We start from the raw sequence: 121,687 nt of genomic DNA, 5'->3' as shown, positions 1-121,687 counted from the left end.
GACGTATGGGGTCTATTAAACTAGGCTAATTTACCTTTTGCGTCTTAATCTGACGCATAAGGCAAACCGTTGAAATCAATGGAGTTCCTTGTTCGTCAATATAGTGACGCCTAGGGGCACCTTCGACGTCTTCTAGGTGACGCGGAAGGCACTTGACCATGCTTCAGTTTTTGACGCCCTGGGAGTGAGAATGGGTTGAAGTATGACATTGCGGGCCGTAAATTAAAGTGGTGCTTCTTACCCTTTTGTTTCATGTAGTTACAGGGTAAGTACAATAAAAACACATGTAAACACACAATCTGATATCACTTGGAAAACCTTATTTGAAAAACAACTTATTTTAAAACGGATTTACAACACTTTCTCTTGCTTGGTTTCCTCCTCCTCTTGTTCCTCTTCTTCTTTCTTTCCACTGATAAATCTTAAGAAGGAATCCCATGTCTCTTGCTATTCTGTATTATGTGTTAAAAGAAAATACAGTACAGAAATGTCCTCACCATTTACTCATCTTTTACCCTCATGTCATCCGAGATGTATATGAATTTCCTTCTTCAGATTAACACAAATTTTTTTTTTAGAAAAATATATAATCTCTGTGAATGCATAATGCAAGCCCACACAGCAAAAACTCCAGTGTTCACAGAAAACACTCCAGTGTTAAATTAACACTCCTGGGAGTTTATATGAGTCCACACTCAAGAGTGTAAAGTGTTAAAATATGAGTGTTAAATGAACACTCAAGAGTGTTAAAGTTAATGAGATAATTAAGTTAATAATTGAGTGATGATTGAACATTAGTGATGAACACCTGATGATAACAAGCAGAATCACAGAAGGAGAAAATCACAAATTGTAAGCCACCATTATGGAGATCAGTGTTTGCTTTAGTTGTGCTCTTGACCCTTATATTATTTACTTTAAATTTTGTGTGCCTGCTGTTATTAATTTTTAACAGACAGATGAACAAAGAAAAAAAAGTTATCTGTTGGTTATTACAATCATAATTTGAACTTGATCACTGAACCCTTATTACTGACTTAGTTTAAAGTTGTTTATTACAGCATAACTGTGATTCTACATAAATATCCAGAATTTTTGATAAATAAACACGGAATAATTTGTTTTAATAATTGTTAATTATTTATTTTAAAATAAATCTGTATTTTAGGCACAAGCAGACATCAAGATTCAGTCTATGCATCTCAACAATGGTGATGAGCAAAATATTCAATTAGGAAAAGGAAATTACTTAAAAGACAATTCAGATCATAATTTGTTAATTCCGCAATGCATGATGGGAGCCATTAATGAGTTGATTGGTGGCAGCCACTGCAACATGCTTGATTATTGTCACCATTGTTGAGATTCACAGGCTGATTATTGATGTCTGTGTTTCTAAATAAAGTGATTTAAAAGTCTCTTGATCAGAACAATGTTTATTAAATATTTTGGATTATGTTAAAAATACTGAACATCATATGCTTTAGAATCATAGAGCTGCTGTATTAACAAGTTACACCAAACTATCCAAATATGTTTTGTTTATTTCAGATTACAATATGATTGTCAAAACATAATCGACACCTTCAGATCACTTTTTCTCTTTGTCCATCTGACTGTTATTAATCAGTAACAGCAGACAAACAAAATCGAAAGCAAATAATATAAGGGTCAAGAGCCCAACTAAAGCAAACACTGATTTCCATAATGGTGGTTTACAATTTGTGATTTTCTCCTTCAGTGATTCTGCTTGTTAACATCAGGTGTTCATCACTAATGCTCAATCATCACTCAATTAATAATTTAATTATCTCATTAACTTTAACACTCTTGAGTGTTCATTTAACACTCATATTTTAACACTTTACACTCTTGAGTGTGGACTCATATACACTCCCAGGAGTGTTAATTTAACACTGGAGTTTTTGCTGTGCATGTGTTCCTAAAAGTTGACATCAAACAGCACATACAGCAATAACTAAAGTAATCCATACGACCCCAATGGATGAATCAATGTCTTCTGAAGTGAGACGATAAGTGTTTGTAAGAAAAATACCAAATATTTAAACATTTTAAAGACTATCGCTTCCGTTCCGACCAACTGTCACATGAGAGGGTTGAGTTCAAGCTTGACACGCGTGACGTAAGCGTGCCGAGAAACCGAATGTCGATTTTTTTATTTTTTTATTTTTTATTAATGCTCACAACAAAATACAAACAATAACACATCATAATAATGAAAAACAAACAATACAGAAGAACAGAGATGGCAGTTCTCGCGCGAGTTTCACATCTAACTCCCGCGAGAACGTAATGAACGCGTGAAGCTTCACCAAACACGAAGCCAAGCCGACTCTCATGCACTCGCTGGACGCTGGTGACAGTTGGTCGGTAGCGAAAAGATGAGTAAATTACGAGAACATTTCTGGGTGTACTGTATTTTCTTTTAATAAATAATACAGAATAGCAAAAGACTCATTCTTAAGATTAGGCTAATCAGTGGAATGATAGAAAAAGAAGAAGAGGAACAAGAGGAGGAGGAGGAAGTAGGAAGCCATGCAAAAATGTATACTTTCTGTCAGGACTTTAGTATTTGAAATGAAAAGTTGATTTTAAAAAAGGAATAAAGAATAATAAGGGTAATATGTTGTAAATCTTTTTTGAAATAAGTTGTTTTTCAAATAAAGTTTTCCAAGTGATATCAGATTGTGTGTTTACATGTGTTTTTATTGTACTTACCCTGTAACTACATGAAACAAGAGGGTAAGAAGCACCACTTTAATTTACGGCCCGCAATGTCATACTTACCCTGTAACTACAAGAAACAAGAGGGTAAGAAGCACCACTTTAATTTACGGCCCGCAATGTCATACTTACCCTGTAACTACATGAAACAAGAGGGTAAGAAGCACAACTTTAATTTACGGCCCGCAATGTCATACTTACCCTGTAACTACAAGAAACAAGAGTATATTTCCCCAGCATTTAAAAAAAAAAAAGTTGTAGTTTTACTTGCCTTGAAACAACTTAATCAGTGCACCTTTGCAATAAAAACAAATTAGCCTACTTTGTAAATGCACTGATATATAGGCTACCCCGTAATTTGAAAAAAGCCTTTATGTATTTGTATACACTATTATTACAAAAAGGTATGTAGCCTACTCGCTAAATTGCTCCCAAAAGTAAGATTGTATTATAGTATAAGTACCCCGTAGTTCTAAAATACTTACAGTATAAATAATTTGCCTAAATAAAATTTTTTTTTTCCTGGTTGTTACCCCTTTATTCCAAAACTTTACATTGTTCCCCTATATAATTACACGTACGTACTTTATAGGTACACTGTAATTACCGAAAGTTACACTGTAATTTAGTTTTAATTACGCAGTATTTTCCTGGTTGTTACCCCTTTATTCCCAAGACTTTACATATTGTTCCCCTATACTTACACATAAGTACTTTATAGGTACACTGTAATTACCGAAAGTTACACTGTAATTTCATTGTAATTACGCAGTACTTTCCGGGCTGTAATCTAAAGCGTTACCGAAATAATCCCGAAAAAAAGAACAAACTTGCCAGAGATGGCAAGTTCAGCAGCTGGAATTTGCTGAGGTGAAGTGACGGCTAACCGGCTAGCATTTACATCAGCGGGAATCCACCTGTCACTCAAAAGTGGACACACCCTTAATTTTGCAGAACTTTAAATATTAATCAACTAAACGGGTGAGTTCTAAAAAAATGCACCCCCCTCACAGTTATTATGAAGGGCAAAATTAGCTGTATCTATAAAGCCACAGAGAGAACCAGGCTGTAAACATGTTTTTTTCTGCTGTAAAGTTGGGCATTTTAACATGCGGGAGATACAGATTTGACTCCCTTCTGCAGCCAGCCTCGAGCGGCCAGTCGATGAATTGCCGTTTAATTCACTTCCGTGTTGGTTTCAAGAGAGAGACAGGGAGGTTGCCGCTTGTTAATAACACTTACAGGTTGTGATACGGAGGAGGAAGCTGATGCAAATACACTTTGAACTGAACCTTCCTTCAATATCAGCCGGCTCGCGAATCCAAGTTTGAGTGCATTTAAAAAGCAATCATCTTCAAAATGGCGCGAGCAAAGCACAAGGCTCGGACTATACTTCTGTGGTATAGTTGTATGAATTGTAGCCACTTAGTCTTCAAATGCTCCTCCTTGGGCAGATGAAAAAAGTTGGTTTTTGAGCCCAACTTCAGAACACAGCGTCTCGTCGCCATGATGTTTTCCCTGACCTTGGAGCGCAATAAGTGGGCGTATCGTATTCAAATAACTTGACAAGTTGACGTCATCTAGTCAGAGAAAAAGCTTCGGTCTTCTAACGATTCATAAAAATGACTCAGAGTCGACTCTTACTTTTGAAAGACAATAACTTTATATACGGTGCACTTTCATATTTCAAACTTTGCAGGATGTTTTTGTTCACTTAGATCTATGTTACACACTACATGAAAGGTAAATTTCAAAATTCCATAATAGGTGGCCTTTAACATATTTAATTATGTTTTATAAAGGTACTGTTCACAGTATTAACACATATTTGAAATGATTTACTATATAAAAAAAATATGTGAGCAATACATAAATATGATTTGTATATATTATATATTCTTAAATTTTAAATAATTTGTAAATAAATAAATAAAGTGTATTTAAAAATGCATTAAAGATGGGTTCAATTGTACTAAAAGGGGTAACAAAATAAAATAAATTAAAGCTGAAATAGTATGTTAAAAGCATATTTTAGTTAATCTTCAGTGTGTCTCAAAATAGCACAGTTGAGTACACTAAGATGATCTTAAGTTTATCTAAAGAAGTACTAAAGATAAGCTTTTAGTATATTAAGTACAAAATAAGTGCGCGAAAATAGAGCACTTTAAGTACATTATGGAAGTGTACTAACTAAGTGTATTTTAGTGCACTTTTTTAAACCTAGGAATACATTATAAGTATAATTTGTTTATTATTATATTTTAAATAAATTATTATTGTATTTAAAACGCACTAAAAGTGGTAACAAAATACACTTTAAAAAAAACTGAAATAGTATATTAAAAATACACTTTAGTTCATCTTCAGTGTGTCTCAAAATAGCACAGTTGAGTACACTAAGATGATCTTAAGTTTATCTTAAGAAGTACTAAAGATAAGCTTTTAGTATATTAAGTACAAAATAAGTGCGTGAAAATAGAGCACTTAAGTACATTATGGAAGTGTACTATGGAAGTGTACTAAGTGCACTTAAATAAAATGTACTTTAGTGTACTTTTTTTTCACCTGGGAGTAACGGCTGTAAAAGCCTGACTCGCTCAGAGAAGGATGTACCAGCTCTATCGCCCCCTTGCACAGCAGCTTTGCTATTTCTGTACAAAGTAGGTGTGCTACTTCTAAATTCACTCTCGTCTCGGTCCGCGCTCGAAAGCGCGGGGGGCGATGAGTGAACTGTAGTGAATAGTCCTGCTTTACAGTATTCAGCACCTATTCTGACACGCCCGGAATCGCTTCCCATGCTTTTGCACACATAGCTAGGGGCAGAATGGCCTCCGGGTTCCGATCGCCGCACTGCGTGGGGTCGAAAACCTGTAACGGAGGTATCAGCGCGGCGCGTGCGCTCTCACTGACAGCCGCTTTACACTCAATGACTCGATCGCTTTGAACGGAGAACATTCTGTGGCGAGAACAGCGGGGCGTGTGAGCAGCGCTGGGTGTTGAGTGTTTATCAGTAAGTGTGAGCGCTCGTGACCGGGCACAGGGCTTATGTTCACAACACGGCCGGTATGCTTTAAAGTTTCCGTCCCCTGGAATAACTGTGTAACAGAGCGGGCAGTGAGTAGGTGTGGGCACTGTATCGTGGGCACATTTCAATTCAATTCAATTCAAGTTTATTTGTATAGCGCTTTTCACAATACATATTGTTTCAAAGCAGCTTTACAGAAAATGCATTTCAAAAATATACATACAAAAATACAGTTAGTTAATCATAAAATTTAGGGCATAACATATCGCCGGCGTTGGGTCGTCTCTTCACAGGCGTCGAGTCGTCTCATCACAGGCGTTGGGGCATCTGAAGTCTCCATGAGAGGCTGGATACATAACTGGAGCTGACGAACTCTATTTGAGTTATCTCGGGACAAGCGTCCCGAGATAACAACAAAAAAAGGCAGATGGGAAATAATTAGCGATTCTGCTGTTCATAATATGAATGCATTTGATCTGATTTAACTGTATTATAAAAGGTATGAGATGCATCATGTGAATGCTTGGCTAAAGAGATGCGTCTTTAATCTAGTTTTAAACTGGGAGAGCAAGTCTGAACCTCGGACAATATCAGGAAGGCTATTCCAGAGTTTAGGAGCTAAATGTGAAAATGCCCTCCCTCCTTTAGTGGACTTAGTTATCCTAGGTACGACCAGAAGCCTCGAATTTAGCGATCTTAAAGAGCGCGATGGATTATATGGCGATAGAAGATCTCTTAAATACACAGGAGCTAAACCATTTAGGGCTTTATAGGTCAGTAACAATACTTTGTAATTGATACGGAACTTAATAGGTAACCAGTGTAGAGATGATAAAATTGGTGTTATATGATCATATTTTCTTGACCTAGTAAGAACTCTAGCAGCTGCATTTTGGACTAACTGTAGCTTGTTTACGGAGGATGCAGGACAACCAGCTAATAAAGCATTACAGTAATCTAGTCTCGAGGTCATGAATGCATGAACTAACTTTTCTGCATCAGAAACTGATAGCATATTACGTAGCTTAGCAATGTTTCTAAGGTGGAAAAAGGCTGTTCTTGTGACATTTGAAATATGATTTTCAAAAGACAAGTTGCGGTCTAGTATAACACCCAGGTCTTTTACTGTAGAGGATAAAGTAACAGGACGTCCATCTAGATTAAGGTTGTATTGTAAGAGGTTTTGTGGGCAGTTTTTTGGACCAATCAGTAATACCTCCGTTTTATCTGAATTTAATAGAAGAAAATTACACGTCATCCAATATTTTATATCTTTAACACACTCTGTCATTTTAGATAATTTAGTGTTATCATCTGGTCTTGATGAAATATATAATTGAGTGTCATTAGCATAACAGTGGAAACTTATTCCATGTTTTCTTATAATATTACCAAGTGGCAGCATATAAATTGAGAATAGCAGAGGGCCTAATACAGATCCCTGCGGCACTCCATAATTTACTGACGTTATCTTTGATTTTTCCCCATTTAAATGGACAAAATGGTAACGGTCTGATAGGTACGATCTAAACCAGCTTAATGCCTGTCCCTGAACACCAGTGTAATTTTGAAGTCGATCTAAGAGTATTTTATGATCTATAGTGTCAAACGCAGCACTAAGATCGAGTAAAACTAGTATTGAGATACAGCCTTGGTCAGAAGCTAAAAGTAAATCATTTGTAATTTTAACCAGCGCAGTTTCTGTGCTATGATGTGGCCTGAATCCAGACTGAAACTTTTCATAGATATCGTTTTCTTGCAAGAAAGAGCACAGTTGAGCGGACACAACTTTTTCTAGTATTTTAGACATAAATGGAAGATTTGAAATGGGTCTGTAATTTGCTAGGTTATTTGGATCTAATTGTGGTTTCTTAATAAGAGGTTTTATAACTGCCAGCTTGAATGTTTTTGGAACATGTCCTAAAGATAGAGACGAGTTAATAATATTGAGAAGAGGCTCTTCCACTACAGGTAACACTTCTTTCAGTAGTTTAGTGGGTATTGGATCTAATAAACATGTTGTTGGTTTAGATGCAGTGATAAGTTTATTTAGCTCTTAGTTGTAAAGCGCTGTAGTTGTTCTTGAGGGGCGATAATTGAGGCTGAATCATAAGACGCTGTCAAAGATTGTACATTTACAATTGTGTTTCTGATGCTTTCTATTTTCTCAGTGAAGAAATTCATGAAATCAATACTATTAAAATGTAACGGAATATTTTGTTCAGGTGATGTCTGTTTATTTGTTAATCTAGCCACAGTGTTAAATAAAAACCTTGGATTGTTTTGGTTATTTTCTATTAGTTTGCGGAGATGCTCAGCCCTGGCTGCTTTTAGAGCCTTTTTATAACGTGACATACTGTCTTTCCACACAATTCTAAAGACCTCTAAATTTGTTTGTTTCCATTTGCGCTCTAAGTTACGAGTTTCTCTCTTGATAACATGCGTAGCACTGTTGTACCATGGTGCTTTAGTTTTCTCTCTAACCTTTTTTAATCTAATTGGTGCAACAATTTCTAATGTACTAGAGAAAATGGTGCTCATACTGCTAGTCATTTCCTCTAGCTCATCTGTTTGTTTGGGTTCACTGAGAAGCTGAGATAGATCAGGTAAGCTATTCAAGAATCTATCTATAGTAGTTGGAAGGATTGTTCTGCCTGGTCAATAACGCGGCGCAACATGACACATTTCAGCCGTACGTAGTGTGCAAGTTACCATGTAATGATCAGTGACATCATCACTTTGCGGTATAATATCTATATCGGATGGATCGGTTCCATATGATATAATTAAATCTAGAGTATGATTAAGACGATGAGTGGGACCTCTAACGTTTTGCTTGACCCCAAAGGAGTTTAATAAATCTGTAAACGCAGCCCCTAACGCATCATTTCCTACATCTAATACTCGAGCGGCGCGTGCCCGCTTTATGTGAGTGGGCTCTGTCAAGTCAAGTCATCTTTATTTATATAGCGCTTTTTACAATACAGATTGTATCAAAGCAGCTTCACAGTTATAACATGAAAATACAAAAAAAATAATTGAAAATAATTGAATATTAAATGTCCCCAACTAAGCAAGCCAGAAGGTAAGGCAACAGCGGCAAGGAACCAAAACTCCATCAGGTGACAGAAGGGAGAAAAAAACCTTGGGAGAACCCAGGCTCAGTCGGGGGCCAGTTCTCCTCTGGCCAATGAGTGAACAGTGTATGAAGTTCAGAATGAATTTGTCCAGTTCCGATTGGTTGAAGTCGGAGTGGAGAGGAGGAGAGACTGGTTGACACTTCAGGTCAGCGGCGTCGTCGTGTCCTGGCGCTGGTCCTTCATCAGATCTGGATACGGCCTGGTTCCGGTGGACAGCAGTAAACCTCGGGATAGACAGAGAGACTAATATTAGCGTAGACGCCATCCTTCTTATGATGTACCAAGTACATCAGGATTAAGGGAAGTGTTCCCGGTCCCGGCTGTTCTAAACTATGCAGCCTAATTATAAGTCTATAATGTGTTATGTGTATGCTAGGCTGAAGAGATGTGTTTTTAGTCTAGATTTGAACTGACAGAGTGTGTCTGCTTCCCGGACAATGTTAGGAAGACTGTTCCAAAGTTTTGGTGCTAAGTAGGAAAATGATCTACCGCCAGCAGTCGATTTTGATATTCTAGGTATTATTAACTGGCCGGAATTTTGAGATCGCAGTAGACGTGAAGGACTATAATGCGTTAAGAGCTCGCTCAAGTACTGCGGAGCTAAACCATTTAGTGCTTTGTAAGTGATCAGCAATATTTTAAAATTTATACGATGTTTAATAGGCAGCCAATGCAGTGTTGACAGAACAGGGCTAATATGGTCATACTTCCTGGTTCTAGTAAGAACTCGAGCTGCTGCGTTTTGAACTAGCTGTAGTTTGTTTGTTAAGCGTGCAGGGCAACCACCCAGTAGAGCATTACAATAATCTAGCCTTGAGGTCATAAACGCATGAACTAATTGTTCTGCATTATTCATTGAGAGCATATGACGTAATTTAGATATATTTTTAAGATGGAAGAAAGCGGTTTTACAGATACTAGACACGTGACTTTCAAATGAAAGATTGGTATCAAAGAGCACACCCAGGTTCCTAACCGACGACGAAGACTTAACAGAGCAGCCATCAAGTGTTAGACAGTACTCTAGGTTATTACGTGTGGAAGTTTTTTGTCCAATAATTAGAATCTCTGTTTTTTCTGAATTTAGTAGTAGGAAATTACTAGTCATCCAATTTTTTATATCAGCTATGCATTCCGTTAATTTTGAGAATTGGTAGGTTTCGTTAGGTTTTGAAGAAATATACAGCTGAGTATCGTCGGCATAACAGTGAAAGCTAATTCCATGTTTCCTAATGATATCTCCTAATGGTAGCATATACAGAGTGAACAGCAGCGGTCCTAGTACTGAGCCTTGTGGTACGCCATACTGAACTTGTGATTGATAAGACATCTCTTCATTTACTGCTACAAACTGATAACGGTCAGATAAGTATGATTTAAACCATGCTAGTGCAATTCCACTTATGCCAACATAATGTTCGAGTCTATTTAAAAGGATGTTGTGGTCAATGGTGTCAAATGCAGCACTAAGATCCAGTAATACTAATAGAGAGATACAACCACGATCGGATGATAAGAGCAAATCATTTGTGACTCTAACGAGAGCTGTCTCGGTACTATGGTACGGTCTAAATCCGGACTGAAAATCCTCGCAGATATCATTTCTTTCAAGAAAGGAACACAGTTGTGAGGATACTGCTTTTTCTAATATCTTTGACAGAAATGGCAGATTAGAGATCGGCCTGTAATTGACTAGTTTTGTAGGATCAAGTTGCTGTTTTTTAACAAGCGGTTTAATCATAGCTAGCTTAAAGGTTTTTGGTACGTATCCTAGAGACAAAGATGAATTAATGATATTAAGAAGAGGATCTATGACATCTGGAAGCATCTCTTTCAGCAGCTTAGTCGGTATAGGGTCTAACATGCACGTTGTCGATTTAGATGATTTGACGAGTTTGCAAAATTCTTCCTCTCCTATAGCAATGAATGAATCAAATTTTCCCTCAGGGAGACTACAATGCACTTCCTGATGCGATACTGTATTAGACGGTTGCATAGTTATAATTTTGTCCCTGATATTATCGATCTTATAAGTGAAGAAGTTCATAAAGTCATTACTGCTGTGTTGCTTGGAAACTTCTGGGCTTGAAGCTTTCTTTTTCGTTAGTTTAGTCACTGTTTCAAATAAATACCTAGGATTATGTTTATTTTCTTCTAATAGGGTTGAAAAATAAGCAGATCTAGCAGCTTTTAAGGCCTCTCTGTAAGCAATCGAGCTCTCCTTCCATGAAATCCGAAATACCTCTAGTTTTGTTTTCTTCCAGTTGCGCTCCATTTTTCTGGCTGCTCTCTTAAGGGCCTGAGTGTGCTCGTTGTGCCACGGTGTTGGACTATGTTCTTTAATCTTCTTTAAGCGCAGCGGAGCAACTGTGTCTAAAGTGCTGGAAAAGAGAGAGTTAAAAGTTTCTGTTGCAATATCAAGTTCTTCTAAGCTATCCGGGATGCTAAGATGATGAAACTGATTAGGAAGATTATTGATAAAGCAATCTTTAGTGGCAGAAGTGATCGGTCTAACATATTTATAACACGGAGTCGGCTTTGCAGCCTTGGCTAAATGTAATTTACACGAGACTAGATAGTGATCTGAGATGTCATCGCTCTGCTGCAGTATTTCAACGGCATCAACATCTATTCCATGTGATAGTATTAGATCTAGAGTATGATTACGGCAATGAGTCGGTCCTGACACGTGTTGTCTAACTCCAATTGAGTTTATAATGTCTTTAAATGCCAATCCCAATGCATCTTTTTCAATATCTATGTGTATATTAAAGTCACCAACAATTAGTAATTTATCTGCAGTCAATACTAATTCTGATAGAAAGTCCGCAAATTCTTTGATAAAGTCTGTATGGTGCCCCGGTGGCCTGTATACAGTAGCCAGCAGAATTTTCAAACGTGATTTATCGGTTACACTATATATTTTTACATTAAGCACCAACACTTCAAAAGAATTATATTTACAACTAGATTTCTTAGTGGTTTTGAAAATATTACTATAAATTACAGCAACACCTCCTCCTTTGCGTTTCAGACGAGGTTCATGTTTATAACCGTAATCTTGTGGGGTTGACTCATTTAAAGCAATGTAATCGTTTGGTTTTAGCCAGGTTTCTGTTAAACACAGCACATCTAGGTTATAATCTGTAATCATATCATTAACTATTAGCGCTTTTGAAGTAAGAGATCGAATATTCAGCAACCCAAGCTTTATCATTTGCTCATTTGTATTATATCTGTTTTTTATTTGTTGAAGATTAATTAAATTTTTAACCTTAGATGGGTTTGAACGTATTTTGGATTTCCAAGTTCGGGGAACAGACACAGTCTCTATATGATGATATCTAGGTGAAAGAGGCTCTATGTGATGGGATTTATCTGACCTTGGTGACGTGAGGCCGCTAGCAGACGGTCGGTTAACCCTTTAGGCGCCAGAGTTTTTTTCCTAAAACGTTCGATTTTGACATCTTAATTTCAAAAGGCTATATCTTAAAAGTGATAAAAGATAGAGACTTTCTGTAAATTAGAGAAATATTAAGGATGACCCAAAGTTTATGTAGGGAATACATTTTCCCATCTAATTTGCATATTATGACGTCATATGGTGGCGGCTATCTTGGATTATAGAATTTTCATGAAAAGTCACAAGTTTAAATGATAAAATGGAGCACTTCTTTCCCCCCAAAATGTCCCTCACCTTCTGTATGCTATATTGCACAATACTGAATGCTCAGGTAAATAGTGAGTAGTAAACAAACTGTGTAAATCATTACTAATAAATGGTAGAAACAAACCGAATGCAGGTAGTGGTTGGCCTTTTGCTGTAGAGATTTTCCATTTACTACATACAGTAGGCACTCTGATTATATATATGAATATATTACATATATATATTATTCATATGACACAAACACAAGTAGACAAGACCTGTTTAGTTGCCCCGTGTCACATCGCCTCTGCTCCTGCTACAAGCAGCGCGGGCGCGGCCAGATCTGCCTCGCGCGCGCGCGCCGAGTGCGCACAGCTCGGACTACTGTCATTGTCACCACTGCGCGGCAAAGATGTACCGGGAGAAGCGCGAGCTGCACCATTTCGCGGCAAAGATGTACCGGGAGAAGCGCGAGCTGCACCATTTCGCGGCAAAGATGTACCGGGAGAAGCGCGATCGTCATTTTCAAAAGGCAAATATTCCCCTTCAGAGTCAGAATCGGCGAATAACATTTGCAACATCCTCACGATACAAGTTTTTATTAGCCATTTGATGATTTTCTCTCACAAATCTCACAATTTACTCAGACGCTCTGAACTGAACTGCTTCCGCATCAATGACACGAGCGCTCACTTGCTCTGCTGTTTTCTCCATGGTTTTCTCCAATACTTTGAATAGGAACATGACGTCATTTTGGTCTTGAATCAAAGTATTACATGTCTGCCATCTAGTGGTAGGGAATACAAACGAGATATTACACCATATTAGGATCTACAGCCTGTTTTATTAAGTATGACGTCTTGTCGCAATTTTGCGACTTTGGCGCTTAGAGGGTTAAGCCAGTCTGTCTGCTTCCTGACCTGAGGCCCAGATTGTCATGTTTTATCTCTAAGACTATGAGCCAAATTACTAGAGAGAAGAGCAGCACCATCCCAGGAGGGATGAATACCATCTCTTTTCAACAGGTCAGGTTTGCCCCAAAAACTTTTCCAATTGTCTATGAATTCTATATTATTTCGTGGACACCACCCAGACAGCCAGCCATTGAGTGAACACAATCTACTAACTATCTCATCACTCCGGCGAACAGGAAGGGGGCCAGAGCAAATTACAGTGCTTGACATCGTACTTGCAAGTTCACACACCTCTTTAATATTAATTTTGGTGATCTCCGACTGGCGGAGTCGAACATCATTCGTGCCGACGTGAATAATAATCTTAGAGAATTTACGTTTAGCATTAGCCAGCACTTTCAAATTTGCTTTGATGTCAGGCGCTCTGGCTCCCGGCAAACATGTGACTATGGTGGCTGGTGTCTCTATTTTCACGTTCCGTGTAATAGAATCGCCAATAACTAGGGCACAATCAGAATAATTCTCAGTGGGTGTTTCACTGAGCGGGGCAAATCGATTTGTTATCGGAACGGAAAAGTGGTTTTTTGATCCGCGACTAGAGCGATCTCTCACTGTCACCCATCTGCCCTGCTGCACGGGCTCTACTTCAGCCGGAACCGACTCATGTAAAGAGTTCACTAGGCTAGGCGCATCCAAAATAGTATCTAAAGCTCTAGCACTCTTCTTACTATTCTCGATTAAAGTTTGGATGCGTGTCTCTAGTTCTGAAATCTTCTCTGTCAGCCTGACTGTCTCCTTGCATTTATCACATATAAATCCTATATTGCCGACAGAGAAGGCTATGGTAAACATGTGACATGAAGTGCAGGTGACAATAACAGGAGAAGACATTACTCACCGTGTTTGTTGACTGATTCTTACTCACATGGGCTTTTATGAACTCAAAGGCGCGGGCGCGCGAGAGAAAAATAAATAACTGAGCGCACGGGTGGTGCGTTAAAAGGCTAGCGAGTTAGCGTGTTGTGCTGACAATAACGGAAGCTAGCAATGTCAGGTTAATCTGAGATGTTGAGTAAGCTGTATTTAGTAGTATAAACAACTAGAATTTATAATAAATGATGGTTCAAAACAGAAAGAAATACGAAGCTAATACGAGGCTTAGACGCAGCAAACAAACTCACAGCAGCAGCAGTCACAGAGAGGCAGACAGGAGCAATCGATCATCTGTGACAGTGAGAGACACCGGGGGGATCGTGCTTGTGTGTAGGGGTGAACACTGGGGCGTGGGCACATTTTCAACACTCAGAACACTGTCGGCGTGGACCGGATAAACAGACATTATACTCTTTTTGAGATTTATCTGGGTCGCAGTGAAAATGGCGTTTGTGTGCAGGCGAGCAAGTTGAGCAACTGGCTCGTTGGCTGCGGTATACACTACTGCAGTAGCCTTTGCTAAGGGGACTTACAGAGCGGGTCGCTATGATGGCGGTCCGGCCACGGCAATCTTCTGCTCCGTGCGGCTGCTAGGAGGACCATGCGGGCTCAGGTTTCAACCCGATCTTAGGCCGGGGTCCCTGGGGGGGAGGCGGTCTGTGACGGCTGGTTGAGCCCGATCTAGGGCGGCCGCCCTGTTGTCGCTGCGAAGGCTGAGACGAGTGCTGCGTAGAGCTTCGTGCAGGAGGCTGAGATTGAGAGTGGCCTGCAGTAGAACTCGAGCGTCGTGGCAGGAAGAGGTTCATGGCCTGCGTTGTTTTCTGTACCGCTATCCACAATCACGCTTACCGCTGGGCCGAAGAGACCGGCAGGGGAGAGCGGAGCGTTGAGGAACACGGCTCGCTCAGATTCGCTCATGTCGACAAGCGTTAACCAGAGGGGTCTCTCCATGACAGTGAGCGAGGCCATGCATCTCCCAATGGCCTGGGCTGCGGACTTAGTGGCGCGAAGTGAAAGGTCCGTTGCGCTGCGCAGGACCGTGATGACAGTCTGGTCCGGGCCCTTCTCGTCCATTTGGCGGAGGAGATCAGTCTGGAGAATCTGCAAGACTGCCATAGAATGCAGGGCAGAAGCAGCCTGTCCGGCGGTGGAGAAAGCGCGACTGACGAGAGCTGATGTGGTCCTGCAGGCCTTAGATGGGAGGGCAGTCTTTGAGCTCCATCTCGCGGATGGCGGGCAAAGGTGCGCTGCGACCGCCTCTTCCACTGGGGGAATTTGATTGTATACCTTCTCGGCGGCTCCGTCTACTTGAGAGAGAGAAACGGATACAGGAGAGCGGAGTCTCGCGGATAATGGAGCGTTCCACGATTTAGAGAGCTCAGTGTGGAGCTCCGGCAAGAAGGGCGCTGACCTAGAAGCAGGCGCTTGGCAGCAGCTAGGTAGAAAACACCGGTCGAGTCTGTTGGGCGCGGGCGCCTTCGGCGGTGACTACTCGAGGCCTGGTTGGTTGACGGCCATGGTGAAGAGGCGAGGAAGTTCTGCGTCCAAGCTGGCCTGGGCCTGGCCGGACTCCTGGGTCGGAGAGGAGGTGGAGTGGTGTGATCCGGACCACTCTTCACTGTCCGAGGCCAGGAGGGAACAGCCGTCATCGATGGTTTCTCCCTCCGCCTCATCCCCTGAGGCGACGGCAGTGAGGGCAGAGGCCGGCAGTTTTATTGCCGCTGGCGACTTCAATCAGTGCAATTTACGGACTGTGCTTACCAAATACTACCAAGATGTAAACATTCCCACCCGCGCTAAAAACACACTAGACAATGTTTACAGCAACATACATGGTGCATACAGGTCTGCACCCAGCCCCCTTTTAGACTCTCTGACCACATCTCTTTGTTTTTGTACCCGGCCAACAGACAAAGACTCAAACAAACAAACCCTGTCATTAAATTATGTTTTATTAACAAGGTTCGGAAGGAACACTTTCTAATGATCAAACAATCAAGTCATTCCAACCAGCTGTCATCAATCAGTAATCAACAGGTCCACTCAATCAGCATGAGTAAAACCTATAAATATATATGCAGTCGACTCACCCATATTCCACGACAGTTTTCAGCATCCCTCCACCACCCCATCTTCTCACACTTGCTTGGTTATCTTCCTTACCAGAGAAACGGGGGGAGTACTCTGGGTTCGAGCCCAATTTCCGAGCTCGGAGCCCTCCCCCCGGACAGCACACCAAATACGCATAACCGTTTACTCTCTGATCATTCGTAAGTGTGAACTCGTGAAACAGGTTAAGCATTGGACCCAACAGATTGAGGTCATTTTGCAGGACTGTTTTGCTCTGACAGACTGGGATGTGTTTAAAGCTGCAGCCACTCAGGAAGACTTTTCTGTCAACATTCAGGACTATACTGTATATTAGCGCATGTGTTGATAACATCATACCCACCATACAAGTCAGGAAGTTCCCTAATCAGAAGCCCTGGATAAACAGTCAGGTACGCCACATGCTGCGTGCTCGATATTTTGCATTTACATCTGGCAATGAGACAGAGTAGGCCTACAAAGCTGCAAAGTATGGACTGAGAAGAGCCATAACAACGGCCAAGAGAGTGTATAGAGAGAAGCTGGACAGTTTCTACTCTACTACTGATGCCGGGCGGATGTGGCAAGGCCTGGAGTACATCACAGACTTCAGGACCATCACAAGCACTATCAGCTCCTCAGACAGCCTGCCGGATGACCTAAACACCTTTTTTGCCCGCTTTGAGACCCCCAGTGTCAATACAGAGAGGAGTCATGCACACATTTGGACCACTCAACCCTCCTCCCCCTCTTACTGTCTCATCAGCTGTGGTGCGCAAAGCACTGATGAGGATTAACCCCCACAAGGCAGCAGGGGAGAGCTTGTGCTACTGTGCTGACTGATGTATTCACATTTATCTTCCACCTTTCCCTCAGTCAGACCACCATTCCCACTTGCTTCAAAACCACAACTATTCCCAGATAGCAACATTGTTTCAGCCCAGATCCGGCCCACATCTGGCACTTGTGGAATACGATCTGGCCTACATGCAGCGTGGAATGGTGGCACTTGGGCGGACCGCTCCTGTTTGCCAGATCTGGACCACAAGCAGGCAATAGCAATGCCACATGTCAACCAAGAGCAAAGCAATAAACCAGAACTGGACCTTATCTGAGCCACAAAACCTGTTAAATATGGAGTCATCTCATTCTTAAAGAAAGCCTTGTAATGTTGTCAGCTGGGAGGTTGCAGCTAAACTCTGCAAGACATTGGCCCTCCATGATTTGGCACCCCTGTTGTAGTGTAACCCATGGAAAATAAGGCTCTAGGAATATAGATAACTCCCAACTCCCAACCTCCCAACCTCAGTCGCCTGATTTACAGATTATTATATGTAATTGTAGGTTTATTCTGTAAAACCAGAATGAAACAAGTCAAACAAGCTTTTTACATTTTTATTACAAAATCAGTGTCACAACTTAGTTGTAGCACAGACAAAAATGCAACCTTTATCTCAGTTGATTTTATTTTTTGTATTTTATTGTAAAACTTTAATTCACAGAGGTGTATACTGCATGACAAGAAGGAATTAAAATAAGAGATCAACAACACAAGCTGGAGCCATTTTCAGTTGCAATGTCTTTTTCAATTTCAGACATATAAGATTACACAAACACTCTCACCAAATGGTTGGGATCAGCAATAACAGACACTTCCATTTGCTCTTGTTGGCTTTATGAGATGACATTTTTAGCTGTTACAGTAATCCAGGAGGGACTTAGGACACATGACTGACCACTCTGCTTACATCTGGTTTAGTGAGATATCCTGATAGAGCTGTACAAGGACCAAGTGCACACACAGTCTGATTGAGGAATATGCTGATGAATTTGCTGACAGCAGAGGCATTTTCAGCTGTGTCAGCCTTTTTATCTCGAACAGTGAGCACAATTGTTTTATATGTTGTGAGGTATAGTGCTGTAAAGCAAGCACAGACAAGAGGGCAAGACTGCTCTGTTTAGCATATTAAGCTGTCACCCCAACAAACTGCAAAAGAAGGGAAAGAAAAAATTAATCTAGCTCTATAGAAAAACGCCTCTTTTACTTATCTTTCAGTAGTATACATTTGCATATTGAGTTCTATATTTTGAAATAATAATCCATGTTTTGGTTACCACAGAATAAATAGAAAATCTTGGAGCAGTAATACAAAAGGTGGATAAAATTAATGATAAAAATAATTTCACCTTAATTCTGTTCACCTTTCACATTCGATGAAACATATTAGAGAATTTCTCACACCTGGACCGTGAGACTGGTCCACAATCAATAGGCTGCATGGACTAGAGTTATACTTAAAAGGTTACCAAATGATAACATTAATAAATAAAATGCTTCTTTATAATAGTACACTCAACTGTGAAAAGCCAGAAAAATACAGTAAAAAAAGCAACAAGTAAAATCCTGCAACTCAAATTATTAATATATTAAAAAAGGGTAGAAAAGCATTTTAAAAACATTGTTTTGTAACATGTTAATCATGTAGAAGTTCCTGAAGACGACTGGACGATTTAAATATCTCTGGAACCTCAGAGTCCAGTTTGCAGATGACTTTATAAATGGCCTTCTTCCACGATGGATCCGCATCTCTACAGGCCAATATGGCATTGAAGAACTCACGTAGCGCAATCTGAGTTACCTCCAAGAAACGTTCAGGGACCTGCAGAAACATAAGTGGAGATGAAGTTAAAGATGAAATTAAAGTGTTGACTTTTAGTCAAATATTGTTTACATGCACCTTCATAATGCAATTCCTGTATAATGGCATATATATATATAAAGGCAATGCTGTGAATTAAACTTTAGTTCATGTAAATAGAATATTGCAATTATGTTAATGTGATTATGCTCATAATCAGAGCAAACATAACATCAATAAGATATGTAGAGCACTATGATTTTAATCAAATTATACAGTGTTTTTGAAAATATGCAATTGTCCTGTTACAAGTATGCCTTTTATTCTGTAGAACCCTTCTGTATTGTAATCAACCACACTTGAAACTTGTTTATTAAGAAAATGGTTTATAAAGAAAAACATACCGCACTTAATGTTTTAAGCATTCATTAAAAAGCATGGCGAGGAACAAAACATGTATTAGAAATATCTTTGCTTAAGAAAGAAGAAAAATGCAAGGTTTACTGTTGGATGTGTTGCGGATGAGGCACAGAATGCAACAAAAAAGAAAAAGTAAGAACACAGCTAAATCCCCAGTGATAAATAACACTGCTTAGTGTTTATATAATCCACACTCAGAGTGTTATAAGTAACACTGAAGCAGTGTTAAAGGAGAACTCCGGCGCAAAATGAACCTTTGGTCTAATTACACATTGTTACCAAGTCAACCGTTATCTGAGATTTGTTTTCATGATTATCGAATGTAAATAGTTGTATCTCTAAAAACAGTTTAGACTATAACGCTAGTATAACGCTAGTATATACACTGTAAAAATGAAAACATAGATTTTATTTATATCTAATTAATAAAAATGAGGCAACAGATTACAAGCAATTTTTTTTTAATTAAATTTAACAAATTAGAATTGAGTAATAATTAATCAAATTAATTCTTTAAATGTTACACTGTAAAAAATAAAACATAGATTTTATTTATATTTAATTAATAAAAATGAGGCAACAGATTACAAGCAATATTATTAATTAAATTTAACAAATTAGAATTGAGTAATAATTAATCAAATTAATTCCTTAAATGTTACACTGTAAAAAATAAAACATAGATTTTATTTATATTTAATTAATAAAAATGAGGCAACAGATTACAAGCAATATTATTAATTAAATTTAACAAATTAGAATTGAGTAATAATTAATCAAATTAATTCCTTAAATGTTAACCATTTAAAATGAGTAAAATTTACAAAATATATGTTATTGCCAACATTGAAGACACCTGATGTTAACAAGCAGAATCACTGAAGGAGAAAACCATAATTAAAGTCACCATTATGGAGATCAGTGTGTGTTTTAGTTGGGCTCTTCACCCTTAAATTATTATCTTTAAGTTTTTGTTTGACTGCTGTACATGAGTTATAACAGCCAGATGAACAAACGGTGATCTGATGGTGTTGGTTGTGTTTTAACATAATCATTATTTCACAATCATTTGACCTGAATCACTGAACTCAAATGGAGCACAATTTGTGACTTAAGTTAACTTTAGTAACTATAGAAGTACTGGCCTTGTACACCATAATATTTTTAACTTTTACAATGTAATTCAAATAATTTCTAAAAATTTCTCTTGTACAAAAAACAAACAAACAGACATCATGAATCTGCCTGTGCATCTCAACAATGGTGACATTTATAAAGCATGTTGCAGTGCATTCTGGTTTGCACCAATCACAACTTATTCATGGCTCCCATCATGTATTGCTGCATGAATAAATAATGAGCTCAGAGGTTGTCACCATTGCTGAGATTCATACGCTAAATCTTGATGTCTGTGTGCGCCTAAAAAAAAAACGTATATATTTTTTATTATTATTAATTTGATCATTTGGATTTCATTGAAAAGGATATTAATATTATGCAGCTAGAATTTAATAAAATAAATTTAACTCATAAATTGGACTCTACTTGAGATCAGTGATTAAAGTCAAAAGATTGTGAAATTATGAAACACAACCAACACCATCAGATCAACATTTCTTTTTGTTCATCTGGCTGTTATAACTCATGTACAGCAGTCAAACAAAACTTAAAGTTATTATTTTAAGGGTCAAGAGCCCAACTAAAACACACACTGATCTCCATAATGGTGACTTTAATTATGGTTTTCTCCTTCAGTGATTCTGCTTGTTAACATCAGGTGTCTTCAATGTTGGCAATAACATATATTTTGTAAATTTTACTCATTTTAAATGGTTAACATTTAAGGAATTAATTTGATTAATTATTACTCAATTCTAATTTGTTAAATTTAATTAATAATATTGCTTGTAATCTGTTGCCTCATTTTTATTAATTAAATTTAAATAAAATCTATGTTTTATTTTTTACAGTGTAGGGCATTGAGTAATGACAAATAAAAATTGCTTGTTAATACCACTAACAAGGCTCAAAATAGCCCCACACTAACACGGTAGAATAATGAGGGTCCCTACCTTCAAACCGAAGCATTGAGAACTTTGACAGTGTCCAGACAGTTTAATAAGAAAATATTTTATACATACAGTCAACTTTGCGTATACAGGCAGAAGCCATCTTTGAAAAACAGTCTCTATCAATCGATCTACGAACGCTGATCCAAGTGCGCTGAACTGTGTAGAATCTCATATGAAGTTGGAGCATTAGTGAATAGGGGAAACAATGTAGCCAATAATGCTTAATCATCACTAATTATTAGGCCAGAATTTTGATTAGTGAACTTCTGCGCAAAGCGCACGATTAAAACTTAAACTGGCTTATATCCATTACACACAAACTGCTGTAAAATTAAATGAATAAATGGGCCTAATAATATAAATAAAATGTATATAAACAAAAATATACAAAATCCACAAACGTTTTAAAAGTAAATTAACTATTAGGCTAACATTCTTATAACTGATTTTTTTTGCGCAGCGTGCAAGATTAATTTAAATTTAAATTGGCTTATATGAATTGTACAAAAAAAAAATGCTGTAAAATTAAACGAATTAATGGGCCTAATTATATAAATAAGAATATACAGGCTATAGGCCTACATCAAAGTTTTAAAATGAACTATTAAGGCCAACATTCTTAACTGAACTTTTGCGCAGAGTGCATGTGTATTTCAATTTAAATTGGCTTATGTTGAAAAATTAATTGCTTTCCTTATTTACAGTTCTTTTGAGTTCACCTTCAAGAACACAAGTTTGGACAATGTCTGAGGCTTCAGACTCATGCGGTGGTTTCTTGAGAGCAGGCCAGCAGCGGAGAAAACCCTCTCTGCGCTCGCCGACCCGCTTGGGATGCTGAACACAAAGCGAGCCACTTTAGACAGGCGGGGAAAAGACGTTGAGCTTTCTTTCCAAAATCGAATGACATCTGCATCCGGGTTCTGTCTCTGGGATGAGAGGTAATTTTCAACTTCACCTTTGGCGTCTCCGGTAATGCGTTGCTGCTCGCTGAAGTAGACCCGAACAGGCGAGCTCTTTTTGGTTCAGGCTCGGGATTCAGGTCAGCGGCGGGTGGTGTGTCGGTCTCGGATGTCCCGCCGGGAGCGTTAATTTCCTCCGCTTCTTTTATGAGGAGATCTCCCCGAGTTTGTTGCATACAGACTCATCTCGGATTATCCATTCTGTCTTGAAACGTGGATCTAACACTGATGCTAAAATTGATGTTTATCAGTATAGTATATTCCATAGCGAGTTGACACGTTGTTTGCCAATGTTTCTGCAAAAGCAGCAATGCCCATTGGAAGTGCAGCGTGAGTGTCATCGGTGAGCAGGGATTTTATTTATGTGACAGCAGGGAGGATCATCCCCAGGTTCCCCAGCTCCTTTTGCATTTTTTCTGTGAGGTCTGCCAGAGGTGTCAGCACACTGACAAGGTGCGTTAGCTGGCGTATTTGATTCAGGGTGATGTTAGCAGCATTAGACTTGAGTTTGTTTTGCCATAACGGAACAACCGGATGACCGACTGAATCATCCGAAAAAAACAATGTTACAGACATGACAGTTCTCCATTACGGACGTGATCGGTCTGAAAGCGGCACTAAAAGACTTAGTGCTTTTTCACAGAGACCTCAAACAGAAAGCACAAAGCATTTCTATAAAGTGTATTTCGTTTTGTATTATGCGTGTTGTTTCACCGACCAATTGCCTGGATTTAATAAATAAGAAGACAATATAGCAGACAATAGATAATCACGACACGGAGGCGCCGGTGAGTGAACTGGAGCTCGTCTCATAAATAACCCAAAACTCAGCGTATAAGGTAGCCTACTTGCCTCACAGACCTGAAAAATATATCTATATTGAAATGTCTACTTTTAAACAGAACAATTCAAAACGAAAACAGACTGCTCTCTGCTTATGTAATCCGTATGAAATGTGCATTTCTCTCTGGCACATTCACTACTTACAGTGAAGATCGCGAGTCAGCATCGTCAACTTCATCTTTGCAGCCGACACTGACAGAAAACACTTGTTTATTAATAAACAATTAAAATGTCTTCTTGCTATGTCTTCTCAGCAGCCATATCACCCTGTAGCCCAAGACTGGTTTCCCACTGAAGCTAAGCGGGGCTGAGCCTGGTTAGTACCTGGATGGGAGACCTCCTGGGAAAACCAGGTTGCTGCTGGTAGAGGTGTTAGTGAGGCCAGCAGGGGGCGCTCACCCTGTGGTCTGTGTGGGTCCTAATGCCCCAGTGTAGTGACGGGGACACTATACTGCCAAAAGAGCGCCGTCTTTCGGATGAGACGTTAAAACCGAGGTCCTGACTCTCTGTGGTCATTAAAAATCCCAGGATGTCCTTCGAAAAAGAGTAGGGGTGTAACCCCGGCATCCTGGCCAAATTAGCCCCTCGGCCTCTGTCTATCATGGCCTCCTAATCATCCCCATATACTGATTGGCTTCATCACTGTCTCCTCTCCACCAGTAAGCTGGTGTGTGGTGGGCGTTCTGGCGCAATATGGCTGCCGTCGCATCATCCAAGTGGATGCTGCACATTGGTGGTGGTTGAGGAGATTCCCCCCTTCTATGTAAAGCGCTTTGAGGTCTCAGATAAAGCGCTATATAAATGTAACAAATTATTATTATTATTATTATTATTATATGTTTGCTTACTATACAGCATTTAGGTGCTTTATTGGCAGCGCCACCCTTACATGTTACGTTACATGAACACGTCACCACCACATCACCCGTCACTATTTTGAGTTTGTGTCAGCTAAAGATGGCAATATTAAGGTCCGTTGTACAATCTGGTTGCGACAAAGAGCTATCTAGGTACAAAAAAAAAAAAACACTACATCAAATTTGAAGAAACATTTGGAGTCAGGTCAAGTAAGACTATCTTTATTTTATTTTATTTTTTAAACAAGTATTTATGTTAAGTGAATTAAAGAAAGACTGTTGAAGAATAACTAATTTTAAGAACCCATTTCATTTGAGGTATAAATGATGCTTATTGAGTTTCCAGCATTTTCCTGGATTCCTGGCAGTCCTGTTCTCTCTATTGTGAGTTAAATGAGTCAGAATACTTAAATCTCGCCCTTTGTCCTTTGCCCTGGCCCAGTCGTTGACTAGTTTAGCTGATTGCATCATTTGACTGATGAGATCAAGAAATCTCTTTGTAAATAAGCTGACTCATGCAGGCCACTGCATTTACATACTTTGTTCTCATCACAATGTAAATCCCTCCCCTTTGGAATGTATATAAATTACAATGAATACGGCTTTAGTATTCAGACTGTTTTGACGAAACTGTCTAAATAAAGAATAACTTCTGCTTGAACGTAATCCAAACGTCTCCTGGTCTTTGCTTAGAAGAAGGAAAAAGTTTCCTACAGTTTTGGTGCCGCGACCTGGATAGAGTTCCAGCTTCCTCCAACCTAAATCCAGATTGAAACTTCAAGCTCAACAAAGATCTGACTGAGTTCCAGACTGAATCACCTGAATCCAGATTGAAAACTTCAAGCTCAACAAAGATCTGACTGAGTTCCAGACTGAATCACCTGAATCCAGATTGAAAACTTCAAGCTCAACAAAGATCTGCTTTCCAGACTGCATCTTTTGGAATCCAGAGCAAAACTTCCAGCTGAACAAAGATATCCAGACTTAATTCTGTACATTGAGTGGGTTGGTGAGTGCCACTCTATCCAAAAGAACCTTTAAGACCAGTACAAATGTGTGATCCTCTGCGCCGTAACAGAAGCGTTAACAAACAGCTGCAGGGTTTGGTTAACTAAAATTATCCTCTAAAGATGTCTTTTAGAGATGAAAGTTATCCTCTGTTTTTTAGGCAGGGACTTTTATCATTACGCTAATATTTTGGTTTATCCTCTGTTTCAGGCAGGGAAGAATAGCATTACGTGCTAGTTATTTTGTTACCCTCTACGTTTGCTAGAGACGATTCATCCTCTTTATAGTTAGGGAATGTTTATTATTTGCTTTACCAGAGAAGTTGATTTATCCTATGTGTAGTCATAGAAGTTTAATCCTCTGTTCAGGCTGGGAAGGTTAACATTACGTGCTAATATTTTGGTTTATCCTCGGTTTCTTGTAGGCAGGGAAGTTAAGTGTGAAGTGTTGGTAATTTGGAAGGTTAACAATAGTTCACAAGTGTACCCTCTTGATCAGAGAAGTTTTAGTGTTTGTTGGTGTGGTGTTGGAAGGTTAACAATAGCTAAGCGGTGTCTGTTGATCAGAGAAGTTTTAGTTTTTTTGGGGGGTTGGCTGGTAACATAGAAACATCACAAAATGGTTAGAAAAAATGCTAGACTGATCCCCACAACTGAAAAAAATGGTCTAGCGACTCCTTTGTGGTCAGACAACGAATTAAAATCACTGTTAGGAGTACAAATTAACCTAATAGTCACTGAAAAAGTTAGACAAGAACTAACGCAAAAATATGAGATTCATCCAGACAAGACTTGGTCGATAGATGAGTGGAAAAAGGTGCTTGGAGCAAGTATCCGCAAGAAAAGTGTGAATGGTATAATCTGTTGGCACAGATAATTGGGTTTAGCACTAGCTACACAGCAGTCTCAGCATAACTCCGAGTTAGAGGAAGAGAACAAAGAGCTACGAGCTAGAGTTTCCTTTTTGACTAAGAAATTGAATCGCAACAAAGCTATAGAAAAACTGATGTAGAAGTTAGTCAGTCGGATAACATTTATCCTGACTTACAAGCTTTCTTTGAAACAGATGTAGCCATCCAATCAGTAACTGATGAGCCTGTAAATTCAGTAAGAGTATGTGGCGCTAGGAGGGAATTGAAAGGGAATTGAGGGAACTGAAAGTGTTCCTCCCAACTCTTCTGTTGTCTAAATACAAACTGTTGCCAAAGCACTAGGACCTAAAGATATAGAGAGACTATCCCAAAGCTTACCCTCAGCACGCACACATTTTTCTGAATTTAGAAGAACATTGATCAGCAAAATGTGTCTTTACGACATGTCTCTGCAAGAAGTCACACAGCTGATGTCACAAATTCTAACTGAATCTGAATTCAACAATTTTGAGTCTGCTGTTGCTTCTGAACTGCTACATGCCAGTAAAGGTGATTTGAGAGAAGGTGTCTTGAAAATTCTAAAGAATATCCTGGGACCCAAAATAGATTGGTCTAGAATTACAAGCTGTGTACAAAAGAAAGAAGAAACTGTGAGTGAATATACTGAGAGGTTTTGTCAGTCAGCTGTAACTTACAGTGGAATCGTAGATCTAACTTGGTCTAACAGAACTCTCAGAAGTAACTTAGACAGGTTGGCTACATGGGAAAGAGATACTGATGTTAAAGCCAAAGTGAGAGTAGCAGCAGCAGCTACATTTAGCACAGCAAAACAAGAAAACAGGTGGTCTACAAAAGAAGGCAAACTGCCACTACTGTGTAAAATTTGCACATTGGGAAAAAGAGTGTAGGAAGAAGTTGCAAGATACAAAAAGAAATGCTATGCATAATTCTGCTCCTTCTCAGCCATGCTTACAACCCTGAAGCAGTTCCGCAAGTGTCCACTGAAACTTTAGAACAGCTCGTTCAGGCTCTTCTAAGAGCACAACAAGACCAGGAAAAAAACTAATTGTTAGGGCTGTGAGTAGATACCTTTCCCCTGTAATCCATCACAATGACAAAATAATTTTTGTGAAAGGTAGCATAAAAGAGAAAGAGATTGACTTTTTGCTTGATACAGGTGCAGAAATTACAATAATTCCTACAAAATTGGCTAAAGGTTTAAACATCCCGTACCAGAAAACCAAACTTTGTTTAACTGGCGTAATAGGTGAAGATTTTGTTTTGTATGAAACCCCGCCCATAGAGGTACAATTTGGCCCGAAAAATTGCTATGTGCTCCATTGAATACAGGTGCAATTTTAGGCATGGATCTCCTGAGACAAGTACATCTAACTTTAGACATGTCCTCAGAATCTGCTAGCATTAAAATTTCCTCAGCACAAGTTTCTACCAATAATGTAATCCCTCCAGAGTATGCTTTCTTACAGAATCATCCAATATGGGCTAAAGACAATGATGCTTGTGCTTTGTTGACAGGTGTAGAACCAGTTAAATTGACGGGGACTCCACCTCCGGTCACCAAACAATATCCGATCAATAAGGAAGCTATACAGGGAATCAAACCTATTGTAGAAAAGTTGCTGACACAAGGAGTGCTAGTTAAAACCAACAGTCCATGCAATTCACCCATATGGCCCATCAAGAAGTCCAATGCAACATGGAGACTTACAATAGACTATAGAGTAGCCAATAAACATATTGATAAAATCACCCGCCTAGTGGCAGATCCATCTACAATTTGTAATGGCTTACCATTAGATTGTATGATTTTTTCAGTAATTTATATGTCTAATGGTTTATTTTATGTACCGTTGCAATCTGACAGCCAGCCATGGTTAGCTTTCATAGTTGACTATGAACAATACCAGTGGACACGATTGCCACAGGGATTTCAAAACTCCCCAACCATGTACCATCAGGCTGTCAGACGTGATTTGTGTGACCCAGAATGTCCGGTAAAACAGTCCACTATGATCCAATATGTCAATGATATTTTGATTGCCTCAACAGATCACGAGGTACATCAAACTGAATTGGCAGCATTGTTGGACTATTTGCATAAAAGAGGACACAAATGCAGCTTTCACAAAGCTCAAATTGCTAAAAAGCAAGTCACATTTCTGGGTCAAACAATTGGTGCAGGAAATAGATCCATTACACTGGATCGAGCGGCTTCAGTCAAAGCCATACCTCCGCCTACTGCCACACTGATTGAAACCAGCTTCACCTGGCAGTCATTCCCGTGTAACGAGCGGCGTGACAGCAGACGTTTGCCGCAACAAAAACACTACGCTCATTTTTCATTAAATCTGATAGACCCTTTGTGCTTTATGTCCATGAACACTTAGGCTTCATGACTGCATGTCTAATGCAAGATCATGGGGGTAGTTTACGCCCAATTCATTACTATTCTGGTAAACTTGATATAGTCGCTCAAGGTATGGGCCCATGCCTCAGAGCAGTACAGGCAGTTCATTTAGTGCTTCAGGCTTCATCAGGAATGGTGTTAGGACAGGGTGTAAACGTAAGATGCCCTCACACAGTGTCCGCACTAATGAATCAAGCAAAAGTCACTTCTGTCACTTCCTCTCGTTGGGGAAATTGGTTAACGACCCTCACAGCCCCGAATATTGTTTTACAGCGTGCACCCGTCACGAACCTCATGTATGATGTCTACAATGACTGAAGTTGTGTTAGAGGATGAAGGCGAAATGACTCATGATTGTGTTAGGCTTACTTACGCAGCGACAAGTGAAATAGCAGAAACTCCCATAGAGAATTGGAGTTGTTTGTTGATGGTCATTCTCCATGACCATCTTATTAATCTAAGATCATTTTTAAGCTCAAGCTGCAGAACTAGTAGCCTTAACAAGAGCATGCACGCTAGCGTCAGGATCGGTTGCAAACATCTACACTGATTCCAGGTATACTTTTGGGGTAATTCATGATTTTGGTGTCATTTGGCAAACCAGACAGTTTCTAACTTCTGCTGGATCTCCCATTAAGCATGCTGGATTCGTGAAAGATCTAATGTTTGCCATGAAACTTCCAAAGAAATTACCAATGATCAAAGTGAAAGCACATCTCACAACTAACACTGTGGAAGCTAAAGGTAATAATCTTGCAGATGTAGCAGCTAAACAGGCTTGTTCCTATGAGATTGTGCAAGTGTGTTCAGGTAGTGCAGCACAGAAGACAATTCTTCCTCCTGAATCAATCATTGATCTTTACAAAGACGCTCCTTTATATGAAGCATGGACATGGTTAGACAAAGGAGCCACAGTGGATTCATCCGGTTGCTGGACCAAAGGGGGAAAGTATGTCGCTCCCGAATCACTGTTGCCATATTTGGCTCAACAAATACACAATTTGGGTCACAGTGGTCCAGCAACGATGAATCACAGGTTCTCAAATCAATGGTGGAATCCAAAATTCAGAAATGTAGCCACCGAAACAACCAAGAGGTGTTACATGTCAGAAAAATAATGATGTACCAGCAGCCACTACACCAGCAGCGCATACCCCAGCTCCACCAGGACCATTTCGTCACCTGCAAGTTGATTACATATCGTTGCCTTGTTGTAAGGGAAAAACTGATGTTTTGGTAGTAATAGACAAGTTCTTAAGATGGGTAGAAGCTTATTCAACAGGGCGTGCTACAGCTGCACATACTGCTAAATGTCTTGTCACTGATTTCATTCCCAGATGGGGATTACCAGACTGCATTGACTCAGATCAAGGTACACACTTCACAGGACATCAAGGAAGTGTCTAGAATGTTGAAGATTAAGTGTAATCTACATTGCCCATATAGGCCACAAGCATCAGGACAGATTGAACGGGCAAACAAAACAATCAAAACCAGGCTAAGCAAACTGCAAGAGAGCGTCACATAACAGATCAGTAGGACTGAGCCCTCATGAAATTATTACAGGACGCCCAATGCAGATGCCAGGTGTGATTGATCTTAGAAATGCTGATATTCACATTGCCTCAGATGCCCTGATCTCTTACTGTGAACACCTTACAAAGGCTGTACAGAGTGCCAGAGAGAGAGAGTTGAGTTGTGTTGGCCGACTCCACCAGAGGGTGGACACACAATCATCCCAGGTCAGTGGGTCATGATAAAATCATTCAGACACAAGCCGTTAGAACCTAAGTGGCACGGACCACATCAAGTAATGTTGATTACAGCAGCTGCAGTATTGTGTCAGGGAAAGAAAACTTGGACTCATGTGTCACACTGTAACGTTGTTCCTCCACCTGCAGGGATAGGATATGGCGGACACATGGACCAGTGAGGAGCCCAGGGAAGAACCGAAAGCAACAGGCTTCGGGGATCAAACCTTGTGGTGAAGACTCCCTTATAGGCCCTTCCCCTCCACTAGTCCATCCTCACCTCACTGTTCTTTAGGTGTCATGAATTAAGAATTAGGGAAAGAAGGAACAACAAATAGCAGACTCAGATTGAACAGATGATACAACCCTAATGTTTGCAGTCTTTACAACGAATACTGCTCTGTTGCCGTGTTCTCTTTTGTTTGTTTTCTTCCTCTGTGCAGATACCACTGGATGGCTGTCCCGAGACCCATATGCACCAACCTCCTCACCTGCGTATGAAGCCACAAACTTCCAGAAAATGACTCGACCCACTGCCGAGCCAACTATCACAAAGAAAAAAAGAAAAAAATACACAACGCAAAGACTCACATACGGAGTCATACCTTCAGTCATCCATCAACACGATCAATATTGCCTTACTAGTAACCATCATGGACATTGTGCAAAGAGTAGACACCAGAAACAACATATTCTGTCAAAGAACGCCTTGTTTGCTGGAAAGAACGTTGCACGTCACACGCAACCACAAACAAAGAAGATGGCTGCATTCCAGGACTCACTTGTGCACAAACGTGGTGGTCAAGAACTTTGAGCATTAATCCCGTCCCACAGGTTTTAATGGATCCAACAGAGAACTTGAACAAAATCCAACAAGACATTCTTGATCTTTCAGCAAAATTACACCAGATAACTGAAGATACTTCACAAACTAATTGCATGTTTGTTTCTGTGTCAGCATGCAATTACAGAAAATCATCACAGATCATTATGCTATGTGCCTGTAACGATCACAAGTTACAAGAATGAACTTTTAAGTGTCTAAATTTGTATTTTGTGGGAGTTATTAGAACTCCCAAAGGGGGAAATGTAGTATTACAAATGTATCACATGTTTAATTTAGATTCCAATACAATCGTATATATAAACTGAGAAAGTTTTGTACCTTGAATTTAGCATTTAAGATTATGATATCAGCTTAGATTCCTGTCATGTCTCTTTGTAAATGAGCTGACTCATGCAGGCCACTGCATTTACAGACTTTGTTCTCATCACAATGTTAATCCCTCCCCCTTGGAATGTATATAAATTACAATGTAAACTGCTTTAGTATTCAGACTGTTTGAACGAACTGCAGCCACGCTCAATAAAGAATAACTTCTGCTTGAACGTGATCCAAACGTCTCCTGGTCTTTGCTTAGAAGAAGGAAAAGTTTCCTACACTGTTATTATTCATTTTTTTTTTTTTTTTTAAACATGTATTTATGTTAAGTTAAGTCAAGAAAGACTGTCTTTTTTTAATTTGTTATAAAAAAAATTTTTTCAAAAAATTGTTTAAGTTCAGCTTAAAATGTCAGCAGATACATTGTTGATGTTACTGTTAAAAATGCACTTCCAATAAAGTGTGTTGGCAAAACCGGTTGTCATTTTTATGTTGAGGTGGCGGGGGTGTCGTCGGCAGCTGCTGAATGTAACTAATAAAGTAACTTGTAATTAACTTAGTTACTTTTAAAATCAAGTAATCTGTAGAGTAACTAAGTTACTTTTTAAAGGAGTAATCAGTAATCAGATTACTATTTCAAAGTACCTGTGGCAACACTGACTACAATACATGAGAGCAGTTGCGTTTTAGAACAAACATACAGTGGTGAGAGAGTGCGACCTGGGTGCATCAGTGAATGGTGAGATATTTTGCTAAATAAAATGATCCTGCCAAAAAAATTGCATGATAACTTTATGTCTTGTTCCATCTGTATCATCTCCGTGAGCTTTTATGCCGGTTTACACGTGCACAGTCAGGTGACTTTAGTGTTATCAGATGTTTCAGTGTGGACAAGAAACTTTTGGAAAATGCTTGAAAACACTAATGTGGACAGAGCATTTTGAGATGAAAAAGCAGCTTTCAAATGTATCTAGATTAATGTAAGAATGTAATGTAATGTAAGACAGTGTTAATGAAACTCTGTTATGGCAAAGTAACTGGGTCAGAGTATCTCTGAAACAACAATGCTTGTGTGTTGCTCCCGGTCAGCAGTGGTGAGAATTTACCCACAGTGGTCAGAGGAGGGATAAACCACAAACCGGCGACTGGTTGTTGGGTGCACAAGGCTTACCAATGCACAAGGGCAACGAAGGCTATCCCGTCTGTTCTGAGAAAGCCTGGTAAGCCAAAACTTGAAATAAACTGTAAAATTGTCCCTCAAATCTGATCAATTGGAATGTTGTTCCAGGATCAACAAAGATGTACTTGGCGAAATCATGTTCACCAAGCTGACATATAGACCCAATACATGTAAATGCAAAGCACAATCTATAATGATCCTAATTACATTTACATAGAAAGGATACAGTTTTGTCCTTCTGACTTTATTTATGTTTATTTTAGTCAATAATGTCAGAATTTAAATTTTTGGGTGAATTGTTCCTTTAAGAATAGTTGACAAAACTATTTGGAGTTGACCTTGTAGGTACAAGGTACATAGAACAGTTTTTTGACTCAGTCTTCTGGAAACATGTTTTTATTTGATCTGCACTCCCCAAACACACACTGGCCATGAGAGATAGGGGAAGCGATATACTTGAAGGATCCATGAACCACACACACACACACATACATGCATACACACTCTAAACTGCTCTGTTTAATCCATAACCAACCAACATGGGAATGCAGTTCAGAACACTTCCCATGTCAGCTGGGAACTGCACAGGTATACTGCAACCTCTCTGGTTGTTTCGAGGGCTCAGAGATACCTCTCTGAAAGCAAGGCTTCAAATTGAGCAGCCTTGATGAAGGTTAAGTAAACACTTTGAACTCTGGCCTTGAGTCGAGCCTTGCATATCACTTTCACACAGTGTCATGATGCCATGTTTTTCAGGGTGCGTGTGATGAAACTGTTCTGTATCACAAAGTTAAACAGTAGCACTTCCCTAAAAAAAACTTAAATAGGTTTCCATACGTTTATGGTCTATATATCATAATGTATAATTACACTGATACATACATTAATTAATGTATTGACACATTATATGCGTCTTATACACATACAATTACAGCAGACAGAGAGAAAAAAATCGAGAGCCCAAATAAAGCAAGTACTGATCTCCATAATGGTGACTGTGAAATTATATTACTTTCAATAAATCAACAGATAAACCTCTGTTAATTCTCAATAAGAATTTCTGTAGATTTTCCTTAATGCCTATTTGCGGTAACCATTTTTTTGTGCCTTCTACTTTGGATTCAACTTTTGCACAGCTCAGAGAGAAGGGCCTAGTACTGTTTCATGATTTGTTTCTTGATGATATATATTTGCGTCATTCAATGATTTGATGAGTAGATTCAAAATTCCTAAATCCAATGTATTCCGCTATTATTAATTGCGTGACTTTGCTAAAGCACATTTTGCTACCTTCCCTCACCAACCAAAGAAAACTTTAATTGAAGATATAATGTCACTCCCAAAATCACATAGCCATATTTCCTCAATTTATGGCCTGTTACGATCTTCCCAGTTCCCTCCTCTTTTTGCACTCAAGGGAACCTGGGAAAAAGAGCTAGGACTGGAGCTTGAAGAGGAGCTGTGGAATAACGCTTTAGCTAAAATTAACTCTGTCTGCATCTGTGCTCGCTTGAATCTTATTCAGTTTAAAGTTGTTCACAGAATTCATTTAACCAAAGCAAAATTGAAGAAACTTTCTTTAACAGAAGATGATAGGTGCAAAAGATATTCGCTCTCCCCAGCAGATCTCATACATTTTATAGGTCTACCTGTCCTAAATTGTATTCATTCTGGTCTTCATTTTTTGCTACACTGTCAAAGGCTCTCAATGTCTCTGTGAAACCCTGCCCAATAATTGTAATTTTTGGAGTAACACCTGTTGATGGCTTGTACAACAAGCGTCATGCTGACATTATTGCTTTTGCTTCATTGGTAGCCAGAAGACGAATACTGTTGCACATGGGGCCGGTTTCATAAAGCTATTTTAGACCGGTCTATAGTGTTAGACAAGTCTAAAATTTGCTCATAGACTAGTCTAATGCAAGTTAGACTGTTTCACAAAAATAAAGACTGACTTAATTTAGACCAAAAAAAGTAGACACACTGCACTGTTAGCCCTTACTGTAGAAAAAGCCCACATTCTTACAATATCATACCATTTTCCATTAAAACAGTAATATACAGGAATATACCTACAGGAATATACTGTGAATTAACAGCGCTCAAAGTCGACACTCAGAGGCTGTGTTCCCAATCACACCCTATATCCTCATTCACTATTCCCTACATTAGTTCACTAATATAGTCCACTTGAATGAAAAGAAGTGAGTGAATTGAGACACTGATGAACACCTGATAAGCAGAATCACTGAAGGACAGAGAAACAAGAACAGAAAAAAGAGAAACACAAGAACTACAACTGACTTCCAGCCACACTGAGTGTGAAAACAGTTTAACATTATTTATTTCAAGTTCTTGTTGAGAATGAACAGGGATTTAGTTAAGAATAAAGTTTGTTGTCACCATGATGGAGATCAGTATTTGCTTTAGTTGGTCTCTTGTACCTTAACTCAAAGACTTCGTTCAATCATCTCTCTTCGGCTGCTGTAACAGTGAGTGTATATATGCAAATAAAGCACATTTGTTACAGCAAGAAAAGTCAAGGGGAAGTCAATCAGGAGTTTTTGGTTTTGTGATTTCAAAATCATACATGATTTATTACTATTTAATATATGTGAGCTATGAATTTCTGGTTTAATACCATATATCTAATAATCCACAACATGAAATACAGCAATATTTCTGAAATCAGGTCAACTGAAAAATTTTGAAATCATATAGTGCATTAAATTTGTATTAACTCCTGCTTGACTTTGACACACACAGACATCAACAATCATCATATGAATCTCAACAATGGTGATGATCAGAAGTTTCATTTCGCAATGCATGCTGGGTACCAGGATAGTATAAAACTCCCAGCATGCTCTGCTGCATGAATAATAATTAAAAATATATATATTCCTACCATTGTTGAGATGCATGTTCTAATTTGTGATATTTCTGTGTTTCTACAAGACAGTATAGCTCTTTTATTTTTGGTTATGCATGTGTTACAAATAAATTAGTCATTGTTGCTGTTGTTTCACAGTGGTGGTAACGTAACACTTTTGATTGAGAATTAAACTCTGAATGAGAGAGAACTAACTTCTTAGTGAATGGACAGGCCACATAATGATTTTGTCATGATAGTGAATATAACCACAATCATTCACGAACTGTGTGTGTGCACAAGTGTGACTTGCAAAAACACAGCTCAAGCAGGAAGAGAAAAAATTATGTGTTGGCATCAGCAACCCAACTAAAGCAAACACTGATCTCTATAATGGTAACTTTAAATCAAACATTTTCAATTAAACATCTCAATAACTACTTCTGTAGATGGATGACAGAAATAAAGTCAAACTGGTTAATAATACGTGTAATAATGTGTTATGGCTGGAAGTCAGTTGTAGTTCTTGTGTTTCTCTATTTTCTGTTCTTGTGTTCTTCTTTCCTTCAGTGATTCTGCTTGTTAACAGCAGGTGTTCATCACTAATGCTCAACAATCACTTACATATTCACTTAATGATCTTAATGATCTCACTGCAACACTGCGTCAATGTTACTTTTTACTCTTTGTAGTGTGGATGTTCCTGTGGGGTTGAAAGGGTTAACAGTGTAAGATAAAAAGACACACCCACAAAATGTATTTAAACAGTAATAAACTGTAAGTTATAAAACAGGTTTATACTGGCAACACTGTTGCCAGTAGTTTACTGTAAAATTTTGTTTTTTGGGTCACCATTGTGCTGAAGAGTAGAGCCTGTGCTTCAGTCCAGCAGAAGATCTAGAAACATCGATGATACGCTGCATGTTGCTTTATTTAACAGAATGTAATTGCTGGGTCAGTGGAAATCTTTTTATGTACTTAAGTTTTTTAATGGTTTGTAATTGAAGTTCTTAACTCTTTTCTCACATTATTAATGCATTACACATTTTAGTTTTACACATTTAAATTACAGTTGGTCAATTTAAGGCAGTCGGTTTCTGCAAGTGAAATTAGTTTTAAGTCAAATTTTAATTTAGTGCATTTTACAGTAACAAACTGTATAATACAGTAAATAACTGTACAAATAACAGTAAATTACTGGCAACAGTGTTGCCAGTATTTTACTGTAAAAAACCCCGGTAAGGTCTAACAGTGTGTAAAAAAAAGCGCTGTAAAATAACAGTAATTTACTGGCAGCTGGGGTGCCAGCAAAGTACTGTTAATTTACAGCCCTTTACCGTTATTATACAGCTCTCCTTTTTTACAGTATGTTACTGTAAAAATACAATGGAAGGTAACTCGTAACATTTGGGAAACCGATTGCTTCAAACAGTTCAAGTTTAAAAACGAGTATTTATACTGATAGTACTGTGAACTTACTTAGAGTCCACTGAAAATGAATATCTCTTAATATAATACTGCAAACATCTAATGTGTAATCGTGAATGAATTACAAACATGACATTAACTAGAATCTTTGCAATTCGCATTTAGCGAACAGTAGCACACATGTATGTGCTAAAGTATTTAGCAACGAGATTGTCACTGCATCAGCAACTATAGTTACTGCATTTAAATAAAGCAACGGGCAGCATAACATCAGTGTTACTTTGCTCATCTTTGACTGAAACACAGGCTCTACTCTCCAGCACAATGGTGACCCACAAAACTAATGAATTAAACTAAAAGATCTCTCCTGTATCATCTTGTGCAAAACACATAAAACACTTCAGTTGAATATTTCCTCTCTTTATCAGTTATTGACTTCGCATAACTTTTTTCTATGAACTTTTACTAATATTTCAGTGAAATTAACTTCTTTTGTATAGTAAATCTGACTGTTAAATTTTTACAGAATATTGCTGTTTTTCCTTGATTTTACGGTAATATACTGGCAGCTGGGGTGCCAGTAAAATGCTGTTTTTCTACAGTTTTATGCCGTAAATTAATTTACAGTTGATTACCGTTAAATTACACTTCACTCTGTTTTTTTTTAATTGACACATTTAACCCTTTAAACCCCACTGCAAAATCTTCAGTTTTAAACGAACACTTGTATGTCCACACTACAGGGTGTTGGAGTAACACTGAAGCAGTGTTGAAGTTAATTATATAATTTAGTGATTAATTAACTGATGATTGAGCATTAGTGATGAACACCTGACAAGGACAGAGGAACAACAAGAAGATAAAAAAGCGAAACACAAGAACTACAACTTACTTCAGCCACAGAAGACATGAAATCTCTGAAGATCTCAGCAGAGAAGGATTAAACAACTCTAAAAAAATAGCATTACCAGCTTCACTTATTATTAACCAGATTGACTTAATTCATTTTTTCATACGTCTACTGAAATTCCTATTGAGAATTAACAGAGGTTTAGATGTTGTTTTGTTTAATTTGACATTACCATTATGGGGATCAGTGTATGCTTTAGTTGGGCTCCTGACCCTTGACCTTAACATTAGTTGTCATTTGGCTGCTTTAACTGTGTATGTATAAGACACATTTGTTGTGGCAGAAGCAAAGCCAACAAAAATGATATCAAGTGTTGCTGGTTATGTTTTGAATATTATGTCATCACATAATGTTTGTCTCACTGATCTCAATTAGTTTCTAATCACTTATCAAAAATGTCTTTATCAATACAACTTAATTTAGTATTACTACACTGTGAAACTACAGCAAAAGACCAAGCACTGCTACGCAATCAGTTGTGAAGGATTTTTAAACTCATCATTCATTAAAAAATGTTGAACTATGGTTTCAGTTAGACACACACAGACATCAAGAATCAGCCAATCAATCTCAACAATGGTGACAATCAACAAAAAAGAAAAACCTAAAATCTGAACATCATACGCTTCTAAAAGTCAACACAAAATCAACAGCAAAAATAAAAGCAAAAAGTACAAATTTAAGAAAATAACCAGACAATTCAGATGGATAATTTATTCATGCTGCAATGCATGCTGGGAGTCATGGCTGATTTTTTTTGTACTATGCTGGTACCCAACATGCATTGCAGCATAAAACTTATGATTGTCACCATTATTGAGATTCATACTCCGATTCTTGATGTCTGTGTGTGTGTGTCTGGCTGATCTGGAAATTCAAAATGTTCTTGGAATAAAGTCTTTTAAAATCAGTCATATTTTCTAAATGGTAAATATCTGAAAAATGTAATTCTGTAAAATTACAGTATCACCAAAATCAAAAATATAAACCATTAATAATAACATTAGACAACAAATGAGATCACTGAATTGGTCCACTATGTGATGTTTGAGACCGTTAACTAACAGCCATAATCATCTGATCCTGTATTCTTTCAGCTTTTTTGCCATAGCAAATGTATTTTAAAGACATAGCTACCGCAGCCGAAGAAAAACTAATGTTCAAAGGTCAAGAGTCCAACTAAAGCAAACACTAATCACCATCATGGTAACATCAAATGAAAATAAAATGACATCTAAACCTCTGCCACCTTTCAATAAGTCCTTCTGTAAACATACATAAAGTCAGGTTAGTAATAAGTGAATCTGGTAATGCTTTTTGTGGAGTTGTTTAATCCTCCTCTGCTAAGATCTTTTGCTAAGATTTCATTAATTTTATCTTGATTTCATATTTTTTCTGTTCCTCTGTTCCTCTTTCCTTCAATGATTCTGATTGTTAACAGCAGGTGTTCCTCAGTATCTCAATTAACTTCGAAAATTAACTGAATTAACTATGAAATTATTCACTCAGTCAAGTGGACTGTATTAGTGAACTAGGCAATAGTGAATGAGGGTATAGGGTGTGATTTGGAACACAGCCTCTGAGTGTCGACTTTGAGTGCTGTTAATTCACATTATATTCCTGTAGGCTAGTTTCTCGAAAACGACAAATATCACCCAGAATGCATTTTTTACGGTATATTACTGTTGTAATGAAAAACAGTATGTTACTGTAACATAGTACAGTAATAGTACGTTTTTTTACAGAATTTTTTTACAGTGCACCTTACCCCCAGGCTAACTTGGGTCTAAGACTCTATGTTACCTTGGCAACCAGCAGTAACAATCAGTTACTGTAACAATATCTAATTGTTATAATGCTTGTTCAGGCTATACCGGCCGCTAGGGGGCGAACAAGGCGTGTCCTGCTAAGAGGGCCAGAGAGTGAGAGTGGAAGGAGTCTGAAATGTGACAATGTTTGTAGACCTTTGGAGAAAATAAATAGAGACCCCGTTGGGCCAGTTCAAAGAATACGGACTCATGTTTTATATGGAAATACCGCACTTTAACATGGTGGCAGCGGCAGTGGATTTTTGCCCAAGTTTTTAGTGGTTTGCGGCGGAGGCGCTGGCGAAGTCCGAAGACGGTAAAGTGCTAACGTTAACGTGTAGCGTGGATTAGCATCGAAGTAAACAAGCTAACGCTATCAGCATGGACGGACTTAGACCGCCACAGACGTTGTGTCTGGACTCCTGCAACCTGTCTAAAACGTGGAAGTCGTGGAGAGACGAGTTTGAACTGTACATCGGATTAACTGTTGCCGAGGACGACGAGAAAAAAAAGGTCAGGCTTTTCAGTTATCTGGTCGGTGAGAGTGGCAGGGAGCTACTGGATACGTTAATGGGAGACACAGCGAAGTCGGACTGGACGATTAAGGACGTCATTGAAAAGTTTGATAACTACTGCAGTCCTAAAGTGAACGAGACCGTGGAGCGGTACAAATTCTTCACAAGAAATCAAGGTACCAGTGAATCCATAGATGGTTATGTTACTGAACTCAAGTTGTTAGCAAAAACATGCAATTTCGGGACATTGCGAGACTCACTCATCCGTGACAGGATTGTGTGTGGGATTAACAGCAGCAACATGCGAGAGAGACTATTACGGGAGAAAGACATGACATTGGACACTTGCATTCAACTTTGCAGAGCTGCTGAGTGGTCGCGGGAAAACTGCAAGGCCATAGCGGGACACACAGTGGAGGAAGTTCACATAGTGCAAGGAGCTTCGCGCCTACAACAGAAAGAAAGCACCGTGGATTGCAAGTTTTGCGGCAAGACACATGAGAGGAGCAAACAGAAATGTCCAGCATTTGGAAAGAAATGCACAAAGTGTGGTAAGGAAAACCACTTTGCGGTTAAGTGTAAAGCCCGCATTGAACCAAAGAAGATAAAATCGGTGCATAAGGTTACTGAGTGTGAAAGCGAATATGAGGACATACTGTGTGTTAGAGACGTAGCAGAAAGTGAAAATGTGAACGCTGTTGACTCTAACAAAAGTAATGACTCCCAGTTGTTTGCAGGCATGCTCCTAGGAAAAGATATTATAAAATTTCAGATCGATTGTGGAGCCACATGTAATGTTTTGCCCATTAACATGCTGAACACAGATGCTAAGCTGGAGGATACAAATTCTGTGTTAGTGATGTACAATGGAAGCAAAGTGAAGCCACTGGGTCGATGTAAAGTGAAATTAAGAAACCCTAGAAACAAAAAACTGTACCAGCTAGAGTTTCAGGTTGTGGACAAAGGTTGTACTGTACCACTGATTGGGAAGAGAGCCAGTGAGGCTATGAAACTCATAAAAGTACGCTATGAAAACATTATGGCTATTGACAGTATTGTGACAACAGGGATAGACACAAAAAGACCATGGACATTGGAACAAATACAGACAGATTTCGCAGATGTGTTCACAGGAGACGGCTGTCTGGAAGGAGAATACAAAATGGAAGTAGATGAGAGTGTGAAACCTGTGCAACTCCCAAAGCGACGTGTTCCGGTCGCCATGATGAAACCGCTGAAAGAGGCGCTTCAGGATCTTGAGCACAGAGGTATTATCACACCAGTAGACTGTAGCACGGACTGGATCAGTAGCATGGTGGTGGTACAAAAGCAAAACGGTAAACCTAGAGTATGCATTGATCCAAAGCCCCTCAACAAGGCACTCAAGCGCAGCCACTTCCCACTACAAACTATTGAGGATGTACTCCCAGATATGTCTAAAGCTAAAGTGTTCACGGTGTGTGACGTCAAAAGCGGGTTTTGGCATGTCAAGCTTGAAGAGAAATCCAGTTATCTGACTACGTTTTCCACCCCATTTGGCCGTTTCAGATGGCTAAGGATGCCCATGGGAATAAGTCCAGCACCGGAAGTTTTCCAGCGAAAACTGACCCAAGCACTGGACGGGTTACCGGGCCTATACATTATTGCGGATGATGTGCTCATTACAGGTCAGGGAGAGACGCAGGAAGCGGCAGAAGGAGACCATGATGTGAAGCTGAAACTGTTCCTGGAGCGGTGCAGGAGAAAGAACATTAAACTGAACCCAGACAAATTCAAGCTGAGGAAGAGGGAGTGTACATACATTAGGCACCGCCTGACAGCAAACGGACTGAAAGTGGATCCAGACAAGGTTCGTGCTATTGAACACATGCCGAGACCTACAGATTTGAAAGCAGTACAGAGACTGTTAGGTATGGTAAACTACTTGGCTAAGTTTTGCCCACACCTTTCGGACCAGTGTGCCGTGTTGCGGCAGTTGACACACAAAGACACAGACTGGGACTGGTCGGAGCAGCATGAGAATGCTTTTGTGCAACTAAAAAAGTCTATTGCAGATGCTCCTATACTGAAGTACTACTGCCCGGAGGAGGACCTCGTAGTGCAATGTGATGCATCAGACACAGGTTTGGGAGCAGCACTCATGCAAAAGGGTAAGCCCATCGCCTATGCAAGCAGAGCACTCACACAGACGGAGCGGGGTTATGCCCAGATTGAGAAAGAGTTTCTAGCCATGGTGTTCAGTGTAGAGAAGTTTCATCAGTACACGTATGGTCGCAAAGTTACGGTCCAATCTGACCATAAGCCGTTAGAGTCCATAGTTAGGAAACCTCTTTTGAGTGCGCCCAAGAGGCTTCAAAGAATGATGCTACGTATTCAGAAATACGACCTGACTGTAGTGTATGTTCCTGGCAAAGACATGTTACTTGCAGACACCTTAAGCAGAGCATATCTCCCAGAATGCCCATCTCTGAGCTCTGTAGAAGCTGAAATAGAGACGGTTAATATGGTGCAACACTTACCCATTTCAGGTGACAGTCTAAGCCAGATCAGGACAGCTACAAAGGATGACAAAACTCTACAAACTGTGATCCGACTGATGAAGCAGGGTTGGCCATCGGACAAAAGGGCCGTGCCTCAGGAAATTAAACCCTACTTCTCATTCCAGGAGGAATTAAGTTATCAGGACGGCATTGTGTTTCGAGGTGAACGTGCTGTTATTCCAGTATCACTGCAGAAAGACATCACCCGCCGCCTGCACTCCTCACATCTCGGAGCAGAAGGATGTCTCCGAAGGGCCAGAGAATGTGTCTACTGGATTGGCATGAACGACCACATAAAGACACACATAGCTCGCTGTGACATCTGCAGGTCAGTGGATGACAAACAGCACAGAGAAACGCTCAACCCACACAAGGTGCCAAGCAGGCCATGGGCCAAAGTAGGCGTTGACCTATTTCACTTTGATAACAAAAACTACCATGTAACAGTCGACTACTATTCCAATTTTTGGGAAATTGATTTTTTGCCAGACACAAAAGCTACTACAGTGATAAAAAAGCTAAAAGCACAGTTTGCTAGATACGGCATTCCCAACACAGTAGTCTCAGACAACGGACCGCAATATTCATCTCAAGAGTTCCAAAGATTCAGCCAACTGTGGGAATTTGACCACAAAACCTCATCGCCAGGTTACCCACAGAGTAACGGCAAGGCAGAGTCTGCCGTTAAAACTGCAAAGAGACTGTTACACAAAGCCAAAGCTTCGGGACAAGACCCATATCTCGCGCTCTTGGACCATCGTAACACACCGTCACAAGGACTAGAGAGCAGCCCAGCTCAAAGACTGCTGAACCGTCGAACGAGATCTCTGTTACCGGTGAAAAACAGCCTTCTCCAGCCTAAAGTGGTTCAAGCGGAGCAGGCACTGTTTAACAACCAACAGCGTCAATGTGCGTACTACAACCGATCAGCCAGGGATCTAGATGCCCTACGACCAGGTGACACGGTCAGAGTGCAGCCATTTGAGCCTCACACCAAATGGAAGCTGGGCAAGGTGAAAAGACCAGTTGACCCTAGATCCTATGAGGTTGAAATGGATTCGGGCGCAGTTCTCAGGAGGAACCGTAGACACCTCAGACGTGCCCATGTTGTTCCTCAAACAGAGGTTGTTGATATAGAGACAGTAAACACGCCGGGAACCCATATAGACACTGTACTATCCCAGCAGAGCCCTCCGACTCAGAGCGATACCTGTGACAGGGATGTGCCGAAGACAACTAGATGTGGTAGAGTTGTTCATCAGCCTCAACGCTACAAGGACTTTACTACTTAAACTGTCATTTAGAAGAAAAAAAAAAAAAAAAAAAAAAAAAACTTGTTTTGAGATGTTAAAGCCATTTTGGTAGTTTGGGTAATGGCATGTATTTAAGTTGTTCGTACATTTGAAAGTACATTCTTATGGGCATGTAATGTTTGCACGTGTTTCAGGGAAAAGAAAAAACTTTCTAAAAGAGAAAGGATGTAACAATATCTAATTGTTATAATGCTTGTTCAGGCTATACCGGCCGCTAGGGGGCGAACAAGGCGTGTCCTGCTAAGAGGGCCAGAGAGTGAGAGTGGAAGGAGTCTGAAATGTGACAATGTTTGTAGACCTTTGGAGAAAATAAATAGAGACCCCGTTGGGCCAGTTCAAAGAATACGGACTCATGTTTTATATGGAAATACCGCACTTTAACAGTTACATCACAAACAGCCAAAAGAAAAGGGAAAATGGCTCATAATTTGTGGTTTGCAGACGACATTATGCAGTAACCTAGTGGAAATATATAATAATGAGGACTTCATCGTCGGTTTCGTTTTTGTATCTTTTCTGTACGTCTTTAACGTTCAACGGTCGGATTAACGCTGTTAACTGTCATAGCAGTCTTTTTCCAAACATTTCTTCTTGTTACTACATTCTCCGCTAAATTTTAAGTAAATTTTAAAGTAATATGTCTTTGTAACTGTTATACTCCTCCAACAAACACATATTTTCTGCTGGGATAAACTGCACTGAGCGGCTGAATGCGCTTACTCGATCCGCCATGTTTTTTTGTTTTGAAAAGTGTCTTAGTTTACCCAGAATGCATTGCAGTGTAGTAAGATAGTCAAAGTATTAAGTGCTTTGTGCAACGGTCTGATTTAGATGTCTATCTGAAGTCTGACTATCTACTATATCTAAGCTATAGTCAAAGTCAAAGTCTGAAAGACTTAATGTCCTTTCTACACCTGGAAAAAATTAAACACTCCATCAGAGACTCTGTTAACTCATTTTATAAAACGTGGAATCCTATTATGTCCTTTGTTGAGACTGTACCTTCATTGGAGGTTTTTCTCCCTTTTCTATTTATTTATTTTGTCTGATGTTTTGGGTTGGGTTGGGTAGAGTTAAGAGTGTTCTGTATATTTGTATAATTTTTCTTAATTCATTTCTATGGATGTTAAAAAAAGCAGGTTGTGATGTTTTTCATATATGCCATGCACATATTGTCATCTAAAAATCTGCTCAATAAAAAAAATATATATATATAAAAAAAAAAAGAATTTCTGTAGATGTCTGACAGAAATAAAGTCAAACTGTAAGTAATAAGCGAAGCCGGTAATACTGTTTTTGTTGTTTATTCCATACTGAGATATTGAGAGATCTGTTAGTGTTTAATGTTATGTTGGGATTTAAAGGGTTTTGTGGGTTACGGTTATGCTGAAGAGTAGAGCCTGTGCTTCAGTCCAGCAGAAGACCAATGTCATTCAATGCCATTACAGTTGATTTATGGATGAAATCTTGAAAACAATTCAATATTATATGTGGGAGTAAAAGTGATGCCGGGTCAAAAATGTATACATTAACATTGATTTAACATTGTTTCTATGGTTGTTATCTATCTGGGACCCTAATCAAACAAACCTGAACCAGCTAATCAATATCTTAAGGATTTTTAGAAAGCTACATGCAGACAGAGTTTATCAGAGTTGGAGCTAAACTCTGCAGGACAGTGGCCCTCCAGGACCGAGTTTGCCCATCCCTGGTCTACGGTGTAGTTCATTTATATCATACATTTGTTTTTTTAATTCTGCCGATTGTATTAAGGCTTCAAAATTCACAAAAGTTGTATTCATTATAATTATGAACAAAACGTGTGAGAATCATAAACTTTTGTTGGTCAAATTTATTTCCTGCAATAATCCAAAAGCCAATGGAAAAATCCAACTCGCTTTTTGGCGAGGGGACCAGGGTATTTCTAACTTCTGATTTTGCCTACAAAAATATATCCTCTCTGCAGCACTGTATTACTAGTAATTTTCATGTCTAAACTTTTGTTTGGTAGTGTATAAAACTTGCAAAACTTGTTGCTGAGTATTAGTCTGATCACTCTGTTGAGTTAATAATATTTCTGAATTCAAATCAGTACTCAAAACTCACTCATTTCTGAATATTATCATTCTTAAATTGTGTTCTGTATTTCGTTGAGCTTATCTCTATTCTGCTGTATTATGCCCCGTCTATTTAATGCTGTTTTACTGTTCTGTATGCTTGTTACTCTAACCTACTTACTATTGTTTGTCATCATTGTCTACACTATTGGTGTTATCATTTCCTTGTTGCATGTACATTGTAAAGCTTCTTTGGGCCATGGAAAGGCGCTATATAAATAAAAAGTATTATCGGTAAAGATAAATAACTATGCACAGACTGCACTAGTTTTAGTAGCTTTTGAAAAACAACAAGAACAACATTTGTTTACCAATAATCGCATTCCGTTGTGGCGGCACCTCAGTGTCTGGTGATTTGGCCATTGTTACTAATCAGATATGATTTCTTACAGTTCAGCAGTTACCTTTTTTAAAGAATTAATGAAATAGTTAAACAGAAAAATTACAATTAAATAGTAATAATAATAAACTTATTGGTACCATTTTATAAAAAATTACCTAAATAAAGTATAAATGAAATCCAATCTAAAAAGTATTGATCATTGTTGCTTTTGGAGCGTCTCAAAATGTATCTCAAACAGCAGTTGCCTAACATGGTCATTCAGAGACTAAATCATGAAAAGTCAAAGAGAGAAACGATAAGTTGTATACACTGTAAAATACTGTAAAATCAGTAAGCATAGGTCGTTTTTTTGAATAACTGTAAATTACAAATGAACATTAATTTAAATCAAAATATATATTTAGTGTTTTGTTCATCTTAATTTAATGCAACTCAAAGTTTTACTGACAACTTTCATTAATTCACTTATGAAACTTAAAATATCATTTTTATACATATCAAAATTTTACTTTATCTAAACTTAGTTTTTTTTAAGTCACTTTAAATTTTATTCAATTATATAATTTGATATAACTTAAATTGTAGGTTTAAATTGTAGGCTTCTGAACTTTGCCTGTTTGACTTCGATTCTGGATTACCCGTGACATCTTTTGAGTTCCTGTCTGATTATTCTCTGTTTGTCATCACCTTTAATAAATATCTGCAAATGGATTCGACCGTCTCCGCCTCTACGTCACAAGTAGCAATGTTACTTAAATATTATGTGGCAACTGATTGCCTTGTTTCCTCTACTCAAATATCTAAATTTTACAACTTAGACGTACACTGTAAACCTGATTAAGTGAGTAGTATGACTCGGAGCCTGCAGCTACTGTCCCGCACCCAAAGTCCCGCATTCTCAGACCCCTTGTTTTCCGAGACAGTCTGGCTGGCTTGTGGGACTCCTGAGGCAGCTGGCGGGTACCGGCAGGCCAAGCGGATTGCAGCCCGGGTGGTTGTTGAGGCAAAAAAAAAAATTGGGCATAGGAGGAGTTCGGTGAGGCCATGGAGAATAACTATTGGTTGGCCTCGAAGAGATTCTGGCAAACCGTCCTAGTGCCCAACCAACACTGTTTACAGTGGAGGTGGGCAGCTGTTGACCTCAACTGGGGATATCGTCGGACAGTGGAAGGAATACTTTGAGGATCTCCTCAATCCCACCAACACGTCTTCCATTGAGGAAGCAGAGGCCGAGGGCTCGGAGGTGGACTCGTCCATCACCCAAGCTGAAGTCACTGAGGTAGTCAAGAAACTCCTCGGTGGCAAGGCACCTGGGGTGGATGAGATCCACCCTGAGTACCTCAAGTCTATGGATGTTGTGGGGTTGTCTTGGCTGACATGCCTCTGAAACATCATGTGGCAGTTGGGGACAGTACCTCTGGACTGGCAGACCGGGGTGGTGGTCCCTCTTTTCAAGAAGGTGGACCGGAGGGTGTGTTCCAACTACAGGGGGATCATACTTCTCAGGATTCGGACCTCGGATTCACGAGAAACAGTGCAGGTTTCGTCTTGGTCGTGGAACACTGGACAAGCTCTATACCCTCTTCAGGGTGCTGGAGGGTTCATGGGAGTTTGCCCAACCAATCCACATCCGCTTTGTGGATTTGGAGAAAGCATTTGACTGTGTCCCTCGCGGCATCCTGTGGAGGCTTCTCTGGAAGTATGGGGTCCGGGGACCAATGCTAAGGACTGTCCGGTCCCTGTACGACCGGAGCAGGAGCTTGGTTTGGCATTCCCAGCAGTAAGTCAGACTTGTTTCTGGTGCATGTTGGACTCTGGCAGGGCTGCCCTTTGTCACCGGTTCTGTTCAAAATGTGTATGTACAGAATGTGCCCGCTTCAGGTTGGTGGAGAGTTCCTGCCTCAAGTGGAGGAGTTCAAGTATCTTGGGGTCTTGTTCACTGGTGAGGGAAGGATGGAACGGGAGATTGACAGACAGATCGGTGCGGACGATGTACCGGTCTGTTGTTGTGAAGGAGCTGAGCTGCAAGGCGAAGCTCTCAATTTACCGGTCAATCTACGTTCCTTCTCTCACCTTTGGTCATGAGCTGTGGGTCATGACCGAAAGGACGAAGATCACGGATACAGGCAGCCGAAATGAGCTTTCTCCGCAGGGTGGCTGGGTGCTCCCTTAGAGATAGGGTGAGGAGCTCGGTCATTCGGGTGGAGCTCCGAGTAGTGCCACTGCTCCTCCACATCGAGAGGAGCCAGCTGAGGTGGCTCGGGCATCTGTTCCGGACGCCTCCTGGATGTCTTCCCAGGGAGGTGTTCCGGGTACGTCCCACCGGGAGGAGACTAGAGGAAGACCTAGGACACGCTGGAGGGATAATGTATCCCGGCTGACCTGGGAACGCCTTGGTATTCCCCCGGAAGAGCTGGAGGAAGTGTCTGGGGAGAGGGAAGTCTGGGACCCGGGCCCGGATAAGCGGAAGAAGATGGAAAGAGAAGTAAAAACGGTTACACTATAACTAAAAGTAATTTTGTAACTGCATGTCAACTAACTCTCATTAGAGTATTAGTAGACTGTTAGGTAAGGGGTTGGGGTTAGTAGAACAATATAATATGGAGGTACTTGCAAAGTTACTTATAGTCAGTAGAATGTCTTTTGGGGGACCATCACAATAAATAGTTAGACAGTCAGTCAAGTTTAAAGTTCCTTATAGTTTGTAGACTATCGCAATAAATGTTTCCATACACTGAAATCGATCCAAAAGGTCTTTACCAGTCCTCTGTTGGATGAGTATACAGTATGGCCCTCATATATCCATGGTGATATGTGACCATCTCTAGCAATGACTGAGACCGTGTTCAGATGAGGACCCTAGGGGATCTTGGAGCATGGCTAAACTCAATCACATCTCTGAAACTGAAGCGTGTTGTTTTTCACTGCACCACAGAGACCTTGATTGCTCAAGGTCAGAGGTGTGGATATCCCAAAGACTGTGTTTCACCCTCAGGTAAAAGTGTAGAACAATTAAAAGAACACATTGATACCACTTTAGAAATCTGAATCCTGAGACAGTCAGCAAGCTTGACACTTTTCAATAACTGCTAGATGTACTGTATATTTTACCATATTGTGACAATGATAAAACATATAACTTAAAGGTATAGTTCACCCATAAAACAAACCAAGGCTCTCCAACTGAGTTATGAGCGCTTGTGAATCCTCTCGTCATCAAACAAAGTGTAGACACAAGCAAAATACTCCCCGTTCTGTTGTATCTACCATCTTCTCCTTTCTACAGCCACCAGACGCGTTACAGCATGAAGGTGAGTAAATGATGACAGAATTGTATCCTTTTTTTGTGTGTGAACTGTCTCTTTAATATCATATTACATAATAAAAAAATTAATAAAAAAATCTAATTTAGAGCCATCTCAATTCTCTTCAAAGTGATTTATTTTATCCTTATGGCCTTATTAATTATATTAATTGTGAGTATCCTATATTGGAAAGTTTTTTTTTTTTCTGGGACGTTAAAAATACTTTCTCTTATCTCCTTCTCTTTAGCTTAATATGCAGAGAGACAATTAAGGCAAGTAAACCATTGGTAGCTTGAGTCCCCCAAAAACTGTAAACACTATGGCTCAATTAAAACATAGTTTTCTTATTTTCATTCTTTAAAAAAAAACTGTTTTACCTCGGCAGTAAATTACAAAGAAAAAAAATAACACTTTGCGTGAGTGTGTCTAATGCAACAGCTGAGGGAGTGACGGCAAGTCATCGTTCATTACATTCACATCATTCTCACTTCTGACTCTCTATGTTTTTCCCCTCTTTTGGAAGACTGTGGAAACACTTTCATTGATTTTTGTTTCTTTTGCTATCAAAGCAAATTGGAATACAAAACGTTACATTTGCTGTCATCTCCCTTTCACCATAGAAATGTACCCAACTATGACGACTTCCGCTTTTGAGACCCCCGTAAATGTGAAAAGGGTCTATTAATGAGGTCTTATTCCTTATTATTATTTATTCATACAAGTACGGTTTATTTATACAAGGCCCTAAATGGGCATGATTGTGTAAAATGTATGTCTGTGTTTTTGCTTTCTCGCAAATGTTTTGCATTTGCTCACAAAATGATTTGTGTTCCCCCAAGAACACAAGTTTCACAGGGGAACGCAAACGTTTTGCGAGTGAATGCAAAAGCATTTCAATATATTTTTTCCTCCATCTTCAATTGCGTTTTCAAAATGCTGTTGTCGCGTAAATGAATGGCCAAAACGCAAAAAAAAGTTTTTCGATTTTATTTGAAAACCGTGCCGTGTAAACTCCACCTTAAAAGGCTTTGTCTGTTGATTTGTTCCACATCTCTTCATTGCAATGTAAATGCAGTAAACAAACACTGTAAAATTAAAATGTTCTCTGTGGTGTGAATTTCTAGGGTATTAATGACCCATCCTGATAAAAACAACAAAGAAAACATTGGAGAAGACAGTAATTAAATAATTAAAATCAAGCGTTTAATGTTTATATGTCTATGTGGTGTTTTTAATATGATTTAAGACAAACCATGTGCATTCAGTATTTTCTCCTTAAAACTCCAGTGAACCAAAGACAGTCTCAAAAACACGGTTTGAAATCACTGGTGTTTCTGAAGTCACAAGCTATTTTAAGGCATAAAAAATTAAAGGAAAAACGTTTCAAATATGACATTTTGGTGATCAAAAATGAGTATTAAGTGATACATTTGAATAAACACTCTATATGCTGTTTGTGTAAATCACGCTGCAAGCCAGACAAATATGTAATTAAAATTCAAAGATTGATGAAAGGGGTGGAACAAAGGACGAAAAAGAGAAGAGATAAGGAAAGGAGTGAATGGATTGGGATTTTGGCCCAGACTGGCCCACAGCATATGATCAAAAAACACCACCCATATTTGCACAAGTTATAGAACATTGGCATAGTAATACCAGTGTTTACCACAGGGTCTTTGATAATTCTGGTGGGTGGAACACTGTCCTTCTAGGACAGTTTGGGGACATGTGGAAATAATGCATTTCATATTTAGAAAATGTGTGTTCACTCATCTCTCTCCTTATCCTCCTCCTCACTATCATGATCAGTCACGGGAGCTGATGAAGGTCCTGCTGCTGCAGAAAACATCTGTTATTTTGACACATTTTACAGCGTCTGCTTGAAGGGCCTGTTTATTTTTTTCCACGCTATTTCTCTGCACATTCCTTGCGTTTCTTCTCCATCTGACTATGTTGACAGTTACACACTGATACTGCACGCTTGCTCAGAGCCCAAAGGGGGAGGTGTTTAGATGTGATTGGGCCAGCCCAATGTCAATCAAGAAAATAACCAATGGGCCGCTGATCTACATTTTTCATGGGCCGGTCTGAGAATTTTATTTTTTTGACCAGTGCATTACACCGGCACAAATCAAATTTAGCAAAACATAACAAAACGAATGGGCCGTCGATATACGAGTTTTATAGACCGTTCAGACAAAAAAAAAAGTATGATATGAATCGGCCCAAAAAGCACGTCGGCCCACCGGGTGCCCGGTCTGCCAGATGGCCAGTCAAGATGGCCAACTCAAGAGAGTATTGCTTTCGTATGCATCCCTGAGTGTGTGCTGATAGTATGGTATGGGTCTGGTTTCAGTTGATGATGTAAGCAGTAGGGGATTTAAGTTCACAAGTAGCATGATTTTCCATTTGATAAACACAAACACACACACACACTTACAAAGGTAAAAGTCAAGGCGGTTGATTTGTGTGTGAAATTTGCATGGCTTGGCACACTTTCCCTAAGCAAAGTTAATCAAACGTCACATCTCTTAGACACCTACTGAGAAAAACCTTAACATGCAAATCATGTTCCCTTCCATGTCTTCACACAGATACACACTCACGAAGCATGCAACAGAGCTAACAGTAGATTTGTACACTGATCTCTGCACTCTTTGCAAATGCCTTATTTATATATGTAAATAGTATTGATGCAGTTCCTGGAACCAGAACAGTGTGTGTGTGTGTGTGTGTGTGTGTGTGTGTGTGTGTGTGTGTGTGTGTGTGTGTGTGTGTGTGTGTGTGTGTGTGTGTGTGTGTGTGTGTGTGTGTGTGTGTGTGTGTGTGTGTGTGTGTGAGAACAGGAAAGAAAAACGAGATCCCTGAAATAATTTAATATATTGTATCTTTAATAGGACATATTTCATATGTGACTATAGCTTGACAAAAGATGGGGGGGAGTATATTTGAAAAGAGCATGATAGATGGAGAGATTTTGTTGCAGTGAGAAGGTGAGGGTAGATTTCAATCACATGACTCCAGGAGTCAGGACTCTTGCCATAGGAACTCTGCATTGGCAGGTCACCTTCCCCTATAAACACACTCAAACAAGCCCTTTCGCAGCACTTCTGCCCCACTCTGCTGCCACAAAATGACATCTTCTGCATTCTCCAGCAAAGACTTTCCATTGTTGTTTTTTTTATAATAAGCTAATTATGTTGGCGATATGAGTCCAAAAGCTCCGGTTACATGTTTCGCTAAAATCCCTAAATAGCGTCTTTATGTGTCTTGAGTGAGATGCATGAGAACAAAACAAATATTTTTTTTATAAACTTAGAAGGGGTTGAAATATTCAAGATAAAATACACATTGATACAATAAATCCATTCAGTATATTGAGATTGCAACTCAAAACTGCACAAAATGTGGAAGTGTGCGAATGAGCACAACATTGCATTTTGAAGCAATGTTTTAAAAGCATTCTGAAAGAGTACAGAATCTTAACACAGGCGAAGAAGAAGCAGAAACAAGCGATTGCTTACGCATGTAAAATAATGCAATCATCAAACAGCATACAAATCAAAACTGCCTAATGTTAAATGTTGAGCCAGGAGAAGCTATAGGACTGTGCTTTTTGGGATTTAGGGGGTGTTGATGGACTTGATCTACTCCATCTATGTTTTGATCATCGTTGTGAATTCGATCTGGAAGTCTTTGACCAAAAGATGATTTTCTCAGCTTTTTGTTCAAAATATTGCTTTGATATAAAAAGATTGCATGAAACTATAAAATGTTTTTTGTTTAATTGCAGAGGCTCGGCTCATTATTTTAATATATTGCATGTTCAGATATGCATACAAGCAAATATAGGGGCCATGAAAATTTTGTGAAAATTATCAAAAATGCTGGTGCTGGCTAGCGACTATTTTTTTTAAAACGCTGGCGAGGAAAGAGTTTATAAACATCACAATGATCATCATTGCGCCTGTGTACGTGTTTGTAAGTAAGCTCATACCTCAAAATCGTTGGCCTTATTGTAGTGCATATTGAGCACTTTGTAGAGTGCCGAATCACAGCTCACTCTGATGTCATCCGCTGTAACCACACCATCATTTATGGCCTGCCGGGCAAACTTCTCAATCTGGATGTAGTAGAACTCTCTGAAGTTACTGAACCACTTTATCAGCTGAGATGTGATGCACCTGTTAAACTAAGACATACATGATGTTAAATACTCCCACTAAGCAAAATGATGTCCAAAACATGTCTTTTCAACGTCTTTGTCACAAAAGTCGGACGTTGATAAGACGTCCACTGAGGAGCCAGAATGAAAGTTTTTATGACGTCTTTTTTTGACGTGTTCTGCACGTCCGATATAGACGTTCATGGACCCTTCGTACAAGGTTAAAAACTAGTTCAAATGTGGACATTGTGGACATATTTTCAACTCATGTATGGTCTGATTTAGACATAATCACTTTGACTATTGCTGTCAGATGATCTTAGTGAGAATTAACAGAGGTTTAGATGTTGATATTTGTTTCATTTGAAGTGTCACCATTGTGGTGATCAGCGTTTGCTTTAGTTGGGCTCTTGTTCCCTTTCCTTTTACTTTAGCTTTTCTTTGACTGCTTTAATTGTGTTTGTGTAGCACAATTGTAGTGGCAGAGAAAGCAAACAATGAGGAGATAAGGTGTCTTCAGCTTATTGATGATGGTGAAATCATCACAAAACAAGCATGTAATATTGTCAGATGCTGTGGCATTCATAACCACCATCTTTGAGGAGCTGCAATATTGGTACCAAAAGCATTAAAATAATCACTTACTTGAAGATATATAAAAATCACATGCACATGATGTTTTTAAGCAAATGTGTCATCTAGTCACACACAGACATTAATATTTTGGATATGAATCACAACAATGGTGACAATAAAAAAAAGCTAATTCCCAAGCTTTTTTGTTTTTATTGTCACCGTTGTTGTGATTCATATCCAAAATCTCTATGTCTGTGTGTGACTACATTAATGAGGACATGCTTTTTTTCTACCTTCAAACAAGTGAAAATTTAAATGCTAATAGCACCAATGATTGGTGGTTATGAATACCATATATAAACACAATAGTTTCAAAACACTAATAGATGCCCATTTTTTTGATGATTATATCAACATCGAGCTGATAATACCTCATACTTTTACTTGGCTTTCTCTGCAACAGCAATTATAAAGTTACAGCAGCCACAAAAAAGTTAAAGTATAAGGAAAGGGAACCAAGAGCCCAACTAAAGCAAACACTGATCACCACAATGGTGACACTTCAAATTAAACAAATATCAACATCTAAACCTCTGTTAATTCTCACTAAGATCATCTGACAGCAATAGTCAAAGTGATTATGTCTAAATGAGACCATACATGATGTTGAAAATATGTCCACAATGGCCACATCTGAACTAGTTTTTAACCTTATACGAAGGTTCGATGAACGTCTAAATCGGACGTGCAGAACACGTCAAAAAAAGACGTCATAAAAACTTTCATTCTGGCTCCTCAGTGGACGTCTTATCAACGTCCGACTTTTGTGACAAAGACGTTGAAAAGACGTGCTTTGGACATCATTTTGCTTAGTGGGTAACAAGTTACATTAAGTTTTAAAGAATCTCTATCAGTCTGCACTCACCTTCACATCTGAGAAGTACATCTTGAGCATGCTGGAGCTTGGGTACCTGGTGTAGAAGAACATCAGTTTGGCCTTCTTCAGGTGACTTGGGGACAAGCCCTCCTGGATGTGAGACCAGCAGTGAAGGAAAATAAGCCCAATGCTAAGGCACAATATTTGCTTGACATTATCGTCTCATCACTCAAGGTGTCGGCTCGTCACGTTCAATAAAACATGAAAAACACCACACCAACATATTTTACATCAGAAACTCATTTTACAGGCAAAGCGATCAACGTCTTTCCCTATGCCCTGATCCCAAACCTCCAGATGTCAAAGAGATAAATATAGTATTTGCATATCTCCTTCAAATGTGTTTGTAACCTTCATTTTACCAGGGACTGAACACAAATATAGCGGTAAGGGCTTTGGGAGGATCTTTTTGGGCATGGCATATGTTTTCCATAGGTGACAATAATCTGACCCGACACTATTAAAAATAAATGAAGATTACGGTTACACTTTATTTTGCAGTACGTACTTACAGTGTTTCCCAAGCAAGTTATTACCCAGTTATTGTAATTGCAATAATAAGTACATTGTGTGTATCCAGAAGAGGACTGTGAAATAAAGTGCTACCAAGATTGCAGTAATGAATCGGGCTAAGGCTTTTTTATGTACTCAGTATTTACATTTTTGTAAAGTACATTTGAGGTAAATTTTAATTAATAATTAGATGAGACTTTATTAACGAGGGAACTAATGCGCACTGACTCAAAACATGTTTTAAGATGTAAATAGCAACTAAAATTCCCACACTTCCCATAAATCCTGATGTACTTACATCATAAGAAGGATGGCAAACGCTAATATTAGTCTCTCTGTTTATCCCGAGGTTTACCGCAATTCGCCAGATTCAGGCCGTATCTGGATCTGATGTCAGCACCTGGACACGATGACAACGCAGTCCTGAAGTGTCCCTGTGAAGGCCTCCCTCCCTTCCCTTTACCTCTGTACAGATAAAACGTTGTCGGGATAATTCCGGTTCACGTGGCTATGCAGAAGCCGTAAAAAACAAACTAAATAATTCTGTATTATACATTTTTCAAGGTTTCAAATTCCGCACATCTAATTTTATCAATTTGCAGAATTTCACTTGGGTCAATTTGAAAAAATTAGATTTTAGTTGGGGAGGTTAGAATTGTTTACAGTGTTGGAACTTATTTCATGGTTCTCGAAACACCAGACACTGTTTTGTGCAAATGAGCGGCCGGATCGCATTAAGGGTTTTCTATTAGAATGGTGTCGTGTTAGCGGCCCCTAAGTTAATAACTAATGATCGTTGCGAGGAAGTAAATCAATCAAAACTAACTTTAGCTGGACAATAACTTTATTATAGAGCTGCTATAAAGCCAAAATTATCGCTGTTACTTTAATTTCCTATTATCACTGTAAAGCTGCTTTGCTTTCTATATTGTTAAAAGCGCTATATAAATGAAGGTGACTTAAGGTGACCTAAAATTAAGTAAAAAAAAATGTATTTAATAATGAAAATTTCCAATGCTTGATGTTATTAAATATATTATAAATCTACCAAGGTCTACTATGTTAGATGTTTGAAGGGAAACAAACAGGCTGGCTAACTGTCTGATCTTTCTGCCAACACTGCACATTTTCCTCCATACTTTCAGCCTCCATCAATAATCAAGATAAGAACACATTGAAAGTTCAAACTGCACTGCGTGTGACACTCCTGCCGTTGTCCTGTACTGACCTCTGCCAGACAACAAAATTGCTGACTGAGCAAATTCACCAGACAAAGAGGGCCGAGCTGCCTCCTTTAAGGCCTCTCTGAGCTCTGACATCAGCGCAACACATTTTGTGTGACTGTTAAACAAAAAACCTCAACCTCTGCCAATATAACAGTGGACAAACAGAGGAGCTTTCATCTGCTTAAAAAAGCCAACAGCAAGCAAATCCATGTATGCTTATCTGAATCAGATAATATCCTTAATATCAAAACCATATCTCCAATCCACCTAATTCATCTGTACAATGGGGCAAACTACATTTCAAAGTCACAGTTTGAGCCTGCAAAATAATTTTGTACATGCCCCAGACCTCTGTTTTGAATCAAAAGCATCGTGAGCTACCATGTTGTGGTTAACATTGTGCTGAAGAGTAGCGCTGTCAATTGCGATTGATATAACTAAATGTGTATTATATACGATCATAATTTCTCATTGAAGAAAATTGTCCGATCATCAGAGCAGATGCGCAAGAGTCCATCCTGAGCTTTATTGGATATTGTGTTATGGGTCAATGTAACTCAATTAAGTTAAAACAGCATTCCCTTTATTAATGCCTGATTGAAGTGTAGGTTACAACAACTAATTTGTAGGTAGAATCAGGAAGAAATTCCTTTTTAAAGCAACATACACTGTAAAAAATAAAACATAGATTTCATTTAAATTTAATTAATTAAAATGAGGCAACAGATTACAAGCAATATTATTAATTAAATTTTACAAATTAGAATTGAGTAATAATTAATCAAATTAATTCCTTAAATGTTAACCATTTAAAATGAGTAAAATTTACAAAATATATGTTATTGCCAACATTGAAGACACCTGATGTTAACAAGCAGAATCACTAAAGGAGAAAACCATAATTAAAGTCACCATTATGGAGATGAGTGTGTGTTTTAGTTGGGCTCTTGACCCTTAAAATAATAACTTTAAGTTTTGTGTGGCTGCTGTACATGAGTTATAACAGCCAGATGAACAAAAAGAAATGTTGATCTGATGGTGTTGGTTGTGTTTCATAATTTCACAATCATTTGACTTGAATCACTGATCTCATGTAGAGTCCAATTTATGAGTTAAATTTATTTTATTAATTCTAGCTGCATAATATTATTATTCTTTTCAATGGAATCCAAATGATCAAATTAATAATAATAAAAAATATATCTGTTTTTTTTTTAGGCGCACACAGACATCAAGATTTAGCGTATGAATCTCAGCAATGGTGACAACCTCTGAGCTCATTATTTATTCATGCAGCAATACATGATGGGAGCCATGAATGAGTTGTGATTGGTACAAACCAGAATGCACTGCAACATGCTTTATAAATGTCACCATTGTTGAGATGCACAGGCTGATTCATGATGTCTGTTTGTTTGTTTTTTGTACAAGAGAAACTTTTTAGAAATTATTTGAATTACATTGTAAAAGATAAAAATATTATGGTGTACAAAGCCAGTACTTCTATAGTTAATAAAATTAACTTAAGTCACAAATTGTACTCCATTTGAGTTCAGTGATTCAGATCAAATGATTGTGAAATAATGATTATGTTAAAACACAACCAACACCATCAGATCACCGTTTGTTCATCTGGCTGTTATAAACTCATGTACAGCAGCCAAACAAAAACTTAAAGTTAATAATTTAAGGGTGAAGAGCCCAACTAAAACACACACTCATCTCCATAATGGTGACTTTAATTATGGTTTTCTCCTTCAGTGATTCTGCTTGTTAACATCAGGTGTCTTCAATGTTGGCAATAACATATATTTTGTAAAATTTACTCATTTTAAATGGTTAACATTTAAGGAATTAATTTGATTAATTATTACTCAATTCTAATTTGTAAAATTTAATTAATAATATTGCTTGTAATCTGTTGCCTCATTTTTATTAATTAAATATAAATAACATCTATGTTTTATTTTTTACAGTGTAACATTTAAGGAATTAATTTGATTAATTATTACTCAATTCTAATTTGTAAAATTTAATTAATAATATTGCTTGTAATCTGTTGCCTCATTTTAATTAATTAAATATAAATGAAATCTATGTTTTATTTTTTACAGTGTATGTACATGTTCACTTTTTACAGTGTATATAAAATAAATGCTGTAGAGTGCTTGATTCTAATTGGTTGACAGACCTTCTAAGGTGTGCAATTATTTTCCATTAAACGCACAGTGGTTCCAAATCTGTCAACCTCACAGATCCACGTCACTTTGCCAAGTTACTTCAGTTATTTCAAAGAGTCTTGCTGCCAAAACCACAAAAACATCAGCCAAGCAAATAAATATGACAAACAATAGAATAAAACAAATAGCAAACTATTTCAATTTTTTAGACGAAATAACGTTTAATTACCTATGTAAAGCACAATATATCTTTCTCTTGCTCTATCTCCCACGCACACACTCGCACTCATACAGTCATTCTCACACACATAAACTTCTTGTCAGCACTACCCCACAACTTTATCAATAATTTACATAAATGTATTAATAATAAGCAGTAATACTTTAGTTTAGGGTCCAATTTTCACAACTTAACTAGTTGCTTATTAGCATGCATCTTACTAGGATACTGGCTGTTTATTAGTACTATTAAAGCACATATAAATGCCTTATTCTGCATGACCATATTCCTAATCCTACTATTAATAAACAGTAATTATGAGTTTCTTAAAGGAGAACTCCGGTCAATTTTAACATTGAGCTCAATTTTTAGTAAATTTGGAGTGCTGTCAATACAGAGAACAACGACAAAAATCGGTGTTGCCTACACTGTGTTATCCTATTTTTAAAATGTACACCCTATTGACTTGAATGGGGCAAGTTTTAAACTTAACCAGTTCTTAGTCTTATCATCCTTGATGTGTCATTACAAGTGCCCAGCCATGTTGAGTGATTCCTTCAGAGTGAACACGAGTGAATCTGACTGCAGTAGATGTGAAAGATATGAATAAAAATGATGTTATATCAGCCAGCGCACAGACCTGTATTTAGTTCCTGTTTTCGGTCGAAGTCCAAAGTAGTCGATTGTCGAGTTCACGCGCATAGGTTTAGTTACTATGATCACGCGCGTGAACTCGACAATCGACTACTTTGGACTTCCACCGAAAACAGGAACTAAATACAGGTATTTGCGCTGGCTGAATTAACATCATTTTTATTCATATCTTTCACATCTACTGCAGTCAGATTCACTCGTGTTCACTCTGAAGGAATCACTCACATGGCTGGGCACTTGTAATGACACATCAAAGATGTTAAGAGGATAAAAGCAGGTTTAAAACTTGCCCCATTCAAGTCAATAGGGTGCAAATTTTAAAAATAGGATAACACGGTGTAGGCAACACCGATTTTTGTCGTTGTTCTCTGTATTGACAGCACTCCAAATTTACTAAAAATTGAGCTCAATGTTAAAATTGACCGGAGTTCTCCTTTAAGGAAAAAGCTTAATAGTTAGTTAATAGTGCGAACTGGACCCTAATCTAAAGTGTGACCATATTCCAATAAAGCCACTTCCTAGACGCAGGATACAGAGCACCATATATTAAGAGGGGCACCATATTAAGAGGAGCACCATATATCAAGAGGAGCACCATATATCAAGAGGAGCACCATATTGTCTCCTCAGGCAATAAACCCATTCCCCACACTCAAAAAAATAAATTGTTGAATGAACATGATTTAATCGTATCACCCATTATGCATCTAAGCAAGATTTGAATATTTTATTTGAACACAATATTGGTTTGTAAATTGAACATGATTGTAATATGTCAATGCAACTTCTTTGCAACTAATTGAATCAACATGTTTGTATTGTGTTAGACTAATCAAATGTATTCTCATTCACTCAAAGCACAGGAAAGCAGAATCACCAAAGGAGAAAATCTAATTTTAAGTCACCATTATGGAGATCAGTGTGTGTTTTAGTTGGGCTCTTCACCCTTAAATTATTAACTTTAAGTTTTGTTTGGCTGCTGTACATAAGTTATAACAGCCAGATGAACAAATAGGAATGGTGATCTGATGGTGTTGGTTGTGTATTAACATAACCACCAATTCACAATCATTTAACCTGAATCACTGAACTCATCCAATTTATGAGTTAGGTTTATTTTATTAATTTTAGCTGCATAATATGTTTAGCCTTATCAATGAAATTAAACGATCTAATCAATACAAATAAAACATATATATATACACATTTCTTTTTTAGACACACACAGACATCAAGATGTAACGTATGAATCTCAGCAATGGTGAGAAACAGATCACCTCTGATCATAAGCTCATTATTTATTCATGCAGCAATGCATGATGGGAGCTATGAATGAGTTTTGATTGGTGCAACACAGAATGCACTGCAACATGCTTTATAAATGTCACCATTGTTGAGATTTCATACACTGAATCTTGATGTCTGTGTGTGCCCAAAAAAGAAATGTGTATATATATATTTTAATTTGTATTGATTTGATCGTTTTAATTTCCTTGAAAATGCTTAACCTATTATGCAGCTAAAATTAATAAATTAAACCTAACTCATAAATTGGACTCTATATGAGTTCAGTGATTCAGGTTAAATGATTGTGAAATAATGGTTATGTTAATACACAACCAACACCATCAGATCACCGTTTCTATTTGTTCATCTGGCTGTTATAACTTATGTACAGCAGCCAAACAAAACTAAGTTAATAATTTAAGGGTGAAGAGCCCAACTAAAACACACACTGATCTCCATAATGGTAACTTAAAAATTTGATTTTCTCCTTTGGTGATTCTGCTTTCCTGTGCTTTGAGTGAATGAGAATACATTTGATTAGTCTAACACAATACAAACATGTTGATTCAATTAGTTGCAAAGAAGTTGCATTGACATATTACAATCATGTTCAATTTACAAACCAATATTGTGTTCAAATAAAATATTCAAATCTTGCTTAGATGCATAATGGGTGATACGATTAAATCATGTTCATTCAACAATTTATTTTTTTGAGTGCAACAGACTGTAAAAAAGTGAACATGTGCAGATGTTTCTTTAAGGAGGTGTTTCTACCTATAATTTGTTGTTGTTGTAGTTGTAACCTAATTTAATCAGGATTATGAGATGTAACATAAGGGAAAGCTGTTTTAAATTAATTGAGTTACATTGATCCAATAAACAACTTCCAAACCAGCTCATGATGTACACATGCGCCACACCCGTTAGAGCAATATAATCGTGACTCATGTGAAGTGTCTGTTACAGGACATCTGCTCTGGAATACAAAGATAAAAAAGATCGTGTTTGATTGCAATTTGCAAAACAAGATAATTTGCTTCTATGCTGTGGTTTTATTCAGTATAGTGAAAATCACATTTGACAGCCCTACTCTGCAGCACAATGGTGACCACATCATTCAATAACACAAATTCCTCAAAATGTCCAACTGAAAATTTGCTGAAATATAACACTTAAAACCTAAATTTACTCTCCTAATGCAGTCCTTTGCAAAGCATGCTGGAAACTACAGATTCACTGCCTTTGATCGTAGATCGTAAAGCCTTTGCCACCAATGGTCTCTACGATCAAACTTAGCTCAAGATGCTTTTGAGAAATGCAGCCCTGGTGGATCTGTACTTCCCAGCATGCTTTGCCAGAGACAGCATTCGAAGAGTAAATGTAGGGATTGATTTTTTTATTTTTTTTTAGTGTTAGTTTATGTGTTTCTCAGTAAAGGGAAAGATGTTGGTAGTTTATGTTAATGTTTAATGTTCAGTTGGACATTTAGAGGAGTTTCTGTTATTGAATGTTGGGGTCACCATTGTGCTGAAGAGTAGCGCTGCTGGTTAGGGTGTGGACACTCAGTAAGCAATATAATGAATACTACTTATATATATTTATTGCTAGGTAATTAATAAATGTATTGATCATATTGAGAAATAAATAATTATTGAAGGAAAGGTAAACTTTAGAACAACATTTAACAATTTAGTTTAAACTAACATACATTTTTTTTGTTTGACTAATGTAATGAAGATTAAAATATTAGTGTGAATTAATGTGACCTAAACCAACTAAATTGTATAAACCCAACTAGACAGGTTTATTTCGAACTAACTAAGTTAAATTGTGTGTGAAGATGATTTCAATTAATTTGAGTAAGGTTAATTAATATTTTTGTGAGTGTACATCAAGGTGGAAAAAGACATAATATAAAACAAAAAATATTATATCAAACTTATTAAGTAATTTGCTGGAGAAATCAGGTTATATCTACAGACAGTTATTCTTCAGTAAAACTTTACGCTCAACTTTGTTTTTTCAGGTTAGTTGAATTTAGTTATAATCAGTAATCTTAAATCATGTATTTCATTTCAACAAAACCAGTTAATGTAGATATCACCACATGAAGTACATTGTCTAAATAGAACTGACAAAAGATTTTTTTCAGTGTAAGCTCCATGACCATAAACCAAATTCAACTGCATTGTCCCATTTGGACACAATCCAATCCCAAAGTTCTACATCCAAATCTGAAGCCATTCTTTCTATTGTTCAATAAAACAAAATATCCATTAAAAGAAGAGATTTACAATCACTTCATGCTACTTGGCTACTGATTAACATTAACATGGAGGCAAAAAGCATAGTCATTTCAGAGATGGAGTGATTAATTTCGATTGTTTAAGACGTACATATTAACTAAAGTAAATTGTTTTGTCATGTTGAATTCAATACCTAATATGTTGATTTCAGAACTAACTGCTTTAAAATTGGCTTCAACTAGAAAGGCATTTGGGGCAGAACCCAGCTAACAGACTTTTGTTATAAGAACGTTCTCCAAACATTCAGTGTTGGTTCCGGGAATGTTAAAATGTCCAGTTTTCTTGACGTTAGAGGAACGTGTTTTAAAAGGTACACAGAAAAAACTCCAGTGTTAAATGGACTTTGGACTCCATGGATTGGAGTTTATTTGGCTCCAGCCTCAAGAGTGTAAAGTGTTAAAATATGAGTGTTAAATTAACACTGAAGAGTATTAAAGTTAATGAGATAATCAAGTGATTAATTGAGTGATGAATGAGCATTATTGAAGACACCTGATGTTAACAAGCAGAATCACCAAAAGGAGAAAATATAATTGTTAAGTCACCATTATGGAGATCAGTGTTTGCTTTAGTTGGGCTCTTGACCCTTAAACTTCTCATTTTAAATTTTGTTTGGCTGCTGTATGAGTTACGACAGCTGGATAAACAAAGAGATAATATGATCAGGTGATGTTGGATGGAAAATTTTCATAATTTAACCTGAGTCACTAAACCTTTAGTTACATTGTTGATTAAAGCAGCCCTCTAATTCTACAGCATATGGTTTTCAGCTTTTCTGTACAATCAAAATTAATTTTAACTAATAGTTGTACTGATAGAAAAAACAGACTTTGAACCAGTTTATTTGTTTAAACACACTTGACATCAATAATCAGCATATGAATCTCAACAATGGTGACAATAATAAAGCATGTGCATTCTGGGTACCACCAATCAAAACTCATCCATTGGCTCCCATCATGCATTGCTGTATGAATAAATTATGATCTGAATTGTCTTAGTAATTTCCATTTCCTAATTGAATATTATTTTTTTCACCATTGTTGAGATACATACACTGATTATTGATGTCTGTGTGAGCCTAAGAGAAAGATTTTTTATTTATTTATCAGAATATTTTTTATAACAAATCTTTTAGATAAATGTATATCGTCAATGGATCTTATGATGTAGTTTCACTGTGATGCTATAATCAATAATATTAATCTTAATCAGAGATTAGGCTCTAAATGAGGTCAAATTATTATTATGTTAAGATACGACCACCATCACTTGATCACCTTTTTTTGTCCATCTGTCTGTTTTAACTCAGTTACAACAGCATAACAAAATCTAAAGTTAAACATGTAAGGGTCAACTGGCCAACTAAAGTAAACACTGATCTCCATAATGGTGACTTAAAATTTGATTGATTTTCTCCTTCAGTGATTCTGCTTGTTAACATCAGGTGTCTTCAATAATCCTCAATCATCACTCAATTAATCACATAATTATCTCATTAACTTTTACACTCTTGAGTGTTAATTTAACACTCATATATTAACACTTTACACTCTTGAGGCTGAACCAAAAAAACTCACAGGAGAGTTAATTTATAACACTGGAGTTTTTTCTGTGTACCTTTTAAAACACGTTCCTCTAACGTCAAGAAAACTGGACATTTTAACATTCACGGAACCAAAACTGAATGTTTGGAGAACGTTCTTATAACAAAAGTCTGTTAGCTGGGAAGTTCGTTTACACTATAACGAAAAACTATGGTTACACTTGTAAACGAGAGAAGCATGAGAAAAAGTGATTTGTACAATCTAAAGCACCAAAAAAAATAGCTTTCACTACTATGAAAAGGATATTGTACTCTCTGATAGTGGCGAGATATCTGACAGTGGAAAGAGATCCCTACATTCAGACTTGAGTGACAGCCCTTCAGCAGTGCTGTCTGAGTAAACTGGTGAGCAGGAACGGTTATGCATCAGATGGTGACTGGAAGTCATTCTTTTCCGTATGCTGGTGGTCTCCCTTGACAGATCCATCAAATCGGGAGATTCTTTACTATAGTATCCTGTTGATGAAGCACCAAGAGTGCTCTGAAAGGAGTAACCCATGAAAGGTAGCGGATATGGATGACGGAATGATGGGGAGATGAAGCTTGTATTTCCAGAAGGAGAAGAAGTGTGTAGGGAGGGATGTGGGTGGCCACTTTGAGCTCCAAGATCTGTGGACTGGTGGTGTTCAGATACAGACTTTTGTACCACCAGTGGAAGTGCCTCCGTCTGGTCAGTGGCACTTGGAAGAGGGACTCCAACAAAGGAGTCAAATGGCCTGGGAAAGATAACATCACCAAAACACTGCAGTCTCTGATTAGCAGTGTGGAAGTTTGGGTTGTCCCCGTTAAAAGCAAATCGTTCCTGTGTTGCCGGAAGTGATGGGAATACTTGTAAAAGTGGCCGTGGAGGTTTCGAAAAAACATTCACCACGGTGTCTATCACTTGAGACATGGCAGAGTTCAGCTCCTGCTTCAGGGTTTCTGCCAGATGCTTGCCTACTTCGTGCATAGACATCAAACCTTTGCTCCTCAAAGAACTCTCCCGTTTGGCCATCTCTCCATCTAGCAATACTTGTTCACCGAGCACGACCCTCGCCTCATCAAGGACGCATTCCGGATCCAAGTCCGCTATCACATTATTAGTTCGATCAGCCACATAACTTTGAATGAGGTGTTCAGCGATACTGCCATGACCAAGCATTCCATCAGATTGTGCACTGTCTTCTGAGAGATTCCCTCCATCTGCTTCAGAATCTGTGCTGTCATAGATCTGGAAGAGCTTCTCCTGAAGCTGTCTCAGCTGTTTCTGCAGGTCTTCCAACTGTAGTTTCAACTGCCTGCGTTCTTCAACTTTCTGCTCGTTATGTGTGGAAACCAGCTGCTGAAAGCTCTGCTGCTGAGGTAATTTTTGTTTCCTCTTGTTCTCACGATAGCCTTCTCGTGGGCTGAAGGACTGAACAGGAACCCCAGTTTCTCCGTCTCCATCCCGCTCACAATCTTTTCCACTGGGGATAGAGGGTGTCATCGCATTTGGTGAGTGGTTCATTCCACGAATTATGTTCTCGACGCGTGCACGCTTGGCCTGCAGGTGCTCTTCATTTAGCCGCTCCAAGTCCAAGTGGGTCCCTGTGATTTGTCCAAATGGTGAGAGGCACTCTTTAGCACTCTCCTGGGATGAGCTGCTGCAAGTGTCCTCCTGTGGTGGTTCAGGTTCTGCTTTCCTGGGGAACATTGGCTCCCTGCCTCCTGTTCCTCTCGTTGCCTTATTGCTGTTCAGTAGCTTGGTGATGATAGTGGCACCAGAAAAGGGTATCATGTTGTCTTCATATGAGCTGCTCCTTTTAAGCAGTTTGCGGAGAACATTTGACTTAGCCTCACCTGAGTCCCGATGCTTGAGATGAGCCCCTTGGCACTCAAGCACATCCTGCTTCCTACTGTGATGGGAGTTCATGGCATCAAAGTTGACAGTAGATTTGGCTGCACGGGTGACAGTGATGACAGCAGAAGCTGTATGTGTTGATGTGGCTGCTGAGCTAATTCTCTTAACCCCAATGTCCACCCGTCTTCTCTTGGTCTGTAGATTTAGATAGAACTCTGTGTCATGGGCTGGCATTTGTGGTGCTGCTGTTGACCCATTTCCTGAATCAAACCATTATCACCATTGTCACCTACTGACAGAAAAACAGAACAAGTGAGGCAAACACAAAATACGTTCTTTGTACTGGAATAATAAAACTATAATAGAATATTCTAAAATATTTGTGCAATACAATGTCAAAATATTAAAAAATCTAAAACAAATATTTGCAAAAAGATATAATATGGCTCATTATATTTCATATAAATACTATTAGGAAGGGGAGATAATTAACTATTTTAGCAATAAATAGGAGATAGAATTACAGGCCATTACAGTACAGTCTTTTTCCTCTTTATCCGCTTTCTTTGTGCTTTGTTTAGCCAGAGAAAATGTGACTCAATCTTTCTATTTGGCCACCTATCTTTCTTTCACTTCTGCAATAGTCTTTTCACTCATTTCCCAAAGCCATCTTGAATGTTCAATTGTCAATATAACTGAACAATTTTGAACATAAACTTCATAAATCGATGTTGATTTAAAACGTTTTAGTTTGAACTCACCATTATGGTGAATAGTGTTCCATGTGGTTGGGCACTTGGAACATTGTGGAACATTTTTTGTTTTATTCTAATTCTCTTCCATTTGATGATACAAAAAGCACAGGTACTTGATTTGAAAGGAAATAACGTTATATATATATATATATATATATATATATATATGACACTCAAACTGTTTGGACTTAATTTTCAGTTCGCACCATTTCCTTTAGTTTGTTGTCATGGATGTTAAAGGGCACCTATTATGGAATTTTGAAATTTACCTTTCATGTAGTGTGTAACATAGATCTAAGTGAACAAGAACATCCTGCAAAGTTTGAAATATGAAAGTGCACCATATATAAAGTTATTGTCTTTCAAAAGTAAGAGTCGACTCGGAGTCATTTTTATGAATCGTTAGAAGACCTCACAGCTTTTTCTCTGACTAGATGACGTCAACTTGTCAAGTTATTTGAATACGATACGCCCACTTATTGCGCTCCAAGGCCAGGGAAAACTTGAAAACGTCATGGCGACGAGACGCTGTGTTCTGAAGTGCGACTCAAGTGAAGTCAGCATTTGAAGACTAAGTGGCTACAATTCATAATTATATACAACTATACCACAGAAGTAGCCTTTAGTCCGAGCCTTGTGCTTTGTTCGCGCCATTTTGAAGACGATTGCTTTACCAACTTAAATGCAATCAAACTTGGATTCGCGAGCTGGGCTGATATTGAAGGAAGGTTCATTCCAAGTGTATTTGCATCAGCTTCCTCCTCCGTATCACAACCTGTAAGTGTTATTAATAATTGTTGCTTTTATGTTTTATGTAGCATGCTTAATAATTATTTTGTCTGTTGTGTAAGCACCGTTTAGCTTCTAGGTCTTCAATGACAATTGTATTGAAATATGTGAAGTGTTTGTCGTTGTTTTCGGAGTTGTCTTATAGAATAGATTAAAGGGGTCATGACATGGTTTTTTTTATTTTATTATTATGTTCCCTTAGGTGCAATTATAGTATTACTATAGTTTTTTTTACAAAAAACTTTTAAAATGTAGTGATTTATGACCTTTTCCCACCCTGTTTCTCATCCCCTGATTCAAACAGTCTGTTTTGGGGGTGTTTCCCCTTTAAGAGTTCAGTGTTAACGCCCACTGTTATGATTGGCTAACGTCAGTGCCTATGCATCAATTATTAATGCCCCCAGCCAGAACATTTGCGGATTCGGCGTATTTAAAAAGTAGTTTAAAGTTTTAAATACATTACTTACAGTTTGCGTCGTCGTTGTTGAGCCCAGAATAGTCGGCATGGACTTATCTTTGAGCAGCAGTTTTCTGGCAAAGCCAGCATCATTTTGGGATTTGTTCTCAAAACAGTCATCCTTCAAAGAACAAACGCTTAAATTAACACTGCCGTGACTTGGTCGTCCGCAAAAAATAAAGTGCATCCATTTTCCCCTGACGACTGGATCTTTCGGCAGCGTATTCAAAGATGTTGTTTGTCCACAGCCAGGAACAGCACATCTGCGGCATCGTAATTTCCCTGTACACAGACCCACTCGCTGTCCGTCGACTGAACACTTGTGAGGCGCGCGGCGCGCGGCGTGCGGCGCGCGGGCGCGACAATGATACGAAATGAGCGTAGTCTTGCGCTTAAAGCGTAGTTGTCTTGTGACGGAGGCGGTCATATGCAAACGCTGGTACGTCACTTCGTACGGTGACGTCACTTCTTACCATGGATCCAGAACGAGCTGTATTTAGAGCTTGATTAAATAAATGATTCGTTTATAATGGGGAGGACGTCTTAAGCTATGAAACTTGCAGGACGTTTTAATGACACAAAGACCTCTTATATACCAAAAGATCAAGGCAAATTTGGTTTCTCATGTCATGACCCCTTTAATACCTGTAAAAACGTTGTTTATGCATCGGGCTAACGCAAACAAAGACTGATTGTGCTTTTACAATATGCTCGCTAACATAACATTAAATTCTTTATCTTATTTTTAGTTTTTTACTACAAACTACAAAGCAGTGGACTATAATCATTATTATAACACAATTCAATTGATAAAAGCATCATTGTACTCTGTGTTAAACAATAAGTATTATCTCTGTAAACACTGCTGGGTCATCTGACCAATCAACGATTAGCGTCGCGCAAAGGAGGGGTTTGGAAAAATGAGTCGTTGAACGAATCATTTGGGAGTCGGTGAGCAAATCAGGTAAAAATAAATGCATATTATACGACAACAAAAGTGTTTTTTGTCATTGCATGCATGTAAAACTGTTGTTGGGGACTCCCTAAACAACATTAGGAACATTTTAAATGTCATAATAGGTGCCCTTTAATAGATTTGTCATCTGTGCCCCTCATTATCACTAGTATTTAAGTTCTCTCTGTTTCTGTTCAGTATAAATCGGCATTTTATAATTATTTCTGAAGGATCATGTGGCACTGAAGACTGGAGTAATGATGCTGAAAATTCAGCTTTGATCACAGGAATAAATTACATTTAAAAATATATTAAAATAGAAAGTTATTTTAAATTGTAAAAATATTTCACAATATTACTGTTTTGCTGTAGTTTGGATCAAATAAATTAAGCCTTGGTGAGCAGAAGAGACTTCCTTTAAAACATAAAAAAAATCGTAACGTTCTAATTATTTTGGCCACCACTGTATTTGTTTATTTATTTACTTATTTATTTGTTTATTTAGTGTCATATGAAATAATGATCTTCTAAAATTTAGTTGTTAACACTTAGGTCATAAACACCTTGTGAAACTTTTAGTTGGATTGATATAATCCTTTTATTTGTGACAATATCTTGCAATTGACGATGTTTGAGTCACACAGACTTCAGCATGACAAACACAACAATGGTAACAATTACATGTTATTTATTATTTATTCTATATTATTTTATTTATTCTATATTATATTAGTTAGTTACAAGAACTCTTGTGTAAGTGAACTATACTAAGAATGTGTCGGTACAACATAATCCTATTTCACTTTACAAATTTTTTCAAGGCTTAAGTAGGCCTAAGTCTAACTTTTACAGTGTACCTGTACACTACACACTAACACCTGTTTGAAAATATTAGTTTGTTTTACCATCCATATTTATGGTCTCAATAGTCGTCTTCCCTATTGTTAAAAACTGTAGAAAGCGAAGTATTTTCCCAGAATGACAGTGACACAAAATACAATTAACCATAAACAAATTGCCCAAATTCATGTTAGGTTTCTTACATTCTTTAAAAACACATAAATAATAAACCACAATAAATAAATGGAAAAATCTAAGCTGCTCAACCAATAAAAAAAAAAAAAATCATTTTCAAACTGCAGAAGAGAAGTGTACTCACTCTACAAACATAGACTTGACTTTATTTCTGACAATATGGCCAACTTCAAGACATTTACCACACATCTTAAGATCTTTATTTTTCTTACTTCAAAAGTTTATAAATCTAGTTAAAACTGATTTTTAAAACCTACACAGTTTTAACTCATTGCCATAGAAACATGCTCTCTTCTATTCATAGGGGTTTCATACACTTTTGAAAAACTTGTATACCGTTTTTAATAAAGGTTTTAACGTAACATTTTTTAACGAAATTAACAGTCCAATTAACCATCAATTAAAAGTAATAACATTTAAAAATAAGTCATTTTAAAACTATTCCTTAAACATTTAATATTTGTGAGTGTACACAGCTTAATCATTCAAAATGATTTATATAATCTAAGAAATAATAATGAAACATTATGCCAATAGAGTTTCCTCTTACACTCAAAAAAATGACTCTTTAAAATAACTTAATTCAATTACGGACAGTGGTTTCACACAAGTAAATTATTTTATATTAACATTAATGGATTTTTTTAAATCTATGTAAGCTCCTTGTGTTGTGACAACACAACTGAATGAGAACGTATCTATGTGAAAAAGTAACATCCAACCAAATCAATGGAATTGCTTCCCTGTACCTTAAACTGGTTAAGTTTAGTGAACATGCTTTAGTTTATTGGATAGAGTTGGATTTAAAAGATTTATCAATTGAACTTCTAGAGACTATAGCATATCTATTAATTAATGAAAACCCTTGTTAACATTTTTAAATGTTAAGATGTATGTGCTCTTTCAGCCACTACAGTTAAACTGAATCAGTCCACAGACTAACCAAATGCTCCACTCTTCTCCAAAATGGTAACCCACTGTAATTGAAATGGTTCTAATAATTTCAATGTAATTGTACATTAAACACAATTACACACTATCAAGTGTTCCTCTTTTCTAATTTTCTCAAAAACACTTAAAATAACACTTAATTTCAACATTTATTCTATCTTAATTTAGCTTTATGCAAAGCATGCTGGGAACTAACAAGCACCACCCAATTTCAGTTAATGCAACAAATCATTAATGTAATCCAACACAAATGGATTAAGTAAACTTAAATTGTATATATATTTAAACAGATTGAACACAATCAAATTAAGTTTGGACAAAATGTATAGCAATTATGTTCCTTAAGCTCTTTTGAATGAAGCAATTTGAACAAGCAGCCAAAATATATTTTTTTCTGTGCAATATTTTAAAAGCATCCCAGGACAGACTTTCCGAAATACTAACAGAAATTAAAGACTTTGCCTTTAGATTAACTTATTATTTTCTATGGCTGACTTCTAGCTCTGATGTCATGCACCTTTCAACCTTCTTCGCATGGCGTCTTAATCCAATATGTTAGAAATCACAATATTAGGTTGTTTTATGTGAATCACGAAATGAAACCCTTTACATTAGTTTAACGATTGATAATAGTGGGAAATTATACAGGTTAAGTTAATTAAACGCAATACAATAGTGTTTTGGAGGTAAAATAAATATATCTGTGTTGCTTTAACAAAAAAATAATTGGGTAAAAAAACCAGTACCACAAAACCCTTTTTTTTAGTGTAAGAATTAACTTTTAAAATATTTGTTCCTTCATTATGCCATCAGGACAGTTGTAGGCTATTAACCTTTTTTTGACTTAAAAAAAAATATGCTCATAGCTTGGGAATTCAAGTGCAAAACTGCTTTTAAAACATTTTTCAATCAATTAATACATGAGGGATTTAAAATAATCTACACTTCATTGACCTATTATTTGAGTTAATTTTACACCACATTATCAATTCGTATTAATACAGAACAATTCGTCTTAAATACACGTGTCCGCTCCGCAGCTTTTCAAATGAGCAAACTACAACCATATCAAAATAAAAAGTTTGAAACATCAAACTGCTCTCTTTAAATTCCGCAGATGAGGACAACGAGAAAAAGTATTAGACTACTAACCTCTCGTCAAATAGCCACAAACATTGCGCTCAATGTAACCGTTTCATAATTAATTTCACACTCTAAAATAAATATAATTTAGCCTACAATGTTCAGCATTCCAAACTCGAAATATCTTTAAAATAAACCGAGCTTGTGAAAAAGAAAACAACAATCGCGTAAAAATCCAAAAGAACAATCAGTTTAAAAGTACGAAGTGAGAGAAGACTCACTAAAGTCACTAAAGAGTGACTCTGCTAAACAAAAATGTGAACGTAGGCTATATTGCAACTCATTCATTGGCATTCAGGGAAAAAATGTCACTTACTTTGCAAATGTCTGGAGAAAAAGCTGCAGTGGTTTGTGAGATGACAAACAGAATATGATATCAAATCTTCTAGTAGGGCGAGGCGGCATATGGCTGAAGCAGAAAATGAGCGATAATGACGGAAGAGTTGTGCGCTCTGCGCGCTCTCCAGCTGTAGAAGCGCTTAAAGACACGGATAAAGGAAACAGCCTCGCGTCATTAAATCAGTGTGATGTAACGCCGAACCTACCAATAAGAGCAATGAACCCAGCGGGATATTCCAATTGTGCATTCAATTGATTAAATAAACTTTTTAAAATTGAGTTGAATCTAGTAGCATATTACCTAACTATAAATGCTGAACCTATTTTAATGAGTTTAAGATGATTTATTGACAATATTATGACGTAAAGAACATATGGACCAAAACAGTTTATCAGAGCAGCCATTCAGCGCACGGGAAAGTGCTCCCTTCTAAAGTTCCTACTATTTGTCTGCACCATGGTGTGTTCATGACTAAAATAATTAATCTAAAATCTTTATCTGGTGAAAGACAAAAATATGAGGGATGATAACATTTCACAGTACATGTCAAGATAATCAAAAAACAACTTTAAATTGATTTGTGGGGGGGGGGGGGGGGGGGGAGTGCACACCTTCGAAATTAAACTCCACATTCAGTGTTCAGACTACACTATAACTATATCTGTATCAATTATTCCATATCAAATTAACTATTAAAAAAAATGTAAGTACCAGGTTCAAAATGATTATTCAGAACAATCAGATCAATAATCCAAGTTCTGTTATGAAAAGCTTGTATCATGCGACATAATAATTGTGTTTATAGGGGACAAATTTATTTTAAATATAGATCATTAGGTCATGATAGTGATGATTGTTTTGAACATGGAGAAAATACCTTTGGAACAAGCAGCTGTAATCATGCTAGTTTTGCCCCAAGGAAGGCTGCCAGCCACCCTGGCCCTATCACTTAACACTATCATTACATGAGAAAAGACTGCGTGATAGAGAAAAACAGATTATGATGTGCAGCACACTTAATGGCCAACTAGCAAACACTACTGGAGTGCAATGTCATTGGAGTGCAATGACATGCTGGCCACTAATCTGAGATGGTCAAATAGCATTGATTAGTCAGGATTATAGTGACCCCGTCAAAGCACAGTCATGATTCTATCTATCTATCTATCTATCTATCTATCTATCTATCTATCTATCTATCTATCCACCCATCCAACTATCTTATCTATCTCCGCTTCACGTCAAATTGATTAGTCAGGATTATAGTGACCCCGTCAAAGCACAGTCACTGTGATTATCCATCCATCCATCCATCCATCCATCCATCCATCCACCCATTCATCTATCTTATCTATCTCCGCTTCACATCAAATAGCATTAATTAGTCAGGATTATAGTGACCCCGTCAAAGCACAGTCACTGTGATTATCCATCCATCCATCCATCCATCCATCCATCCATCCATCCATCCATCCATCCATCTATCTTATCTATCTCTGCTTCACGTCAAATAGCATTGATTACTCAGGATTATAGTCAAAGCACAGTCACTGTGATTATCCATCCATCCATCCATCCATCCATCCATCCATCCATCCATCCATCTCCGCTTCACGTCGGGATATTCTCCGTTTATTCTCAGATAACAACCGGCTGGATGTACATTATCCCTTACATATTGAATAATACACAAGGAATTTCCACTTTTATATTGAAAATATATTTACACTACTGTATATTACACTGTAAAACGTGTGAAAACATGGAAAACCTATTGCCTTAAACTTCTCAAGGATGTTTTACTCAAAGTTGTTAATACAAAGACATAAGAGTGTTGGGACAATGATAAACTGTGCATTTATTTCTATTTATTAAACTGAAATTTAACAGAAGAAAAAAAATCATACGCAATCAACATCATTGCAATATATTTATCCTTTTATATAAAGCAACATGCAGCATATCATCAATGTTTCTTCTTCTTCTTCTTCTGATTGATGGCGAAACATATCTTTACGATATATACCCCCCTACTGGACTACTACACAGAAGTGTGTAAAAAGGACGTTGGTAAATGACAACCAAAAAAAAAAATGTATTCTACTTAAAGGCAGGGTAGGCAGTATTTAAAAAAAAAAAAAAACGGTTTCCCAAATTTGTTTAAACTGTCTTTATATACCAATACATAATTAAAATGTAAGTACTCTGAAAAAAAGAGTATACAGATCGAGTGTTTGTAGTTTTCTCAGGGCTGCAATAAACACAGCTACTTATTCCATTCACTCCCACCCCCTCCCTTCTGGGCTCCTTCCAAAGCCACGCCCCCAAAACACATAAACGCGCGATGGCGACCGCTCAGCTGGAGACACAGCACATCTATCTGTGGCACCCAAGGGGTGGTTTTCGTTATTTTGGCCAATGATAATTTCAACAGAGGTGGACCAGGACAACTGACCCCTCATTTGCTTCCAGTAAGCTCTCCTACCAGCCGATGTAGAGGGACAGCCAACTTTGCAAACCCATCCACAAAACGGCGGTAGTAGCTGGCAAATCCAAGAAATGAACGCAGCTCCTTAACAGTAGAGGGCCACTGTATCACCGCCTCAATCTTGCGAGGATCAGTAGCGACTCCCTCACTTGAAATAATGTGGCCTAAATACCTTACCTCAGGCTGGAAAAAGGCACACTTCTCCAGTTTCACCTTCAAATTCTCCCCCTCCAAGCGCCTGAACACTACTTCTAACCGCTCCAGGTGCTGGCTAATAGAAGACGAAAATACGACAATGTCTTCCAAATACAACAGAAGAGATTGATATTGTTGGTCTCCAAAGATCCGCTCCATTAGTCCCTGGAATGTAGAGGGAGCATTGCAGAGCCCGAACGGCATCCAATTCCACTCAAATAGTCCGAACGGGATGCAAAAAGCGGTCTTTGGCTTGTCTCCCTCACTGACGGGAACCTGATTGTAACCACTAGCCAGATCTAAAGTGGAGAACCAGCGTGCTCCCAACAACGCATCCAGCGACTCCTCTATGCGGGGCAGTGGAAAAGCATCTCTCCTGGTTTTAGCATTCAATTGACGGTAGTCTACGCATAAGCGTAGACTACCATCCTTCTTCCTGTCCTGTCACCAGAATGACCTGGGACTCGAGCAACTGGTTTATATGTTCCCGGACGGTTTCATACTCGGAGGGGGGAATACGTCGGTGCCGCTGCCTCACAGGGGTTTCATCTACTAACGGAATGTCGTGAGAGATGAGATTCGTGCAGCCCAAGTCATTTTCATGGACGGCAAAAATGGACTGATACCGCTGCAGCAAGACCCTAACCTTACTCTGTTCCTCATCAGGTAATGAACCCAACTTAACCGCGTCTATTTGCGCTCGCTCCGCAGGGCGAGCAACTGGCGAACCTGCAGTAATTGTGTTAGAACGAACTTCTGTAACGCCTGCTGGTAAACGAACCACGTGTACGCTACTTAAAGAGCCCAAAACCCTGCGTGGGAAAAGCATAACATCTAAAGTACCCACATTAAGTATTGGCACATAAACTGTGCCCTTGACGACACGAACCAATGCTGGCGAGACCAACATATACTCCATCCGCAAACTGTTCTGAACAAGTTGCCGCTATTAACGTAATAGAACCGCCTAGGACCACGCACCTTAACCCATCCTGAACAACCAGGAGGAGAATGAGTGTTTACTTGATGGCACTGTTGCAGTGCCTGCCTCACGAGGGTGGGTACTCCTGCCACAGAAGGAAAGTTAAAGAGTGCAGTACCATGCTGCCCGAACAACTGCTGGTAACACCGCCCCAAGACATTCATCCCTAGTACGCCAGGGGCTTGGAAACCAATGCCCCCTGGGGGATCCTTAACAACCAAAATACCGCAATTAGAGGCCATGTGCCCACATAATTCAACATCAAATTCCAAATAACCTATAAATGGAATAGAAAGCCCATTTGCAGCACGCAATAGCAGCCACTGGCAGGACTTCAAGCGGTCTTGCCCCCACGGTTCAAAATGCCTACAAAAACAGGTCTCCGTAATTGTAGACACCATTGCTCCAGTGTCTACTAAACAAGACACAACCACCCCACCAATATGGACATCTAAGTGTGGACATGAAGACACTAGTTGTGTTAGTGAGCGTGAGCTGTCACCTACCTCTGAAAAGCCCTACTGGAAGCCTTGAACCAACGGAACTGAATGGCTACGGCCCTTAGCGCCTCCCGGGGTCCCTTCTAGTTCCCACCGTATAGCTTCACTTCGCACTTCCAACAGGGTGGAATTTGGCTGACAACGAACGAGCTGCTTTAATTCTCGACGGAGGCTGCTCTCACGTACATGTTCAACGAATTGATCCCGCAATAAAGAGTCAGCATTTGGCAGACCACTGGGCGACCGCTGTTTAACCCTCTCTAGCAGACCCATGAGTGCCAAAGAAAACTCCAATAGGGTTTCTCCCTCATGCTGTCTCCTAGAGAAAAATGCTTCTTGTAAAGCCACAAAGGACTGGGAGCACCCGTACAATTTGCACAATGCAAAAAAAAAAATTCTCTGCGTCTTCCCGCTCTATCGCTGGGCGATATCGAATTTCTTCCCGAGCTTCCCCTTCCAAATGATCAAATAAAAAGAATGCGCGATCGGCAATGGACATATGACGAACCCTCACACAGGCCTCTGCCTCGTCAAACCATTCATTTATACCCAGTCCCGCTCTACCATTAAATTTGGGACACTTACAATCTCGTGGTATAAACACAAACCTCTCCGCAGCCGGAACACTAGCATTTGCAGGCGGAGGGTCAACAGGCAGTGCTGAGGACGCATTAGACGGGCCAGGTCTGGGTTCAGCTGTATCGGTCCGATCTTGTCTCAACTTATCATTTTCAGCCCGCATCTGTAACACTAGATCTCGCAGTTCACGTAATTCCTCATCCATCATTAAGAAATCTGTGAAACTTACCAACAAAAACAGATAGGACGTTCCGTTAGACTTGTAGTCAAGCCTAAACCGAGACCAAGACACTACCAAGACCAGAGGGTATCGAGACCAAGACAAGACCAAGACCAAGACCAAGACAGACCAAGTCAAGACCAAGACCAAGACCAAGTCGAGACCGGAGGGGAAAAAACAGACTAGTGTTGAAGCTAAGCAATAACTTGAATGAATTCAAGAACAGCAGCATACTAGGGTTCAGCCGCAGTTTACATTCAATACATATTAGACGGTATTACTTCAACTACACATTCAGAACAACAGAGACAGACCATGTCGTGTGTGTGACTGTGAGCTCACTGTAAATGTTTTTTGCAAACTGGGTGAGATCAATTGTGTAGCAATTGCATGACGGCTGTTACTGCACTATTAGAGGATTGAGACTCCCTTAACTTTTGTGTACTGTTGACTGGTACTGACATGACTGGTACTGGTTCATCTGACAAAACATCAAACACCATCTTGCTCCTCCATCAAAGTCATCTGTCAGTTGTGCAGTTACCCAAAATCTCCTGAATGAAGTTAAAACCCATCATGTCACTGATATGTGGTTTTTAAATCAAGTGATCAAAGTGCTCGTTGCGCTGCGATCAGTGGCGCGGATACAGTGTTTTCTCGTGTGGCTCGCGCGCACGCCGCACTGTCTTCACTCGGACGCGCGCTTCAATCCGTTGCGGATACTCTCTATTCGTTCTGGTGAAATCACAAAACATAATGCACACAAACGTGTCCCTGCTTGATATACAACCACTGATGAACATAATCGGTTTTGATGAGAAAAAAAAAAACTATACGAGAAAAAAAAAAACCTATACGAGTGCGGATTATAACCCAGAACCTCTGGCACGGTTGGCGAAAGTTTTACCACTGGACCATTAAGATATACATTATTCTAAAAAGCCGAAACAGCTCTGTAACAAAAAATACATGCATGTGATTGGTTGCATTTGAAGGGCGCGAAATAATTAATAATGCTGCATTATCGAACGTTGTGTCGTTGTGGATATTGCAGTATTGTATTGCTAAATCCCCCGACCACTATCAGTCAGACAGCGAGACCTAGACAAGACCGAGAGGTCTGAGACCAAGACAAGACCGAGACCAAAGACCGTCAAGGCTGTGACAAGACCGAGACCACGTAAAAGTGATCTCGAGACCGGTCTCGAGACCAAGACCGGTCTCGAGACATACATCACTACGTTCCGTGCACACCACCGCTCTGTTTCAACACAAAAATAGAAGAAAACAAAGAATTACAACATTCACCCCACAAAATATGGAACAAACAAATTCACGTCTCAGGCCAAAAATGTATGTGGGACCCTACCGACTGCGCCAAAAATGGTGCACCCAAGGGGTGGTTTTCGTTATTTTGGACAATGATAATTTCAACAGAGGTGGACCAGGACAACTGGACACCTGACCCCTCGTAATACCGTCTACGCCACCCTGGGAATTTCACCCAGGGAAATAATGTGTCCAATAAGGACACAAGTTCGTTCCCACAAGGATATGGCAGAGACGTGAATATAGAGAAAATATAACAATAATACTTGATTTATAGATAGCATAAAAGTGTTCCACACACACACAGTTCAACGGACAATGAATGGATATGGCTTCAAAATAAAGACGAAAATAAACAAACCAATAAGACAATCAATATAACAGGTCAGATGGCAGGGGGAGATAACAAAACCTACTCAATTCCACTTCACTACGCACTTCAAACGTACACTAATGTACTCACTTCACCACACACACGTGCATTCAGGTGAAAGAAAATGTAGAATCAAATCACTCAGTGAACAGGGGTGCCCATTAACTTGGACTTAGAGTGGTCAGCGCTCCCTCATAGCCAGTCCAACATAGTTAACATTAAACATCAAATTGTCACAAATCAAATCAATAAACAAAAAATACAAAGTTGATCTCCAAAAAAATACAAAAGCAACAAAATAACAGATGCAATCACATTACACATTCACCAACATCTAAGCTCATGATCCATTAACATCACACGAATACTACTCTTCTTTCTCACGCGAACACACGCACGCACACACACGCGCGCGCACACATACACACACACACACACACACACACACAAACATACACACACACACACACCACGTCACTTCCAACGATAAACAAACACTCAATACACTCAACTAACTCGCATCAACTTATGAGTTCATTCACATGACAATCAAGGTACGCACAGTCTTCCAGTTGTTCAGTGCGGGGGTGGCTAAACGGCCACACGGACTAATACTCGGGTCTCACAATCTCCCGACGTCAAGTTCACTTAATGTGGGGGCTTGTCTGCTTGTATGCGGCAATGCGCAACACGGAGAGTATTCCGAAAAATAAAAAACAAAAAGGAAGGGGAAGCCAGGTCACGGTCCCAATCATGTCCGTGATCACACGGACATTACCAGCTCTTGGTCTTTTCAGCTAAAACAGAGGGGAACACGATATAAACAGCAAGTCCTTTCGTGAATATTCACCCATTAAATTAGCAGTTTACCCACCTGATTATTGGCAAATCAGCCCTTCCAACATCAAACCACGGTGATCCACACAGCCCGGGATGCATACTAAATAACAAACAGAAGGCGTACAGCCAACAGCTCACCCCAAATTAAATGTTTATTTATCCATAGTAACATACCCAGCTGCTGTACGGCTCAGCTCAGAGAGTCAGCGTCCAAGTTTGCAGCAGTCAACGCGCTCCAACAAACGCATGAAGATTCCTTATACACACTCACACACCTATAGCGCACCTGGATCTAATTAGGTGATTGCCATTCAGTAACTAGGCAGCTATGCGTGCTACATATCTATCTATCTATCTATCTATCTATCTATCTATCTATCTATCTATCTATCTATCTATCTATCTATCTATCTATCTATCTATCTATCTATCTACTGTATCTGTCTGTCTATCTACCAACCTACAGTATCTATCTATCTACCAACCTACAGTATCTATCTATCTATCTATCTATCTATCTATCTATCTATCTATCTATCTATCTATCTATCTATCTATCTATCTATCTATCTACTGTATCTGTCTGTCTATCTACCAACCTACAGTATCTATCTATCTACCAACCTACAGTATCTATCTATCTATCTATCTATCTATCTATCTATCTATCTATCTATCTATCTATCTATCTATCTATCTATCTATCTATCTATCTATCATCATCTGCTGTTTGTTTTTTTTCACGTTATGAGTGTCCTGCTCCTGCTTTGATGTTCTGACCTTCTGATTGTGTGACAGAAGGTCACCAGACAGTCTACTTCAAACAGTAGGCTACTCCAGCTTTAAATGATATGAGTATGTGGAATAACATAGATAAGAGCGGTGCGTTTGTAGTACACATGCAGTAATTATAGTTGACCTCATGGTGCCTCATGGGTTAAATTGTCTCTCTTTCATTTTGCTGTTCATACAAGAAAGTAAAACAATATCTTAACAATAACAACCACAGAGAATCAATTCAAGCCTTGCCAAAACTACTAATATAAAACTTTTTGCTACACATCAAGATTACACTCTGGAAAAATAGATTAGCTCCAAAATAACACTGATATGAATGCATGGTTAGTTCAGTCAAAATGTAAAATCTGTAACCTGCATGACTTTCCATCTTCACAAAAGGAGAGTTCATGTGAGAGTCCCCACTCCTACTTTATTTGAGCACTAAACCCCTGGTCATTTCAATTACCCCCATTCCTCTATGATCTATCGGAATTTCTATCCCAGCTCTGTGCCATATCTCCATCCATTCTTCTGTTAGGTGACTTTAACATCCGCAGAAACATAGTACAACTCTGAAAAGTTTTAGTCCTAGAGTTAAGGGGGTTCAATTGTGGAATAATTTAGAGATAGAGATGAAACGATGTTCAAACATCAATCATTTCAAGTATAAATACAAACTAAAGATTTTTGAAAAATATAGAGAAGAAGAAATGAATTAGCATTAGGTGCAATCATTATTGCTAGTGTACATAATCATCTTTGGTTGTTTTGTTTTCTTATTGATGTTGACATTGTGGTTGTTTGGTTGCTATGCATTATGTTCTCTGGTACTATTGGTTCTATGTGGTATTATTTATTGATGTTGTCCTTGTGATTGTTTTGTTGCTTTTGCACTATGTTCTATGGTGCTATTGTAGTACTATTTATTGATGGTACTATTGTAGTACTATTTTTTTGATGTTGTCCTAGTGATGTTTTGTTATTTTTGCATTAAGTTCCCTGGTACTATTGTAGTACTATTTATTGATGTTGTTCTTATGTTTGTTTTGTTGCTTTTGTACGGTTTCCTGGTACTATTATAAGCTATAGCTTCAGCCCTCTCCTTTTTGAGCAGAATGATTAATGCTCAAATAAATAAATAAATAAACATCCACATTGACTCCACAGACTCCAAAACTACTACCGATTTACAGGACATTCTAGAATTTGTCAACATCAGCCAACATATTGATTTCCCCATGCACAAAAAAGGACATGCACTAGACCTGGTTTGTTCCTGTGGTACCACCATCAACAACATAACCCACACTGAGCTCACCATTTCTGATCATCTGGCTATTACCATTGACATCCTTATCCCAACTCCACCCACCAATCAAAAACGCACAGTATTATTCAGGAACCTAAAATCCATCGACCCCACCTCTTTCTCCTCCATATTGACAACCACCATTGCAAATTCTATTGACTCCCAAAACACTTCCCCAACTGTCCTCGTCAACGCCTACAATGATATAGTCTCATCCTGTCTCAATACCATCGCCCCCCTTAAAACCAAATCTGTCTCCTTCACATACTCCGCCCCTTGGTACACTAACCAACTCCGCCTCCTCAAAGCCAAATGCCGACAACTGGAACAACTCACCAATAAAACCGGTCTCACTGTCCACCTGGAAGCCTATAAACTTTACAGACAACAATACAAAAACGCCCTCAACTCTGCCCGCTCCTCCCACTAATCCTCTGTCATCCAATCCGGCTCCAACTGTCCCAAGACCCTCTTCTCCACATCCAACAAACTTCTGAAACCCATGGACACAATCTCCAACTCATTCACCACCTCTAAGTGTGCTTTGTTCCTCTCCTTCTTCAAAACCAAGATCGACAACATCCATAATCAACTGGCCCATAGCTCCCCCTCCTCCAACCCTGGACCTCCACTCCATCCCACTCACTTTCTTAATTTACTCCAATCACTGAAACTGATGTATCTATAATCTCCAGCATGAAGCCCTCAATCTCTCTCCTGCCGAGACCGCCCGTCCAGAGTTTTGTCCTACCAAGACCGCCCTTCCAGAGACTCGTCCTGCCGAGCCTGAGCCTGTTCTCGTCATGCCCGCGAGCGAGAGACTGTTCACGTCATGCCCGCCGAGCCAGAGACTGTTCACGTCATGCCCGGCGAGTCAGAGACTGTTCACATCATGCCCGCCGAGCCAGAGACTGTTCACGTCATGCCTGCCGAGCCAGAGACTGTTCACGTCATGCCTGCCGAAATTCGCTCTTGACGCGCAAATTAACACAAAGTGGTCAAGCGTATCACTAGACGCGGCAGGCGCGATTTTGACGTTTCACCTTGTCAGAGGTGAAAGTTTGCAAGAAAGGCCGCAAAATTTAAAAATACTACTGTTAGTGTTATTGTGTCACGAAATTTAGTTTTGAGAGTTGTTCAGTCGAGAATGTAGTTGTTTAAAGCTCAAATCTGTGGTTTATTTATAAAGATAGCGTCTATTTAAAAAAATGTATCGACGTTTTCGGAGTTGTGAGATCCAGGCGATCCGGGCGCTCAGCGCTCATGTAACCCGCCTGGAACAGCCTTACCTCGGCTAGTCCTCCTGACATTTGCCGCTGCACGAGAAATGTTTAAATGTTTAAATGTTTAAATTCTGCACGAGAAGTTCAGATTTTTCAACTCGGGCGGCAAACGCGTGAACTTTTCGCGTCAAATTCGTGAATACACAAAAAGCACTACATAACGCGCGTAACGCGCCAGACACTCAATTCGCGCCATTCACGCGTCAAGTTTCGCATCTACCGCGCCGCACTCTAGGCCTCATTCGCGCCGCAGGATTTTTTTACGCGCGAAACACGTCTTTGCATTGACTTAACATTGAAATCACACGCGCCTGACGCGCTATTCGCGTCCGATGTGAACGCACCATTAGCCCGCTTTTTATATCTAATAAAGAATTTAATTACAATTTAATTAAATTATTTAAGTTTTATTTAAGTTGCATTACTAATAAAATATAAGTAGATTCTACTAATTTGTGGACATCATTTGAATGTTTGAATAGCGCCAATCTGTCGTGGTGTGTGTGAATTCGGATTTACAAAACACATTAAATATCTTAAGATCTCAGCAGAGGATTAAACAACTCCACGAACAGCATTACCATCTTCACTTATTACTAACCAGATTGACTTTATTTCTTTTTGACGGTCACAGAAGTTCTTATTAAAAGGTGACAGAGGTTTAGATGTCATTTGATTTTCATTTCATGTTACCATGATGGTGATCAGTGTTTGCTTTAGTTGGGCTCTTGACCCTTTATTTCTGAACATTAGTTTTTATTTGGCTGTGAAAGTTGTGCTTTTAAAATACATTTGCTATAGATGACAGTGACACATTCATCATCTAGCTGTGTATTTTACTGATCTATTTTATTGTAAATAGTTTTTATGGATGATGTTATGTATTTTTGATTACTGTATTACTGTTGCTTGACATTTCAAGATCTATCGGAATTTTGACCACCCGAAACATTAAGAATCTTAAGAAGTTAATGGTCAGTCCATTTTTAACTTCAATATCTAAGCAGACACACACAGACATCAAGAATCAGTGTATGAATCTCAACAATGGTGACAATCAAAAAAGTGTCATGTTGCAATGCATGTTGGGTACCAGCATAGTACAAAAAATCGTGCATGACTCCCAGCATGCATTACGGCATGAATAAATTATGCAGCTGAATTTTCTGGTTATTTCCTTTAATGTTTACTTTTTGCTTTTATTTTTGCTGTTGGTTTTGTGTTTACTTTAATAGTGTGTTTTGTGAGGTTCAGATTTGATGTTAGGCTATATTTTTTTGTTGATTGTCACCATTGTTGAGATTCACTGGCTGATTCTTGATGTCTGTGTGTGTACAACTGAAGCTATTGTTCAAATGTGACAACGTAATAATCAAAATATAACCAGCAACACCTGATCTAATTTTTGTTGGATTTGTTTCTACCATAACAAATGTGTCTTAAAAACACACAATTTCAGCAGCCAATGACAAACCAATTTTATAGTCAAGGGTCAAGTGCCCAACTAAAGCACACACTAATCTCCATAATGGTAACATAAACTGAAACAAAACAACATCTTAACATCTAAACCTCTGTTAATTCTCAATGGGAATTTCTGTAGACGTATGAAACAATAAATAAAGTCAATATGGTTAGTAATAAGTGAAGCTGGTAAAGCTATTTTTTTAGAGTTGTTTAATCCTCCTCAGCTGAGCTCTTGAGAAATGTAATGTCTTAAGTCAGTTGTAGGTCTTGTGTTTCGCTTTTTTTATCTTGTTCCTCTGTCCTTCAGTGATTCTGCTTGTTAACATCAGGTGTTCATCACGACTGCTCAATCATCAGTTAATCACTGAATTATATCATTAACTTCAACACTGCTTCAGTGTTACCCCAACAGTGTTCACTTAAAAGGAAGATTTTGCATGGGGTTAAAAGGGTTAAATGTGTAAAATAAAAGAAAAAAACAGAATGAAGCGTAATTTAACGGTAATCAACTGCATCAAAATGAATTTACGTGTTCTATGTGTTTTTGCAAGATGATAGAGATCTGTTAGTTTAATTCATTAGTTCTGTGCATCACCATTGTACTGGAGATTAGAGTCTGTGCTTCAGTCAAAGATGAGTAATATTGATGTTACACTGTCGTTGCTTTATATCATTGTTTTAGTGGACTCAATTAAAATAAGTTCAGAGTAAGCCTACTCATAACTATTGTTTTTTATAAACTTAAAGGTGCATAGCGCAAGATTCTGAGTTTTTGCAGAACTATGCCACCTCTGGCGGCAAGTGAAACTGCAGCCAGAGATGTGCACGCTCATGGACCACACGCACGCTTGCATGAGCACGAGCTGTTCATAACCAAAGGAGCATCAGCCGCAAATATTTTGTTTAAAATCATAATGTCTTCAGAGGTAATAAAGTTATAAATCCCGTTTGAGCCCTAGAGCAGACCGGAGATATCTCCATTTGTTGAAAGCCTTCCCTATGTTTACTCTCGTCTTATTCCGGCACCTGTCTGAGTCCAATTTGGCCCTTTTGGTTGCACTAGACAAAAGTTTTCTTTTTTTTATCTTACGTGGAGTTTGCGTTGGTGTTTGAAATGAACTACAAGCAGGTCTCTTACAATCCATCTTCTACGGAGAATGCCGGCAAATACACAAACCTGCCAGACATAGCTATGTGAGCGTGCCATGAATGCGCATGACGTCACGCCCAGTCTAAAATTCCGGCCCGAATCCCTCTTATTTATTTTACTTTACAGGATTATAGAGACAATCTCAGTGATCAGAGAAGGGCTCATTCAGCCCATCAGGCAATGGTTTAAGCATGTATGGGTTAGAAAACGGGTATTTTTAACATGAAAAGTTGCTTAATGCACCTTAAATTGAATTGAGGTAATCAGTTTCCTCAAATGAAATGAGTTAGCTTAGTTTGTTGGGTTTAACAGTGAGCATAACTGGCTGATTTTTATTTTCTACTCATACATTTTAACTGCTCTTAAAGGTGCTCTAAGCGATCTCGCGCGTTTTTTAGGCCAAAACTTTTTTTTCACATACCGCAAACATCTCCTCACTATCCGCTAGCTGCCTGTCCCCTGAACACACTGTAAAAAAACGCGGTCTCTGCAGAGACCCCAAGCTCCACAAACAGCAGCAAAAACAAACTGAGAAACAGAGCGACCCGCACCACGAAACATAACAAACTGTTCCAGCCAATAACCAACAAGAATGATGTGGGGTGGGGTTTGGGGGGTTATTGCGTGGATGAGGAGGAGGGAGGGTCTAGCTAGCCTCCGTTTTGTTTGATAATTATTCAAACATCAACAAGAGGTTACGCCAACCGAGATCGCTTAGAGCACCTTTAAAGGAACACTTCACCTCTGGAAAGATGAATGTGTATTTAAAATGGGTCATTTATGTAGAAGAAATGTGAAATTATTTTTGAATTTGGAGCCTTCTAGACTGAGAAAAGCCAGAAAATGTATTTTTGGCTTATGGGGATGAAAGACAACAACTCCCAGAATGCACTTGCTTCGCTGCCTTATTAGGCCACGCCTACCGGTAAGAGATCGCAGTAAACAACAAGGCTATGCTACTAGTGAGTCTGCCCAGTATTTTGATGTCGCCCAAAATGTCCAGGATTCGGCTTTTGCGTTCTTCAGTCGCCATTCCTCATGTTTACTGTGACGAGCAGGAACGAGACTGACGGCCGCGGAGAACGACGCGAGGCCGGTGGCGTGATTACTGATGAGCGGCGCCGGCGCCTGTGAGACGCACCGGTCTCGTATCTCTCACGGAGGAGAGGGAATTTTCCTAGCAATGTTAAAACGCACATCAAACGATCACTTGTTTAGCGTTCATGTAAACACTACATTCAGATTCACCAATCGGAATAAATTCAGTTTGATTGAAACAAAAGGTGTGCATGTAAACTATGAATGGCGACTGCAGAAAGCAAAAGCCGAATCCTGGACATTTTGGACGATCTCGACGGCCGGACATGTCCGGGAAAAAGAGGATGGTCACCGCTACTACTCAGCTTTCTCCACAGAATAAGAAACTTTTAGCTTAGCTTCCAAATAAAGAATGGCTGACACTATATGTACATTCTGTGAGTGAGATCCCTCTATGGGCGGGTTGAAAACATGCGGAACAGCGCCTTCTACTGGATAAATGATGAGCTAGTGTTTGTAGTCTTACCCTTATTCAAGGAAATTTGACTTCCTGCTTTTTATGACGCAAATTGACGATTTTTGCGTCATAAAAAGCAGGAAGTGGAACACTTAAATCCTTATTTCTCCCATCTCAGGGGAAAATAAGGGAATAAACCATGACCATTCGAAAATGTGACTGGGTTTCTAAAGATACAAAGTCTAATGCAAATGGGTGAAGTGTTCCTTTAATAACTCATACATCTTAGCTGGTACCCTCTTACGTCACAGGGCCCCACAACTTCCACACTGTTAGCGCGGACAAGTTGAATCTACTTTAAAGGGACAATAAGTATCTTTTTAGGTATTTATTATCTAAAATCAATATATTTATTCATAAATATGTCCTCAATGGTGTACAAATACCTCGGCCAAATATCTGACTTATCCTTATAAATGAAGAATTTATTATCTTTATATACATGGGACGGGTAGGTCCACGGAGGCTTCCATGTCGTTCCGCCATCTTGCAAAACTATAATAGCAGAGAGGGACAAAAAGTACTAAGCCAACGCGTTTTCGTTCAGAGCCAGCCGAAACCAGCAGAAATGCAGGTGCAGAGCAGTGAGAGGCGCTTGAAACTGCACTGGCAAGTTTAAAAGTCTGGATTGTATTGTTATATACATATGCCATACATATGCCAAGCCACAGGAGAAGAAAACATCGTCACCAAAAAAGTCAAAAATTGAACGTAAAATGATTGGGATTTCCCCCTTTCTGGTCAATGTATCCCTGCCTCTGCTTAATTATTTTTATCCCCGGTGGGGATAAATGTATCCTCCCCTCAGAGTGATCATAGTGCTACTACATGGCGAGACGGATCACAAAACTTATCACGGATCCATGGTTTGATTAAAGTCAATTTTATTTTAAAATGATTACTCACTCACTCTTGAGCATCTGGCTCAAGATAAGCTATTAGAGTAAAAATATTGCGTTAGGCTACTAGGGTTGTAACGGTATACCGGTATGGCGGTTTATCACGATATTGACATGTACGATTATCATCGTGAATATTTGCTTATTACCGGTTTAAAAAAAAAAAAAAAAAAAAAAACAGACCTCACATGCGCGCAACTTCTTTCCACTTGACTGCTCAGACTCCACATGTGCAGCGGAGACAATGTTAGAGATAGCGGCTGGATATTCTAATCTCTATCCCCGCTGACAAAAAAGTTAAAATCTGCAGTGTGGAAATACTTTGGGTATCCGAAAAACGAACGCGCAACGCGGGGCTTTCCTTGAAGATGGATATCCAGTTGTGTCCAGAAATGTTGACGAAGAATGGCTGTTAGGAGGGAATGCGTCGACGCGCGGAACTCACTCATATGAGACGCGCGGAACTCACTCATATGAGACGCGCGGAACTCACGGTACTGATCCACTTGTCCGACACGAATGTCGTGTGGTGTCGCAACGCCTCCCCACATGTGAACGTTGATGGGCGTTCTTCTAGTTTACCGCTATGGGCGTGGTTTTGAGCCAGCGGCCAGTCAAAAACAAAGGACCCGCGAGAGACTTCCCTCCGTCTCCATGTGCGTGCTTCTATTGGATAGACGTCTCGCGTTCAACGGAATTCATTTGCATAAAGATGGGCATCGGACAACTTTTTGACGCGCGGCATTTTTTCAAATGAAGCGCCGCCTTCCCGGAATGCTTTGCGAGCGCGTCAAAGTCGCTTGACGTCACCCATAGGAATATAGTGGAGTGCAGCGCGACAGAAGTGTCGCACGGACAAGTGGATCACCGCCGTCACGGTACTGATCCACTTGTCCGACACGAATGTCGTGTGGTGTCGCAACGCCTCCCCACATGTGAACGTTGATGGGCGTTCTTCTAGTTTACCGCTATGGGCGTGGTTTTGAGCCAGCGGCCAGTCAAAAACAAAGGACCCGCGAGAGACTTCCCTCCGTCTCCATGTGCGTGCTTCTATTGGATAGACGCCTCGCGTTCAACGGAATTCATTTGCATAAAGATGGGCATCGGCCAGCTTTTTGACGCGCGGCATTTTTTCAAATGAAGCGCCGCCTTCCCGGAATGCTTTGCGAGCGCGTCAAAGTCGCTTGACGTCACCCATAGGAATATAGTGGAGTGCAGCGCGACAGAAGTGTCGCACGGACAAGTGGATCACCGCCGTCACTCATGTGAGACGCGCGCGCGCACGCACAAACTCTCGCCGCATATGAGACGCGACCACACACCATGTGGAAAAGTCGATCAAAAGTGTGGGTACATTTCTCCAGGCTCGATGCCAACAGCGCGCGATGCAGTAGGCCTATTTGCGGTAAAATAATTGCTGCAAAGACCAGTACCACGACAAGATGTAGACCTTGACAGTGCATGGAGTAAACATAAGAGCAGAAAGTTGCTCCGTCTTCCACTGGTAAATGAAGAGATATCTTGTTGATCACTCGGACAGTGTTTATATTGCAATAAACAATAACCTACTGAATGTACACTGCCGTTCAAAAATGTGTTGGTTAGTCAGAATTTTTTTTTCAGTAAGGATGCATTAAAGTTATCAAAGGTGACATTAAAATGTGTAATGTTACAAAATATTTCGTTTTTAAATAAATGCTTTTCTTTTGAATGTTTTATTCATCAAAGAATCATGAAAAAATGTACAGGTATCATAGTTTCCAAAATATTAAGCAGCAAACTTTTCATATTTGTGAAGGGTCATGTGACACTGAAGTAATAATTTTGAAAATTCAGCTTTGACATCACAGGAATAAATTACATTTTGAAATATATTCAAATAAGATTTTAAATTGTAATACTATTTCACAATATTACTTACGTTTTACTGTACTTTTTATTTAAAAAATCAGCTTTGGTGAGCATGAGCTCTTTATAAAACATTTTTTGTTCCTTTGTGCTTTTTTATTCCTTTGTGCACTGCAAGGAGCACGAGTCAAACTGAAAAAAAAAAAAACAACGTTTTTCTGAGGTAATGTGTTATGTAATCTTGTTAAAATGGATTCCATAAAATTGGTATCGAAAAAAGTATCGTTAGGAACCGGTATCGAAACTGAGGTATCGAAATTGGCACCGGATCGAAAGATTTTGAACAATACCCAGCCCTAGTAGATATATAGATGTCGCATTGGCTATATATCTTTATATCTATGGTTCTGTTTAATAAACCAAAAAACCCTATCTGGTTTCATTCATTTAAGAGTCATTGTAGCTGATGATGATTATAATAATAATGATTTAATAGTTAATACCGATGATGGTTTAATACCGTATACCGTGAAACCGTGATACCGTGATATTTTCTGAGACGATTATCATACCGTGAAAATCTCATACCGTTACAACCCTATAGGCTACTTCAGTTAATAAGAAAAAAGATTTTACAATTCCTGCAAATGCAGTGATGAAGTTCATGTTCTCATGATTTATTTTTATGAATAACAATGTTTCAAAACAATTCTCTGTTTTTTTTCACAAATCGTACCCTGGGCATAACTACAATATTTCATGTTTTTCACAGTCAGTAATTCATACTGTAACATTTGTTTGTTTGTTGTCATGTTGCAGTTTGTTTGAAATAACACACCTGTTCACCTGAAGGAAAACTCTACGAAGTGCTATTAGAAGACATCCTGTCAAAGCTTTTCGGTACATATCGCCTACCGTAGATGCAATGCGCATTTGAAAAAGCGAGGCGCTGGAGAGCAAAATAAGTTTGAATGCAAAATACAAATTCACCACTAGATGGGAGTAATTCCTACTTATTGTCCCTTTAAAATGAGTAAACTGGTTGCCCAAAAATAATTAAGTAATGGTAACTAAAAAAAATCGAGTTAATTTAACTTAAAATGTTTTGTAATATGTCAATTACTATTTTATTATTATTACAGATAGTATATTTACAGTTTTTCTCAGTCGCTTTGGTGCATTTCTCACATCATTATTTACATTTGCACAACAGTTAGTTCAACCTCCACAACATTTAGTCATTTGTGCACATCATAGTAGCCGTTTCTTATTCCTTCGAACAAATTGCAAATGCTTTTGGACATGCATCAATTGCTTTCATACAACTCTCTGCTGTTTTATAACATTATCATTTGCTTATGTCATGTCAGTCAAAATTAACTATACTTGTGAATGCTGAATAGTCATTCCATATAAAACTAATAGTCCTCCTTTCATTGCTTGAGTCATTACATACAAAAATGTTGAACTAGTTGTCAAAATCGGTCAAGCAAATTTTACACATTTTTTTAAATCATTTTTGAAAATGTCTCCTAAGTTGAACAATTTATCTTAGGTGAATCTCAACTTTCACTGATGCGAAGGGATGTGTGAAGCATTAGTTGCAACCAATGATAAGCCACTTCTCTACAATCACTGTCAGAGCTGAATCCCATAAACCCCCACTTTACGTACAAGCATATTTACAGAATAAACATTTACAGAATAAACTGTCATAATGAAAACATGACAAAGCCATTTGACTATCTTGTTCATAAGCAATGGTGTCAATACTTTTCATCTTGATGACACTGACACTTTCATTGAAATGAATACTTGCTTTTGAGGAATGAGCGATCCATTTTGAGCAAGTGACACGCTTTTGCAGGTTATCAACTAGGTTTTGCAGTTTGTACTAATTGTTTTGAGAACTGCATTAACTGTTGTGCAAATGTAAATAGTGATGTGAGAAATGCACCAAAGCGACTGAGAAAAACTGTAAGTTCAATCCCGATAACAGCAAAGGCACGATCCCCTCTCGACTTTAATTGTGAATGTGGCTGGGACAGATTATGTCTGCTGGAGGACCGTAGACACCTATCCGGCACGATCACTGTCAAAAGTTCAGATAAATATGAAGGTGCAAGACCATTTAAAGATTTAAAAACAAACAACAATATTTTCAAATCGACCCTATAACGCACCGGCAACCAGTTAAGAGACAATAAAATTTGAGGGATATGTTTATTGGAGTGATACGTTGCGGACCCCATACATACACTTTAAATTTCCTAACTTAAAAGTTTTTATGTAACTGATTACCTGAAATTTTGCCAACTTATCTGTGATAGATAGATAGATAGATAGATAGATAGATAGATAGATAGATAGATAGATAGATAGATAGATAGATAGATAGATAGACAGATAAATAGATAGATAGATAGATAGATAGATAGATAGATAGATAGATAGATAGATAGATAGATAGATAGATAGATAGATAGATAGATAGATAGATATTTTTTGGTCGATAGTGCAAAATTTGTTTTAAATTTAAATAAATGTGTCTGAAAATGTATTCTGTTTCACTTTGTGGCATAGCAGTATCACAGGTCAGATGCTACCTCACTTTAGCCCCGTGCCACCAGTCTTCATTCTCATTAATCTACTTCTTTGTGGTGAGGAGGGCACTGCACACCTTGTTGGAAACACCCACATTAAGCTCTAAATAAACCAAAACATCCTGCTTTTCGCAGCACTCCAGAGGCCCTGAACGAAGCATGTGGCCCACCATCAGCGCTCTGAGCTGGGGCAGGTCGCGTCTCCTTCCCTTTCATTCATCTCTGTCTTTCCTCAGGCACCTGGCATCTGTTTGTATATTGTGTGGTCCATGGCTGTCCTCTGCTCAGGGCTTTAAAAAGTTTTTTTTTTTTTTTTTCCAATGACTTCCTGTTCCCCGTGATGTCATAATGGAGGAACGTCTGTCTTTAAGTGGAGGATGCAAACACCCATTTCCTGTCGTGTGCCAGACCCGCTGTAATGGACAATGCGAGACTTTAATTGTGGCCCTACAAAGGAAATGTTCCAAATCTGGGACATTAGATAAAGAACATATATCATGAGATTTTAATGGCTGTTCAGAATTTATGGGTGAAATAATAGCCTTGTGGTCAACTCTCCGGCACATCACAGGTGACCTGAGTTTGAGTACTTTCCAATCCCCTCTCTCTTCATTGTTTCTTGTCAACTATATACTGTGCTAAGCAAACAAAGCAACACAAAAACAAGTAATAGTAGCAAGACGTTTGGGCTCTTTCCTGAAATGTATGTGCATCTCTTTGGTTTTTAGAAGTGTTAAAAGGGATGGTTTAACCAAAAATGTTAAGTATCCCCTGATTTACTCACCCTCAAGCCATCCAAGGTGTACATGACTATCTTCTTTCAGACAAACACAATCTGAGATATATTTAAAATGATCCTGGCTCTTCCAAGCTTATAATGGTAATAAATGGGGGGCGAGATTTTGAAGCACCCAAAAAATGCATCTATCCATCATTAAAAAGAATCCAGTTACTGTAATAAAGGCCCTCTAGAGCGAAGCAGTGCACTGTAAAACCTAACAGTAATATGTACTAAATCAAATTGAGTTCACTGCACTCAAATATTATTGAAACTTGAATGACTGAAATTGAACTCAAACTGAATGAGTTATAGAACATTTCTATATCCCAGAATGATAATTGAATAATAATTGTATAATTAAGTGATGATTGAGGATTAGTGATAAACACCTGCTGTTAACAAGCCGAATCACTGAAGGAAAGAGAAACACAAGAACTACAACTGACTTCCAGCCACATCCTTAGATGAAATCAACTGAAGATAAAAGAGGAGGATTACACCAATACACAAACAGCATTACCAGCTTCACTTATTATTAACCAGTTTGAATTATTATTATTATACAGTTATTATTATAATTAACAGAGGTTTAGATGTTGATGATTTGTTTCGTTTAAGGTCACCATGATGGAGATCAGCGTTTGCTTTAGTTGGGCTCTTGACCCTTGACTTTTTCCACATAAGGTTTTCTTTGGCTGCTATATTATGTGTTTATATAACACATTTATAATGGTACAAAAGTCATGGAAAATTGTTGATTGTGTATAAATGGTTGAGGACTGATGATGACAATAGATCATTTTGTGACTTGATTCACTGATCTTATTCAGAGTCTAATCCCTGATAAAAAGGGAAACATATTAATCATTTTTTTTCAAAACTGTGTTTCAACAGCATAAGCGCCAGCAATTCTATGTTCATCAGACAATATGAATAATATTACAAAATGAATGTGCACAAAAAGTTTCACAAAAAATGTATTGTATTTTTTAAAGACTCACACAGACATCAAGATTCAGCATATGAACCTCAACAATGGTGACCATTAAAAACTATTCATGTTGCAATGCATGCTGGGTACTAGCATAATACAAAATGTATCCATTGCTCCCAGCACACATTGCGGCATGAATATTTTTTTATTGGTCACCGTTGTTGAGATTCATATGCTCATTCTTGATGTCTGTGTAAGTCAGTATGAAACCATAGAGGTTTTAAAAATCATATTGTCACTTCAATGGACCTTACAGTAAAATCAGAGTTCTGTTATAACAAACAATACAAGTAACATATCACCTGTTTACACAGAGATTAGGCTCTGGAAAAGATCAGAAAATCAAGTCATTAAATGTTGATTTGCATCATCTAAACGCAATAACATGTTTTTATTTTCTTTTGGCTTATGTGTCATAACAAATGTCTTATATAAACACTCAGTTACAGCAGCCAGAAGAAAATCTGGTGTTATAAAGTTAAGGGTCAAGAGCCCAACTAAAGCAAACACTGACCACTATCATGGTGTCTTTAAATGAAACTCAATAAATCATCATCATCTAAACCTCTGTTCATTCTCAATAACAACTTCTGTAGAAGCATGACAAAAGTAAAACTGGTTAGTAATTAGTGAAGCTGCCAATGTTGTTTGTGTAGTGGTTTGACAGGTGACCTCAGCGTTACGTTGGACAGACTGAACATGAATTTCCAGACTGAAAAGCCACGTAAAGTGTCTCTTTGCCCACAGATTTAATTGGATAATCATGGGTCATAATCCTCTTCTGCTGAGAACTTGAGAGATTTAAACATATTTGATCTTAAGTTGATTTCATCTAAGGCTGTGGTTGGAAGTCAGTTGTAGTTATTGTGTTTCTTTTTCCTTCAGTGATTCTGCTTGTTAACAGCAGGTGTTCATAATTAATGCTCACTAATCGCTTAATTCATCAATTAATTAATCACTTAATTTCTTGACTGCAATGTATACTTTTATTTAACTCAACTGAGATAAGTTCAGAGTACTCATAACTATTGTTTTTTATAAACTTAATTAAATTGAGGTAATAAGTTTCCTCAAATGTAATGAGTTAGCTTAACTCATTGGATTTGAGTTTGTATATGATATTGCGAGCTAGCAGGAACTGCAAGTGCTCTGAGTTCATTTAAAGTTAGTCTTTTCAATTTTTTTACTCAATATAGTGAGGTTTCAGCTATATAAAGTATTTAAATGCAGTGTAAAGTTTAATTGCGTATTAAAAAATATCATTGTTTAGTGGACTCGATTAAAATAAGTTCAGAGTACTCATAACTATTGTTTTTTGTTAACTTAATTAAATTGAGGTAATAAGTTTCCTCAAATTAAATGAGTTAGCTTAACTTGTTGGGTTTTACAGTGTGGGAATATGTAAGAAAAATATAATAATTATACATTTAAAAATGTATTAGCTATAATACCTTTGTCAAAGCAGAGACCGTTGGGATATCTTTCAAGCAGAAGTTATTCTTTATTGAGGACTTCGCTTGTGCGTTGCTGTAGTCATCCAACGGTCTGGTTTAAACAGTATACATACATTTCAAGAGGGAGGGATTTACATTGTGATGAGACTCAGAACAAAGCATGCAAATTACGTAGTCTACATGAGTCAGCTCTTTTACAGAGATTTCCTGATCTCATCAGCATAACAGTGAGCATTGATACACTGTTAGACCTTACCGTTTTTTTTTTACAGTAAAATACTGGCAACACTGTTGCCAGTAATTTACTGTTAATTGTACAGTTATTTACTGTAATCTACAGTATTTTACTGTAATATACAGTTTGTTACTGTAAAACGCACTAAATTAAAACTTGCGTTAAAACTAATTTCACGACTTCCGGTTTGGTAATGTGGTGTTGAGACGCATGGTGTCGAAGCTCCGCATTATTTCATGTAATCTCTTCAGTATACACCCTATTTTACCAGCACATCGTATTCATTGAATCCTTTTTGTATATTTGAAACATTCCGCCTTCGGAATCTTTCACTTAAAATGAGCAAGTCTACGAGGAAACAACAGTCTCAAGTTCAAGAAAGCAGCAAAATGGCGGAAAACGAGTCCGTATCTGCACAGCTCACAATCGAATCTCTAGTTAAAGAGCTCGAAAAATTCAGAAAAGACATGACTGGTGAGTTCGTTACACTTCTAAATAGTTCTCTGGAACCAATACGATCTTCAATTGAATCGATTGGTGCGACCCTGACAACACAGGCAGTGACCATAAGCGAGATGGAATCGGGTCTCTCAGATCATAGCGACCGAATAACTCAGCTCGAGCATGATGTAAATGCTGTTCAATCAAAACTGACGACAATGGAAAAGGAAAACACGGCGCTCAAAGCTAATGTAGAAGATCTGATTTCTCGCTCGAAGCGCCATAACATACGAGTGGTAGGCCTTCCTGAGGGCCTTGAGGGAAAAAACGCAAGGGAGTTCATGACTAACCTGCTTTCTGAACTCCTCGGTGACACCCTTACAGAACCACCTGAGCTGGATCGCGCCCACCGTAGCCTGAGGCCCAGACCTCGCGCAGAGGAATCTCCACGTCCGCTTATTATCAGATTTCACCGATACATCGCTAAGGAAACTGTCATGAGTTGGGCTAAATCCCACAAGGACATGTCTTACAAGGGCCACAAAATCAAGATGTACGAGGACTTCAGCACCGAGGTGGCGAGGAAACGAGCGGCTTTCAATAAGATCAAGAGCCTATTTTACCAGCAAGGAGTGCGTTTTGGAATGCTGTACCCTGCTCGCCTCCGAGTGAGTCGTAACGGCGTGGAATGGATCTTTGATTCCCCTGAGGCAGCGGAGTCGTTTTACCATCAAAACTTTCCTACCTAAGTCGTGGACTAATACGCGTGTCCGAATTGGGATGGTAAATTCAACAGGTACAAGCTGCTGTAAATAATGTAAGGACAGTATTAAGCTCTCACGTTACTTATGATTGGCATTGAGGAAAATTAATCTGTCACACTACGAGTGCATTTGTCTGCTTTATTTGGATGTTATTCACGCATCCCCATATTATATATTTTATGGACTGCACATAAGTTATCCGGTTGATAATTTTAAATGTCATACCACCTGATCCATGTTGGCAGTGCCGTCTTGTGGCGGATCGCTTAATGTAGTTTGCCAGCTTTAACTATTTTTTTTGTTTAATGCTTTCTTATTATCTAATGTGACTAGTTTTTCTTCCTTCTCATAGTTTATCGGCACATCTAAGCCTTGATAGCTGCTTTAGGTGTATATTTAACTTTTAGGAGTTGACAGTTATACGTGGTTAATCGGTTGTGTGAATCGTTGTTCTGGCTACTCGTCATGTTCAAAAAGACAAGCATCAGAGTTGTAAGTATAGGTTTCTTCCCCCCCCCCCCCCCCTTTTTTTTTTTTTCTTTTTTTTTTCCTTTCTCTCTCTCCCTCCCTTTTTTCTCCACACCTTTTAATTTATTCGTCTCAGACTTTTATCCTCACGATAACAAATGATTAGTCCTAAAGTGAACACAGAGGGGTTGGCTGGTCATAATGTCAAATTTGTTACTTGGAATGTGAGGGGTCTAGGTGGTCAAATAAAAAGATCAAGAGTGTTCTCGCACTTAAAGAGCCTGTCTACGGATATTGTATTTTTACAGGAGACTCACCTCAGGGTTAGTGATCATGTAAGACTACGTAAGCCATGGATTGGTCAAGTTTTTCATTCAAACTTTAATAGTAAATATAGAGGCACTGCAATTGCAATACACAAACGTATAAAGTTTGTCCCACACGACGTAATATCTGATCCTGATGAACGTTACGTAATAGTATCTGGAATTCTGTACCAAACACCTGTTATATTAGTTAGCGTTTATGCCCCTAACTTTGATAACCCTGCTTTTATGACTTCGCTCTTTTCCCATCTTCCAAATTTGGATACCCATCACCTTATTTTAGGTGGGGATCTTAATTGCACAGTCAACCCAAGTTTGGACCGCTCACAGCCCAAGTCATCAGCTCCTACGTCAATGTCCAGATCCTTCTCATCTCTAGATCAGACGGGGTGTGTAGACCCTTGGCGCTTTCTTAATCCAACTTCAAAAGAATTTTCTTTTTTTTCAAATGTCCATCGTGTTTATTCACGTATTGATTATTTTTTTATTGACAGGGCTCTTCTATCTCAGGTTAAATCCACAGAATATTCAGCGATAATTATCTCAGACCATGCCCCACACATTTTAGACCTCTCTTTCCCACAAAACTTGTGTAGACATGCTGGAGGCTGGAAGCTCAATACTGGGTTGTTGGCTGATAAAGAATTTTGCGATTATATTTCTAAGAACATTGATTTTTTTTTGGAAACCAACAAATCAGATTTGGTTTCGCCATCTCTTCTATGGGAAACATTTAAAGCTTTTATACGTGGAAGGATTATTTCCTTTAATGCATATTGGACTAAAGCTAGGAAATTAAAACAGCAGAAACTCGTTGACAAAATTCTAGAGTTAGATAGGCTAAATGCCAGGTCACCAAACCCTGTTTTGGAGACACAACGGCTAAAACTACAAACTGAATTCGACTTATTGACAACCAACAAGGCGGAGTTTCTGCTAAAACGCACAAGAGCAACCTACTATGAGCATGGAGATAGAGCTGGTCGTCTGTTAGCATCTCAGCTCAGACATCAAACTGCTTCTCAGTTAATCTCACAGGTGTATGACTCCTCAAATAACCTTATTACCGATCCGGTTAAAATAAACACAGAGTTCTCTTCTTTCTACTCTAATCTTTACAAATCAGAAGCTAGAGTGTGGACATTACTGATATTGAGTCTTTCCTTTCTCTTTTAGAAATACCTAAGATAAGTCCTGATATAGCCAGCAGCCTTGATGAGCCTATTAGCTTGGAAGAGCTAACCTCCTGTATCCTAACCATGAAAAATAACAAAGCTCCTGGCCCTGACGGCTTCCCTGCCGAATTTCTTAAAAAGTTTTCCACTCAGTTATCCCCCTTATTATTAGAACTGTACAATCACTCCCTAGATCAAGGCTTCCTATCGTCATCCTTAAACCAAGCTTTGATTTCCTTAATATTAAAGAAAGACAAAGATGCTAAATTTTGTGGCAGCTACAGACCTATTAGCCTAATTAATAATGACATTAAATTAGCTAAAGTATTGGCCAAACGCTTAGAGGCTCATCTCCAGTCCATTATATCAGATGATCAAACTGGCTTTATACTTGGTCGTCAGTTGTCTTCCAATATACGTAGACTCCTAAATGTAGTCTTTACTCCATCGAAGTCATCAAGGCCAGAAATGGTTATCTCGCTAGATGCAGAGAAAGCTTTTGACCGGGTGGAGTGGGATTATTTATTCACGGTCTTACAAAATTTGGATTTGGACCTAAAATAATATCATGGATTCGTCTTCTATATTCCACTCCATCGGCTTGTGTGAAAACGAACTCTGAAACGTCACCTTATTTCTCTCTTTCTCGTGGCACCCGTCAGGGTTGCCCACTTTCGCCTCTCCTCTTTGCTTTAGCTATAGAGCCTCTCTCTATAGCATTAAAATCATCTTCAGTGTTTTCAGGTATTTATAGAGGAGGAAGGGAGCATCGTGTCTCATTGTATGCAGACGATCTCCTGTTATATGTCTCAGACCCTCTTAAATGCATAGATAATATAATGCACTTGTTGAATGAGTTCGGATTTATTTCAGGATATAAGTTGAATTTTGCTAAAAGTGAGTGTTTTCCCATAGATGAATTGGCAAAACAAATTTCTCCAACTATGCTCCCTTTCCACATGTCCCCTACAGGTTTCCGTTACCTAGGGGTTCATATTTCAAACTCATTCAAGTCATTGCACAAAGAAAATTTTACAAAATTAATGGACCGCATTAAAGTAGATCTCCAGCGTTGGAGCAATCTTCCACTTTCTTTAGTAGGTAGGATTGAATCAATTAAAATGAATATTCTACCACGAATACTATTTTTATTTCAGACTATTCCTATTTTTCTTCCTAAATCTTTTTTTAAATCATTCGACACCATTATATCCTCATATATTTGGGCTGGTAAGCCTCCGCGTGTACACAAGTCAACTCTTCAAAGAACCACACAAGATGGGGGTCTCTCTCTTCCAAATCTCCTTTTCTATTATTGGGCAGCTAATATTCAGAAAATATATGCATGGTGTAATTCTCCGAATATTAATTGGTGTATGATAGAAGCTAACTCCTGCCTATCATCCTCGTTATCGGCATTAGTTTTTGATCCCAATTTGAGACGCCCCTCTAGATACACCACCAACCCGATTGTGCTTTCATCGCTCAAAATTTGGAAACAGTTTTGTCATCATTTTAAATTAAACACACTGTCCACCTTAATGCCTATTTGCGGTAACCATCTTTTTGTGCCTTCTACTTTGGATTTAACTTATGCACAGCTCAGAGAGAAGGGCCTGTTTCATGATTTGTTTCTTGATGATCATGTATTTGCGTCATTCAATGATTTGATGAGTAGATTCAAAATTCCTAAATCCAATTTATTCCGCTATTTTCAATTGCGTGACTTTGCTAAAGCACATTTTGCTACCTTCCCTCACCAACCAATTAAAACTTTAATTGAAGATATAATGTCACTCCCGAAATCACATAGCCATATTTCCTCAATTTATGGCCTGTTACGATCTTCCCAGCTCCCTCCTCTTTTTGCACTCAAGGGAACCTGGGAAAAAGAGCTAGGACTGGAGCTTGAAGAGGAGCTGTGGAATAACGCTCTAGCTAAAATTAACTCTGTCTGCATCTGTGCTCGCTTGAACCTTATTCAGTTTAAAGTTGTTCATAGAATTAATTTCACCAAAGCAAAATTGAAGAAACTTTCTTTAACAGAAGATGATAGGTGCAATAGATGTTTGCTCTCCCCAGCAGATCATACTCATACATTTTATACCTGTCCTAAATTGTATTCATTCTGGTCTTCATTTTTTGCTACGCTGTCAAAGGCTCTCAATGTCTCTGTGACACCCTGCCCAATAATTGCAATTTTTGGAATAACACCTGTTGATGGCTTGTACAACAAGCGTCATTCTGACATTATTGCTTTTGCTTCATTGGTAGCCAGAAGACGAATACTGTTGCACTGGAAATCCTTATGCCCCCCTTCTAATTTCTCTTGGCTGAAAGACCTAATGTCCTTTCTACACCTGGAAAAAATTAAACACTCCATCAGGGACTCTGTTAACTTATTTTATAAAACGTGGAATCCTATTATTTCCTTTGTTGAGACTGTACCTTCATTGGAGATTTGAGTTTTTTTTTTTTTTCTTTTTTTTTTTTTTCTCCCTTTTCTATTTATTTATTTATTTTGTGGGATGGTTGGGTTGGGTAGAGTTTAGAGTGTTCTGTATATTTGTATAATTTTTCTTTATTCATTTTTATGGATGTAAAAAAAAAAGCAGGTTGTGATGTTTTTCATACATGCCATGCACATATTGTCATCTAAAAATCTGCTCAATAAAAATATATATACAAAACTAATTTCACTTGCAGAAACCGACTGCCTTAAATTGACCAACTGTCATTTAAATGTATTAACTAAAATGTGTAACGCATTATTAATGTGAGAAAAGAGTCAATAACTTTCAAAGAAACCACTAAAAAACTTAATACATAGAAACAATTTCCACTGGACCAACAATTATACAGTCACGGCCTGTTAAATAAAGCAACATGCAGCGTATCATCAATGTTTCTAGATCTTCTGCTGGACTGAAGCACAGGCTCTACTCTTCAGCACAATGGTGACCCAAAAAACTACATTTAACAGTAAACTATATAATATAATATAATAAACCTGTTTTATAACTTACAGTTTATTACTGTTTAAAGGACACCTATTATGGAATTTTGAAATTTACCTTTCATGTAGTGTGTAACATAGATCTAAGTGAACAAAAACATCCTGCAAAGTTTAAATTATGTAAGTGCACCATATATAAAGTTATTGTCTTTCAAAAGTGAGAGTCGACTCTGAGTCATTTTTATGAATCGTTAGAAGACCGAAGCTTTTTCTCTGACTAGATGACGTCAACTTGTCAAGTTATTTGAATACGATACGCCCACTTATCCACTCCAAGGCCAGGGAAAATATCATGGCGACGAGACGCTGTGTTCTGAAGTGCGACACAAAAGCCAACTTTTTTCATCTGCCCAAGGAGGAGCATTTGAAGACTAAGTGACTACAATTCACTATACCACAGAAGTATAGTCCGAGCCTTGTGCTTTGTTCACGTCATTTTGAAGACGATTGCCTTTTAAATGCAATCAAACTTGGATTCGCGAGCTGGCTAATATTGAAGGAAGGTTCAGTTCCAAGTGTATTTGCATCAGCTTCCTCCTCCGTATCACAACCTGTAAGTGTTATTAATAATTGTTGCTTTTATGTTTTATGTAGCATGCTTAATAATTATTTTGTTTGTTGTGTAAGCACCGTTTAGCTTCTAGGTCTTCAATGACAATTGTATTGAGATATGTGAAGTGTTTGTCGTTGTTTTCGGAGTTGTCTAAAGAATAGAGTACCTCGTAGTAACGTAACTGCATTTTTTGTTGTAAAAACGTTATGTTTATGCATCGGGCTAACGCAAACAAAGACTGATTGTGCTTTTACAATATGAACTCTGGGCTATGCTCGCTAACATAACATTAAATTCTTTATCTTATTTTTCGTTTTTTACTACAAACTATAAAGCAGTGGACTATAATCATTATTATAATACAATTTAATTGATAAAAGCATCATTGTACTCCGTGTTAAAAATAAGTATTATCTCTGTAAACACTGCTGGGTCATCTGACCAATCACCGCAGATTAGCGTCGCGCAAAGGAGGGGTTTGAAAAACGAGTCGTTGAACGAATCATTTGGGAGTCGGTGAGCAAATCAGGTAAAAATAAATGCATATTATACGACAACAAAAGTGTTTTTTGACATTGCATGCATGTAAAACTGTTGTTGGGGACTCCCACAACAACATTAGGAACATTTTAAATGTCATAATAGGTGCCCTTTAAATACTTTTTGTGGGTGTGTCTTTTTATCTTACACTGTTAACCCTTTCAACCCCACACGAAAATCCACACTACAAAGAGTAAAAAGTAACATTGACGCAGTGTTGCAGTGAGATAATTAAGTGAATATGTAAGTGATTGTTGATTATTAGTGATGAACACCTGCTGTTAACAAGCAGAATCACTGAAGGAAAGAGGAACACAAGAACAGAAAATAGAGAAACACAAGAACTACAACTGCCTTCCAGCCATAACACATTATTACACGTATTATTAACCAGTATGACTTTATTTCTGTCATACATCTACAGAAGTAGTTATTGAGATGTTTAATTGAAAATGTTTGATTTGAAGTTACCATTATAGAGATCAGTGTTTGCTTTAGTTGGGTTGCTGATGCCAACACGTTATATTTTCTGTTGCTGCTTGTCAGTGTTTTTGCGAGTCACACTTGTGCACAGCACACACACAATTTGTGAATGATTGCGATTATATTCACTATCATGACAAAATCATTATATAGCCTGTCCATTCACTAAGAAGTTAATTCTCACCAGTGTTGGGTAAGTTACTTAAAAAAAGTAATTAGTTATAGTTACTAGTTACTTCTCACAAAAAGTAACTGAGTTAGTAACTAATAATAGAATAGAATATTTTGGGGTTTGATTTTTATAACCTACAGAGAACGTCACCATCAGAGGTTATTTAAGCCAAATTCTAGTCGTGTTTGCCGCACGTCTTCACAACTGGTCAATCAAAGATGTTTTCTGGGAACGTTCCCTGCAGGTTATTTTATATTATAACCATGTAAACTAATTAAAACGTTGCAGATAAAAAACGATATTATGCTCGGACACACTCCGTCTCTCGCGCGAACTGTTGACTCGAGCGGGCTCTCGGACACATTCGGTCTCTCTCGCGCGCTGACGACGTTCGCTTCGCTTTTGTCCAGTCCGGCGCCTCGAAACACGCACACACACACACCAGAGAAAAAGTTTGCAGTTCCTATAGCGGAGAGAGAGAGCCCGATCGGACGAAAACCGATTCAGTGAACTCAATTATAGTAACGGCGCATTTTTTTTGTCAGTAACGGTAACTGCGTTGCAATGGAGGAAACAGTAGTTAGTTAGATTACTCGTTACTGAAAAATATAACGCCATTAGTAACGCCGTTTATTTATAGCGCCGTTATTCCCAACACTGATTCTCACTCATTCAGAGTTTAATTGTCAATCAAAAGTGTTACGTTACCACCACTATGAAACAACAACAACAATGACTAATTTATTTCTAACACAAGCATAACCAAAAATAACAGAGCTACACTGTAATACAGAAACACAGAAATATCACAAATTAGAACATGCATCTCAACAATGGTGGGAATGCATATTTTTAATTATTATTCATGCAGCAGTGCATGCTGGGAGTTGTATACTCTCCTGGAACCCAGCATGCATTGCGACATGAAACTTTTGGTCGTCACCATTGTTGATATTCATACGCTGATTGTTGATGTCTGTGTGTGTCAGAGCCAAGCAGGAGTTGAAATAATTTGTATTGTTGCAAACCCATTAATTCATAGCTCACATACAAAAAAGAGCAGAAAGTCACACATGGGATGATTATGACATCATAACAAAACCAAAAACATCTGATCAACTTCCTCTTCACTTTTTCTTGCCGTAACAAATGTTCTTTATGAACTCACTGTTACAGCAGCCGAAGAGAGATGAAAGGAAGAAGTTTATAAGTCAAGGTACAAGAGACCAACTAAAGCAAATACTGATCTCCATCATGGTGACAACAAACGTTATTATTAACTAAATCTCTGTTCATTCTCAACAATAACTTTTGTACATGTATGAAATAAATAATCTTAAACTGGTTTCACACTCAGTGTGGCTGGAAGTCAGTTGTAGTTCTTGTGTTTCTCTTTTTTCTGTTCTTGTTTCTCTGTCCTTCAGTGATTCTGCTTATCAGGTGTTCATCAGTGTCTCAATTCCCTCACTTCTTTTCATTCAAGTGGATATTAGTGAATAAGTGTAGGGAATAGTGAATGAGGGTATAGGGTGTGATTGGGAACACAGTCTCTGAGTGTCGACTTTGAGCACTGTTAATTCACAGTATATTCCTGTAGGTATATTCCTGCATATTACTGTTTTAATGGAAAATGGTATGATATTGTAATAATTTGGTCTTTTTCTACAGTAAGGGCTAACAGTGTACTAATCCAATCAGCCTGACTAATCAACGACTGGGCCAGGGGCTCCAAGAGCCATTAAAGACAAAAGGTGTGAGTCTGACTCATTTAACTTAGAATGGAAAAAACAGGTCTGGCAGGAATCTCTTGCTGGAAACTCAATAATCATCATTGCAGGAATCTCTTGCTGGAAACTCAAGCATAATTTATACCTCAAATGCTAAAATTCAATGTACAGAACTTTCTCAGTTTATAATACTATTGTATTGGAATCTAAATTAAAGGGTAACTAAACCTTAAAACAACTTTTTTTAGTTAATGATCTGTAAGAATGGGGCTTCATAAATGCTGTTCATTGATTCAAGTAAATTTTTTGACATTTTGGGTATAAAGTGTTTTCATTTTAAAAATATATGGTGTAAAAACGTCTGAGTGCTGCCCTCTTCAGGTTAAATGGAATCTCCTGAAGTAGGGGTACTCTGTGACGTAGGGAACTCTGTGACGATACTCTGCCACGCCCTTGGTGCGAGCTCACCATGCCCTTGGCAGCCCCTGGTATAAAACCATCTGGTTCCATCAAAACCACTGTAGTGTAGCGAGTCAGGAGTTGGAATTACAAGTTTTGAAAACGACCAAGGTAGCGCATATTAGCATATAATTTATATAGTTATTTATTTTGTGTAGCCTAGGTAGTTCATTTGCATAGTTGTTAGTATGGTTAGAAGCATAGTTAGTTAGTAGCATAGTGTTGCATCAGTTAGGATAGTGTCGATTTTTAGCATTAGCTTTATCTGTATTTAGTATAGTGGTTAGGATGGTACGTAGGTGTAGTGTTGCTGGTTGCAACAGCACTGCTGGACTGCATAACTTTCCACCAGACTTGGAAACTAGGCGCCAGTGTTTACATGCACTTGTGTGCCAAACGCTGCTCTTCCTGCATGGACTCCACAACCGCCGGCGCGTTTTGCTGGATATTTTTTTCACATAGCGGCAAAATATGATTAACGTAGGTCAATAGTAATAACACAATCCACTCAGGTACTGGACCCATTCTCTCTTGCGCGGCTGCTTCGCTAGCATCGTCAGATGCCGATCGCGATGCGGGAGTTAATGTGATGCGACACCGCAGTTTGAGCTAGCGGCTCGAATTGATATGGTGTTGGTTCTGTGTCCATAGACAATTCCTCCACTTCAGAGGAAGGTGGGGGAGAAAAGTCCTCGACTTCAAATGACCGCTCTGTTGCAAAGCTACTTGCGTCACTCCAGTCACTCTCCATCTTAGCGAGTCTGACAGCAGCTGTCAATCACTGCATTACTGCGGGTCTCTAAATATTCAGTGTTGGTTCTGGGAACGTGAAAAATGTCCAGTTTTCTTGACGTTAGAGGAACGCGTTTTAAAAAGTATAATGCTCCTCAAACGTTCTGTCAACTTAATTTTGATTTAAAATTCAACATTCTAGGAATGTTGATTTCTAACATTCCAAGGACATAAAAAATGTCCAGTTTTTTTCCAGAGAAATAAGAACACAAACTACAACTTTATTTAGACACAGCCTTAGATGAACTGAAGATAAAAGAAGACATTAAATCTATCAAGATCTGATTAAACAACTCCACAAACAGCATTACCAGCTTCACTTATTACTAACCAGACTGACTTTATTTATGTCACATCTACAGAAGCTCTTAGGGACCGTTCGGTATTTATGGAATGGGCCACCGGAGAAAAATAGGGGAGGGTCATGCCTATTTATTCTTTGTTGAGGGGAGGGTCATCCAACTTTTTTTTAGTCTAGGGGGAGGGTCACCCAACTTTTGTATTCATGAAAACAACAAACTTTCAAAGTGGCTTGTTTTGTGCATATTTTTCCATGTAGCTCTCTCAGTCTCGGTCCCCCCATAGCTAGCAGATGGGTCTGACCCAACAAAAATCAGACGCGAAAGATGGAAAGACCATAAAGTCCAGTTTGGCGCTGTTTGACAGTGCGCACGCGCTCAGAAAAAGTGCATCATGTCAGAACAGAACGCCAATGAAATGTTTACCACGAGCAAATAATAAACTTTTGTGATTGCGAATCACAAGCAGTGTCCTGTGAGTGTAACTCTACCGCTGCATATGATATGTATAGCCTACGTCGAGTTTGGGACTGAGGCGCCAGAACTGCAGTTGATATAATGTGCGCTGTAGCACGATAGGCTACCATATTTCTTCAAAAGCAGATCGTGGAGATATTACATCATCGACGATCAAAAATTGTGATATCACATAAGCACAAGTATAAAACGACTGTTAGGCTATCATGTCTGAAAACAAACACAAATGACGCGTGCTACATTGGGGCTGTTTACACCTGGCCACTTCATGCGTTTTCTCAGATCGGATAGCTATATGATTTATCAAAACGATTCCATTTACACCTGGTGTGGTCGCATAAATGCGTTTTTGCAAAACGGATTTTAAATCCTATCTTCAATTCTTCAAATAGTTTGCACGTTGGCTCATCTGCAGTGATGCGTGTTGCAGTAGCGTCGTCATGTCTGGCTATAACATGACATATAGCCTATAACACGCTTTCAGGTTTATTTTTATTTTATTGCATTTTTTGGGAGGAGTACAATTTACATATGTGGTTTCCACAACCAGATGCATTTACACATGTCCAGTTTTGTCGGGAATGTGGCCCAGACCTCCCCTGAAGTGGTTTGAGCGATCGGATTCAAATCAGTCTCGAATGCGTTTCGGAGGGCATTTATACCTGGTCTTTTCACGATCGGATAGCTATCCCATCACAGAACACGCATGAAGTGGCCAGGTGTAAACAGCCCCTTATTCATCGCAAGACAGAGGCGAACCAACACTGAGTGGGGGCCCCAGGCAAAATTAACCAATGAGGACCTTTTTTTTATTTTATATAGCCTAGGCTATGTTTTATATATAATATATAAGATTTTTTTGTTAATATATCTTCATATCAAGCTTTATATAAATATTTTTTCATATATTTGAGGCTAGTATGCTATATAGCCTACGATATGTTTCTGTTTTTTTTTTTTTGACGCGCTACAGTTCACGGAGACCATGAAAGCGCGCCCTGATTGTTTTATTTTATTTTACGAAAGCAAAACGTTTTCTTGTTATTGTGAGTTTACACAAATAAAAGTATTGCGACTGATGCATTATTATTTTCTGTATGGCCAGAAATATAGTATTTTAAGTTGTTTCCACTGTTGATAGGAAAATGCAAATCGCATCGGCGCCTCTATGTCATGCAGTGCGCGCTACACACTCCGCACACACACTTGGTTATGCTCCTAAGAACAGCGAACAATTATCTAGGTTAACGTTAGAGTGAGCGGCGATGTCAGTCGGATAGTCCTCATGTTTAACAAATCAAATCATGCAGTTTCTACCTATGCGCCAGTTTGAAAAAGGCGGGTGTGCAGGAGTCTTTTAATGAATGTTTGGTGTAGAGGCATAGAGATATCTGAACATCTTTGCCAAGCGCAAACCAGTACAGAAGTAATCAATAAATGATCGGGGAGGGTCATGGCTTTTTTCACAATCATTTTGGAGGGTCATAGAAAAATGTATTGCTGGCGAAGGGAGGGTCAAGTCTTTTTTGACTATAGATCTCAAAACTCCTCCGGTGGCCCCTTAAATAAATAACGAACAGTCCCTTATTGAGAATTAACGGAGGGTAGATATTGATGCCTTACGGAAAATGTTTCGGTCACCATCATGGAGATCAGTATTTGCTTTAGTTGGGGTCTTGACTCTTAATTATTTTTCAACTGGTAATCTATCTATGATTATCTATCTAACTGGTAAAGACATTTCTGCATTTATAAGGCATATGAACACGTCCGTTTTAATAACTGACATACAATTGCTTTACTGTAATTGATGAATTCAGGAATCAAAACACTTTTTACATCAACTATTGTGAAAAAGATATTTGTAAAAAAAAATATTTAAGATGTTGAATGTAGATTTCTGTGATGGAATATATAATACTGTGTCATTTATACACTCACAGACATCAACATTCGGCATATGAAACACAACAATGGTTGAACGCTTCATGCCTTGAAACAAAATACATTAATGACTCCCAGCATGCATTGCGCCATGAATTAATTATGCAGCTGATTTCTTTTTTTTTTTTATTGTCACCATTGTTGAGGCTTGTATGACGAATGCTGATGTCTAAGTGTGTCATTTTGAACTATTAAATCATATTGGACAATGTTGCTTCATTTTTTTCAGTGTTATAAATGTATGTTACCACAGACAAAAAGTAAGTTTTCTTCTTAAATTGCATGCAAATTCCTGAATTCAGTCAGTCAGTCAGTCTGTTTAGTAACAAGTGAAGCTGGTAATGCTATGTTTGTGGAGTTGTTTAATCAGATTTTGAGAGAGTTCATGTCTTTTATCTTCAGTTCATCTAAGGCTGTGTCTGAATAAAGTTGTAGTTTGTGTTCTTATTTATCTTTCTTTCAGTGCTTGTTCACAGCAGGTGTTTGAATGATTGAAAGAATGTTTCAGGAACATCACACTAACCTTTAAAGGCATACTATGCAGCTTTCCGTTTATATCAAACAGCGACCCCTAGTGTCGCTGTGGAATACTTGCACTGTAAGAAGCGTTGGGCATGGAGCAGGCACAGATAGACTCCGAAGATATTGACCAGGTGTTTCACGATTTCATACAAATATTAGGCTACTGCATACTGCATAGTCTACTGAACTACTGATGATGGTAATAGGATAATAATACGTTTATGTCAAGTGTTAGACTACTTTATAATAATAAAGTAGCCTACTGCGTTTGACGTTTTTACATGATTGCAGCTAAATCACAAGTAAATAGCCTATAGTAGGCCTACTGTATAATTTCAGTTGTGTTTTTTGATTGTAATGTAAACATTACAAAATGCCAGATGACATCAATAAAGTTACATGTGTGTCGTATTATTTCATAACATTGGCCGTTATGATGTCATTAGACATGATTATTGCAATTTATCATAATAATTTGCAAATTGTGCTTGTTTACACCATTTACAACCTCTAGGCTTATTTATTTCCTGATAATTGTGAGATATCGACAACTGTTCTCATGATAATCGCAGGAATCAACGTCAATGGATGAATGAACAGCATCGTAAAAAAATGACAAAGGCTACTACAAGCAAGCGCAACAACATACAACATAGAACGCAAACAAGTTTACAAATAAGAGATTTATTTACTAGTCCATCAACAAGATCGCCAGGTCAGCATTGCTGTTGCATCCAGTGCTGCTTTTTAGCTCGAGTGAAAGCCTGACCGAGTGACTCTTCTCCGGTTCCTCACGCCATAGATATTATATAGAGACTAGATGCCCTATTGGCTGCTGGGCACTGAGAAATACGGCCGCCATCTTAAACCGGTCGTACTCCTAGTTTCGTTACTTAGCAGCAATTAGATTCCAGTGCACTGTGGAGCATTTTCCTGTTCTAATCGGCGGACCATCGCAAATAGGGCCCGGGATTACTTTTCACAAGTACATTTGAACATTACCGTACTTTTGGTTTTATTTTGTGAATAGAATATTACCAGATAATTGAGAAGGAGCAAGGATCTTTGATATTACTGTACTGAAATCGTAGCCAGCTAACGTTAGCTAGGCTATGTTTACTGCATCACTCGGCATGGAGAGGAGGGGTAACGTTAAAGTAATAATTACAAGAGCTTCTCGGTTATCAGATACAAGCATTCAACGGCCCTGTAGTAAACATATATAAATATAGGTTATTTGTGTTTGCGCACGTGATATCAGGAAGCAATGTAACGTTAATAACGTTACCTGTGTAATACACACATGACGGCGATGCGCAAATCGAGTGTGTGTGAGTGTGAGAGAGAGAGTAAGTGTGTGTGTGTGTGTGTGTGAGAGAGAGTAAGTGTGTGTGTCACAAATCATTATTGTTTCTTCAACTTATTAAAATATCTTACTTTACTGCAACTAGGCCTATCTGTTTCTGCTTCTTTATCATATTTATAGTGTGTGATTTATAAAATACCTTATATCCTACATCACATATTTTGATTTTGGACGTCTGGTCACTTTATATCTTATATCAGAATATTATATTACTGTTAAGCCTACTATGAATATTAAAATATGCCGAACCATGTGTCCTGTATCATAGCTACATGAATGACATTTGCAGAAAAAAAACCCCGCGTGAAAATCAGTTCGGTATTCAGTGAGATATGATTAATTAAATGCGCTGACAGCTCATTGCACCTGCCATACAGATTACACTGAGTGGAGCGGGTGACCGGTTTAAGATGGCGGCCCCACGGCTCGACCACGCTAATAGGCAGTAGCGGTCGATAGGGCGTCTATCTATATGTGATGTCTATGCCTCACGCGGTCCATCGTCGAGTAGCCTATCACGTCTGAAATGCGCGGAACATTGATTTCTAACATTCCAAGAACATAAAAATTTCCAGTTTCCTGAATTTTACTAGAATGTTATTTAAAGGCATACTATGAAGCTGTTATATTAAGGTACAATTTCTACAAAGTAATTTCGGTGGTTAACAAACTCATAGTAGGGCGAATTATCCTGGTAGTAAAGCTTGGGGGGGCTTGCCATATGTTCATTCCACCCATGAACTAAGTCAGCTGATTTCACTAATTAGTTCTATCTCCTGGCTGAAAAACTGTGCTAATTAGCAAGTCCAGGTGATTGGAACAAAATACTGAGGAGGACTTTTACTTTCTGAACCTGGACTTTCCACCTCTGGTGACAGATCATTGGGGCGGGACAAATACCACACCAACCAACTGTCACAAGTTCACAACATTATTTAACTTATGTACAACAGCAACCAGCAGAGCTAACAGAACTAAATGGATGAAAAAAAAAAATATTGCTGGTCTCCGAACATTCGTGTCAATACCAGATGACATCCGTACTATATAAACATTGTATGAAACAAATTATCTGCGAAATCAAGTAAACTGTGCCGCGGATATTCTGTATATCATAGCAACCAAGCGTCTCAACTGAAAAAACGCTGCGCTGCCGTAACACTTAACTGTATTAAATGCTGCAACAAAGACATGATGCCCTTAAAAGCTACAGGCGAACAAATTATGAATGAACATTCACCTCAAATACCACCTTGTTTAGTGATAGTGTGTGAGCAAATAACAGCCGAACCCACCTGAGCAAGTTAGATATCAAAGACTAGAAAGACAGTCCAGTCCACTACTATTACTTATGAATGGGAGAAACTGTCCCGCGACTCCCGCCTTCTAGGTAAAAGAGCCAATCGCTGATTGGTAAAGTCATTGCGTCACTGCATCGATCTGTTAGAAGCTCCGGTTCCCATAGAAACATGAGACTCGCGCTTAGGACAGCACATGCGCATGGGCTCATCTGTGAGCCAAGTGGAATGGATTTGAGCAGTAGCGTGGAAATCAATGCTGTAGCTAAATCGCGGAATGGAGTTTAATGTATTACGGCATTCCTCAAGTGGAATGGATTTGACTGACGGCGCGCTGAAAAGGGAACAGACATACGCAGAATTAGAGACGGTAAAAGTGAGTGGGTCTAATATAATTGGTATTAAAAAGTGGGTGAGTCTTGACCCACCCGTATACAATAGTTCCGACGCCCATGCATCTGAGGCGTTTAAAGACTCCATTTGTCCATTGTTTATTTCTAAAGAAACACAAAAATGTATAAAAGGCTCCATTACCTTGTATCTTACGTTATGGCCCCGTAGAAGCAGTTTTTGTACAAATAGGCTAACGATTGCGTCATAACCACGCGACTCTGTCGCACAAGTCGAGAAATTACCGTATAGACAGGTGGAGAAGCTCGCAAGCAATCGGGGGGACGTGGAGGCATAAAGTCTGATAAAGTCAAGGGAGAAGCCCATAGAGAGTGATAAAGTTGCTCCTGCTGCTAGCTCATGGACAGCTAATGCTCACGCTCTCCGTCTCTGCGAGATTCGGAAGGGAATGATTCAGATTTCTCTCGGCACAGCTACTAGAAGACCTACAGCTGTCAGACAGGTTGCTCAAGTCACATCTACGTCATCAAGCTCAGTTTGAGCCTGCGTTCGCCAAGCCATCAGGAAGTGAGTGCTTCTAATTTACTTCACTTTTCTCCGTTGAAACCTATGGGGTCGCTGTGTCCAGTTTACTGTCTATGGGTTTAATTGAGGGTTCTCTTTCAAGCATACGTTTCGGTGTCTCACTATGGGATACGCCCCTTCCGCGTATTCCTCAGAAGCCCTATTACATTACGCCAGCCCCAATTGGCTGGCAGACGTGACGTAGTGTCTGGGAGGGGCTACCCCACTCCTCGGTATAAGAGGAGCAGCACAACGTCATATGACATTCAAAAACCTCTTCTCGCTTCACACCAGAAGCCTAGAAGCCTACAAACCTTAACGAACTTCTGGACGGATTACTGGCCACCACGCCGTTTTTCGCCTGGCTCCTTTAATCAGCATTCCAGCCGATTGTAAGGACTGTTCGACACCAAGATGGCTGCAGCAATGCAGACTACCCCGGCTGGGGAGGGAGATTCTGTGCGACTCTGTTCATGCGGGAACAAAATTTCATGCAAAGACACACACCAGGTCTGCTCTGCATGTCTCGGGCTGAAACATGCTCAATTGGCGATCGAAAATCCCGGCACATGTGAACACTGCGCACGCTTCACCACGAAGAGCCTTCGTCGCAGGCTAGCACGCCAAGCTAGCCTGTCGGGCCAGGATCCCCTTATGACACCTAGCCCCTCGCCAGCTGCCACTCCACAGGTATCCATTCCTGTAGAGTTGCCCACCATGGCAGCTCTATCCTGGAGCGAGCAGCTCGACGTGTGCATGCCTCTGCCCGGTGTGCTCAGCACAGACGAGGAAGAGGACGCACTCGATCTCGAGGAAGAGGGACAATCGGATTTTCTTCTCTCTGATGAGGAGGAAGACTTCGAGGACTCCCCTTTCCTCCCCGCCGCGCACCCGGCACAACTCCTCGCTGCGGCGGGATCCACGGAAGAGCCGGGCGGGGCACCATCCCCCCCGCTTCTCAGTGTTGACCTGCAAGATGTGTGCAAACGCGCTGCAGGGAAACTGAACATTCCGTGGCCGACCGTGGTAGCAGAGACTGCGAAGTCTCGCTATGAGGACAAGAGGCTGCCGAGTGCAAAACGGGCAGCACGACAGCTCCTTCCTGTTTTCCCAGAGCTCCTGGAGGAGGTCGCGGTTACATGGAAGGACAAGCCGTTTACCAGCAAAATGCCCGTGCAGGGTGGCTCCGTTCTCGACGTAGAGGGGATGGAAAAGGAAGGCCTTCTCCGAATGCCCCCCATGGAGCCATTAGTTGCCGCGCACTTGCAACCGAGACGCACGGCGGCCGCAAATCCGACGTTGCCATCAAAAGCTGACCGTTTCCAGTCGAGCATGACGGAACGCGCCTATAAAGCGGTTGCGCTCTCTGTCAGGGCTATGAACGCGATCTCTCTGCTGACCGCATACCAAGCGGAGCTGCAGGACGAAGTGTCCACCATGCCAGGTCAGGCACACTGGGAAGAGATCTGTGTCGTCACGGATCTCTCTCTGCGTCTTCAGAGATGCGCGGTTCAAGCCGCTGGGAAAGCCATGGACACAATGGTGATCCAAGAGAGAGGACGGTGGCTTAATCTGGCGAATCTCTCCGACAGGGAAAAAGAAGCCATCCTGGACGCACCGGTCGTCGCGGAGGGCATTTTTGGCTCAGCTCTGACGCTGATGCAAAGGAGATGCGAGGAGAAAAAGAGGGATGATGAGGCGCTGCAACTCTGTATGGCGAGAAAGACGCAGACTGCACCACCTCCGCCACCCCGACAGACCTTCGCACAAGCGGCGGCTCGCCCACCCCCCACCTTTCGCATTCCGAAACGGCAGAGACCTTACGTGAATGCAGCGGGTCAGAGTGGAGCGCAGGAACAGAGATCTGTCTGGCCTAAGAAGAACTATCCGCCTGCAGCAGCTCAGACGGCCCAGCCAGCTTCTCAACCTCTTCCTAATCCCCATCTTCAGGGAGCGAGGAGGAAGAAGAAGACCGTTTGACAGGGTAATCCCCGGGGAAGGGAGTCAACAGCCCCCCAGTTCGCTAGCTCCCGACCCTCGGTCGTTCAGCGTTCGACAAATCAAGAGTTCCACTGTTCACGAATGTTCTGTGGGGAAAGCAGCGCCCGGTTGGGCCAGGGGAAGCAGAGCGGTGAAACGGAAAAGATACGGTGCAGTGGTGCACACCCACCCACTAGTCACAAGCACTTTTCATGTTCAAGACTCAATAGTTTTCACTGTACCCCCAGAAAATGTTGCAAAACACAATGCCCCAAAAAATGTTGAAAAACATATGCACAGAACAAACTATAACATCACCTCGGGGAGATTTCGGTCCCTTAGAGGTGATGAGCCACTCGGACTCTGTCCAAACGCTAAGTACCCACGCATGCGCAGTAGAGACCACAAACTCGTTCATGACTCAGCCACACGATGGCGCCAGAGCGCTGCGAATAAACAATTGGCGAGAGTGCACACAGTCCCGATGGGTATTAAAGACAATACAATACGGGTACAGACTGCAGTTTGCCACTTCCCCTCCGCATTTCAAAGGGATAATTCATTCTCAGGTGCGGGGACGAAATTTACTCCCTACTGAAGAAAAGGGCGATAAGAGTGGTCCCACCCGAGCAAAGCCACAGTGGGTTTTACTCGAGATACTTTCTCGTCCCAAAGAAAGGGACTCGTGCTCTTCGTCCCATATTAGACCTACGTGCACTGAACAAATACTTAAGGAAGTACAAGTTCAGAATGCTCACTCATTCTACACTCCTAAAACTGGTGCGCCCAGGCGATTGGTTCACATCGATCGACCTGAAAGACGCATATTTCCACATAAAGATATACCCGCCCCACAGGAAATTCCTGAGATTTGCTTTCCTTGGAGTGACATACGAATACCTGGTTCTACCGTTCGGCATGTCTCTCAGTCCAAGAGTATTTATAAAATGTACAGAAGCGGCCTTGACCCCACTCAGGGAAAAAGGCATTCGTCTCGCTACTTACATAGACGACTGGTTGGTGACAGCTCAGTCAGAGCGAGAAGTGAGAGATCACACGATCATGCTTCTGGAACACATACAGAAACTGGGCTTAAAACTAAACACCGAAAAGAGTGTTTTGATTCCCGCACAGTCTATAACGTATCTGGGGTTGTCACTGGACTCGGTGACATTCAAAGCACGACTGTCAGAAGACAGGGTGGGGAAATTCACCAGATGCCTGGCCGAATTTCAGAACGGAAGAATTGTCTCTTTCCGCACATGCCTCAGGTTATTGGGACTGATGGCCTCAGCCCTAATAGTTATTCCCCTGGGCAGACTGTTTATGAGAGAATTTCAACGCTGGGTAGCGTCTCTGAGGCTGGACCCATTAAGGCACTCCCGGAGGAGAGTGAGAGTGACGTCAGAGACAGTCTTGGCACTACGAGAATGGAGGCACCAAACCTTTCTGGTTCAAGGGGTACCCATGGGCGTGGTTCAAGCCAGGAAAGTCATAAAGACGGACGCGTCGTTGTCCGGTTGGGGGGGCGTTCACGAGGGCAGGATAGTGAATGGAAGATGGGGTCAGCATCTGACCAATCTTCACATAAACTATCTGGAAATGCTGGCCGTGTTTCTAACGATAAAGCATTTTCTCCCTTTTCTGAAAGGGCATCATGTTCTCGTGAGGACGGACAACACTACAGTTGTGGCATATATAAATCGACAGGGATGTCTCAGATCACTTCCTTTGCACATGCTGGCGCGCAAACTGATTTTGTGGAGCAATGCCAATCTGTCATCCCTGAGAGCGACGCACGTACAGAGTATCATGAACCGGGGTGCGGATCTGCTGTCCAGGGGCAATCCACTTTACGGGGAGTGGAAATTGAACAGGGAAGTGGTCGAACAGATCTGGGAGATATACGGCAGAGCGACAGTGGATCTGTTCGCGTCCCACGACAATGCTCAGTGTCCTCTGTTTTTCTCAATGAAAGATCAGAGCGCGCCTCTTGGGATAGATGTGCTGGCACACGACTGGCCCCGCACTCTACTGTATGCGTTCCCTCCGATAGCGTTGATATCCCCGACACTCTACAGAGTGAGAGAGGAGGGACTGAAGCTGATATTAATAGCTTCGAGGTGGCCAGGGAAATACTGGCTGGCGGAGATCATACATATGCTGTACGAAGACCCGTGGTCTCTCCCGATACGCAGAGATCTACTGTCACAAGCAGGGGGGGAAATCTTTCACCCCCACCCAGAGCGCCTAGCACTATGGGCTTGGCCAGTGAGTGGTTCAATCTGAATACAGCTGGTCTGTCTGAAAGTGTTATCAGAACCATACAGAATGCTAGAGCGTCGTCAACTAGGTCTCTCTATGAATGCAAGTGGGGCGTGTTTGAGCGCTGGTGCGCGTTTTCAAAACAGCTTTCCCCTTCATGGGATTTAGCACTGGTACTCGATGCTCTCTCAATGTCCCCGTTTGAGCCACTGGACAAGATTGATCTAAAAATATTGTCGTTTAAAACGGCGCTGCTGTTAGCATTGGCCTCGGCGAAGCGCGTAAGTGAGATTCACACACTTTCTGTGCATTCAGCATGTACACAGTTCATGCCAGGGGATGCAGGGGTAGTTCTGAAGCCTAATCCTGCATTTATGCCCAAGATAGTTAATTCTATCACTCCTTTTGAGTTAAGAGCTTTCTATCTACCACCTTTTGCTTCATCAAAACAGCAAAAGCTAAATGAGCTGTGCCCAGTACGTGCTTTACGCATTTACATGGAGAGAACCAGAGGGTTCAGGGCAAGTGATCAGCTGTTCGTATCTTGGATGAAGCCACGTACGGGAAAGCCGATTACGAAGCAGCGGTTGTCGCACTGGATAGTGGAGGCGATTTCGTTAGCATATTCCAGTAAGGGCCATGCGCCCCCAGCTGGTTTACGTGCACACTCAACAAGGGGAATGTCAACTTCGTGGGCTCTCTTTAAAGGAGTCACGATACAGGATATTTGCGATGCGGCGAGTTGGTCTTCGCCGAAAACATTTGCTAGGTTTTATAAACTGGATGTTACAGCTCAAACTTTAGCACATGCAGTATTGAGCGTTGGAACTGAGTCATGACTCATGACTCGTCTAGCCCCGGAGGCGGTGCTGTGGTTGGCAGGAGACTTCGAGACAGGCTATCTGGCAATACGGGAGTTAGGATATCCCACAGTGAGACACCGAAACGTATGCTTGAAAGAGAACAATAGGTTACTTGCGTAACCCCGGTTCTCTGATAGCATTAAGTGAGGTGTCTCACCAGATCACCCTCCTTGCTGTGTGAAGCGAGGAAGAGGTGTGCTTGTTTTGAATGTCGTATGACGTTGTGCTGCTCCTCTTATACCGAGGAGTGGGGTAGCCCCTCCCAGACACTACGTCACGTCTGCCAGCCAATTGGGGCTGGCGTAATGTAATAGGGCTTCTGAGGAATACGCGGAAGGGGCGTATCCCATAGTGAGACACCTCACTTAATGCTATCAGAGAACCGGGGTTACACGTCATCAATCCGGAAGTCGGCCATTTAGGAGGGACTGAACGTAAACAATGCCACTGAACTGAACGGACTCGCAAATTTGGCTGATTATTGCTGCTGAAAAATGGTCGAGTTTTGGAGTTTTGGCCAGAAAAAACATTTAGAATTATATACTGTCAAAAGTTAAAGAGAAGAGTGCAAAACACTGATGAAAGAAGGTGTTTGTGGTTGAGAGAGTATCATTGTAAGTGAAGCGTTGACTATGGCTAAAATGTTGACGTAGTTAACTATGGCTACATTCACACTGTCAGTCCAAATCCGATTATCTTTGTATCCTATAGGAATCTGATCTAAAATTATAAAGCAACTGTTCAGATGCGATTTCTGTGTCCATGCAGCTCTTTGGCAATGACGTTGCGTTGATGGAGGGGTTTGCATTTGCAATAGAGATGATTTAAATTTTACAACATGGAAATGTGTAGCTGCTGCACTGGACTACTGTGTCTTGAGCCTGCGGCAGAACTGTTGGAGGCTGGTATGTACAGCTTTTTTCCACGCTCTTGTCTGCGCCGGTTTCAAAAATAATAATTTTCTGCTCGTCCGGCACTTTGCAACAACACAGCCTTGTTTCGGCAGTGACTTTCAGCATGTTCCCTATAACAACGTCTGACATTTACATTTTACGTGGCGTGAGAAAGTCACATACCACGTGAAATCTGATCAGAGCATTCAGACTGAAAATGATGTCCTGATATGTGATTTGAATAGGATTTCAAACCACATATGGATGTAGCTTGAAACGGATTTCATGTGCTTTTTTGGACTGACAAGCCTGTCGGGATAAGAAATAGAAGGA

The 121,687-nt window shown here is 39.2% G+C and overlaps 1 protein-coding gene across 3 annotated transcripts; it reads right to left on the bottom strand.

Annotated features, from left to right (window-relative positions):
- Positions 1–17,875: 17,875 nt before the first annotated feature.
- LOC307012708 (prospero homeobox protein 1-like) lies at positions 17,876–73,899 on the bottom strand. 3 transcript variants are annotated; one of them, XM_079639672.1, is made up of 5 exons: positions 73,729–73,899; positions 65,756–67,619; positions 55,502–55,609; positions 53,833–54,027; positions 17,876–19,154 (listed from the first exon to the last, which is right to left on the bottom strand). In XM_079639672.1, the coding sequence occupies exons 2-5, from the start codon at positions 67,559–67,561 to the stop codon at positions 18,969–18,971; spliced, it is 2,295 nt and encodes a 764-aa protein (XP_079495798.1). In that variant the 5' UTR covers positions 67,562–67,619; positions 73,729–73,899; the 3' UTR covers positions 17,876–18,968. The 3 variants fall into 3 exon arrangements, 2 of the variants coding, with proteins under 2 accessions (XP_079495798.1, XP_079495797.1); XM_079639671.1 differs by having other exon boundaries at positions 65,756–67,616; positions 73,729–73,884; XR_013800667.1 differs by having other exon boundaries at positions 17,882–19,154; positions 53,833–54,019; positions 65,756–67,616; positions 73,729–73,884.
- Positions 73,900–121,687: the final 47,788 nt, after the last annotated feature.

The sequence above is a fragment of the Phoxinus phoxinus genome (genome assembly GCF_949152265.1).
Source record: "Phoxinus phoxinus genome assembly, chromosome: 16".
Lineage (NCBI taxonomy): Eukaryota > Metazoa > Chordata > Actinopteri > Cypriniformes > Leuciscidae > Phoxinus > Phoxinus phoxinus.
The sequence above is the reverse complement of the archived record's forward strand: the minus strand, read 5'-3'. Positions and strand labels throughout refer to the sequence as shown.

What these genes read in the sequence shown, in the direction of transcription:
- LOC307012708 (XM_079639672.1), bottom strand. Translation starts at nt 67,561, where the DNA reads ATGCCAGCCCATGACACAGAGTTCTATCTAAATCTACAGACCAAGAGA. An exon ending in CGCCACTATCAGAGAGTACA is followed by an intron (nt 55,610 to 65,755) that starts ATATCCTTTTCA and finishes TGCTGGTCTCAC; the next exon opens with ATCCAGGAGGGCTTGTCCCC. An exon ending in TGTACTTCTCAGATGTGAAG is followed by an intron (nt 54,028 to 55,501) that starts GTGAGTGCAGAC and finishes TGTATGTCTTAG; the next exon opens with TTTAACAGGTGCATCACATC.